The following is a 144,179-nucleotide window of genomic DNA, read 5'->3' as shown; positions in this document are numbered from 1 at the left end:
CCTATTTGTTTAATTTAAATGTAAAATGCAAAAGACAAGTACATGCAAAGAATTGGTGCATAAGTCATTATAAATGATATATTTATTCACAAATTAATGTTGTACTTACTGTTGTTTAAGTAGACGTCTTTTTTTGTGTCTTAGGACAACTTGAATTTTCTCAACCTAAGTCTGGACTTTCCAAGTTGTGGATAAAATGAGATTGTTTAGTAATATATACTATGGATTTCTCACAGATAGAAAAGGGATCTTGGGGATCCCTGGGTTGCTCAGCAGTTTAGCACCTGCCTTTGGCCCAGGGTGTGATCCTGGGGCCCCCGGATCGAGTCCCACGTCCCGCTCCCTGCATGGAGCCTGCTTCTTCCTCTGCCTGTGTCTCTGCCTCTATTTCTCCCTGTGTCCCTTATGAATAAACAAACTCTGAAAAAAGAAAAAAAGAAAGAAAAGGGATCTTAATAATCGATATTGTTCCCAGAACTCAAATTTATTTGATTCTCTATATTCCTCCATTTGTGATTTATCAGAGTGTCTTCTGTAGTGATCTGCTGTTTATGATTAAGGTATTTCAAGGGAATTAATTATTTGGGGTAAGAAATGTGCAGTAACAATAGTTAACAATATTGTGAATGTGGGCAGGTAGAGGCATCTGGCATGTAGAGGCCAGAGGTGCTGCAAAATAACCTAAAATGCACAAGACATCCAGACCAAAATGTAAAAGTGCTGCTTTTGCACAATCCTGATTTATAGTAACAATCCGGGTCTATGGTTGCTTAGGGATAAGGAAAAGGTTTACAAAGAAAAAACTGTTTGGGATGATTTATATGTTTATTATCTTGATTGCAGTGATGATTACAAAGGTCTATTCATATGTCAAAACTTATCAGATTGTGTACTTTTAATGTGTGCTGATTATTGCATGTCAGCTGTGTCTTACCCAAGATATTTAAAAAGCCAGTATATAATTGGGAGTTTGATTCTAGAAAAGTAGAAATAGAACAAAAATTGAAGAAACCAAAAATAGTAAAATGACACACCAACCCCTAGTCATGTTGATATTTATGTTATTAAATGTAGTTATCTAAGATTTGTATTAAATAGGTCAATTAAAAATCAGAGATCATCTGAATGGAAGAATATATTTGCAAATGATTTGTCCAAAAAGGGATTAATATCCAAAATATACAAAGAACATGTACAACTCAACACCAACAAAGAAACAAATAGTCTGATTAAAGGAGGGACAGAAGACGTGAAGCGACATTTTGCCACCCTAGACATATAAATGACCAACGGATACATGAGCAGATGCTCAACATCATGCCTTATCAAGGAAAGGCAAATGAAAACGACAATGATATATTGTCTTACACTGTCAGAATGGGTAGAATTAAGAAGGCAGAAATAACAAATGTTGATGAGGATGTAGAGAAAAAGGAGCCCTCATGGTCTGTTGGGAATGCAAATTGGTGCAGACATTGTGGAAAATAGTAAGGGGTTTTCTAAAAAAATAAAAAAATAAAAAAATAAAAAGGAGAATTACCAAGTTTGTATCTCAAGAAAGGTAATTTTTGAAATAGTTAAGAATTAATACATGATGCCCTGCTTTATATTATTTTTAAAAATAGTCACTTACAGGGGCACCTGAGTGCCTCAGTCAATCAATCATCTGAATATTGATTTAGGCTGAGGTCATGATCTCAGGGTTGTGAGAGTGAGGCCTGCCTTAGGTTCTCTTCTGGGTGTGGAGTCTACTTAAGATTCTCTCTCTCCCTCTTCCTCTGCCCCTCTTCCCTTGCTTTCTTAAAAAAAAAAAATCTGTAAACAAATATTGAACTCTCCTTAAAAGTAATATTTAATTCAAGTTAATAACAATTTATCTACAGTTAGTAATAATCCTGAAATGTTTAGGAGCAAAGTGTACGGTAATCTACAATTTTTAAATTTGTCAATATATAACATACATTACTGGTTGGATAAAAGGATTGATATGTATAATTATCATATATTATTACATATACAATATATGATAAAGGAATTATAGCACAATCAATATGAGGATACTAGTAGTGAAGACACTATTTTTTACTCTGTAATTTTCTGGGCTTTCCTGTTTATGATTTTTTTCTAATAAAATGTGGAAAATGTCTATGAAGAGGATTATATATTTACCAATAAAGAACTTCTTTCAGATTTTCCAGATTTGCTAAAAGGGGAAATTTCTATGTTCCTGAAGATATTATAAATCTTATAGTTACTATATACCTTAACTTTTTGAGAGTATAAGTGAGTATTACATTAGAAGCTATTACATTAGAAGCTATAGTTACTATATACCTTAACTTTTTGAGAGTATAAGTGAGTATTACATTAGAAGCTATTAGGCACTTAATGAGATCCTCAACAAAAAGTAATGGTTCAAGGTAATGAAATGTAAGACATGCAGCTTCAAATTTTCTTTAGATTTATATCCATGAAGCTTTCCTACTACTTTTTTTTTTCTTCATTTCTAATTTCATTGTAAACTACTTATCAGGAACATGTTTGCCTCATTCATACAGCCTTAACATTTCCAGTGTTCAATAAAGTTAAATGATTTATGATCTATTGCTATCTTACATTTACTTGTTTTTAAATACAACTCTAAATTTTTTCCAATAATTTCATGCGTATTATCTTACTTGACCAATATAATCACAATAAAACTATAAGGTAAGAATTGTTAGCCTCAATTTAGATATTATATACATATAATATAAATATATAGTATATATTTTAGATACATACATATTTATACTTACATACTTATAATGCATATATATGAAGTTACTTAATTTTTAAGAATTGTATCCCAGCTTAGCTCAATTATTAAATTACACCTATTAAGGTAAGATGATATAGTGAAATACAAGCATTACTCTTAAAAGAGTAGAATTAAATGATTGTTGTGTGTAGTAGTCTAGAAATAATGTAGTGTCCAATATAAGATATGGAAGAGCATTGAGAGACCAATGAAATAGTAATCAAGGGTAGTTTTGGAGGTCAGGCATGCCACATACACATGGAAATATTAAAAGGAAAACATACATAAAAGGGAAAAATAAGTTTTTGTAAGTGAGTACATAATTGGAAATGTATTTCTCTTAGAGTGAAAGAATAATGAAGTTTAATTCAAGAGTCAAATAATTGAAAGTAATGAAGAAGGCCATATTTAACGAGGTTGCTTAAATGATCTTCCTGGGGTTGATTACGATTTAGACAGCAGTTCTTGCTTCATTAGATAATTTTCTGTTTTTTTTTAATATCTAAGATTTTTTTCTAGTTGAAAAATAAAATGAAATTAACAAATGATCACTTATATATTAAATACACAATAGTAAATATTCATTAAATGTTTTTGCCACATCACCATATCTAGTTTACTGAGATACTATAAATGAAATTGAAATAGTTGAGAGTCCTATCTTCTAGTTCCTACACTTTTTCTTTTCTTTTAATTTTACTTCTTTGTAGCCTAATTTTCTCATTAGTAAAATATAAATATCTTTATATCTATCTAGTATGGCATAGACTCTATTATGAAAAATCCTTAGCAGATTCTTTGTTCACAGGAGGTTTTGCTATCACCATCTCAGCATTAGCATCATATTTTATTATGATTTTGTGTTTGCTTTATAATTTGTTTTTGTTGTTCTCCCACTCTTGGCTTTTTTGAAATTAGGGACTTTTGATAATTTAACTGTGAGGATTTATTCCTCAAAATAAGTTCCTTCATAGTGGTAGATAGGAGATGCTCAAAATAATTACTGACATGAATTACTTTATACTTGACAGTAATAGATTTTATACAATAAGTTATTTGATTTTCCTATCTAAATATTAAGTTGATTTAACATCACACATAATTCTAAAAAGCAATTTTTTGGTGCTTTGGGGAACTCCTACACTATTAAAATACAGTACATTAACCTATGTTACTACATCCATATCTTGCTGCTTGGTTTCCATGGAGACTGTCATGTTGTTAAGTGAGTATTACATTAGAAGCTATTAGGCACTTAATGAGATCCTCAACAAAAAGTAATGGTTCAAGGTAATGAAATGTAAGACATGCAGCTTCAAATTTTCTTTAGATTTATACCATGAAACACTTTTAAAAAGATTTCTACTAATGAACAATAAATCTTATACAACTTCTATTTTAATTACAATATCAATTATAGGCTTTAAAACCAAATGCTTAAAATAAGTATCTCTTTTTCTTTTGTTAGAGAAATAAAAATTTAACCAGCAGAGAAAAATGTCTCCCATCATAAACATCAGTCAGCACTATTCAATTTATCCTATATATCATTTAAATGATATACAAAATTTATAGAAATAAAGTGATACAATGACCCTTATGTTTTGTTTTACATTATATATATCAAACTATTGTTATAATTCCTTTCCACAGATCTATATTTCTGCATAGGTAATACAAGTATATTCTGCTCAGTGAACTGTTAACAAAACTATTGATTTTTATGTGAACTTCTCATACCATTCTAAAGTGTCTAAATAGTCAAAAAAGGCAAGTGATTAGTTTCTGCAATTTTTAATTTGGAGATAAAGTGTAAGTGTTAATTTTTCTGGTGCCATAATTTATATATCTTATTTCATGGACAAATTATATTGATGTGCTTAGTTAATTTAAGACTTTTTTTAAAAGCAGTTTTAGATTCACAGCAGAATTGAGAAAAAGGTACAGAGATTTCCCATATACTCCCTGTTCCATGCATCTGTAGCCTCCCCCATTATCAATATCCCTCACCCAAGTGGTATGTTTGTTACAACTGATGAACCTATATTGACACATCATAATACTTGGTGAAGTGAAGGATGACTGAGGGCAAGAATTAAATATGGTGCCAGTGAACACATAAAAAAAATAATAGTTTTGAATCTCAGAACTCAGATTTTAAGAATTTTCAATTACTGGGCTTAGTGAATCTGGTAAATTTTCCATCCCCTGAGATACAACCTTTAGAAATTGAGCCAGGATTAGGGTATAAGTAGCTGGAATTTCACCAAAAACGTACCTGATTCTAAGATAAAGACATGTGGTCCAGATACGATTGCCTTTGCAAGGAAAAAAAAAAAAGTCCCTTAGATATCTAATGCTTGGTAGGGTGCCCCTGATACATCTAATGAAGGAAGGGTTGGGTGGTGGGCAGAATTACAGCCCCTGAAAGATGCCTACTTCCTAATCTTTGGAAATGTGGATTTGATACCTTATGTGGCAAAGTAGATTATATAGTTGTGATTAAAGATGAGGACATTATAGTGGGAATATTATGCTAGGTTATTAGAATGGGTCCAACCCAATCACAGAAGACCTTAAAAGGAGAAATAAATGGCAGATGTGTAGATCATAGAGATATGACATGAGTGGACATGCCCTTTTTTGTTCTTTGAAGGTGGAAGAAAGGAACCACAAGTCAGGGGATGATGATGGTTTCTAGAAGCTGCAGAAGGCAAGGGCATGACTTATCCTCTAGAACCCCCAGAAAGAAAATTTAACCCTGCATAAATCTTGATTTTGGCTGAATGACACTCATGTAGATCTTACGGTCTAAAGAATTTTAAAATGATAAATGTGTGTTGTTTTAACCCACCAAGTTTGTAATTTCTTGCAGGAGCAATAAAATGATAATAGTAATAGTTTTCCTTTGAAATTCATAAACCCCCCCAAATTGGACATCTAAAATTTAGCAGTGTAAAAACTGTATCAGGTAATTAATATTCATTCTTTAAGTAAATAATTAGCGAGGTTGAAAATGTCTTGAATATTTGGAAGGGATAGTTGAGGAGAAGATAGGATTATGGAAAGCCAACATAGTCATAAACAGGAGAAAAAGTCTCCAGTTATCTCCAAATATCTCCAAATACCTTAAAAGGCTTATTGTTAGGTCTAGAATTTATGGAGGCATTTAGGTAATACTGTTGGTGTATGTTGGTCTCTATACTTGGTATAATATTGTGTATTCTAGGAATAGTACATGTTCTTCAGTAGTTTTTATAAATCAGAGTATATTTTTACTGATAAAAATTTTAAAAAAAATAGGGGCACCTGGGTGGCTTAGTGGTTTACTGTCTGCCTTCAACTCAGGTCATGATCCCGGGGTCCTGGGATCAAATCCCACATCAGGCTCCCATCAGGGAGCCTGCTTCTCTGCCTGTCTCGGCCTCCTTCTTTCTGTCTCTCATGGATAAATAATAAAATCCTTAAAAAAAAAAGAAATACATTTTTAAAAAAGTAATATAATAACTGTATCATAACATTTATTTATTATTGGTTATTTCATTCAGTGTAAGTTTGGATATTTGCCTGATATACAAAAAAAAAAAAGAGTCACACACTAGGAATAAAATGTGCACTTGGTGTTTCTGTTATCACTAACTGATGCAAATTGTAGATACTGCCTTTAGCCATAGTTGCTTTATCGGGGGTGTGGGTTCAATGAAAAATTATCTCACCATTTCTTCTGTTTCAGTATTTCTAGTAGGTTGCATGTATCTCAGAGACACCCTCAACTTGGAACAGGAAAGTAGCATTATATCAATTGTTCTCTTGCCATGAGTAATACTAGATTGTGTTAGGCAAATGCAACTTTTTACCTGGGAAATGGGTTTAGCATACGTGATGTAAGTTTCTAATGATACAGATTTGTTAAAGTGCTGTGGAAATTGTAAAGTATTGCATACATTAGAAGTATAATTACTATTTTCTGAGTGTTCTATTCCCAGTTAGCTATTCGGAGGAATTCAAATGGATATTAAAATTAATATATAACAAAGTGGTCAGGACTGATCACAACTTACTGTATTTTCTAAGGTTTTTGTTTGTTTGTTTCTTTGTTTTTAATAAAGAGAAGGCCTAGCATTAATAACTTTCTCTTTAATGGGGGAGTATTACAAAATGCATCAGACCTGTTGAAAGATCTGGGAATATATGGACTAAACTAATTGTCTAACTGATAGAATGGAGTAAACTGTTTTGGGATTTGTTTTATTACGCTTTGTTTTTCCAGGAAGGCTGATATTGGCTTTTCTCCATGACTGCCTCATAACATTGAATTGAATCAAATGTTAAGGATATGGACAGAACCTAACAGAGACTATGGTTGCATTTAGTAATTAAATGAGTCTGTCATTATTATTTTATGACAAGTATTGACCATCCTGAAATAAAGGGTCAATAAAATAGAAATATTAAGAAATCTCTCTCTTTAAATGGTGTCATCATGGGATCAATAGCCTGGTTTTTAATGTAAGTGGGAAAAAGAAAAACAAACCAAGGTTCTCTTGTAGATGTCAAGAATGTATGCATTTTGCCAATTATATAAAGACAATTTTAATGATTATTTAAAATCATTAACCAGCATAAAGTGTACTTTTTCAAAATAATATAAAATATAATTGTTGAAATGAGTATCACATGTCACAACATATGCCAAGTTTCCAAAAAATAAATTTATGAAAGAATAACTCCTCAAATGTATAGGACATTAACTGGCATGACATCTCTGAAACAGACAATCAATAACAAAGAAACAACACGTAAGTGGAAGAAATAGGACTTTTATTGGTCATCAAATAAAAATACTGAATTCACACAGCTTTATGTTTTAAAAAATTTTCTTTGACTAAAATTGCTAGCTGTTTCTTTTATTACATGATTTACTGTCTTGGGTCATAGTAATTTATAAAAGATTGTACCTGCTGCTTTTGAAAATATAGCTAAAATTGATTTATTTCTCTTCTGTTTAGTCTGCAGTCTTTATTGTTGACAGATCCTTTTTTACACAGGGCTAAGAATTACATAGAGAATATGGCTACATTTTGGAAGGTAAGATTTACAAAAGAATCTATATAGAACATTATGATAAATATACAAAAGAGGAGAAATTAGAGAAATATGGTGTATTTATCCATGTAGCTCCAGTGTGCAATATTTTTTCTCCTTCCTTAATATGTTATTCTTTGTGTATTTTTCATGTTGTTCTGTTGCTGTCAAATCCCATGGATTGTTGCAATAGGGGACTAGTACAGAAAAGAGACTTAAGAAATATTTTCTTGTAAAATATCTCAAGTAAAAAAAGAAATTATGTTTTCCCAATCAACTCTGAATATTTCTGTTATCATTCATTTCAAAATGCTTTGCTCATATTTATAGTTTAATTAGTCAATATCACATAAATAATTATTGCTATTATTATTTCAACCCATATTCTATGTTGTATATGTAATATTTATAATTCCATTTGGAATCAAATTTAATGTAGTAATGTCTTATATTGATAAGGATTCTCTTATCCATATTTAGATTATACCCAATATTATATTACCAAAGAATGACAAACTGTCTCATAGAAAGGTTTTCCTCCAGTAAATTATTTTGCTAGAAAAAATTCTTCCCTCTTTGAGTAGTAGGTTAGGGAGAAATGAGCATTTTTATGACTTTTGAGTCATTTTGACACATTGGTTGATCAAAGGGAAGAAGTAACAATTTATATCGCCACTAGCAGTATATGAACTGTCAACTTTCCATAATCTCACCGACAGTGAGGAGTTATGAAAAAAGATTTGTTGGTTTCAGAAAATGGGGATGTTTACACCTTTTCAGTGGTCTTTTCTAAGTAAAAAAAAAAAAGCAATTGTCAAGAATTAGTTATGAATTTGCATTCTCACTTGTGTTCAGTTTTGTCATACATTTTCAGTTTATCTATTGATACATTTAAATACATTTTAAAAACATAGTTATGGTCTCATTCATTTGGGGAACATAAATAATAGTGAAAGGGAATAGAAGGGAAGAGAGAAGAAATGGATAGGAAATATCAGAAAGGAAGACAGAACATAAAGACTCCTAACTCTGGGAAATGAACTAGGGGTGGTGGAAGGGGAGGAGGGCGGGGGGTGGGGCTGACTGGGTGGCGGGCACTGAGGGGGGCACTTGACAGGATGAGCACTGGGTGTTATTCTGTATGTTGGCAAATTGAACACCAATAAAAATAAATTTATTATTAAAAAAACACATAGTTATATATATATGTGGCTCATTTTTAGTCAGCTATTTTACAGCTAGATTTGTGTTTTCAATTTTTGTAGAAAATATGTATGTTTATATATTCCTAATACCTCCACACAGATACACTATCTAGTTTTTCCTAGCGTTTCTATAAATTTATTTACATAATTAATCTTTAAATCCTTCTGCACATGTATTTTATAGTATGGTCAAGTACATATTTGTTTATTTTTTTTCTTTCAAATTTCCTTGCAGTTCTCCCAAACCTACTTACTAAAGTATGTTCTGTCTTTTGTTTGAAGTCACTTCCTTTATCATATTTAAGAACTAAAGAATTGCTAGTTTCAGCTAAAGGCTTGATCTCAGAAATTACTCAAAAACATAAATTAATATACCAAAGTCACTAATAACAAAATTATAGCAAAGTGAAAAGCATATCACTCTCACTGTCAGAGATCTCTTTTGTTCCCAAAATAAACAACCCAAAGTCAGCTTCCAGTATCCAAGAATGTTTGGTGATATTCTATCTTTTCCATTACTCTGCATGTGGTTTTTTGTACTCTGACAACCTAAGAATTAAAGCAAGGAATTTGTTCCCACCTCCAGTAATGCTTAATATGCAAGAGTGAAGCAGAAGATAACGGGAAAACCACGATGGGTTTCCCTTTTGTAAAAAGGGAACAAGTGGAGTCTAGTGTAACAATTTTGAAATCCTGCTGAGAAGCATGATGAAGCCTGTTGTCTCCCATAGGGACTGAAGATTGCATTGTTGATCTGTGACTCCTTTCAGGTAGCTTTTCATTCTTCTTTATCCTTTTTATTTGGTGTGGGTGTCTGGTTTAAATTAATAGGCTGCTTTATACTATAGTTGCTACTTCAGCCAATGGAAAACAAGAGTTCAAGTGTTTATTCCTTAGATTTCCTCCCTGGGGATACTCTGTGACCTGGCTATCCCTTAACCAAAAGTCACATCTCCTTTCAGGAAACTTTTAATGTAGAGCTCTCTCATTGTCTATGTTCTGATTCTCCCTGACTCCATCTTATTTTCAGACACAGGATGAACAAGGAATCTCTGGTAATATTCAATAAAAATCTAGTTGCAGATTGAATAAAAGGAATGCTAAAAAAAGAAATTGAGAAATGGCAATGATTTCAGGTTTGAAGAATTTGGGATTGTTATTCTATTTACTGATAGTGAAGATTGTAGAAAAAGAGGGGATTTGAGAGAAGAAGGTGAGTATTGTAATTTTTGAGATAGTGGTTTTGTGGAGCTTCCAGAATATCAAACTTTTAATTGTATTGTAGGTTGTTGAATATATGAATTTGAGACAATGGACAATCTCTAGGGTGAAGAAATATGTAATTCATATGCATAAAATCATGACTTGAAAGCATGGGTGTAGATTATTTTACCCATACAAAAATGAATACAATTTATTTATTTATTTTTTTTAATTAACTTTTATTGGTGTTCAATTTACCAACATACAGAAAAACACCCAGTGCTCATCCCGTCAAGTGTCCACCTCAGTGCCCGTCACCCATTCCCCTCCAACACCCGCCCTCCTCCCCTTCCACCACCCCTAGTTCGTTTCCCCGAGTTAGGAGTCTTTATGTTCCGTCTCCCTTCCTGATATTTCCCAACATTTCTTTTCCCTTCCTTTATATTCCCTTTCACTATTATTCATATTCCCCAAATGAATGAGAACATACACTGTTTGTCCCTCTCCGATTGACTTATTTCACTCAGCATAATACCCTCCAGTTCCATCCACGTTGAAGCAAATGGTGGGTATTTGTCGTTTCTAATTGCTGAGTAATATTCCATTGTATACATAGACCACATCTTCTTTATCCATCATCTTTCGATGGACACCGAGGCTCCTTCCACAGTTTGGCTATTGTGGACATTGCTGATAGAAACATTGAGGTGCAGGTTTCCCGGCGTTTCATTGCATCTGTATCTTTGGGGTAAATCCCCAACAGTGCAATTGCTGGGTCGTAGGGCAGGTCAATTTTTAACTCTTTGAGGAACCTCCACACAGTTTTCCAGAGTGGCTGCACCAGTTCCCATTCCCACCAACAGTGCAAGAGGGTTCCCCTTTCTCCACATCCTCTCCAACATTTGTTGTTTCCTGCCTTGTTAATTTTCCCCATTCTCACTGGTGTGAGGTGGTATCTCATTGTGGTTTTGATTTGTATTTCCCTGATGGCAAGTGATGCAGAGCATTTTCTCATGTGCTTGTTGGCCATGTCCATGTCTTCCTCTGTGAGATTTCTCTTCATGTCTTTTGCCCATTTCATGATTGGATTGTTTGTTTCTTTGGTGTTGAGTTTAATAAGTTCTTTATAGATTTTGGAAACTAGCCCTTTATCTGATATGTCATTTGCAAATATCTTCTCCCATTCTGTAGCAGGCCAGAAAGGGCTGGCAGGATATATTCAGGGTCCTAAATGAAAAGAACATGCAACCAAGAATACTTTATCCAGCAAGGCTTTCATTCAAAATAGAAGGAGAGATAAAGAGCTTCCAAGACAGGCAGCAACTGAAAGAATATGTAACCTCCAAACCAGCTCTGCAAGAAATTTTAAGGGGGACTCTTAAAATTCCCCTTTAAGAAGAAGTTCAGTGGAACAATCCACAAAAACAAGGACTGAATAGATATGATGACACTAAACTCATATCTATCAATAGTAACTCTGAACGTGAACGGGCTTAATGACCCCATCAAAAGGCGCAGGGTTTCAGACTGGATAAAAAAGCAGGACCCATCTATTTGCTGTCTACAAGAGACTCATTTTAGACAGAAGGACACCTACAACTTGAAAATAAAAGGTTGGAGAACCATTTACCATTCAAATGGTCCTCAAAAGAAAGCAGGGGTTGCCATCCTTATATCAGATAAATTAAAATTTACCCCGAAGACTGTAGTGAGAGATGAAGAGGGACACTATCTCATACTCAAAGGATCTATCCAACAAGAGGACTTAACAATCCTCAATATATATGCCCCGAATGTGGGAGCTGCCAAATATTTAAACCAATTAATAACCAAACTCAAGAAATACCTTGATAATAATACACTTATACTTGGTGACTTCAATCTAGCTCTTTCTACCCTGGATAGGTCTTCTAAGTACAATTTATAAAAATAGAGATAATAATAAGATTTGGAGAATTTAGAAGGGGTAGAGAATAGAAAATATGACTCAATGAACAGTAGTGACATTCTGATAGATATAAAGATAAATGTTTTCAAGCAAATTCATGGTAGAATTGTCAAGGTGGGGACGCCTGGGTGGCTCACTGGTTGAGCATCTGCCTTCCGCCCAGGGCTGATCCTGGAGTCCCGGAATCGAGTCCGCATCAGGCTCCTTGCATGGAGCCTGCTTCTCCCTCTGCCTGTGTCTCTGCCTCTCTCTCTCTCTCTCTCTCTCTCTCATGAATAAATAAATAAAATCTTAAAAAAAATTGTCAAGGTGAGGATGCAGATAATCTCCTTTCTGGTGCTTCCTGGCTTCGTGCATATTTTACAGTGACCAAACCATAAAAACTTAGGAGAATATGGGTGTTGATTTCAATGATTTTAATTTTGAGACAGTTCCAGAGCAAAAGTCTATTCTCAATTCAAGGGAATGATAAAAACTGAAAGAGCTCTTGTAGAAAGAAGTCACAGGCAGTTATATATTTTCAAGCTTCACGTATCTAGTTAAAAGTTAATCTGTATTGTCAGATCAGATTTTCTGTGTCTATATGCAATACTCAATTTTCTTCACTTACTATGTTCATATTTAATGAAATGATTCTACCCATCTCTTATTTCAATAGCATATACAGTATGATAAAGAACCAGAATAGAGCATAAAGATTCTCTGCCTTCCTGAAACTAATGAGATTTACTCCACTCTCATTGTTAAATTTCAATATGTGGCTAGTGAGAGGATTGAGAATGATAAATCTGAAGTTTAGAGGATTTTTAGCTATTTTAGTATTACTTTATAATTCCTTGTGATAAGAAGTATCTGATAATAAGTATCTGCTAATTGCTAATTTATATGATGAAAATATCTGAACAATTTCCTGCTTTTTGAGTAGTAAGTTCACAGTAATATGTGAAAAATATACCCAAAAAAGAATATCTGTCATGCTAAAATAAAATTTGTTGAGAGAACATTTACTGTACTTTACAATTATACTTTCTTATGCAATTATAATTTATTTACTATATTATACACTGATGCACAATATAGTAGGGAAAATAATGTACGAGAGTTAGGAAGATCTTTATTAGAATCCAGGTTCTGCTACTCACTAGCTGAATTATTCTGTGCACTTTAATCTTGAAGCCTAAATTTTCTCATTTCCATAAGGGACAGAAAATTATTATCAAAATCTGTGTGTGAATAATTGCTCATAAAGTAATAAATGGAGGCAGCTCTAATAACTTTTCAAATAAATAGACTTTAGTAAGCTAATAGGTAAAATATCAGATTTTAAAATATTCTTAATTTAACCTATCTAAAACTTATTCCATATAGAGACTAAGTACACATTAAACATTATTGTTTGGATGGAGGCTGAAGTGAAGATGTACTAACCTTGAACTTTCTGCTATTATATGAAAAAGTTTTGATCTTGGTGAAATTTTTATTCATTTAAAAGGGGCAACTTAAAATGGTGTAATTTGGTTAGTTTATTGAGCTGTCTAACTATTTGGATGGCAAATGAATGAAGATTATAAATATTGACTGTCAAGAAATAGAATCTGGCATATCTCCTTGAAAATATTCTTATATTCTCTGCTTCCATAGTCTGTACCTCTGTGGATATGATAGATACATTTCATTTCTCTTTACAAACAGCTTAGTTTTTAAAGTGGAATCAACAATTTCAACTGTTTTTAAAAAGCTATATAACTTTTAATTCATATAACAAATATACATGGTAATTAGACATGTGAGCCCCATTAGTTGCAAAACAGGTGTCCGTCACAGCTGCCTTTACGTACATTATTTTCACCAACAATTTAGTGGAGAGGCAAAGCACAGCTATGGAGAGAAGTGTCATCACTTATTTTATCCTCCATCAAATCAACATGCTCACTCCATTCAGATAAACAAAAAACAAAATTAATGTTATTTAATCTCCTTAAAGGAAACTAGGTATTATTTTTTGAACGTGATCATTGGATATTTTTCTACAAATGATCAAATTAATATATTTCTTGCAAACTTTTATACAGCATTTTATCTATAAGGAATTATGTTAAAAAGTTGCTTTTCATCTTTACATTTTTATTGTTCTTAATCAACATACCTTCTGATCTGTGAAATCAATAAAGTAAACCAACACTGCCAATGCACTTAAATAACTGGAATTAGTGAGAGAATAAGACAACAGAACAAGTCATTATAATTGAGCATGATTAATTAAAATTGACAATATGACAAATATTTATAGATATTATGGTAGACACCTTACAAAATTTTGGTATTAAAGGTTAGTATCTTGAAAAAAAAAAGATACCCTAAGTTGATTACAAAAGTAGGTTAGAACTAAGACATAGAAAGAAATACTTGTGTTCTTTGGAGAGAAATAGGTGCAATGGTCAGAATAGGAAAGAATTTCAGGTAATGAGAAGGTATAGATGATTAGATGGAATATTGTGCTCAACTCCAAGCAAAAAGAGAAAATATAACCCAAGGATGGATGTATGAATTAAAAAGTGCTCCTCCTTATATACTGTGGAAAATATAAATATAGTCCTGGGTATAGAGGACTTTTAATGAATTTAAATTATCTTGAAATGGAGTTTAATCAGTCAATAAAGTAAATATTAAAGTAATGCCAATAGATCCACTGGCATTTTTTTTTTCTGTGTCAAAGAGAAATACTGTCAGTCCATCAAAGATTCAGAGATCTAGCTCTTCTTCCTTAATGTACATTTATTGTAAGATAGCAAAAACACATTTGGGCTGTCACTTTTGCAATAAATATGGCATGTGATTAAATATCAGCAGTGGGATGTTAGGAAAATGATGTGCCATTTATTGGGTATTGCCATTAAAAAGTAGGTGTATCTTTTCCTTCCATAGCAATCTTAGAAGCCATGTGTCAAGACGATGGAGCCACAAAATGGAGAACATTGTCCCTGAATCAAATGTGGAAGGAGGCCCATCATGTCACATGTGTGAAAGGCATATACTTCTGCTTTTGCTTTTATGTCTCTCTCTCTCTCTCTCTCTCTCTCTCTCTCTCTCTATATATATATATATATATATATATATATATATATATATATTTGATACAGAAGCTATCATTACTTTAACTAAATTGGTGCCAGAATTTGTGTTGCCATATGAAGTATCCTAAAGTATTTGGCACTTGCTTAGCAGTTAGATTGTGAGCAGGAAGGAAATTGATATTGAAAGTTGGAAAATTAGAGAATTATGTGATAAGGTGGCAAAAAATAATTGATACAGATTTTGATTCCATATGTAATTGTTACTACAAACACAAAGAATCTATAAGAGTAGAATTTGAGTAAGAATTTCCATTGTGTTTTTGTACATCATGTTTAACAATACATTAGAAAAACTAGAAAAACTGGAGGTATAAATCTACGTAGTTACAAACCATTCATATTTCGGGTGCTACCATATTATGGCTTAGTCTAAGATGACTGATATAAAAAATGAGTTGCAGAAATGAGGTACTGATTATGAAACACCTAAAATATGGGTTTCTTAGAGAGTTAGGGACAAAGAACTGTATTAGAGCTTAAGAAAACCAAATCCCATTTTAAGTAATAGGGAAATATTTGGTGAAAACTATCTCTTGCATAACTTTAAGGTTGGATAATGTGACCTTTGATCTTAGCTTAAGTTGACTAATAATTTTTCCCTAAACCCTGATGTTTTTAAGATAAGCAGTGTTAAGTTAGAAGAGAGGCAAAGGGCTAAGTAAGGAAAGAAATGTATCAGTTCTGAGAATTACCTTAGAAAATAAATATTGCTACTGACATTTGGAAGAAAATTGATCAGAGAGCTATTAAGTTTTTGAAGCAATTAAATTATTGTAGAAGTTAATGGCATTTTATAATACATGCCTTTAAAAACTGTATAGACTTTTAAACATATAGCAACAGGAAGAGGTCTGTGAATGTTTTATATATCTCAGCACCTGCTTATGATGTTGCCATGGAGAATAATAGATTAGCAAGAACCACTTGAACACTTGAATCAAGATCCAAGAAAACAATGAACAAGAGAATCCTCCCAGAGACCAGAACCAACTTCAGTTCAATACCCAGTGTTGATTCTCTAGCTGAGCTATAAAGTGGGGCTATGAATAATTCTTTAGCCTAAAGTATTACAATAAGGCAGAAATATTGTGACTATAAAAGATGAAAGCAAGCTTTCAAGGACAGAAAGAACAATTGGGTCTTATTTTATTTGAATATGTTCTCATTATAAATACAGTGTAGTTTGGGATCAAAAAGTAGAAGACATGTCAATAGAGCCCAGATTCAATTTAGGACTTTGTTGACAGGAACAAAATAATTAAAAGGAAATTTAAAATTAAGAGTTTTAAAATATGTTTTAGAGACACTAAAACAACTCTGTAAGAAGTAGAGATTAAGATATGCCATCACTCCAAATTGTTTAACTTCATTAGACTAATGGAATTTCTCTAATACCACTCTTTGAAGGAAGCTAAATATCCTAATGGAGACTTTTATAGAGACACAGGAATACTATCTCAGAGTGATCTTGTAAGGATTGAGGAATTAAATATCTTGTAACCACTCTATGTCATTCTCTCAGACATAGTACAGTCTAATATATATATATATATATATATATATATATATATTATCTAATATATATATTAAATACATATATTTTAGTAAATAATAAAGATTTATATTTTATTCGTTTATATTTGGTCTTTTCTTTCTCCCTTTATTCTAATTCTTCTAAACAACACAAAGCCTTGGGTGGAATGTAGGTCTAGATTAAATAATATGCTGGGCTCTGGAAATTCATTTTCATCATTTATTTTTTTTAAGATTTTATTTATTTATTCATAAGAGACACAGAAAGAGACAGAGACATAAGAAGAAGAATAAGCAGGCTCCCTGCAAGGAGCCTGGTGTGGGACTCGATCCCTGGACCCTGGGATCATGCCCTGAGCCAAAGGCAGAAGCTCATCCACTGAGGCTGCAGGTGCCTCCACATAGTTGTTTATATACTGAGAATTACTTCATTTTTAAGTGCATTTGATATGAGGTTGATTTTGTGAAATTCTAATTTGATTTTGAATGTACAAATAGTGACATATAAGGGAGTTGATGTTAGATTAATTCAAAATTTGAGGGTACATGAGGGATAATACCATTCCTGGGTATTGCTTTTGTTGAAGGGACTAGGTTCTCTCCTTTTTGCTAAAACTGAGTAAGACAGAAGATATAATATTTTGGACTTGAATGTGATTAATTGGAAGACACATATACATCTCTTTTCAGCCTTTAATAAGAATTGGAAACATATTTCAAGTTGGTTCAAGCTTATATCATTAGAGTTTATTACTTGATATATTTAATGTGTTTCTATTGAAGTATAGTTGACATACATTGTTACTTTAATGTCTGGTGTGCAACATATATTTAATACTTCTATTTACTTCTCATAATATAATAATATCTAGTTAGCTATACTGGACTGTGTACTTGCAAATGAGATGGGGAATATGCTAGGAAGTGAATGTCCAGCCAAAGGTAGAGTGTAAACTTTGAGTTTATTTAATTACTGTGGAAGGTATGGATAGATGCAAAAAACAGTTAAAAGGATAAAAACAAAACTAATTCAAGAAATAAGTAAGGTAAAATGAACATATAACTGTTTGAATATAAAAGGCAAGTTTAGAGGGTATGTGTCCTTTAGTATCTTTATATAGAAACATGCACACCAATGTTTGATATTACTTAGTAATTACTTAGAATATACTTTAATAAATTAGAGTATAAGTAATTTATACTTGGTTATCACTGATAAGAAGACAGTTGGATGAGGTCAGTACGATACACATATTTAAGGAACTCAATTCTATGTATAAAAGTTTATTTTTCTTTCACTCTTTTATGATCTTTTTTTGGAATCTAGGGGAAACAAAGTTTCTAATATATTCTGTAGTGATCTTATTAATCTACCTAGGGCATTTAAAGAGTATTTAATCTTAAATTTTGCATTATATATCTAAATTATTGTTAATTTACATTGATCTTATTAGGGCACCTTTATGAATCCATGAAATCTGCCGTCTAAGCATTTATAATTCATATATGTTCTCCATTTATGTCTTTGAATAACTTTTTTTTCCCCTTGTCTGGATATTTTAATCAGGAATACGTTATTACTGTATCGTTTCTGTTTTCTTGTTCTTCCAGTTAACTAATTTTTTCAATTTTATATTTGGTCTTTTTCGTTTTCATTCTGAGTTTCACTTCAAGATTTTCCATTTACAACAGATTCAATTTCCTGCCACGTTAATTTTGTTATTGTTGTTTACCTTCTGTTATTTATTTCAATGCCCTAATCTATTTTCCTTATATCATCTGACTTTTTCACTCTGCTACCTTTTAAAGACTGCTGCTTCATAATTTATCTCTTTATCAAGTTCAAAGTTTTCTAAATTTATTGTAGTTTATTTGTGTAATTACCCTGCCAGTTGTTTCCATTTTGTTTATACTAAGTCAGTACTATGAATGCACCTGTGCCCTTCAGAATTCTGTCCAAGTACTAACCCCCAGTACCTCAGATGGTGACCTTACTTGGGAGTAGTGCATTTGTAGATGATTAGGTTGAGGTCATTAGGGTGGATTCTAATTCAATATGACTGCACGTTCTTATACAAAGAGGAAATTTGGACACATAGACAAGCACACACAGAGGGAGAACACCATGTGAAGATTAGAGTTATGCAGCCTCCAGCCAAGGAACTACCAGAAGCTTGGAGAGAGGTGTGGAACAGATATTGTTCTAACATCTTCAGAGGGAGCACTATCCTGATGTCAACTGTAAGTTGGCCTTCTAGTCTCCGAAATGGAGACACAGTAAATTTCTCTCTCTCTCTCTCTTTTTTTTTTTTTTTTTGTTACAAAGACTGCAGTATTTTTTTACAGCAGCCCTAGCAAACTAATACAGGCTGATAGAGAATATAAAGCTTTTGTTTTTGTCTCTGAGATGTACAATGTCTCTGAGTTATCCAGTGTATATACTGGATATTTTGTATTGAAGAAAGAGTTTGTGTATATGTGTGTGTGTGTGTGTGTGTGTGTGTGTGTTCAAGGGAGCATAGTGGGTGATATATCTTGCTAAGATAGTAAATATAAATTATTAGAAAAACAATTAGAACATCTGGACTCTGCTCTCCTTCCTGAGATTTTGGCGACTGTTCAGCAGGTTCACACCATCTATTTAGAGTGTAGCAACATAACATTTTCATTAAGAAATAATAGCCTCTGAAAACTGGACATTTTTCTTCTAGATATTGTAGATCCCTGGCTTTTATTGCTATCCTAAAGAAAGTCAAATTCGCTGTTCATTTCTTCTACCCTGAAAGCAAATTCTATGATCAGAGAGGATATAACAAGGATATGAACTACATGTCCTTCTCTCTAATATATTGGAAGAGATTAGTGAGAATTTTCTAAATCCAATCCCTTTATCAGTTAGGTGCTTGCAAAATAGGTATCTGATAGGTGATATCTCTGTGCTCTGCTTCAGAGCATAAATCTTAGTGATACTCTGTTTCTCTTTTGTTCTTAATTCATGTTTGTTTTCCTTTTGTTTTTATTTTTCTTTTGTGTGGGGTGTGCAGAGACAGTTGGAGGATGCAAGGATTAAGGGCAAGACAATTACATGAAGAGATTTCATCTACTATTTTAACAGCATCACATTAAGCTTTTTTCAGACTTCAAGCTTGAGGGGTCTTTTTAACATAAATACACACTTAATAATTTGGTAGTGGTAAATTAAACACCAATAAAAGTTAATTAAAAAAAATAAAATAAAATAAAATAAATAGTAAAAAAATAATAATAATAATTTGGTAGACCGTTATGACACTCAAAACTATGAGCAGTCCTAGAAGTGAATTTTCTTCTCTCTAGTGTTTTATTCTTTCTTTTGAGCTAGGATGTAGAGTTAATTAGAATTTGCATTTAGTCTCACTTCCAATTAATATTTGTGCCTGCCCCTTGTCTATAATTTAGAGTATATTCCTAGATGCATTATGTTATAATAATTTATTTCCTCACTTCAACTCTGCTCCCCCAACACACACACATACACCACCACCATCACCACCACCACCACACACAAATCATACCTGGACACAGACTGGCATCCACATAATCTATAACTCCAATGTAAATAAATTTGATGATTTGTACCATCAACATATACAGTAGCTATTTTCATCATTGCTCATACTTTCGCATTTGTTCAATATCTTTAAATTAAAGGTTGTTCATTAAGTTCTCCAAGGTTATTTTACATGTAAATACTAAAGGAAAGCTAAATATCAGAGAGTTAAACGGAAATCAGCTTTTAAATTGTTGTGATATCGAACTTTTTAAAGAATTCCTTAAAGTTTACCTAAAAAGAATAACATCCCTTCTTACCTGTCATTTTTATTAGAGGACTTGCAGTATTTATACATTATTGACCATTTCTATAAGTATGTGTATGAGAGTTCAGTGAGGCCTCTGGGCTCTTGTCATCTTACCCAGTCATTTTGTTTTGTATCTTTAGAAGTACAGGAGTACAAGTCTTCAGGAGCTGCTCAGAATCTTATCTCAAAGTTGATAAACAAGATTTTTTCTTATTAAACATATATTTTTCTGGTTTTATTAGCAACCACTTTCATTTTAAACACTGTTATTTTGCATTTCTAAATACATTCACTTTAAAACATTATGCTTACTTACTCTGGCACTATTGTTGGGCAAGCTGGTAAAGCCACTCTGAAAGTTAGTATGGAGGTTCCTCAAAAAGTAAAAAAAAAAAAAAAAAAAATAGAACTACTCTACTATCCAGCAATTGCACTACTGGGTATTTACCCAAAGAACACAAAAATGCTAATTCAAAGAGATACATGCACTCCAATGTTATAGCAGCATTATCTACAATAGCCAAATTATGAAAACAGCCCAAATGTTCATTGACTGGTGAATAGATAAAGAAGATGTGCTATATTTACACAATGGAATGCTATTTAGCCATAAAAAAAAGAATGAGGGGCAACCCCGGTGGCTCAGCGGTTTAGTGCTGCCTTCAGCCCAGGACCTGATCCTGGAGACCTGGGATCGAGTCCCACATCGGACTCCCTGTATGGAGCCTGCTTCTCCCTCTGCCTGTGTCTCTGCCTCTCTCTCTCTCACTCTCTCTCTGTGTGTGTCTCTCATGAATAAATAAAAATCTTAAAAAAAAAGAAAGACAAATACCATATGTCTTCATTCATATGTGGAATTTAAGAAATAAAACAAATGAGCAAAGGAGAAAAAAAAGAGAGGGAAACCAAGAGACATACACTCTGAGAAAGGTAAGAAATATGTGAACATTAATGAAACAGAGGTAAACTTTTTTGTGTTTGTTTATTTTGTTGTTTTGTTTGTTTTTACTGAAGATGTACCAGTGCATTCCCGAGTATTCAAAGAAAGATACCCAATTCGGGAGGTTAAGCAAAACTTCATTGAGAATATTAGTCCAACCAGGCCTAAGATATCACTCAAAATTCTGTATCATTCAGTACAATTTTGGGAAAAGAGACAGTAGAAGAGTTATTATCTGTAAAACTATTGCTTTTATTGTTCCTTTATTAGTAGTAAAGGATATCTTTACACTTTGGGATTGAGTGCAATAGTTTTTTGAGGGAGCAATCATGGCTTAGTCAATTTGGTATCCTTAACAACTAACATACTACCTAGCAAACCCCAAGCTCACGTTAAGTGCTTACTAATGAAACTCTAATCATTGGTTTTCTTTTTCTGTCTAGAAATATATGTTATCACAATATACTAATGATAATGATATTGTGTTACACAGTAAAGCATTTAGATATTTTAGTAAGTCAGACGTAGTAATTTAAGCTGTACGTGCCAATTTTAAACTGCCGCAATTTAGAAAGAGAAACAAAAAGTTTCTTGAGTATCATTTCACATATTACATTAAAGAAAAGTAACATTCACTTTTATATTTTGTCTTTTTATTTCTATTCTTTCATTTTAAAAATGTGTAACAAAGGCCTGGTACATCTCTAAAGGAAGAACTAGATCTCTGGACTGAAAGTCAAATAATGTATGATTATTGATAGCAAAGTGTTAGGGATTGTTCTAAGTGATTTACAAGTGTGTGACTCACAAGTCTCTATGAGTTAAACCTAGAAGTTCACATTATGAGGTGAAATTAGTAACAGTGTCTCACAGATTAAAAGTCTCAGGCACTGAGATGTAAGATAATGTACTTAATGTCACACACCTAGTAAGTGCCTAAGCCACAGTTTGAAACAGCCTATCGGACTAAAAAAATTATATTCTTAACACAGACATATAATATCATCAATAAGAGATTGAGGCAATTATGCTAATACCTATTACAATTTCATATTTACTAATTTTAAAACCCAAAACACAGTATGTAAACTAAAATATATATTTGAATGCATGATAATTAAAAAAAAAACATGGAATTGCTGTTTCAGAAAATTGATTCAAATTTTAAATATGCATCTTCCTGAAAGATGTACCATAATTACAGTATATTTCTTTCAAACTTATTAACTTATTAAGACTGTAGAACTTAAAGAGAACATAACTTTGTAAAACTTAACCGACAGAATTCTTTCTTTCAAATCAGTATTTTAATAATCCTTATACATATTTTAGTTATTGATTTTTTTTCATTTTTTCAAAATTTTTATTTAAATTCTAGTTAGTTAACATATAGTGTAATATTGGTTTCAGGAATACAGTTTGGTGATTCATCACTTACCCATAATACCCAGTGCTCATCACAAGTACTCCTAATACTCATCACCCTTGTAGCCCATCTCCCTACTCACCTCCCTCCATCAATCCTCAAATTGTTCCCTATCATTAAGAGTCTCTGATGGTTCCCTCTCTTGCTTTTTCCCTCTCTGTATATCCACCTATTTTGTTTCTTAAATTCCACATATGAGTGAAATCATATGGTATTGTGTTTCTCTGACTGACTTATTTCATATCTATGTATATAAAACGTATATTATATACACTCATATATGTATAACATGATACACTCTAGCTCCATCCATGTCATTAAAAATGGCGCAGACACACATACATTCCATTTATATATATGCAACATTGTTTTGGCTATTCAGGATATTTTGTGGCTCCATACAAATTTTAGGATTGTTTGTTCTTACTTTGGAAGAACAAAAAATTTAGGATTGTTTGTTCTTACTTTTACTGTGAAAAATGCTGGTGCTTTTTGATATGGATTGCATTAAATGTGTACATTGCTTTGGGTAGTGTAGACATTTTAACAATATTTGTTCTTCCAATCTATGAGCATGGGTTGTTTTTCCATTGTTTTTCCATTTCCATGGGAAATGTTTTTCATTTCTTTGGGTCATCTTCAATTTCCATAGAAAACTTTAGTTCTATAGTTTTCAGAGTACAGATCTTTTACAGCTCTGGTTAGGTTTATTTCTAGATATCATGATTTTTGGTGCAATTGTCAATGGGGTGGGTTCTTTGATTTCTCTTCCTGCTGCTTCATTATTGCTGTATTGAAATGCAACAGATTTCTTTTGTATCTTGTGATTTTACTGAATTCATGTATCAGTTCTGGCAATTTTTTTTGTGTGGAATCTTTCAGATTTTCTACATAAAATATCATGTCATCTCTGAATTGGGAAAATTTGACTTCTTCCCTGCAGATTTGGATGCCTTTTATTTTTTTTCTATGTCTGATTCCTGAGGCCAAGACTTCTAGTACTATGTTAATAACAATGGTAAGAATGGACATTCTTGTGTTCTTCCTGACTGTAAAGGAAAAGTTGTCAGTTTTTCCCCATTGAAGATATTAGCTGTAGATCTTTTGTATATGGCTTGTATGATATTGAGGTATGTTCTATCAATACTTACTTTGTTAGTTTGTTTTTTTTAAGGGTTTTCTTTTAATCAAGAATGGCTGTTGTACTTTGTCAAAAAAAATTTCTGCATCTATTGAGAAGATCATATGGATGTTATCCTTTTTTTTTTTAAGTAATGTGGTTTATCAACTTAATTGATTTACAAATATTGAACTACCCTTGCAAACCAGCAGTAAATCCCGTTGATTGTGCTTGGTAATTCTTTTAATGAATTATTTAATGAACTATTATTGATATTTTGTGGAGAGTTTTCCCTTCATGTTCATCAGAGCGAGTGGCCTGTAATTCTCCTTTTTAGTGGGGTCTTTGTCTCATTTTAGCATCAGAGTAATACTGGCTTTGTAGAATGACTTTGGAAATTTTCCTTCTATTTCTAAGAGTAGTTACAACATTTTAGATGAAGCTAATGTATATGTTCAACACTTATGAGATCATTGAAAATTATGAGCAAAAACATTTTCTTGAAAAAGTAATTGAGTGTAGGCTATCTTTTTAAAATCTTAAATTTCCAAAACCGAAGTCTAAATTTCCTCAATTTTTCGTCTTACTTCCCTCCTCAACCTAATATAAATTGTCTTGCTTCTTCACTTTTTTACAGAAATATCTTTTATTGTAGTCACATAGTAAATATACTAATGGGAACTGAAAAATAAAATGCATCTACACCTTACCTCTCCTTAGAAATTGTCAAATTATAGATTTTATCCACATAATAAGCCAGCTTGACACAGTACCTGTAGATGGTTGTACCTAATAACTGCAAGGTGCACTATTTTTATTAAACACATAAGGAATATTTATAAAAATGAACCTAAATTTCTTATGAAATTTAGACACATAAGACACATCCCATAGAATTTCAGAACCACCATTCTAAATATCTAAATTCAAAACAACCAAGTACAAAGGAAAATAATAATAATTACATTATGTCCAATATGAGAGTGTCCTAAATGAATATGTTACTTTTACATATATAATATTGTGATACATAATAAAATGAATGCCCAAGGAAAGTTTCTCCTTACATATTTGTAGTAGAAACACAAATTCTCTAGGGGATCCCTGGGTGGCTCAGTGGTTTAGCGCCTGCCTTTGGCCCAGAGTGCGATCCTGGAGTCCTGGGATCGAGTCCCACGTCGGGCTCCCTGCATGGAGCCTGCTTCTCCTTCTGCTTGTGTCTCTGCCTCTCTCTCTCTCTGTGTCTATCATGAATGGATAAATAAAATCTTAAAAAAAAAAGAAAGAAACACAAATTCTCAATATTTGAAGATAAATTATTTTATGTTATATAGAAAAAGAGGTATTTGCATACATTTCATCAAGCCCAGAAGAAGTCAGTATTAATACATTATTATTTATAACTAAATCATGTTTATGACTATCATATGTTGGGAAAAATAACCTAAAGTAGTATTCTCTTTAGCATTATTATCAAATGTATTTATGGGTTCCAGCAATTCATTGTGCAGTCCAGCTAATTTGCACTATATTCATCATTTTATTAGACAAAGAATGACAGACACTGAGATAGTGTTGGACATGAAAAGAAGGCAAATATTTTTAAAAAGTAATTATGATGTTATCACTACCATTTATAAAGGTATAAATTGCCCAGATTGTAATCATCTCAATCTCAGCTGAAAGTGTTTGGATTAGTGATATTATAGGTGGATTTTTATGAAATTTACAAGTTAGCTAAAATCTGTCAGCATTTGTGAAGAGACAGAGGAAATAGAGGAACAATAAAGGACAAGGAATGGAGGCAAATCGCTAGTGAAAATAGATGACAGAACAACTTGATAGCGGCTTGGGAATGTTGGCAATTAGGACACTCGATGTTACTACTGAAAATGAAATGTGGTCAGACTCCCTGGTGGCAGCACATTTTGTGAAATATCACTCTGGCATTAGCTCTCTGAGATTTATAAGTCCTGAAAAGGTCTCTGCCCTGTGTGACGATAATAATGCACCTCACTGCTAATATTCATGAGAATTAAGATGGTTTCAGATAATGATTGTAAACAGAAAGTCTTGTCTGTTTTTAATAAACAATGCTACTGTTTGTATGCATTGAATATATGCTAATCTAGGATATTCTGGAATTTTTGAGAATTTTATTTTTTTTCAGTTCTAAACTATGGTATTCTAGCAAGTCATAAACCATTCTTACTAACCATATGAAATAATTATAGGCTATAAAAATGTAGACTCAGATGAGACGGGGTTCTACTTTTCAACGGGCATTTTATGTGCTCCAGTGGAAATTTTTTGTGACTCTGGTCTTTAAAAATCCTGACCTATTACTTGTTTACAATGGCTTAAAACTAGGGACATAAACACATATGCTAAATATGAACCCCAAACAAGTCCATGGCCTTTTGGACAGAAAACACCTTAGAATAAAGAAAAGTACTTATGGCAGTCAGTAATAAGGATAATCCAGATTGATTTCATCAATCCAGTTTTCCCATTTGAGATTAAAAAATCAGTGTTTATATGTTATAAATAATGGTTTAGAGACTTACTTAGTAATGGACATATAGCAAACTGATGCAATTTATGACCTTTCCCAAAGGGAAAAATAATCCATGCAAGTATTTATACCAAGTTTAAAGATTTTTACAGAATTCCTGAAGCACATGCACAAATCCTAAATTAAGAAACCAGGTTTCACTCATACAGGGAATATAAGAAATATTGAAAGGGATTATAGGGGAAAGGAGGGAAAATAGGTGGGAAAAATCAGAGAGGGTGAGAAAACATGAGAGACTCCTACCTTTGGATAATGACCAAGGGGTAGTGGAAGAGGAGGTAGGGAGGGGAATGGGCTGACTGGGTGACGTGCATTGAGGGGGGCACTTGACGGGATGAGCACTGGGGGATATGCTATATATTGACAAATTGAACTTTAATAAAAAGAAGAAACCAGGTTGGGGGTGTCTGCATGTCTCAGTCAATTAAGTGACTGACTGTTGATCTCACCTCAGTTCTTGTTCTCAGAGTTGTGAGTTCAAGCACTGTTTTGGGCTCCACATGGGTGCGGATCCTACTTAAAAACAAAACAAAGCAAAACAAAACAAATAGAAAGAAAGCAGGTTATAAAGGATTTCTTCATGAAATCAACAATTTCTACATAATTATGTGTATATAGTTTAGTTTGTGTATATATACATATTTATGAGTATTTTATATAGGTATCAATTAAAATTTTATATACTGATTATTTAAATATTTCAGGAAAAAAATGACTTGATATTTCAAAACAGTAAAAGTATTATTTTTAAAAAATGATTTATTTATTTGAGAGAAAAAGAGAGAGACTATGCATTGGGGAGATAGAGTCTCAAGCAGACTACACAGGGCTTGAACTCAGGTGAGATCACAACCTGAGAAGAAACCGAGAGTTGGACCCTTAACCGACTATGTCATCTGAGCACCCCAAACATAAAAGTATTGTTAAAAATAAATTTAACATGATTTCCTACTGTAAAATATTTTCCTGCCTTCAAATAGATATTGATTTTTATAAATTCTTCTTCCACATTAATATGAAATTACAGACAGATATTCCATTCATAAAATACATTTTAATTTTGGTTTTCTGCTTATATGAATTCTACATCTTTAAGGTCACTTAAAATGTTTGCATTAAAATAGCAATATTATTATAAATGACACCAAACTATTGCATTCAATTTAACCAAATTTTAACTTCAAAATTTCAAAAAAGAACATAGAATATTTAAATATTGTTTTATGTTATTAATATAGGGATTACTGATTATCACATAAAATGGAATTTATTTTGATATCTTATTCAAAATCTTAAAATACAATATAATAGTTACTTATTAATTTTCAAATTATCTCTTACTAAAAGATGCTCTTAGTTGTACAACTTTCTTTGTTATTCACTGTTTTCTGTAGGCCATAAATTACAATGGCAACTATTGCCCTGAATTGGGAAGCCTAAATGCAATGAGGATAATTGGTTCCAGAATCTCAGGAGCCTTGTGTCTGCATTTAATCTCCAAAGGCAAGGTGAGCATAGTTACCGTAATGAATGACAGAGTCAAATCAGTAATTAGAATACTGTGATTTTCAAAGACCTACGATGTTGGGTAGTTAGTCATGGTATCCCTAAAGTGAAACAGTTGTGCAGCCTACTAAATTCTTATTTGATCTGTATAAGCAGAAGAGTTCTAGGTCAAATGAACAGAAGTCTAACTTGAATCATAAAAACAGATAAAAAGCCTCTCCTTCAGCTCCCTGTAATTTTTTTTAACATTTTATATATTTATTCATGAGACACACAGATGTAGAGAGAGAGGCAGAGACAGGAGAAGCAGGCTCCATGCAAGGAGCCCCCGACATGGGACTCAATCCTGGTGACTCCGGTATCACACCCTGAGCCAAAGGCTCAACCACTGAGCCCCCCCAGGCGTGCCCTGTTCCCTGTTTTAAGTCAGTATTAAGACATGGAACTTCTTGAATGAAGGGCAAGATGAATCCCTAAAGGAAATATCTCTCTGCTCTGTTAAAATTTATACTGTTAATCTTCTCCCCAGCCTTCCCCAAAGGGACCTATGAACTTTCCCAGAGTGTGCATTGGGGAAAAGAAAATTATGAAACTTTTCAGGATTACTGGACACTGGTTATTATTGACACTAACTCCAAGAGTCCCAAAAGGTCATCATTGTCCACTAGTTAGGGTTTGTGGAGGTTAGGTGATCTATACAGTTTTAACTTAGATTGGATCAATTTTTGGGTCCATGAACATGTCTTGTGGTTATTTCCCTATTTCTGAAATGTATACTTAGAATAGATAATTCCAGTAGACCTGGCTTCAGTGACTCATCTTTATTTCCAAGAGGAAATTGTACTGCCCCTCCACAATGAAGGTGGAAGGATATGTTTAGAATAAATGAGATCACCTAGGACAACTTTTAATATTATTATGCCCTATGATTGAAGTTAATGGAAAACTATAACAACCCAATTCAGGCAGGACAACTAATAATCCATAGCAATGAGAGTTTGAGTCACACCACCAGGTATATACCATAACCATTTGGTAGATCTATGGGTTTTTTTGTTTGTTTTTGTTTTTCTTTCAGTTTTTAAAGAAACCCCATGCTTTTTTGTTTGTTTGTTTGCATATCAGCAGAGCTATTAATTTAAATTTTGCAAGAGTTCTGATTTTTCCACATCTATGCCAGTGCTTGTTGAACTCAACAATTGTTATTTGTACTTGTTATTTAACAGCCATCCTGACAGGAATAAAGTGATATATCCTTGTGCTTTTGATTTGCATTTATTTGATGATTAATGATGTTGAGTACTTTTTCATATACTTATTGACTATTTGTGTTTTCTTTAAAGAATTATCTATTCAAGTCCTTTGCTCATTTATCTGTTTTTTTTTTATTCTGAGTTGTAGAAGTTTCTTAAATATTTTAGATATTAATCACAATCAGATATTAGGTTTGTAATTTTTTTCACTCCATAGGTTGCCTTTTTTTATTTTGTTGATTGTGTCCTTTGCTGTGCAGAAGCTGTTAAGTTTGATGTAATACCATTGTTCTGTTTTGCTTCTGTTGCTTGTGCTTTTAGTATCATATCCAAGAAATTATTGCTAAGACCAATGTTAGGACTATTTTGCCTTATATTTTTTTCTAGGAGTTTTACAGATTAAATTCTTACATAAGTATCTTTTTTTTAAATGGTTTTCTTACCCTTTCTTCTTCTTTTTTTTAAAGATTTATTTATTTATGATAGACATGGAGAGAGAGAGAGAAAGAAAGAGAGAGAGAGACAGAGAGAGAGATAGAGAGAGGCAGAGCACAGGAGGAGGGAGAAGCAGGCTCCATGCCGGGAGCCCAACGTGGGACTCGATCCCGGGTCTCCAGGATTGCGCCTGGGCCAAAGGCAGGCGCTAAACCACTGAGCCACCCAGGGATCCCCTTACATTAGTGCCTTAATACAGTTTGAAATTTTTAATACAGCGTATAAGATAAGAGAATAATTTTTCATTCTTCTGCATGTGAATATTCAGTTTTCTATTTGTTGAAAAGACTATTATTTCCCCATTGTGTATTACTGATATTCTTTTTGAGGACAATTTGTGTATGAATTCTTTTATGGGCACTCTATCCTGCTTCATTAGTCTCTATGTCAGTTCTTATACAAAATGATTCAGCATTCCCATATCTGAGTATACATCTAAAAGAACTGAACTCATATATCTGTGCTCCCATATATAATGCAGCATTATTCACAATAGCCAAGATACAGTAACAACTTAAATGTTCTTGATGAGTTAATAGAGAAAGAAAATATGGTATATGTAAACAGTGATATTTTATTCAGCCTTAAAAAAAAGGATATCCTGCCATCTGTATGTACCTGGAGGACATTTTATTAAATAAAATAAGTCAGTGGCATAAGGACAAATACTACATGATTCCACTTATATGAGGTATTTAAAATAGTCAAAATCCTAGAAACAGAGCAAATTGATAGTTGCTAGTAAGTAGGGGTAGAAGGAAATGGGGAGATAGTCAATGAGATATTCATATTTTTTAGTTATGCAAGATGAATAAGTTGCATCTGCTGTACAACATAATGCTTATAGTTAATAATACCATATTATATACTTAAAAATATGTTAAAAGGATAGATTTCATGTTCAATGTTTTTGCTATAATTTAAAAAAATACAGTAGCAGAAACTACTCAAAAAATTATGATTAACCAGCTGAGGTGCCTACTGAGTGCAAGGGGAATATAGAATGGGCAGTGGAAGAAGGTAGTTTTAAATACCATCTAAAACTAGGTGCCCAGTTGCAGAAAACAGGACTGTGGTTGTTGTTAGTGTTTCTTTTTTATTTTGTTGTATATATGCATGTGTGTATTAAATTATCTTTATTTTCTGCTTTTTATCATATAACATAAGTATTAACTTTTCCTTATAATATTTAATTTACAGGTTGTCAAGGAGAAGTATAAACATCACCCAAGGACTTCCCATCCTCTTCAGGGGAAAGGATATATAAGCATGAGTGATAGTACACAGGATAGATGCTTCCTGCTAAGCAGAAGTGTGACTTTGTTATTGCCTTTATTAGGAGATTAAGTATGATTTCAGGAGAAGTATGATTTCAGGATGCCAAATTGATAATGAGTGGAGTGTGATGGCAAATTTTATGTGTCAACTTAGAATATGATGCCCAATTTTTTGGCCAAGCACCATTCTAGATGCTGGTACTGTGTAGGTAGATTTTTAGCTGTGGTTAATATTTAAATCAGTAAGATTTGGGTTGGCAATTACATTCTAGTGGAAGAAGATGTTAACAAACAACTAGATAAACTATTACACAGCTAATCATATTATTATTTCTTTGTCTCAGGCTTATTTGTTTTAGTTAACATAAGAAAGAAGTTTAAATACAAGGTGTGGGGTATGTTGTAAGGAAAAAAACAGATGTCCATCACCTCTCCTTATGGTCTATTCCTTTCCTAGTCTTCAATATGTTCACGTTCCTCCTACTGCCTTCTGTAGTTAGGTGTATAAATCAGCTGTCAGACATCACCCTATGCTAGTCATTTAGACTCAAAGTGATTTCTATCAAGAACTGTAGGTATTGTCAGCTTGTCAGGAATGCCATTGCCTTCTGCTTTTCAACTTTGCAATTGCTGCTTGACTGACACTTTTAAAATTCTGTCAGCTTTCCTTGCCTTTGTTTGCTTTATACAGAACAGAAAAGAAGATGCAGTTCCTATCCATTAGCTTGGCAAAATCACAACCTCCACAAGAGAATGTCTAATTTCATAAATTAAATATTTCATAAATATAAAAAATTGACTGAATATAGATTATAGAATCAGGTGTGAAAAGGATTTATGATCTAGAAATTAAACACCTTTAGTTCTTGAATCTCCACATATTGGTTAAAATTTCATAATGAAAAACAAAATATTCAAATACATTAACTGATTTTCTTCAGTGTATAATAATAGGATCTTTATTTCTTTCAAAGAAACAAGTTTTTTTTTTTTAATTTTAATTACAGAAGAGTTAACATACAGTGTTATATTAGTATCAGGTGCACAATATAGTGAGTCAGCAATTCCAAACATCACCCAGTGCTCATCACAAGTGTACTGCTTAATCCCTGTTTCCTATTTCACCCTTCCGCCCACCCACCTCCTCTCTGGCAGCCATCAGTTTGTTCTCTGTACTTAAGAATTTTTTCCTGGTTTGTCTCTCTCTCTCTCTTTATTATTTGTTTTGAGAAACAAGCTTTATTAAATAAGTGAAATCAGTAATTCACTGTGAACTCTAAAATCTGTGAGATAAATGGACTCTGAGACAAATATATAGATTTTGTTTTCTTGTTTCACTCATTACAGTATTGCAGGAAGAACTAATTGTTCCAAACACTGTTATTGCCCATTTAGAAGTCTCAGTATAAAATAGATAAACTAATGTGAAGTATTATTCTGGATTAAGAGCCAAGAGCCTAAGTGTCAAAACTGAAAAGGAAAAAAAATGAGAATCATCTGCTTATGATTATTCTAAATGAAAATGAGAGAGATATAAACATAATGAATTGTACTAAAGTACAGATGTTGAAAATAAACACCTATCATGACATTTTAAGGAAAAAGTAATAGGTAATATTGCAACGTTTCTATAGCATAGTCTGTCATAGCTTTTTCTATTTTTCAGAGTGGGTTTCTAGGTTGAAAATTCTACTGAATAATGACTATGAAGATATTTTAACTACTTACAGTAAGTGACATAGGTTCAAGATCTTTTTGCTTCAAATCTAGAAGTAGGCATGTTAATCATTGACACATATTCAGAGTATCAAAAGGAAGGTCAGATAATAGTTAAACAATGGGTAAGCTATCAGTTAAACAGTGAAAAAGGTAAGCTTATTGGAATGGGGAGTATTAATCATGAATGCAAATATTTTATGTTCCATAATATTCTAATTTTATTTTTTACTAATTAGTAAATAAATTATATCATATAAAGTAGCACATATGCTACATTATCAAAATTTATCAAGGTAGATATAATTATGCTGTGGGTGAAACAATGGAATTCAAATTAATTTTAGGGATGTAATTCTCCTATTAGAGAAGAACTATAGATTATCAATTCAAAAATGATAAAATGTATGAAAATTAAACAGAAAAAAGAGCAAACAAATGGTAAATTAAAATTATATATACATTTGTGCGGCAATAAATTTATGCAAAAATTCTCAGTCCTTCATATATCTATTTCACAAAAGTTTGTTGGTTGGCTGCAATGGCTGTTTTCACAGGACTGGTGGATTTCGGTCTATTCTCTGTGTACTCTCATTCCTGGTTACAGGTTAAAAAAAGCATCTCCCATCTGGACAGATGCACAAGGTTATAATGACTCTTTACATAGTATCTGGGAATTGGCATACTGTTGACTCCTTCCATATCCTATGTGTCAAAGCAAGTCACACTACCCATCCATATCAGTAAGGAAAGGAAATATATGACTTTCTTGGGAGTTACAGGAGGGAGGAATGAATTTTTCTAAAAACAATTTATTCTATCACAAGCCAGTAGGTTAGCTACACATACAGAATTCCATTCTTCTATATGAAAATAAATCACTTGAAATCTAAGGAAGATATTCAAAAAATATCAACTAAATAAAACATGTGGGGATCCCTGGGTGGCTCAGTGGTTTAGCGCCTGCCTTCAGCCCAGGGCGTGGTCCTGGAGTCCCAGGATGGAGTCCCCCATCGGGTTCCCTGCATGGAGCATGCTTCTCCCTCTGCCTCTCTCTCTCTCTCTCTCTCTATCATGAATAAATAAATAAAATCTTTTAAAAAATAAAAAAAAATAAAACATGTAGCTCAAAGTCCTTGATACTTCAATAATTTCTACATCACATCTAGATGAGGATCTCCTTAGACTGGAAATTTAAGAGCAAAAGAGAGAAGGAAGAAAGGAAGTAAGGAAGGGAAGGAAACATTCAATACAAGATGATGGAACATGGATCTAGAACAAAAGGGGAAGAACTGAAATCACCCTGCAGACATCTGTAGAAATTCTGAACTCCCTTGCTTAAGCACTTTGCTGCCTGGGAGTAGCTTATCAGGTCTTTATTCTTTATGGGCTTGGACTCTACATTCTGGATGTTTCTGACTATTTCATCATGTCACTTGGACACATTTGAAAAAGGCAATAAAAAATATCCCCTGCTTGTTGGCTGAGTAGCTTTCTCAATCAGATTTTTGTTCATAAAATATTGCGTGCTCGAGAGTAAATTTCCCTTTCAAATTGTCAGAGTTTCATCCAAGATGGCAATCTTGGCCATCCGTTCATTTCAAAATGTCATTAGATTTTTCCTAATTGTTAGAATTTGTTGATTTGATTCCAGTCATACCACACCCACAATTGTTTTTAAGAAATGCCATTTCCTTCTTGACTTGAATACAGATTCTTTGGACAAAAAAAACATCAGTGGCACATGCACTTAATCTTTTTTTACCTAAGCCCTTTTTACTTTTTAAATTAATACATTTTATTGGGAGCAACTTCAGCCAAAAGAGAGATATTTTAATGTAACAGATCTTAATATTACATATGAGAGTATTTTCCTGAAACTTTGTATTTCAAGTCTCAGAATTTCTGGATTCTTTCTTCTCTCTTTTATCACTCCTCTACCAAATGACACATTAGCCAGCCTTTAGTACAATGACATTATTTTCAAAAATAAAAAAAAAATCCATGTTTTATAATAACAATAATTATTATTATCTCACTGGCCTGCATGCTAACTGTTGAAATTCTGTTCCATGTTTATGTTGAGTTCAGATATGATCCACAGGCTTTCCTTTCTGTGTGTAAATTAAAGAACTAGTTTCTCTATGGCACATTTTCTCATGGCTGAGGGAAGATGATGGATAGAAACTTGCCAGGCCACCTAAAGACTTTACTTGGAGCAGACACTATCATTTCCATACAATATTATTTCCCAAAACAAAACATATAGTGAAGACCATCATCAATAGAGTGAGAAAGCATATCCTCCCTCCGGGGAGGGAAAATGAATATTTGATAAATAGCAAAATTACAACAGATAATTAATATAAGAAATATAATTGACTTTAAAACTAGCATTATTCAAGATGGACACCACCTCTACATGATAAGAAAAGTTATGCTTACTAAGAAAGTATTATGATTTTTTTACATAGGTGCAACTAGTAAAATGTCTCAAAATGGAGGGGTAGATAAATTGATAAAATGACAAAGAGTAAACTGACAAACCCACTATCATACTTTGGGATTACAACATTAATCTATCAATAAATGATAGATCAAAGATTGCCCCCTCTGGAAAAAAAAAAACAAAAAACAAAAAACAAAAAACAAAAACAAGAATGGCCCTCTTCCCTCCCCCCCACATTTTTTTTGTTTTACTCCTTTTCATTTCTTTTCTGCCTACTTCAGTCCAAAGTCATTTTCTGGGTGAATAAGGGTGAATAAAAGTGAATGAGTAATCTGTGTTAAGTAAGGAAGAGAAACACATGATCATAACACCAAACAATGTGGTAAATCCTGACCAGGGTGAGTAAAGTATCCTTGATGGGCAGCCTGGCATAAGATGTCAAAGCCCAGAGTGAAAAAAGCATCTGCAAAAGACTGGCTTGGTGCAAACAGAATCTGATTGGTGTGCGAATGAGATTTCTGAGAAGAGATGCCTGTCAAAGTGATAGATACTAAGTGCTGTGAAAAGGGTATTAACAGGGAAGGCCACTGGAAGTGGATTATTAGGGCCTGGGAGGGGGGCGTAAGCACATCTGCATAGGAAGGTTTCTAAGTCTGTATATTAAAGTGCAACTTAGTGAGGAGGGCATCCTAGCATGGTTGGAAGGTCAGAGTAGTCAGGAAAGCATAAAAGCCTATCAGCAACTATTAAGGGGCAAAGGTGTGCAATCCAGGGAAAGATTCCAAAGCTTGGGTGAGTTAAGACGGGATTATCCATGCTTGAGTACATACAAAGGGACTTATTAAATGAGTAAATAAATATATAAGGGCATTGGGTGCAAAGGAGCACAAATATGGAAAGCATGATCACTAGAAAAGGCTGTATGGCATTGAACTGACAAATAGATATGAACAGATATAGAAATAAATATAGTTTTAATTTCATACACTTGTGGTTGTGTGTATGTATCCATCTGTATTGTCTAGTGCGGTAGTCACTGGCAACATATGACTACTTAAATTTAAATTAATTAAAGTTAAATAAAATTAAATATTCAGTTTTTCCATCATGGTAGCCAAATTTCAAGCATTTAACCATCTCATGTGGTTAGTAGTATATTGGACAGCACAGAAATATATATACAACTACCACAGAGTATATATGTACATGTATGTCTGTATTTGTATATATATTGTCTATAGTGTATTTGTGTACAGACACACACACCTAATCAGACCCATATTTATTTCTGTGTTTTATCAGTTAGGTTTCAGTCAGTAGATATAAACCACATGATGATGTAAATGGGGAAAATATAGTGTAAAGATAATAAAAGAAGTTCTAAACAATACCCTGGAATAGGGAAAGTACAAACAAAAGAAACAAACTAAAAAATGTAGGGGGCACTCCAAAGCTGGAAGCCAGATCTTGTTTGTAGGGATATGGTTGTGGTCCACTGGGTGGTGGGGAAGTGTGTTCCTGTTTTTTATTATTTTTTTTAATTAAGATTTTACTTATTTATTCATGAGAGACACAGAGACAGAGGCAGAGACATAAGCAGAGGGAGAAGAGGGCCCTCTGGGGGGAGCCCAATATGGGAATTGATCCCAGGACCCTGGGGTTACACCTTGAGCCAAAGGCAGACCCTCAACTGCTGAGCTACCCAGGTATCCAGAGAAGTCTGTTCCGTTATCGTGAGCAAGAGCTGGTTCAGTTATCAGTCCAAGGTTGACAGGCAAAAGTGTTGATTTTTCCTTGGAAGTTGTCTGCAGGGAATAGAGTGATGAATTTTCTGGAAATCAAGCTGAGGCACTGGTTGAATTTTCCACAAAGCTACCAGCAATCTTCCCAGGAGGGATGCTGTTGGATTCTGGGAAGTATCCATACAACATACCCAGAAACTGTTATTTGGAAATGGTCTGAAAGACAAAATAGGTAGACTTTGGAACATAGTCACATTAAGTCAAGTGGAAAGTCCAGGGATTCACTGAGAAGCTTCCTTTAGAATTGTCACTCAATTTACGTTTATGGAGTTTCCTGTGAGGTGCCACTGACATTGGGTGTTGGAGTCCCACAGAAACAAGTAAAGTTCACTGGAACCCAGATGGAAAAGCTCTTATCCTACAGAGTATCTCCAATGCCCTCTAATGGCAAGTTTTTATCATCATGCCAGCTGGCAAAAGAGAGATTTTTCAGCATTAAAAAGGCAATGAAGGGTGGTTAGAGGATAGAGGTGATGAATGGATAACTGGAATATTTGCTTAGTTACATAAACATATCTACACACGTAATTACATATATTTACTTTTCTACATATTTATTGCTAATGATTGATGTGTTTTATCTATTAACATATATACTTATTCTAATTAAAATAGGAAATTCTTTTGTATAGAACCAATGTAAATAAACTGACATATAAATGTATGTATGTATGTGTGCACATATTTCTCTAGTCTTTCTTTGTTGAGAATACCTAGAAGCAGTGACAATAGTGAGCATGCATAGGATCTAGATCTTAATTTCATAATGTCATTTTCCATTTAACACAAGCAGGACTTTTTGGTGAAATGTGGTGAAATGTGTTGGGCCATCGGGCTCTTCCACAGCTGGCCTACCAGGAGCAAACACACTCCTCTGAAGCAACCACCAGTTTATGTATCTCTTGCACTACACCTCTCAGTGAGGCACTGCATTCTGAGAAGGTTCTCTGCTAGTATCTCTTCGCTCTTTGCAGAGATTTTGGGATCTCAGCAGGATTGTCCTTGAGAGGTGGGGTTATAAATGCATCATTTTCAGGGGTATAAATAGAAGTATCATTTGAGGGGAGAGGACAAAGGAATCTGTCTTCTTGCAGTGCATCATTTCAGGAATATAAACAGAAGTATCTTTTGGAGGAAAGGGCACAAGATCCTGTTTTCTCCCAAAGTACTTCTCAGGATAGAGTTGATTACCTGAATGTTGAAGACTAATTTTTTTTTTGTCCCTAAAACACTATATAAAATGGATTTTAATAAATTTCTGCTTAAAAAAAAAAGATGTGGCCTTCTTAGGATTTGAAGGCTGCTATAGGAAAATTATGTTCCTCAGAATATCCTTTATGGAAGAAATCAAGGAAGTACTCAAAGAATGATTGAGGGCATATCAAAAAGATATAGAAGCCAAACTGAGGGACTTCCACTGGAAAACTCAGAACATTTTCATTAGAAAAATAATGATAGTAATAAAATTATAAACCATTAAAAATAATAGGATGCCTTGAGTATCTAAGCAAATAAATTAAATGTTGATGACAACCACAATATATTACTGATTTCAAAATTACTTATTAATGATGGGGAAAAAGAGTAATTTCACAATGGAGAAGACTGGTAGGCATACCTTAATAGAAAAAGTTAACATCACTAATATGACTTCTAGAAAATGTGTGTCACCTAATAGAATTCAGTGAGGAAAAAAAAACTCCCCACTTCTGTGATTTTCCTGCCTAAAATCCTACACACAACCTAAAACTAATCCCGAGGAAATATTAGGCAAACTAAATAGAAGGATTTTATTTTATTTTTTTATTTATTCATGAGAGACACAGAGAGAGAGAGAGAGGCAGAGACACAGGCAGAGGGAGAAGAAGGCTTCATGCAGGGAGCCCGATGTGGGACTCGATCCCAGGACTCCAGGATCACGCCCTGAGCCAAAGGGAGACACCTAACTGCTGAGCCACCCAGGCATCCCAATAGAAAGACTTTTTAAGAATAGCTGGCATATAATCTTCAAAAGTGTCAAGGTCATAAAAGTCAAATGAAGACCAAAAAAATAAGTAGAATTTTAAAAAAAAAAACACATGATTCTAGTTTGGAATGTTCTCCTGTAAAAGGCATTATTGGAAAAGTTGGCAAATATAAGTTTGCATCTGAGGATTAGATGATAACAATACGTTAATCATGTCTTGATTTTAACACTTGCATTATAGTTAAGTAGGAAAAAAACTTATTTGTAGTTAAGTAGGAAAAAATCTTATTTGTAGAAAATGCATTCTAAAATATTTGGGAATGATAGCACATTATGTTGACATTTCAGACATATAAGCAATCTATTACAGATTTCTTTGGCCTAAATTCTTTATATAAGTACATATTATGCTATCATAATATTTTATTTTCTAGAAATACTTATGAACATCTGTTGTGAGATAATCTTTCTAAATAAGATCATGAGAGCACCAACAGATGTGGCCTTCTAAACTCTGCATAAGACTTCCGAATGCATATCTTGCCAATTTATCCCAATCTTAGGATTGATACAACTTTTACTGAATTAGGGCAAAATTCACATTAATAGTTTGAAGTTGCATTTAATAAGGAAAGTTTTTTTTTTCTTTTTCTCTTTTTCTGTTTTTTTTCTTTTTCCTGTTGATTGAACCATCTGTTCTCATGACTGGGTATTTTGATGTTCTTTATGAAAAGAGCCCTTATTAACAAGGACGTTTTTTCTTATAATAAAATCTTTCCACTAACTCTTATACATTAATGGATAATCACTATATACTTGGAATTTTTTTTTCTATAAACAGCTAAGTAATAATAAACTGATCCTGGTGAATAAAACTTGCACTAATTCTGATTATACAGTTTAAAATTTGAATAATTTATTTGACCTCATAAAGCTCCTTATTGATCTAAAATCATAATAATGTAACTGGCAGTTAATCAGAAATATAAATATAAATCCTCAGTATGTGGCTATTTTAATATTTTTATAGTCATGCTTTAACTGAAGTAATCCTCTGTATATGGTGATATAATGGATATGATGCATAGTCAGAGGTATCTAAACTTAACTTTTTTTTTTAACACATCTAATATCATATTAAGTATCTTTCTCTGTTAGGTTTGATACATATAATAGTGAACAATACAAACAAGATACTTACCTTTATGCTGTCACAGAGCTTACATGTTAAAGGGAGGAGACAAAATGTATGTGTTTTTATGTGTATGTACACATATACTCACACATGTATGCATATGCACACACACATATGCATGTAACAAATAAAAACTATTTATGGTATTATTTTCTATGAAGGAAATAAAAGTGGTTGAGAGTTCTACATTGAACAGAGCGATCTGTGAAGTTTTCTCTGAAGAAGTGACTTTTGAGCAACTCTTGACCCTTTGAGAAGAATTCATGCCAAGAGTTTGAGGGATTAGAGCAATGTCTGTTCATGTCTTTCGCCCATGTCTTGACTGGATTATTTGTCTTTTGTGTATTGAGTTTGATAAGTTCTTTATAGATCTTGGATACTAGCCCTTTATCTGGCATTTGCAAATTATCTTTTCCCATACTGTAGGTTGTCTTTTGGTTTTGTTGACTGTTTCCTTTGCTGTGCAAAAGCTTTATATCTTGATGAAGTCCTAATAGTACATTTTTGCTTTTGTTTCCTTGCCTTTGGAGATGTGTCTAGCAAGAAGTTTCTGTGACCAAGGTTGAAGAGGTTGCTGCCTAGGTTCTCTAGAATTTTGATAGATTCCTGTCTCACATTTAGATCTTTCATCCATTTTGAGTTCATCTTTATGTATGGTGTAAGGCAATAGTCCAGTTTCATTCTTCGATATATGGCTATCCAATTTTCCCAGTACCATTTTGATATGGGAGAGTTTGTTTCTTATCTCATGGAGTCAAAGAATGAATCTCACAGACACAGGAGAGTGTTTAAGTTTGTTAACAAAGAGAGAGAGAAAGCTCTCAGAAGTGAGAGGAGTCCCTACAGGGTTGCCACTGAGGGCATTTTGGCTGGACTTTTATTGGGAACCTAACTAGGGAACCCAAGGCCTTGAGATTTCTTTGTGCTTTCTCAAGTGATTGACATATGGCTGTTTGGGGGTCTGGAGAATCCATGGGATTGTCTGGTAACCATCAAGGGGAGATACTCCCTAACACCTCAGAAGTAGGGAGCCTAATTTACTTTCTTCTTTGTTTTGTTTTGTTTTTTTAAAAAATATTTATTTATTTATTCATAGACACACACACACACACACACACACGCACACACAGAGAGAGAGAGAGAGAGAGGCAGAGACACAGGCAGAAGGAGAGAGCCTAATGTGGGACTTGATCCAGGGTCTCCAAGACCACGCCCTGGGCTGCAGGCAGCTCTAAGTCGCTGTGCCACCAGGGCTGCCCTCTTCTCTGTTTTTATTGTCTTATCTCTGTTTGCTTGGGATGGGTTGGAGCCTGACTATCATTTGGTGCCCTTGGGATTTATGTGGCCCAGAGATTTATGGAAGCCCAACTCTGGGCCTTTCCCTTATCTTTCCCTGCCTAGCCCCATCCTTCCCTAAACTCATTACTACATCAATTTGTTGAACAGACACATTAAAACTGCTCAATATCACTGGCATCAGGGAAATACAAATCAAAACCACATTGAGATACCATCTCATACCAGTCAGTGGCTAAAATTAACAAGTCAGGAAACAATAGATGCTGGTGAGTTTGCAGAGAAAGAGGAACCCTCTTACATGGTTGGTGGGAATGCAAGCTGGTACAGCCACTCTGGAAAACAGTATGGAGGTTCCTCAAAAAATAAAAAATAGAGCTACCTTATGACCCAGCAATTGCACTACTAGGTATTACCTGAAGGATACAAATGTTGTGATCTGAAGGGGATACCTTCACTCCAATGCTTATGAGTTAGGGACAAATGAGGCTAGACAGGGCTAGGTAAAGGCCCATAGAAGCAGGCTCACAAAATAAGTGCCAAAATGCTGAGGTGTAAGGAAACCCAGAGATAAGGGCACAAATCAGACCACTCTGCTGCCCTAAGTGTGGGCAGGGAGGGTGTCTTTTTATGATAGTCACCTGTGACCAACAAAGGATAATCAGGCTTCAAAGAAGAAGCAAACCATTAAAGATGTTATCAATAGTCCTTATTCAATGGTGATATCAGTAGATAATGCTAAAAAGATTTAGGTTCCCTGATTAGGCTTTCAATAAAAGACCAACTCTACAAGCCCTCAGTGGCAACCCAGTCGTGACTCCTCTTATTTCTGAGAGATTTCTTTGTATCTTTACTTAATAAACTTTTATTCCTTATAGAAGGAATAGAATATATATATAAACTTTTATCCCTTTACACACTATCCTTTGTCCATGAGATTCATTCTTTGACTCTGTGAGACAAGAACCAAGCTCTCCCGTATCATTTATAGCAGCATTATCTACAATAGCCAAACTATGGAGAGAGCTGAGATGTCCACCAACAGATGAATGGATAAAGAAGATGTGGTATACATACACAATGGGATATATATACACAGTGTGGTATGTATACACTCAGCCACCAGAAAGGATGAAATCTTACCATTTACATCAACATGGATGAAGCAGGAGACTATTATGCTGAGCGAAATACATCAGTCAGAGAAAGACAATTATCATATGGTTTCACTCATATGTGGAATTTAAGAAACAAAACAGAGGATCAGAAGGGAAGGGAGGGAAAAAGAAAATAAGATGAAATTAGAGAGGGAGACAAACCCTAAGAGATTCTTCACTAACTTGAGGGTTGCTGAAGGGCAGGTGGGGGTAATGGGGTAACTGGGTGATGGCCATAAAGGAGGGCATGTGATGTAATGAGCACTGGGTGTTATATGCAACTGATGAATTCCTGAAATCTACATCTGAAACTAATGACACATTATATGTCAACTAATTGAATTTAAATAAAAGTTAACAATAAAAGGAGTTTGAAAGGTTAGAACAGAAATGCAAAAGCCCTGTGGCAAAAGAAGCTGAATTGGCTTGAGAAACTGGAAGAAGTTGTGTGTGGTTGTCACAGAGTGAATGGAAGGGAATTTGGGAAAGACGAGAATTAGAAGCCAGGGCATGTAAGGCATTTAAGTTCATGGTAACACATTTGATTTTCTTTTTTCTATGCGTGTTGGACATTCTTTAAGGTCTTCAAAATAAAATTTACTTTGTTTTTAAAAGAACACTTAGGACCCAGTGAGACATTATTGTGAGTGGTGGGAGGTGAGCCTGCAGTAAGCCAATGCAATGTTTTACTAAGTAGTGCAAGGCATGTTAAGAATTTTAGAACCAATTCTTAGAGCACTGAGGAGCCACAAAAGGTTTTGAAAGTGTGGAATGGGCTTATCAGATTTGTCTTTCTAAAACAGAAAATAAAAATGCATTTTGCAATATTTTAAATATGCCAACAACTGGCAGTTCTTATAAGTACCTGTTTATGATTAAGTATAACTTCTATTTAAACAAAGTGTTATAGCTAGGTATATGTGCTTCCTTTAAGATGTGATTAGCGGAAGGAAGTAAAATAATAAATATGATGTAGATGTCATAGTTTCTTTAATAGTATATTTAAAAATCAGCTTAAGTCCACTACTATATTAAAATTACTTACAAAATTGAAAATGCAAATTTTAAATAATCTACATGAGTAAAGGAAACAATATTTTTTTTAGGAAGGGAAGCATATTCTTTCTAAAATACACACTATATTGTTTATATTTGTTATGTTACAAATGCACAAAAATAAGTTTTTAAACTTTTGCTCTGGTCCATAGGTTACTTTCTACAGCCATATTTTATTCTGTAATTATTTTTTCTGGTATGCATGTGGAAAAACAAGTAAACTGAACTAGAGGAAGAGAGTGAAGAAGGGAGAGAGAGAGAGAGAGAGAGAGCAAAAGAGAGAAAAGGAGTGAGAGAGCAGAGATCAGAAAGCCACATAGAGAACAAGTAGGAAGTGAATTTCAATACTTGAGAAATTGGAACATTTATCAAAATATAACAATTATACTGAATATACTGTCACATAGTATTCTTAGCAAATTAAGCAAGTATTTACAATAAAATAATGTTCAAAATTATTTCTACATATGCAGTAACAAATGCAAATACACAGGGACTGAATCATCTTAATGCTTCTGAAACAAAGCATCTGAAACAACATCTGACTAAAGCAGCAGATATGATTATCTTCTACATGCAAACTTCTTTCTACTAAAAGTCAAAGTTAAGTTTTTTCTTCTGACTTAAAAAAGGGCCAGACCAGAGAGGATATTGATATTCTTTAATACAGGTTATTATATTTCAGATTCATTAAGCCTTGAAATGAATTTCATGTTCAGCTGACAGTCTTTATTTTGTGAAGCATAATTAGGCATAGGAACAGTTTTCATGACACGAAAGACAGTAACAACTCAATCAATATTATTGGGGGTTTTATTCAGTTCTAAAAAACTAATAAAAATGTTTTAAAAATTTTAGAGTGTCTTACTAGATATGCCGATGATTACTTCTATGTTCAACTTATTTGATGATGATAATAATAATAATAATAATAATAATAATAATAATTGTTGGGCTTTGCCCTCCTCCCAACTGTAGTTGGCTGCTTTTCCTTTTCTGTATTACTTCTCTACTCTTCTGCTATTTTTTTTCTGTGCCTCTCAAATGAAAAAATCTGATCCTGTATACTTGTATAGTTGCTTCTAGGGGTGCCTATACTAATTTGGTACCAGAAATGACCCAAGGAAGCAGATACCCATGAGGAGATAATAGAATTGAATTACTTGTCAGTGAGATGACTATAAAACCACATTCTGGTGGTAAGTGGTGTGTTTAGAAGTGCTGGCATGCTGCAACATTGCAATCATTAAGGCTCTTACATGTGTGAAATTAGGACAGGATACAGGTGAAAGGAGTTGTGCTGACTTATGCAACATTCCTTGCATTTGAGAAAATGATGGACATGGGTGTTGTGAGGATGCTAATGCTGGTGGGCAGAGTTTTATTAAGTGCTATCGATGTACTCAAGGGAGAAAATAATAGGTACAAGCCAGCCAACCATTAAATCAGTAAACTGTGAAAATCAGAATTCTATGAAAGCCGCAAGTCCCCTAAGAAAGGATTTAAATATACCCCATACTCTTGACTGAAACAGAGCACAGGACCTGATTTCAGAGAGCAAAATCACAAAGGAGGTTTATTCAAACCTCTAAAAATTCACCTTCACTAAAGCCTTGGCTCTGATAGATCCTACTTGACCCTGACATCTGGGATGGGAACATCTTGTTAGGTGTGCTTGAGAACCTTTATCCCTAAACCCCAAGCCCTCCTTATGATTTGACAATATGTAAAAGCCTCTACTAGATATATGCCTCAAGTAATAATACTTTCCTTCTTCAAAAGTTGTCCTCATATTTAGTAAGGTATTCTAGGTCAGTAGCTAGTGTCAAATCTCAGCATGGCCTTCCTTAGCAATCATTGCATGTTTCAGGAGGAAGGATATTAGCTACAAAAGAGCTGCAAGTGCAGGCTAATATATTTACATAGGACAAGGAAAGTACAACTGGAAATGGATCTTGGGCTACTAGAATGAAGAAGAGAGGCAAATATGTCTAATATAAGATATTTGCTAACAGGGATTCCTTCTTATAACCTAGTATTTACATCTTTCAGCTGTTCTTAATACACCACTTGGATAGTTTTTTGAATCATGAACAAAACAAAACAAACACAAAGATGGTCTATGATAAATGAGGTGGGAATGGAAAATATGTTTTGGCACAGTGTTTAGAATGAGGTCACACCTCAGTTGGGTACCATGCTAGCAGAGATTTATGAGACTAGAGGACCTGTTAGTTAATTCTGTTTCTTTGGAGGATCCAGAGGGTATTTCTTTCTCTAAAGCAATAAGCAGTGTGCTTATGACAAGAGCCCCTGGAACATTAAAAAAATAGTATTTTCTTTCCTTTCTAGTCAGGGTTGGTAATAGGAAAAATTGTTATGCAGCTGGGCTCCTAAGCGTCAATAATGATAATAAGATTCCAGAAAGCAGAAGCCTGGTGACGGAACTTAACTGTCAGAGACAGGATTTATATGGCTACTGCAACAAGTAGAAAATCTGGAATGACTCAAAATGATCCTTGGGGATGACTAGCAGACCATGAAACTTCTACAGATTAGGCATACAAGCCACCGGTAAAGGTACTGCTTAATCTGTATAACAAAAACTGTTCAAGAGCTAATGAGCTCAAGTCTCCTTTCAGCTGCCTCAAAAAAAAAAAAAAAAATTATATATATATATATATATATATGGGCTCTCATCTAGACTCTAATTTTCAAGACTGAAGAACATAAGTTGAACAGAAGGCTGAGTCACTTTGAAAAAGATCACCAAAACATCACATTAAGCGTATATGATAGTGCTTCCCACGATTATTCTCTAAAGGCACCCATAACCATTTAGCATAGTAACTATACATTTGGAAAAAATGAGACTCAACATTTTTAAGAATTTTTACAAAAAAGACAAAACTCACAGACAGTAGAAGAGCAGAAAGAGTATCATAGTTCCCTCATAAGTATGGGGACATACAGAAGCCACATGATAAATGGAGTGACCCACATCCATTCCTTGGTAATTAGTCACAGTCCCACATTATGGCCATGTGTTGGTCTGAGGTATTAATCAGGATGAATGTATTCAACAGCTGGCTGAACCTTCAAGTTAGTCCTCTGTCATGAGGAAAAAAGTCATTATGGTAGAACACATAAAATAGAAACTCCTGAAACGTCCTTACTCCTACATAAGGTAAAAAATTGGGAAAAAAATATGGGAAGCACTAATTAGAACTTAGATAAAATGACAAAGATTAGCCGCTCTTAAATACTTAACTATTTGGTGAATGATGTTCCCCATAATAACCCCCTTTTATTTCTCTTCTTCCCCCCAAGATTTTAAATTCTAGTTAGTTAATATACAGTCTAATATTAGTTTCAGGTGTAAAAGTTAGTGATTCATCACTTACATACAACATCACATGCTCATCACAAGTGATCTCTTTAATGCCCATCTTCCATTTACTCATCCTCCTGCCACATCCCCCACCCAGTATCCATTAGTTTGTTCTGTATACTTAAGGGTCTGTTTCTTGATTTGCCTCTGTCTCTCTTTTATTCCTTTCATTCATTTGTTTTGTTTCTTAAATTCCATAATGAGTGAAATCATATAGTATTTGTCTTTCTGACTGACTTATTTTGGTTATCATAATGCACTCTCGCTCCATCTATGTCATTGCAAATGACAAGATTTCAATCACTATTATGGCTAATGGTATTCAGTTACACACACACACACACATTATATATAATGTATACATTTAATAATGTAAACATATGTATATATAATGTGTGTATATGTGTGTGTATACACACACACACATCTCTGTATCTATTCACCTGCCAATGTATATTCGGGCTCTTCCTATAATTTAGTTATTGTTGATGGCCTTGACACTTGAGCCATATGATCTTGCAGGTCATATAACTGTAAAAACAACACTTACAGATATAGATGACATGGAGCTTCTGGCAAATTCCAATAGAAGAGTAGAGCTACTTAGTTGAATTAATATCACATTCCTTTTTTTTTTTTTTTTTGTGATGAAGTCTGTAAGGAAACAAAATTCTGTATTCTTGTTTTCATTTGAGGGTCAGTTATTTTGGCATATATCTTAGCTCTCAAAAATGTACAGTACATTTGGATTAAAAACCTAGATATAATTTGTTCTCTTTTCCAGGTTGCTCAATAAGAGTAATTAAGTTTCCGAGAAGAACTCAAACATATTTCTTCATATAAATTAAGTAATAAATTTCTTTGACTCCAAGGACTAATAATTTTCTAAAATGTCTCTTGAGTCCTGGGTCAATATCGTCTGTTAAAAGATCATTGAAAGCATACAAATAATTACCATTATATTTCTTTAATGTTAAATATTTAGTTAATTAATTGGGTATGCCTACAATAGCACTTTTCAAAATGGCAGGGAGCTCCTCATGCTGTATATGGGTCACAATACGGTTTATATTATTTAAATCTAATAATTTTATTTTAAAGTATTTGTACTGATTTTTCCCTGTGTTCTTATTTTGGGTACATTTGAATTTTAGAAATGTATAACATTTAACTCATTAAATGACCTATTTATTTTATAACTTTTGAAGTAGTTTCAGTAAACTCATCAAAGTTTTACATCAAAATTTTACATTGTTCTCTTTAAGAACAGTTTTCTTATAATACATGATTATAACAAACTGAATAAGTAAATTATACTTACTAGGGACCCTAAAAATAATAGATTTTTTTTTCTATGAGGTTACCAAACTATGATCTATGTTTCAAATTTCTTTGATTTCTTTCTATGTTTAGTTTCAAATTTCTTTGTCTCAGAAATTCTTAATGCTCTTTATGCTCTTTATTATTATTGGGGTTCCCAATACAGCATCCTGATGTTTTTGGATAATACTGTAATGCATAATAAAATAAATCTGAGTAAAATTATTTCTAATACTTTAAAAAAAATTACAGTGAAAACACACTAATAGGTTTTTTGTTTATTTGTTTTACAAATGCTAGTAAAACTATAAGCTAATTCTCAGAACTGATTATAATCAGTGTATGTGTGTGAGTGTATGTGTCTATCCCATCCCAAAAGCAGGTGAGTAATCCTGGAGATGGACTCCAAGGTTGTGTTATTTGATTGTTCTTCATGTTTTTGTTTTGTTTGAGGTTTCCAGTTCATTCTGCTTCATAGTTATGGTTGAGAACTACTGCTCTTCTATGAGATAATATACACTGCTCATGGAGATGTTGTGTTATTTTAATCAAATATGTACTTTTTAAAAGATTTTATTTACTCATCAGAGACACAGAGAGAGAGAGAGGCAGAGACACAGGCAGAGGGAGAAGCAGGCTCCCCACAAGGAGCCCAACACGGGGACTCCATCCCAGATCCCAGGGCCACGCCCTGAGCCAAAGGCAGACACCCAACCTTTGAGCCACCCAGGCATCCCTCAAATATGTATTTTTGAATCTGTATTAAATTTAAGAAATTTAAAAGATTTATGGTTTATTAAAAACATATTTAGTTTTCTATTACAGTGAATGAAATACAAACTAAGGAAATATTTTAAAGGTAGAAACTGTAAAATGACATAAAATACTTTTTACAGATTCCATCATTGATGGCCACCTGGGTTGCTCAGTGGTTAAGCACCTCTGCCTTTGGAGGCTCAGGTCATGATCCCAGGCTCCCTGCATGGAGCCTGCTTCTCCCTCTGCATGTGTCTCTACATCTCTCTTTCTGTGTATCTCATGAATAAACAAATAAAATCTTTAAAAAAAAGTTCATAAAAAAAAGTTCATCATTGAGAAATAACAGCTAGTGCTATTTTATTATTTTTCTTTCTGCAATATATATTTTAAACATTTCATTTGTATGTGTATTCTTTAATCATGCCAGAAAAAAATGTCTTTAGGAGTATAATGTTTAAAGGATACGTAATATTCCATCATATAAACTGCCCCTGTTTATCTTGTTTACAATGTTTTTATTATTTTGTAAAATAGTACTATGAAAATAATCCTGCATGATGTAATCTCAATGTATGAGAGAGGCAGGGACATAGGCAGAGGGAGAAGCAAGCTCCAAGCAGGGAGCCCGTCGTGGGACTCGATTCCGGGTCTCCAGGATCACACCCCAGGTTGAATATTTTTTATTTTATTTTATTTTATTTATTTATGATAGGCACACAGTGAGAGAGAGAGAGAGGTAGAGACATAGGCAGAGGGAGAAGCAGGCTCCATGCACCGGGAGCCCGACGTGGGATTCGATCCCGGGTCTCCAGGATTGCGCCCTGGGCCAAAGGCAGGCTCCAAACCGCTGCGCCACCCAGGGATCCCTTTTTTTTTTTAATATTTTTTTTAATTTAATTTAATTTATTTATGATAGGCACACAGTGAGAGAGAGAGAGAGAGGCAGAGACATAGGCAGAGGGAGAAGCAGGCTCCATGCACCGGGAGCCCGATGTGGGATTTGATCCTGGGTCTCCAGGATCGCACACCCCAGGTTGAAGGTGGTGCTAAACCGATGAAGGGGCTACCCTGAATATTTAGTTTTAAACTGAACATTTAAAACTATGATATAAACTGAAAAATAATTTTTCATAATACATGAATCATTTTAACACAGCATGCTTCATTATACTGGCCAACTCACTCCCTGTTGAGTATTAAATCATACTCCAATTTTAACAGAAAATATTATATCTCATGTTTTACATATGTCTTCATATTCAATAATCATTATATTTATAATAAAAATTTGTTAAGAAATTTTCTATTGTTAGTAAAATCATATTAACTTATAGATTACTAAACGGCAGATTTTCTCAAAGTGCTTTGCCTATTTCTTTTTTTTTTTTTTTACATTTAATCTGCTTATCAAAATTATTAGGGGACTCCTAATATTCTAGTTTTCAAAAATTAAGGAATTGAGACACAGAGAGGTTTGGTCATTCTCATGAGATTCAGAACCAAAAAGTATCAAAGATTTAGGCATGGAGAGAGCAGGTAATTTTCATGGGGTCCTGGAACTAGGAAGTATCAAAGATTTAATTTAACCATGGAACATCAACCACAGATTGCATACTCTTATTAGCTTTATACTCCTTGGTAAGTCTCAAAACTGTGGTAGATATGTTCCACTGTGGTAGATACGAAGACTCTTCAGGGGAAATCATTTTCAAAATCCATAATTCTGTATATGATATTTTTAAAAGCTTATTATCTGAGAATCGGCCTTGTTCACAATAGTTTATTTCCTATTGTACTAAAATAAGTGTATTAGTTACTTACTGCTGCTGTAAGAAATTAGCATTGATGTTAGCCCTTAACCCCCCCCCCCAGATCTGCTTTCTACCAGTTCTGTAGGTCAGAAATCTAAAATGTATTGGAACAGATACATTCTTTGAGGCTTTAGGAAAGAATTTATTCCATGTCTTTTCCAGCTTGTAGGTGATGTTCTCATTCCTTGGCTCATGGTCCTCTTTTACCTGAAAAAACAATTGTATCTCTAAACTTCTGCTTCCATCAACACATCCTTCTTCCTATTCTGTCTCCCTTCTATCATTTAAGGACCTCTGTGATTATACTGGACCCACCTAGGTAATTAAAGATAATCTCCAATTTTAAGATCCTTAGTCACAATGTCCAATCCCCTTTGCCATGAAGAATAAAATATTCACAAATTCTGGAGATTAGAACATGGGCATCTTTAGGAGGCTTTTATTCTATTTGCCACATTAAGTGTACTCTTCATCACCTATATACTCTTCCTCATCCATTTCAAGTATTTATGAAATGCATATTTAGGGGTTTAAAATTTTATGTATGCCAAGCAAAGAAATGTACAGGGTTAGTTTTAGAGACATTTATTACAATAGCTAATTAAGAACATAAACTCATAGGTGTTCCTGAGTGGCTCTGTTGGTTAAGAGTCTGATTATTAGTTTTGGCCCAGGTCATGATCTTGGGGTCCTGAAATTAAGCACTTCATCAGGCTCTGTGCTCAGCAGGGAGTCTGCTTCTCTCCCTCTCCCCGTGCTCGAGCCCTCTTTCTAACTGAAATAAATAAATCTTTTTTAAAAACCCATAAAATCATAACGCTTTCTGCCATTATGTGATTAGAAGTACTTACCTAAAGAGATTCCACATTAGCATCAAGTATTGTGGTACTCATTGTTAATTTGAGAAAAAAACAAGTCAACCACCTAATGTGATTCTTTTAAATATACCTGGAATGTTCTGCAGGATTATCAGATTCTTCAGGACACATTGGATAAAGTCCATATATGTTTGTATAAATCACTTCTGATTCTTTCTGCTTACCTCAATAGTTGGTTAATACTAATAAAATCATATCACACTAATAAAATCATATCATAAAATATTTGTTTCAAATATAAATGCTCTTATTACCACTAAAAATTTTAATAACTTCTATCTTTTGTTTACAGGAATTGAAATTATTTTAATCTAAGCAAAATATCTAGTTAATAACTTAAAATTGTGTTAACTAGATACATAATTTTACAAAAATTCTTTTAATGTGGTTGCAAGCAAAACTTTTAAAGACCATACCAACTGCAAACTTAGGTTATTTTTTTTCCTTTCAAGTTTTTAAATTCCAGTTCATTAACATGCAGTGCAATATTAGTTTCAGGTGTAGAATTTAGTGATTTGAACTTACATACAACACCAAGGATTTTAAATTACATTTTATGTATCAATTTACATTTTTAATTACAAATGTTATTGATCATTTTTCTTTTGCTGAGTTTACAATTTAGATATGGTTTATCACATTACTTTGCAAGGTAGCATTGTTAGTTAAAATTCAAAATATTATCTGTCATATTAATCATAAGTAAAGATTTTGTCTGAGTTTTGGCTTAAATAAATTATTCCGTGTTTGTTGATATATATTTTTTCTTATGTGATTTTCTCTTTGCTTCACTATATTTACTAGAGTATCTTTATACTATTATTTTTACTTCATTGGAGAGCCTCTAAATAGACTGTAGCATAATATATTTGTAAATATCTAGTAAGAAAATAGGATTGAGGAACTATTTTTATCTGGGGTATTTTGTACTCTTAAATCTAAATTATATAAGTGGCATTTTTATACACTAACAATGAGACTGAAGAAAGAGAAATTAAGGAGTCAATCCCATTTACAATTGCACCCCAAAGGATAAGATATCTAAGAATAAACCTAACCAAAGAGGTAAAGGATCTGTACCCTAAAAACTATAGAACACTTCTGAAAGAAATTGAGGAAGACACAAAGAGATGGAAAAATATTTCATGCTCATGGATTGGCAGAATTAATATTGTGAAATTGTCTATGCTACCCAGGGCAATGTACACGTTTAATGCAATCCCTATCAAAATACCATGGACTTTCTTCAGGAAGTTAGAACAAATTATTTTAAGATTTGCGTGGAATCAGAAAAGACCCCTAATAGTCAGGGGAATTTTAAAAAAGAAAACCATATCTGGGGGCATCACAATGCCAGATTTCAGGTTGTACTACAAAGCTGTGGTCATCAAGACAGTGTGGTACTGGCACAAAAACAGACACACAGATAAATGGAACAGAATAGAGAACCCAGAAGTGGACCCTCAACTTTATGGTCAACTAATATTCGATAAAGGAGGAAAAACTATCCATTGGAAGAAACACAGTCTCTTCAATAAATGGTGCTGGGAAAATTGGACATTCACATGCAGAAGAATGAAACTAGACCACTCTCTTGCACCAGACACAAAGATAAACTCAAAATGGATGAAAGATCTAAATGTGAGACAAGATTCCATCAAAATCCTAGAGGAGAACACAGGCAACACCCTTTTTGAACTCGGCCACAGTAACTTCTTGCAAGATACATCCATGAAGGCAAAAGAAACAAAAGCAAAAATGAACTATTGGGACTTCATCAAGATAAGAAGCTTTTGCACAGCAAAGGATACAGTCAACAAAACTAAAAGACAACCTACAGAATGGGAGAAGAGATTTGCAAATGACATATCAGATAAAGGGCTAGTTTCCAAGATCTATAAAGAACTCATTAAACTCAACAGCAAAGAAACAAACAATCCAATCGTGAAATGGGCAAAAGACATGAACAGAAATCTCACAGAGGAAGACATGGACATGGCCAACATGCACATGAGAAAATGCTCTGCATCACTTGCCATCAGGGAAATACAAATCAAAACCACAATGAGATACCACCTCACACCAGTGAGAATGGGGAAAATTAACAAGGCAGGAAACAACAAATGTTGGAGAGGATGCGGAGAAAAGGGAACCCTCTTGCACTTGCTGGTGGGAATGTGAACTGGTGCAGCCACTCTGGAAAACTGTGTGGAGGTTCCTCAAAGAGTTAAAAATAGACCTGCCCTACGACCCAGCAATTGCACTGTTGGGGATTTACCCCAAAGATTCAGATGCAATGAAAGGTAGGGACACCTGCACCCCGATGTTTCTATCAGCAATGGCCACAATAGCCAAACTGTGGAAGGAGCCTCGGTGTCCATCGAAAGATGATGGATAAAGAAGATGTGGTTTATGTATACAATGGAATATTCCTCAGCCATTAGAAACGACAAATACCCACCATTTGCTTCAACGTGGATGGAACTGGAGGGTATTATGCTGGGTGAAGTAAGTCCATTGGAGAAGGACAAACATTATATGGTCTCTTTCATCTGGGGAATATAAATAATAGTGAAAGGGAATAGAAGGGAAGGGAGAAGAAATGTGTGGGAAATATCAGAAAGGGAGACAGAACATAAAGACTCCTAACTCTGGGAAACGAACTAGGGGTGGTAGAAGGGGAGGAGGGCGGGGGGTGGGAGTGAATGGGTGACAGGCACGGGGGGTTATTCTGTATGTTGGTAAATTGAACACCAATAAAGAATAAATTAAAAATAAATAAATAAATTATATAAGGTACTATTATGAACCATGTCAGAGTCTTCTATGGGCAAGGTCTGCATGTGTCAACAGAGGTTCCAGGAGGTTATTTGAAGGTGTTGCCTTATGAAAATGAGAAATCGACATCCATTAAATGTTCTTATACAATAAGTGAGATCAGGTGAGACAAATTGAAGAGATTGAGATAAATGTATAAATATATGTATAAATATGTACATACACATGCACATACACATGCACACATACAAAACATATGTATGGAATCTAATAGGTGAAACTGGATTCCTTTCCTCTCAGATTTCAATGTGGAGGCATCTAGATTAACACTAGATGACTTCAGAGGCTTCAATCAATCTGCATAGATTGGTACGTTAGAAGAAAGAACTTGCTTTGTTCATCTCCCTCTTAGTTCTTTTTGTAGTTTTTTTTTTTTTTTACTGGAATAAATCAATTAATCTTATGTACTGCAAAAGTATTTTGATTCATTATTTACTCTATGGCACAACTGGTGACTGAGAAGTCTTGATTTTTACATATTTTATCTATTTTGCTTTTCTTTATAGTTAGTGCTTTTTTTGGTCTTGTTTACATTTTTTTTTCTACTTTTAAGGTAAAAAGAATACTATATTCCCTGAAGGGGGAATTGTATTAAGAGGAAGAGAAAATCATTGAAAGAAAAAAAAATGTTTGAAAAAGGAAAGTAGCACTGTATTTTATAATATGAAGAAAATTTTAAATATTTATATTTACACAAAGATAGTTTATATAGGTATATTTTATCAAAACTAAAATAGATGCCAAATTTTTTTACTAAATGTATTCCTAATCTCTCCATATTATTCCTATGACATAACAGTAACTAATACTAGTTTCTAATACCTGAAAAACTCATTGTGTGTAATCTTTAGGACTGTGGAGTTAGACCAGTTTCTAATCCTATCTCACTTAATTCCCTTAATCTATACATTGGAAAACACACACACACACACACACACACACACACACACACACACAAGTACTTACTAAAAGGATCAAATAAGAAATGCATTGTAGTATTTTTTTTTCTTAGAATATTTTACTTTTAGAAGTTTCTCTCTTCTACTGTGTATAATTTTGTTGAGGTTGTCAACCAGGTGAGTAACTCTTCCACCAGTGTTGGGAGCTGTTAACTGAATTGAGCACTCAAATCATCCTGGGATCCACTTTTTCTCAATATATCTTTTTTTAAAGATTTTATTTATTTATTCATGAGAGACACACAGAGAGAGAGGCAGAGACACAAGCAGAGGGAGAAGCAGGCTCCATGCAGGAAGCCCGACACAGGACTCGATCCCGTGACTCCAGGATCATGGCCTGGGCTGAAGGCAGGTGCTAAACTGCTGAGCCACCCAGGGATCCCCTCAATACATCTTTTTTTTTTACTCTTCGTTTTTCAATTTCATGAGCCAATAAACTTATATTACTTTACCTAAGTTTGGCTTCTCTCTCTCTTTCTTTTTTACATTGTCAAATCCCAAGAAACATATGCCTGTAAATCTGTCATATGCTAAGTAATTAATATCAGACATAATTATAATAATGAAGTGGACTGCAGCTAACAAGAGTGTCAAAAATCATTCCAAAGAAATATCAGTTTTACTATAAGAAATGAATATCTCTGAAATTCATTCATTCCTTATTAAATCAATTATTCAACAAATACCACTTGAGTTAGGAACTCCAACAAATTTTAGAATTAAAAATATGCATCAGTCTTAAAATATAGTAATCATGGAAAACAAACAACTCTTCCTCTCATCTTGCCATTTGTATTTTTCTATGATCCTGTTCATTCCTTTACAAATAGATATTAACCCAGTAAAAAACTAACCATTCTAAATAACAACTGCAGGTGCTAATGAGAATACCACAGAATTAAGTCATTCTTTTTCCAGTTGAATAAAATCACTGACTTAATGTAAATCAAGAGTTTCATTTTTTATATAATGCACAAAAAAATGATGCTGGAAATGAAAAAAATAATCAAGCAATAATTATGGACATAACTACGTACTTGAAATGTAATAAAATCAGTGCTCCTTCTATATCTATTTTGCCCATAAAGCTTTATATATTTCAAGAACACAAAGCTTGTTCCTACCTAAGTACATATTTTAATAAAAGTGTGTATAGCTGAAATGTCACTGCATGTGTTCATTAACTAACACTAAATACTTCCAAGATCCAAATTCTTACCAGAATATAAAAGTGTTTGAATTAGTTATGGCCACAATTAATGCTACATATAAACAATCAGAAAACCTCAGTGGCATTCCACAACAAATGTTTTGTTTTGGTGTTTTGCCTGGGAATTTACTCATGAGCTGGATGATTTTTCTTATTTAGGCTGGGATCAGCTGATTTCAACTGTCTTACTCATGCGTATGTTTTCAGCTGGAGGATTGGCTATATATACAGCCTGGCAATCAAGGCTGACTGGGTTAGGGAGTACAGTTGGATTGACTCAACGCATTTATATGTGGTCCCTCATCTACTAGCACATTAGCCTGGGCTTGTTACCATACTGTGGCACATAACTAAAGAGGAGGAGCTGAAGCACGGGAACTTCCTACTCTTTTCAGGTTCTGATATGGCACTGTTTCAATTGTGATGTATCCCATTGGCTAATGCAAGTCACAAGTCCAACCCAGATTTAAGAAATGGGGAAATGAAAACAAACAAACAAACAAAAAAACCCAAAACACAGTGGGGAATAGACTCTATCATGCGATTTGAGGAGCTTAAAATCACAGCGAAGTATAAGAAGTGGGCTGCTTACAGTTCTATCTTTTTTTTTTTTTTCTCCAGTTTCTCAGAACACCAACTATCTAACAGAGTATATAGAGGCCCATGTATTTGATATAATGTGGTATTGTAATAAACTGAAAGCATCTTTTCTTGGGAAATGTGTTTGAGAAATCCTTACTTTCTTCAATAATCCAATATAATAAAAAAATTACAAGATGTGAAACTACTCAAAACTACCTGTCCAACTAAATAGGCAGTAGAAAATTCACTTTAATTGTAATTGTATTGCAGCCTACTAAGCCTGCATTTTTGTCATTAGAGTCAATAAAGCAATTTAGAAATTAATAAGCATTTGTCTGTCTAGATATGGCTTCATGAATTTTAAACAGGATGAGAAATTGCTATATTACATCTTTTGTCAAACAACGGTCTGCTATTATCAGTGACAGATTAAAACTTGCTGTTTTTTAATTGAATAATGTATACATAATTTCTTAGTTAATATCTGTATGCTTAGTGAAATATTGAAATGTCTTAATATATTTTCTCAAGTGTAATTTAAGATAGAAAAATATAAATTAATATGTTCAATTTTATCAAATATTCAGTAGGTGCAACTTGGGTCCAGCAAAATGCAGTGTCACTGGTATTCATAGATCTATTCATAGTAATCTGTCTTCTTTATGGCATTTGGTAGGATTGAACTTTTCCTTCTCCTTTGAAGTTAGGCATGGCCATATCACATTTTGGGCCATATATTAGATTAGAAGTGATCCTTATCCCTTCTGGAAAAATATTTAAAAACATCCACAATTTTCCATCTTTTCTTTCCTGGTCTGGCGATGGTAGGAGAATATGTGATTGTTGCCATTGTCATTTAGAATCCTTTAGTCTTTAAGATGAATAGAGCTGCCTTGTTAGCCCAGATTAGGTATATGGTATGAAAGAGAAACCAAATTTTTTTTTTTTAAGTCACTGTGATTTTTGTTTAGTCTCAGAGCATCCTGACCTTGATAGTATTTAAATACTATAGATTAAGTTTTCAATAAGGGTTGAAAGTAAAGATGGTTGATTTTCATGCACATAACTGAGAGTAGGAGTGCTTTCAATCTTCTTTGTTTGGATTCTTAGAAATAGATGTAGATGTTAAAATTTTCAATAGTATTTTACTGTTTGATGTTTATAGACATACTTGATAAATATATGCATATTATCATAAAATAATAGTTAATGTTTTATGTGTGTGTTATAGGATAGGCATTTTTGTTATTATTTTTTAATCTTGTTTAATCCTTCACACAACACTGTAAGGTAATTGTTTCCAGTATTAGTTCAAGCTGGTACAAAATACATATACTATATGTTTTAAAAAACAGAAATATATATTCTCACAATTTTGTAGACCCTAGTTTAAGATCAACAATTCAGCCTATTTGGTTTCTTGTGAAGACTCTTGCTAGCAGACAGCCACCTTCTAGCTGTGTCCTCACACAGCAGAGAAGGAGTGAGCAAGCTCTTTGACATCTCTTCTCACAAGGACATAATCCTATTGGATCAGGGTCCCACTTTTGTAACCTCATTTAACCTTAATCACTTCTTTAATAAGTGTAGCCACATTGGAAGTTAAGACTCCATGTGGATAGGGAAGACACATAATTCATTCCCAGCAGTATATGTTCTTTGTATATTTCTTTCTTTAAATTTTTGTTTCCTTTCTTTCATTTTTCCTTACACATTTCCTTCCTTTTTTAGTTCATTTAAACTATTAGCTATTTTTGTTTATTACAAAAATAGTTTTGTATTTTGTGCTATTTTTTATTAGTTTTTAAAGAGTTTTATACAAAAATAGTTTAATAAGGTGGCATTGATTTAGTCAAGATCACAGAAGTAGTTAATCCAAGTATTTTAACTCTTGCTATTATATTATTATTATTATTATTTTACTAATATCCACCTTTATGAACATCACACTTTTTTTTCCTTTAGTATTCTCATATTCAAAGTTTATATAATGAATCTGATTCAATGTGTACTTGCTCTTTTTATGGGATAAAGGTCATGTTTACCTTTTTTTTTTAAGTGAGGGGTATAGAGAAACTATTTTGCATTTAGATCTTTCTGATTATTGAGGATACAAACTATTAGAAAATGTTTCTATGAATTTAGTAGAAAGCATAATTAGGTGCAGTTCCTCTTCTTTCACAAAAGGTTATTTAAAAGTAAATTCTGATATAATTAGTGAACATAAAACTCACTAATTCAGTTATATAAAATAAAATAATTATCGCAATCTATTCAATTTTTATCCTCTGTGACTCCATCAGTGATTATGCACACATTATTTTACATAGTGCCATAAAAATTCCACAAATCAAAACATAAGTACATTGTTATATAAAATTTTATTTATAGTTATTGTACAAGTTATGTTAGCTTAATGCATGAAATTCTTTACATATGTCCTTCTTGTGCAGAGATCAAAAACTTAAGGAAAATAAACTGCTTAGGATATTCCTCAAATTTTAGAGTCCAAATCTTCTGAATACTTCTTACACATAGTGTCTGTATTTTTTCTAATATATTATCCTTTGTAGCATTGTGGATTGATGATGCATTATTCCATAACAGAGTGCTTTAATATTGTCCCTAGGATTTTTTTTTTTTCTAGTTGGAGGACACACATTGTGCAAGCTTGATACTAGTACTTATTTGCTGTGGGGCAAATGCCTTGTGCATATGCATCAATGTAAAATAAACATTCATTTACTTCTGGGTTGTATTTAGTTTTTATGTTTCATAAAGCATTTTGTTTTGCTTTGAAATAAAGTTTACCAGTAATAGCTATTCTTCCACTTGTAAATAAATACTTGGTGCACTAATATCAAATATTTGCCCTGATGCTCTGTACCTATACTTTTATGTATATAAAATGAATTATTCTTTAAAGGTTGTGATATAGCACAATACTCTTGAACACGTACTAAAGGAAAACAGCAACAATTCTAATAACTTAAAGAGATGACTAAATTAAGGATTGTGACAAGTGTATAGGTTTGTAAGCAATACCAACTATGTCAAAGATGCTAGTAGTGACTGTAAGATGCCACTGGACTTGAGACACTCATTTTCAAATATGCAAAAAATATAAAACTTTTGCATCTTAGAATCTGTAAAAGATGGTATTTATATATTCCAGTTTTGCTTGTTTGTTTTATAGCCAAGCTTGATATCACATGTTGGCTCCTTTTATGCATTTTAAATTGACTTAAAAATTATTATTTACTACAGGATTAAAGATTGTGATAGAAATCCAAGAAGAATAGTGTAATGTTTAATTTTATGTGTCAATCTTACAGGTTGGCTAAACCTTATTTCTTAGCATGTCTGTGAGGCTATTTTCCAAAAACACTAATTCGTGAATCAGTCAATGAGGCAAAATAGATTCCATTCTCCCAGTATGGGCAGACCTCCTCTAATATTTTGAAGCCTGAACAGGATAAAAAATGAAGTAATAAATGATTATCAATTATAATTGAACAAAAACTAGAAATTAATAACAGGAAGATAGATGGAAAATCCTAAGTTACATGGAGAATAAACCACACACTTCCAAATAACATATGGGTCAAAAGAAATCTCAAAAAAAAATTTTTTTTGAAATATAAGTTAAATGAAAATGAAAACAAAACCTACCCAAATATGTAGGATACAGTGTAAATAGTGCTTGAAGGGAAATGTATAGCACTGAATACATACATTAGAAAACAAACAAAAAAAGCCAATAATCTAAGTTTCCACCTTGGGAAACTAGGAAAAGAAAAGAAAATTAAAACTAAATTGAGAAGAAAATAAATAGTATTGGAGAAAAAAATCAATAAAATTTAAAGAAATCAATAGAGAAAATCAAAGTAACCAAAAGCTGATTCTTTGAAAAGAAAAATAAAATAAATTAACCTCTAGGCAAGCCAACTAAGAAAAAAAAAGAAAGGATACAAATTACTAATATCAGAAATGAAAGAGAAGAACTTAATATAGATATCATGGACAATGAAAGCATAAAAAAGAAATTTAAAAAAAGGATATAAAAGGGATATTATGGACAATGCTAATGCTCACAAATTTGATAATGTAGATGAAATGTATCAATTACTTGAAAGATGCAATCTGCCAAAACTCATATAAGAAGAAGTAGATGATCTGAATAGACTTATTTCAACTAAATAAATTGAATCAATGTTAATAACCTTCTAGATAGAAAGCACCAGACACAGAAGGGCTCACTGGTGAAATCTACCAAACACTGAAGGATGAAATTATGCCAAGGCCTTAAGATCTCATTTGGAGGATAGCAAAAGGAATATATTTGATGACCTTGACTAATCATGTATTTTATAGAATGTTTATTAGAATTTTTTTGATATTTTTCATGATTAGACTGAGGTTGTAGATTATTTGTTTGAGAGAGTGAGAAAGCGAGAGAGAGCTGGGGGAAGGGCAGAAGGAGAGAGAGAGGAAATAAGTAAAATAGAACAGTAAAAAAGACTTAAAAAATACTTTGGAATTTAAGTACACTGGACTAGAAATGAAAAATATTCCCATAGGCTCATCAATGGATAGGATATACTAGTGGAAACAATCAACGAGATTAAAGTTATATCAATAGAAAATTACACACTGAAATATCAAAAAAATTAGAATTTTCTTCCTTTCATTTTTCCTTTAGATAATTTTAATATTAATTGAACATCTTTAAAGCACTATCAATACTATGATTGTCATCTGCTCAAATTATATGTATCTTAATTGTAATATTTACATAAAGAATCCTCTTCATATTTTGGCACATTTAATTGCTCTGTTCTAATGTTTTTCTACAGATGCGATGCCTTTGATGAAAGGTATGAAGCAGAACTGTTAGAGTGACCCAAGGGGAAGATAAGTTCTAACGAGGACCACTGGATGTTATACTATATGTTGGCAGATTGAGTTAAAAAAAAAAAAAAGATGAGATCTAACCCATGAGCAACTGAATAAGGATGAACTTTCTCAGTGAACTTGCCCAATTCTTTATATTAACTGGGCAATGTCTCCAGCATTCTCTTAGCAGTAAATTTTCCAAAATTCCATAAATTTGTTAAGATTTGTTGAATTTTTAAAAAAACATTACAACAATTATTAGTTATAACTGTATATCCGAATTCTTTAATTATAATAATCCAAGCTTCTCTGGAATATAATTCTATTAGATTATTATTTCCCAATAATCTATACAAATCTGGAATGTAATTCTATTGGAAGTTACCAAGATTAAAGAACATTTCCTTTTACTATCCCCATTGTCAAAAATGGACACTGTATTTGGGTATTAAAAACAAAAACAAACAAAAAAAAACAAATAAAAAAAAAAAACCAGAACAACAACAAAATAAACAAACACATTGTGTTTACCATGTGTCTGATGTTGTAATATATGAGGTCTGGCTGACCTGGAAGGGCTGCCCCTCCCGGAGATAACAAGTGACTTCCCTTGGAGTGCATCTTTCATGTCCATACTAACCACTTAGAGCCCATATACTCCCAAATGCCTTATACTGGGCAACTATGATCCTAATCACCCTAGGGCCAGATGCTAGACAACTAGGGAAAACTCCTATCCCCAGGGTCTGCTGAAATTTCAAACTATCCAATCCTACACTGACTTACCGTCCTTCACCTGTTCCTTTGGAAACCACAATAAAGGCCCTTGCCCATGTTTTCCACTAACTCCTAAGCCTCCTGACTAACCCTGGTGCCTCCTTTCCCTTGCATAGCATGACATGTTCCCTCAAAGAACTGAATACCAAACTATTTTTCAATGGCCATCATCTCCTAATCTATCAGTCTCACCATACCTGAATAAGAATAAAGCCTACAGTTTAAAACATAAACAAAACCTGCCGCATTATGAACAGCAAGGAGTTATTTACTTTACTTTAGCAATTCATACCCCTCAAATTTTCCTGACCTATTTCCTTAAAGGTGGCTTTGGTTTTTAAAAGTCACGCCATTTCAGGTTTCAAACTGAAAACTATAAAAGGCCAAAATGGAAAGGATATTTTTCTAGGGATTTTTCCCTTCAGCCCTTTTACTAGAAACATATCTAATGAACACTTCAATGTGTAAGATAGCCTGAGAAATAGAATGCTTTTATGAAAAAATTATAATTAATTTTTAAATTTTGGAAAAAAAAATAAATTTTGAGATTACTGGAGAATAATCGTTCGAAGATGTATGAGGGACAACAAAGTATCCTCCAGACTTTGAAACCAAAGTGTGAAGGCACATTGAAACCAAAAAACTATCCCAAACCAAGCCACACCATACACAGAATTTTATTTAGGATCCTGAGAAGGAATCAGGTCAGCAATTGTCCAGATGCTGCACAGCTATTCTTCACCCCGATCCAGAACTTAATGCACAGCTTGCATAGAATAAGAGACACTGTGGCAACATCTGTGCGCCACTCCTGTCTATTAGTTATCTAAAGTAGGTCCTTCCGTGCTCCACTTTAGGGAAGATCAGGTAAACCTTCCCACATTCCTGTCAGGGCATGCATCGACCTGCAAGAGGCCTGAAGCATGTAGCCCCAAAGGTGGGGTGGGGTTCATGTGGGCATGAACTAGATGGAGGGCCAAACATGGAATCAGTGTGGTCAGCATACCTACAGTAACATTCTATGATCCTGTGATTTATAAGAAACCCTTGGATTGTACTGAACAATAAGTACATCCTGAACTATGGTAACATCGTTTGTCATAATATTTGGTCTCTATTCGCAGATTCTGAAATTATAGAGGTGAAACAGGTATCTCATTATTCAAAACAAGCCCCTTTCCTCCACAAGTGGGCTTATGTGGATGATGTGACTTTTGGAAAGCACCTGAAGATGGGGGCTGGTTGCCAGGGGAACCAGTAATTAATGAGAGGTTGGAACTTTCAGTCCCAGGCCCTGATTTCTGGTAGAAAAGAGGGGAGGGGGGCTGGAGGTTGATTCAGTCACCAATGGCCAATGATTTCACCAGTCAATGCTATGTAATGAAGCCTCCATAAAAACTCAAACCAACAGGTTTGGAGAGCTTCTGGGTTGGTGAACACATGGAGATTGAGAAAGAATGGCATGCCTGGAGAGGGCAAGGAAGCTGCATGTCCTTTTCCCATACCTGACCCTATGCATCTTTTGCATCCAGATATTTGTGAGTTCTATCCTTCATAATAAACCAGTAATGTAGTAACCAAAATGTTTCTTTGAGTTCTGTGAGCCTCTCTAGCAAAGTAAGTGAAACTAAGGACGGGAATATTTGAATCTCTGATCAAATCTGAGCCAGTTGGTCAGTAGCACAGGTGAAAACCTGGACATATGATTGGCATCTGATGAAGGTTGGGGGATAGTCTCGTAGGACTGAGATTTTTATCGATGGAATCTCATGCTATCTCCAGGTAATGTCAGAATTGAGCTGTATTGTAGGACACCTAGCTGGTGTACTGAACACTGCTCGGTGGAATGGCAGAAATCCCCCAACCACACATTAGAATCATTGTCCAAACTTTTCACACGCAATTGTGAAAAAAAATAATAGAGAAATCCTTTATTTTACAGTTGACCACAATAACCTCTTGAGAGACTATACTGCAATAAGGCAACCAGTACATTGATATTGATATAATGTCACAAAACATTTCCATCACCACTCTATTCATAACACTTGGAACCCACTAACTTTTCAGCATTTCTAAAATTATGTCATTTCAAAGTGTTATCTAAATGGAATCGCACAGTAAGTAACCTTTGAGGGGGGACTGGCCTTTTTCTCATACAGCATAATACTCTTGTGATCCATCTGAATTATTGCATACATCAATAGTTTGTTCTTTTGTATTGGTGAGTAGTATTTTATGTTACGAATGCACTACAATCTGTTCACCCATTCACTCATTGAAGGACATTCAGGTTCTTTTCACTTCTTAGCTACTGTGAGTGAAGCTGCTATGAACATTTAAGTTCAGGCTGCATAATATTTCAATGACATAAATTCTAGAAGGTTGTGGAAATGAGAGTTGAGTACATTAACTCACATTACCTGCAACAGATGTATGTGGAGCTGAAGAGTAGATAGTCACAGAAGAGCTAAAGTCATCATAGCATCATAATTAACTCCAAAAAGAAAAAAAAAAGGAGAAATAAGAAAGCAGAAAACTTTATAAACTATCTATATACTTACAGCGACTTTCGTAGGTTGCTTCTGAAAACAACCAGTGTACTTTCTTGCCCTTGTGTACTTCTGGAATGGGGCCACAGCAATGTAACATTTTTCTGAAGAATTGTTGAAGGCACTATTGTACTTGAATTTATCGAATCTTTCTTCTATACGAAATAATAATTTCTAAGTTCAAAGAGGAGAGCCTGACAGTTCCGTGCATTCTTGAGATGCATGGAAAGAACACTGACAGCCAATTAAAAACAGTAAAAGTATGAACAGACAAAAATATAGCTCTCATTAAAAGCAGTAAAGAGAAACATTTGGTAAAGGGCATTTTTATCCACTTGTTTTTCACCTTCCTCCAAAAAGGCTTTTCATGCTAGTAATTGGAGACAAATAAACCCCTTATTCTGGCTTGCTTTTTTATTTATGCCTACTCAGTTTTTTCACAATTTTAGGAAAAGAAATGGTGCCAGAAATAATTATGGTATGCAGCGTTTTCTTATTAGTTTTGATTTAGCTGCAGTTGAGAAGCAATATTTTAAAAATTTGGAATTTAAGAAACTGTAAATATGAAAAGGTTCCACAATTAACATCGATAAAATAATCTATGATGAATTTATTAGAACAAATGCTATTTAATCACTTCTCGAGGTGTTAGATAATCATAAAGTTTCTGTCAGCATTCACAAAATACCTACTAAGAAAAGATTTAAAATGATCTTAGTTGGGATCCTGGGTGGCTCAGCAGTTTAGTGCCTGCCTTTGGCCCAGGGTGTGGAGTCCCGAGATCGAATCCCACATCAGGCTCCCTGCATGGAGTCTGCTTCTCCCTCTGCCTGATTCTCCCTCTGCTTCTCTCTCTCTGTGTGTCTCTCATGAATAAATAAATAAAATCTTTAAAAAATAAAATAAAATGATCTTAGTATTTATTGAGTCAATTAGAGATGGTTCTACTATATAGTAGCAGTATGTAATGAAAAATGGATTCTGAAAGACCATTGTACAATCACAGGAAGTCCATGTGTACAAAATAAAAATTCGCTGAGAAGTAACATGAGTACTGGTACATTGTGCACGTATTAAAAACAAAACAAAACAAAAACACCATTTTGATGTGATATGGAAATAACCCTTTTGTTTGTTGATACAACTAAATTATTGCCTCAGTATAAAAAGAAAAATAACTATTAGAGGTAAACACTTACATACCTTAGTTATATACAGACTTTATTGTGTATAAATATCCTTAAAGATTTTGTCATAGATATTTAAAAGATGATATAGTTGGTTTTATTTCTTCCACAGCTTTTTCCAAAACTGCTAATCATTATTCTTATGCCCTCTTATAAACATAATAATTTTGGACTTTCTAATTAGGAATATTTTACAAAACTATTATTTAGCTTGAAACTGTTACTTATTTCAAACTTATTCACTCAGAAGTTTTTGTTGCATAATTTCTTTTATGTTCAACACCTACTTCCATAATTAGTAGCATAAATTTTCTCAAATTATAAGGCTCATCTGTTTCTACAGGAAGAATAAAGTGTGTTTTAACAAAAACTCATAGCCTAATTTTATAATTTTCTTTTGTTCAAAATACCCAAATGAGTTCTTAACCATATTTATTTATTTTGTTGGTAAAAGTCTGTGGGATTATACTAATTTTAATGAGAAAACATCGCTGTGGGTAAAAATGTTATGTATATGACACTTTGTTGTAGGTTGCACTATGCATTGCTCTGGGTTTTCCAGAGAAAACCAATAGGGGGTATATATATATATATATATATATATATATATATATATATATATATTTTAATTACAGTACAACTTTATTAATACTGGAATCTTCACAGTGCATTTGTTACTTGTAGCAGTGACTATTTAAATCGAGGGGAGGGTGGGGTGGAGGGGGCAGGGAGGAGAGGATCATTTATCCAAAAAACGGACAGAAAGAAAAGAAACAAAATGGGTCAGATGGGATGGGGCTGGGTGGGGAGGGGTAGAGGGAAGAAAGGGTGAGTAGGAGCCAAGAGGGGAGACTCGGGTGGGGAAATAAATTTAAAAAAGGAACAAGTTAACAACAGCACCAGAAAAGTTACTTCAGTCAAAAGTATATATATATACTTGTGTGTGTGTGTGTGTGTGTGTGTGTGCATGCACATACACATGAACATATTTACTTATTTAAAAAGTGGCTTATATGGTTATGGAGTTTAACAAGTCCCAATTGACCTGTAGTTAGAAAGTTGAGTACCCAGGAGAGCCAATGGTGTAATTCTAGTCCAAGTCCTAAGGCCTGATAACCAAAACTGCTGATTGTGCAAGTTACAGTTCTAGTCTGAGTCTGAAAGTAGCTGAAGACTGATGACTCACCCAAAGACAATCAAAAAGGGACAATTCTTTACTACTCAACATTTTATACTATTCTAGGTTTCAGTGGATTGGATTAAGGCCCACCTACATTGGAGAAGGCAATCTGCCTTACTGTATGCCAAATAAATATTAATCTTATCCAGAAAATCTCTCAGACAGACCCAGAATACTGTTTAACCAAATATCTGGACATTCTGTGACCCAGTCAGTTGGAACATAAAATGAACCATCGCAAATTGTACACTTCTAAAATTCATAGACTGAAGACCTAATAACCAGTACCTAAGAATGCGACATAATTTGAAATAGCATTATTGCAGGTGCAATTAGTGAAGATGAAGACATACTGGAGAGGATGGGCCCCTAATACAATGTGACTGAGGTCTTTAACAAAACAGAAAGTTTAGATACCGACATGCACACACAAGAAGAATACCATTTGAACATGAAGGCAGGATACGGTGATGCATCAGTAAGCCACGGAAACCCAAAGACTGATGGAAAACTAGAGGCTAGGAAAATGTCATAGAACATATTCTCCCTCACAACCCACGGGAGGAACCAACACTGCAGACACCTTGGAAGTCTAGCCTCCATAACTGTCAGACAATAAATGTTTGTTGTTTGGCCAGTATGTGGCATTTTGTCAGGGCAGTTCTAACAAATTAATACAATCCTCAAAAGTATATGAGGACATTGTTTCACTAATGCCGATGCTCTCTACGCAAAGTCTGAAACCCTGCCCATGCTGTTATTTCCTTCTATCAAAAAAAATAGCAAGTCACAAATATGACAATATAATACTAAGTTAATGTATTAAATATGGCAACTCTTCAATTTATTGTCCATAGAAATTCAGAAACCTGTTTCTCCAAAAGTGATGAATTAAGCCATCTGGATGACAAAACAGCATTTTCTGCAGTTCACACACCCATGTCTCACAGAATTCTTTAGTGTAATTTCCACTTCTAATATTTCCATTTACTCCATAACTCAGATTTGATGAGATTTGTTGATTGGGCTGTGCAATTAACATCAGGCTTCTTTTTTCTCATGCAATTCCTACTTAAAATATAACATTTCTATGTTAAAATATTAAAAATAAATTATCTTAAAATATATTAATATTTAAGTGACAGAAGTGTAATAGGCAAAATGTTATTTTTAAAAACTAAAAATCTATCAATTTCATCAAGTCTTAAACCCAAATTTTAAGTTAGAAAGTAGGGGCCCCTATGTGGTTCAGTTGGTTAAGAATCTGCCTTCACCTCAGCTCATAATCCTGGGGTCCTGGGATACAACCATGTGTTGGGTTCCCTGCTCAGCAAGTCTACTTCTGCCCCTCCCTTCTGCCTATGCACGCTCTCTCTCTCTGTCTCTCTTTTTAGCTCTTAAATAAATAAAATCTTTTTTAAAAAGTAACTAATTTTAAGAGATCTGAAAGTTACCCAGATTATGGGGCTAATTAAGAAGTCACAGAAGTTAAATGTTAAAAACAAAGCATATCTTTGGACCATAATTCAAATTTATGCCTGATTCACTGTTAAAACATACATATTTAAATGGCAAAATAGCTATTAACATTTGAATAAATACTGATATATTCACTGTAGGTAAATGGATATTCAGGAATGTAGAAAAGTAGAAAATATACTGTTCTGCACAAAAAAATACACAGCAACTGCATTCTGGTTTTGAAAATGAAAGAAAACTTTATTATTATAGCAACCTAATAGAGACAAGAAAGGAAAAGAAGCTACACATAGATGAAAGTAATAGAAATAAATGAGAACAAGGCAAAGCTACATCAAATCAAGTACTTACAGCATCCAACCTCATGAGCTGGGGAAGCTTTGTGGAAACAACCAGGCTGGAGTCCCACCTGAGAGGCTTGGGCAAAGCACCTTCCCCTCAGGAGAGACTTCCAACTGACCATCCCCATAAGGGCCTTATTTTATAGGGCAAATAACTGGCCTTGAAATTGGACATCTGTTTGCCTACATGTAGTTTGGAGCAAGTAGCATTTCCATGTTATCATATTTCTATGTTTTCAAGGAGCACGGGCTAAGTGTGCCTGCTTTTTCTCCCAAATTCCATCTCTGGGGAGGGGAGGGAGCCCAGCCTGGAGCAAGAGGGGGCTTGAGACAAGATTTCTAATTCTTGGCCATGAGACAACAGGGCCAGTTTTGACTTGGAGACCAGATAATATTCTTCAAACAACTAGGCTCCCAAAGTTATTCACACCACGAGTCTTACAAACAACATTCCTTAGCCTACCCATGTATATGCAGGCCCAGGTGGTGAGTTATGCGAGATAAATCACAAAAGCATCTATCCATACAGAACACAGACATGATAGAGAAAAAGAATGCTGAAGTTAGACTGTTAAATAAAGTGAATTTGATAACAAAAAAGAGCAAACATCAAGATAAAACTTTATCTATATGTTATCATTATTTTTTTAAGTTACTTTATGATTGGCATAACAAATAATAAATTACCATTCTAGGGGAAAGGAAATCAAATTAATACTTTCTGTTTCTATTTTTCTGAGTGGCTTAATATAAAAATGACTGAATTTTGACAAATTTGGAGAGCAGGATCCACATTTGAGATAGCCTGGTATTAAAAGCATGATGAGGGGTTCCTGGGTGGCTCAGCGGTTTAGCGCCTGCCTTTGGCCCAGGGTGCGATCCTGGAGACCCGGGATCGAATCCCATATCAGGCTCCCGGTGCATGGAGCCTGCTTCTCCCTCCGCCTATGTCTCTGACTCTCTCTCTCTCTCTCTGTGACTATCATAAATAAATAAAAATTAAAAAAAAAAGCATGATGAAGGCAGCACATGTGAAAATTATACATGCTTTGAGAACCCAGTGGATAGCACAAAGAATAGACACTCATCTCTCAAAAGCAGTTAAAACTGAGGTATAGGAGGTTTGTGTCACTACTAATTGTAATAGTGTGTGCATTTAGAACATGGTATAGAGAAAACGGAGCCAAATAGTCAAAAATTCATAGTGCATTTAGCAATGGAAAAGTGCAAGAAACTTGAATTTTTGACAAATTTTAAAGGCTAAGACAATAGAGATTGCCGATGTGTTGGATGTGAGAAAGACAGATGAGATAAATAAAAGTAAAATTTAACTGTTTTTGTCTTGAGCTATAAGAATAAAAGAGAAAGTTTTACTAAGACGAAGGAACATTATAAGATCTGCAGAATTTAGAAGTTTGTGGAAATAAGGAGTTAATTTTTAGACATACTTACTTTGAAATGCCTAGTAGACCAATATACTGAGGATTAGATAGCTAGATAATACGATTCAGGAATTTAAGGGACAGAAGCTTTTTAATCTGATGTCATCTCTCGTCCATTTTTTTTACTTTTGTTGCCTGCACGTTTGCTGTTATATCCAAAAAATTATTGCCTAAACCAGTGTCAGTGTTTTTTTTTCTATAAAATTTATGGTTTCAGGTCTTATATTTAAGTCTTTAATACATTTTGAGTTGATTTTGTATATGGTGTGACATAGTGTCTAGTTGGGACTGGGGGAAAGGGGAAATTGGAAGATTTTATCCTGAGGGTACAAAGTATTAGTTATACAAGATTAATAAGTAAGTTTTGGAGTTCTAAGGTACAGGAATGTGATAATAGCTAATAATACTGTATTGTATATTTGAAATTTGCTTATGGGTGAGACTTAACTATTTTCATAACAAAATGAAAGAAAGAAATGGGAGAAAGGAAGGATGGAGAGAGAGAGGAAAAGAGAGAAGAAAATGAAAAGGAAAGAAAAGAGAAAAGAAAAGAAAAGAAAAGAAAAGGAGAGAAAGAGAGAAAAGAGAAAGAAGAGAAGAGGAGAGAAGAGAAGAGAAGAGAAGAGAAGAGAAGAGAAGAGAAGAGAAGAGGAGGGAGGGGAGAGGAGAGGAGAGGAGAGGAGAGGAGAGGAAAGGAGAGGAGAGGAGAGGAGAGGAGAGAAGAGGAGAGAAGAGAAGAGAAAGAAGAAAAAAGAGAGAGAAGAGAAGAGAAGAGAAGAGAAGAGAAGAGAAGAGAAGAGGAGGGGAGAGGAGAGGAGGGGAGGGGAGAGGAGAGGGGAGAGGAGAGGAGAAGAGAAGAGAAGAGAGAGAAAAGAGGAGAAGAGAGAGAAGAGAAGAGAAGAGAAGAGAAGAGAAGAGAAGAGAAGAGGAGAGAAGAGAAGAGAAGAGGAGGGGAGAGGAGAGGAGAGGAGGGGAGGGGAGAGGAGAGGGGAGAGGAGAGGAGAAGAGAAGAGAAGAGAGAGAAAGAGAAGAGAAGAGAAGAAGAGAAGAGAAGAGAAGAGAAGAGGAGAGGAGAGGAGAGGAGAGGAGAGAAGAGAAAGAAGAAAGAGAAGAGAAGAGAAGAGAAGAGAAGAGAAGAGAAGAGAAGAGAAGAGAAGAGAAGAGAGAAGAGGAGAAGAGAATAAGAGAAGAGAGAGAAGAGAAAAGAAAGAGAAGAGAAGAGAAGAGAAGAGAAGAGAAGAGAAGAGAAGAGAAGAGAAGAGAAGAGAAGAGAAGAGAAGAAGAAATTTTCTTAAGTTGAGGTCAAATATGGCCGTGTATTCAGTTGTCAGTGGACCGAAGGAAGCAAATACTGCATTGGAGTGGCTTAAGAGAGAATGCGCATTTGCAAGTGAAGCCAGCAGATATAGTGATTCTGAATGACTGATGCAATAAAAAGAGACGGAAAGAAAGATACTTGAAAGAAATGGTCAGAGAAGATTTTTCTGTTTAATTTGAAATAATTTAGGTCAAGTTTATAATCCTAGGCAAAGTTGCTGGCATAAAGTATGCATTTTTAAACATGTTGCAAGATAAAGATCCATTAGCAGAATAAGTGACCCAGTGTGAGAGTGTTTCAAGATACATCTCATTGAAATATGCTTAATTACACATTTTAGATAATTCTGCCTAAACATGTTTGGAATCAAACATTTTTCAAGTTTTAAATTAATATTTGAATATTTTAGCTTAAATTATGTCAGTTAAGCTTCAAGGCACATTCTTTCTGTATTCATAAAGAATGAATACTAAATTTATTTATTAAACTTGAAATTAATAAGTGAACAGGGTGACCTACAATTCTATATAGTACCTCTTATTTTTTTAATTTATTTTTATTTATTTATTTTTAAAGATTTTATTTATTTATTTGAGAGAGAAAGAGAATGAGCAGGGGGCAGGAGCAGAGGGAGATTCCCTGCTGAGCAGGGAGCCCCACAAGAGGCTTGATCCCAGAACCCTGAGATCATGACCTGTGCCAAAGAGCCATTCAACCAACTGAGCCACTCAGGTGCCCCTTACATTTTTTTTAAATTAATTTATTTATTTGAGAGAGAAAAAGAGAGAGAGAGAGAGAGAGAAGGAGAACTCAAGCTGGGGAGGGGCAGGGGAAGAGGGTGAGAAACCTTAAGCAGACTCTTGCTGACCATGGAACCCCAGTCAGGGCTAGATCACAGGACCCTGAGATCACAACCTAAGCCAAAATCAATAGTAAGGTGCTCATTGGGCTGAGCCACCCCAGTGCCTTATATAAGGACATTTTAATAATTTTTGTATTTTAAACTTCTCTTTTCTCAATCTCAGAAAATAACCTTTCCACGTTATCTCTACTTAGAAGGTTTTTTTTTTTAAATTGTTGTTTTTCCGTCTTATACTGTTGCTAAATTTATTTTTACAGAAATATATTTTAAAATATAGCATATTATATAATAATATATATTTTATATGAACATAATACTACCTAAAAAAATCCAAATATTTGATTAGAGTAGTGCATCTGTTGATGCCATTTTGCTATTGGACCAATTCTCTTTGATATGCTGTTCATAGATGTGAACTCTGTACCTGAATATATGGAAATATTTCAGTTACCCTCGGCCTTAAAAGTTCATATTATGCTTACAAGTACCCTTCCCCCATCCATACAATTTTTCTTATCCTTAGTTTTCTGATCTCAGATTTCTAATATTAAGAAAACACTTCTGGTGTTTTAGAATCTCCAAGACTTAGTAATCCTTCTACTTTCTAATCAGGACAATATTTTCATTCCTCTAATTACTCTGCAATTCCTGTTTTAAAATACTGAGTGACATTAGCAACAAATTTCATATTATCTGTACTTCCTGGTTAACTCTAAATCCAAATAATATCTAAATCCTTCCAGTTTTTTCAATCCTTTGCCTTAAATTGGGAAGGGACAATCGTTGATAGTCTGAATTTTTTAAAGACTTTATTTATTTATTCATAAGAGACAGAGAGACAGATTTAAGCAGAGGGAGAAGCTGAATTTTTTTAAAGACTTTATTTATTTATTCATAAGAGACAGAGAGACAGATTTAAGCAGAGGGAGAAGCAGGCTCCCTATGGGGATCCTGATGCAGAACTCAATCCCAGGACCCTGGGATCACAACCTGAGCCACAGGCAGATGCTCAAGCACTGAGCTACCCACGCACCCCATCTGAATGGTTTTGAATCACAGAATTCATGTTCCTTCCTGGATTGGATAGAGGGTAAGCAAGTCTAGTTTGGATCGCAGACCTACAGCCAGGCTTCCTTCTCCTGTATGGCAGGTATGCAGCTATCTTACAGAAAGTTGTACAGTGATAGTGATCTATTTTCTTGAAAGATATATTGTTTTCTTGATTAAAAAACCAACCATCTGAACTACCAAACAAACAAAATCCCTAATTGCTAGTCAAGGGGTTGGAGATTTTTCCTGACCCACTGCCACTAAAAGGCAGCCACAAAGTAGGCATAGGAGGTCATGATTAGAGAAGGAGACATACCATGAGAGACTCTTAACTATAGGAAACAAAGAAACTGAAACTATAGGAAACAAACTCTTAACTATAAGAAACAAACAAGCTGGAGGGTAGGTGGTAGGGAGAATGAAGTAACAGGGTGATGGGATTTAAGGAGGGCATGTGATGTGATGAGCACTGGGTGCTATATACAACTGATAATTAACTGAACTCTACATTTGAGACTAATGATGTACTATGTGTTGGCTAATTGAATTTAAATAACAAAAACATACATGGTTTTTGGCAGCAATCTTCAAAATTAAACACACATAGTAAGTAACAACACACTTTTGTGAATACTGCAACAGACACTAGACACATCCAAAATTAGAGATTCATAAGGCTGATGATAGGTTAGACTGGAAGGAAGACTCAGATTCAGTGAAGAAAGGGTCTGAAGGCTTCTCTAAGACAAAGCTTTAGCTTTTTCAAAACCTCAAGACATTGTCTGGGCAGGTTCTGATGAATGTAAGAGTAGTGAAACACGAGCCTGAGAAGTTTCGGTGTGGCTATATTGTGAGGAAAAAATACATATCAGTTACTATTTTGAATTGGAAGGATTTAAGGCTTAAGAAAGTTACCATGAAGTTTATACACTGCCTCAGATTTTAAACACTTTTTACTTATTTTGAAATGTAACACATATGCATAAAAATACGTAATATTAAAATATATAACACACTGAAGAAAAGAGCATGCGCATGTCCACCACCCAGGTCAAGAAATAGAACATTGGCATAAGCCATGATGTGCTACTTGGAAACAATGACCTCTCCCAATTCAGAGAAAACCAGTATCCTAATTTTTTTGTTGTTGTCTTCTTTAAATTCTATTGCCGGGGGATCCCTGGGGGGCTCACTGGTTTAGCGCCTGCCTTTAGCCCAGGGCCTGATCCTGGAGGCCTGGGATCGTGTCCCACACCCGGCTTCCTGCATGGAGCCTGCTTCTCCCTCTGCCTGTGTCTCTGCCTCTCTTTCTGTATCTCTCATGAATAAATAAATAAAATCTTTAAAAAAAATTCTATTGTCTGAGTATAAATTCTTAAATAAAATAGTTTATATAATTGGAATTACACTCTGCATTTTTTTGTCTTGCTTTTTTTTTTTTTTTTTTTTTTTTTTTTTTTTAGCTGCTTCCCTCACTGAGTAACATTTTATTGTTTGAATTTACCACAGGTTAGCCATTCTGCAGCCGGTGAGTTGGCTGCAAGTTACAATGTGACTCAGAATAGTTTTATGTGTATCCACGTATATTAAATGCACAAATTATATAGAGCTATGTAAGAAAGGGAAATTCTGGGATAATAAGCTATAAAAATATTTGATTTTACTATAAATGAGTGTTTTTGCTAGTTCACACTCTAAAAATTAATGAGAATTAACATTTTTATAACGGTGTTGGCAGACATTTCAAGTTTGGCCATCTAATTAGTGTCTAATAGTCTCTGATAGCTATTTTTTATTTGCCTTTTCTGATTACTAATGGGATTGGGAACATTTTTGTATGTTTCAATGATTCATCAACCATTTATCATTTATCTTTTCTCTTTGGTGAAATAAATACATAAGTCCTTTGCTCACTTCTATATTGAGCTTTATGCACTTTTATTAGTAATTTGAATGATTTATTATGATGAAGCTTTCATCAGTTACATATATACTAACTATATCTTTTTTTCATTTTGTGGATTATATTTTCCTCCTTATGTGAATAACTTTGACAAACAGAAATTTTTCATTTTAAATTAACTGAATTGATCATTTATGTTATAAATAATAGTTTTATTCAATCTTTTTGAAGGAAGTAACCTGCATAATAGGCATTTTAGAAAATGTACAAAGGCATAAACCAAGGAATCTGGAAGAAAATAAAAAATTTCAGGATAACATAGCTAGAGAGTAGTCTATGCTTTTTTTTTTTTATTACATACCGGGCACCTATTTGTTTTTCATATATATTAATATTTTATTGTTTAAAAGTGGCAAAGTAATAATTATTGTCTATTTGATTCTATCACATAAATGAGGCTGAGTCTGCTGCATGTTCATGTTATTAGGTATATTAGAGTATTGAGTATATATTAGTAGAATAACCATGATTTAAACCCAGTTTCATTAGGATATTAGACAGTATAACATGATAGCCGTCATTAAATCCTAACTTTTTGGGGCTTCAAACACTTAAGAAATATGCTAGTAATTTACTGATTTGTGTGATGTGCTAGTTCTTTCAAACATTTCACTTGGGCCTTAAAATCATACCATGAAGGCAGACATTTTATTATCTATCTTCCCAGAACAATAGTATCCATGTATATTTTATTCACATTTTAACCCAGCAAGAACTCAATAAGCATTTAGTGAATGAATGAATCAATAACTGCTTCATATGAAGAATCAGCACTGGATCAGAATAATAGGAGACATGACAACAATTCATGTTTCCTTCAATGACATGCTGAATAACTCTTGCTACTGAACATTATTCATCTGTAAAACTATAATATACTGTGATCACTTAAAGAAAATATCTTGAGATAACTCTTTGAAAAGTATAGAGTGCTTCATAAATATAGTGTCTGTTTCTGCTTTATTTTCACGTTTTTAAATATGTTTGAAATATGCATAGCCTTTGATAGCATAGCACTAAAATAAGTATTTGGAAGAATAAACTATTAATTTGACAGTCTTGTTTTAGTGAAAAAATACAGTTTATATTACTTCAAACTCTGAATATTCAGAAATAACAGGAGTATTGTCTACTCCTAGTAAAACCTCAAAATGGAGGTTATTTATGTGTTTCTGTGAAAACAAATCCATTTAATTTTATTATTACATTTATGTAATTGAAAAACCAATAAAACTCATATGGAAAGGCACAAACATACTTAACAAACAAATAACAATAAAAACCTTAGTTCTGCAATAAATTCATTATTTGATGAATATAGGAATTCTAAAATATTGTGCTTTATATTTGTACCAGAATAATATGTCCACAATGATGGTCAAAAAACATCTGGTCTTTAGTCTTGCCCAAAATAGGTAATTAAAACTAACAAGCTCATTTAAAGTACATAGTCTGTATCCATAGAAACAAAGACAGCACACAGAATTTGGTGTTAGTCTGGTATTGACCTTTAAGACATAAAATATAAGAAATATAAATTACATGTGTAGGTTTACAAGATTATGAATTAATGTATAATTCATTACAATTTCATTTTAGTGTAGCTTTCATATTAATATACTTTAAACTCAAAGTAAAATTGTATCTATTGGTTCAGTCAATATTTAACAAGTACTTGATAAAATCAGGCACTTGCCTATGCACTAATGATAAAACAGTGAACGTAGCTGACAACATGCACTGCAGTCAGAGTTTATATTAGGTAACTATGGGTGGGAAGAAATCAATAAACAAATACTAAATTCAAATGTTTAGTATTATTTATCCTTTGGATCATTCATTTCTGTTAAAAGAATGAAATCTTTTCAAAGCTATCAAAACATGCAAGACTCTTCAGGGTGGTTTTTTTTTTTTTTTAAGATTTTATTTATTTATTTATGGTGACACAGAGAGATAGGCAGAGACACAAGCAGAGTCCTGAAGTGGAACTCATCCCAGGATCCCGGGGATTATGACCTGAACCAAAGGCAGACGCTCAAACATTGAGCCACCCAGGTGACTCTGTTCAGGGTATTTCTATGCACTAAATTAAGTAGCAGACACTCTAACTGAAATAGAAGATCATTGCAAAGACTGTAATTACTTATTTAGTTGTAGAAAGCAAGCAAGCAAGCAAGCAAGAAAAAAAGAAGAAAGAAAGAGAAAGAAGAAGAAAGAAAGAAAGAAAGAAAGAAAGAAAGAAAGAAAGAAAGAAAGAAAGAAAGAAAGAAAGAAAGAAAGAAAGAAAAGAAGCACAGTTCCCAACGTATAGTGGTTTATCAAGACATTGCATACTATCACAATTTTGTTCCAAATATATTTAAAGTCCCAAGGATTGAGGAGATACCAAAAAGGTAGTCATTCCTTTCCTGGGTTTCATAAGTATTTTACAAATAATAAGCTATATTTAGGAACAATAAATGCCTCTGATCATAACATCTTTCTAGTTCTTATCATCATTTTCTTTTTAATTTTAAGACTTTTTTAGCATTTCCTTCTTTGCTATCAGACTGCCATTTTTCTCTTGCTCTTGTTTGTATTTTCTATTATCATCTGTCCATATCTAATATAAACTGCATTTACAGAGCTAATTCAAATCTGCTGTGTTAGTAGCCATCTATGTTAGATCTGTCTGTCAAATCTCACCAAGTAAGCTCTATGTTAGGACCATGGGGAGATAATCCATCCTTATGAGTTAAAATTTAAATCCTTTCAGTAAAGAATAATAAACTATGAATTTACTTTTGTAGTTTAAACTTATATGGAAGAGAAGCAGTCTGTATAAATACTTGAGAAACAATGATTGATAGACATTGTCTAAGTCACATAAGTTTTCCAACCCTTAATTTTTGATATATAAAATAGTACTGATACCACTATCTGAGTGTACACCTGAATAAAAATAATATGTGTGTTGGGATGCCACAGTGGCTCAGAGGTTGAGCTTCTGTCTTTGGCTTAGGGAGTAATTCTGGGATCCCGGATCAAGCTTCTTCTCCCTCTGTCTGTGTCTCTGCCTCTCTCTCTCTCAATCTCTGTGTGTTTGTGTGTGTGTGTGTGTGTGTGTGTGTGTCATGAATAAATAAACTTAAAAATCTTTAAAACATAATATGAGTGAAAAATAAAATATTTTAGTTATGCTAATTAAAATAATATTAGTGGCCATCAAGACAGTGTGGTACTGGCACAAAAACAGACACATAGATCAATGGAACAGAATAGAGAACCCAGAAGTGGACCCTCAACTTAATGGTCAACTAATATTGGATAAAGGAGGAAAGACTATCCACTGGAAGAAAGCCCCTTCAATAAATGGTGCTGGGAAAATTGGACATCCACATGCAGAAGAATGAAACTGGACCACTCTCTTGCACCATACACAAAGATAAACTCAAAATGGATGAAAGATATAAATGTGAGGCAAGATTCCACCAAAATCCTAGAGGAGAACACAGGCAATACCCTTTTTGAACTTGGCCACAGTAACTTCTTGCAAGATACATCCATGAAGGCAAGAGAAACAAAAGCAAAAATGAACTATTGGAACTTCATCAAGATAAGAAGCTTTTGCACAGCAAAGGATACAGTCAACAAAACTAAAAGACAACCTACAGAATGGGAGAAGAGATTTGCAAATGACATATCAGATAAAGGGCTAGTTTCCAAGATATATAAAGAACTTATTAAACTCAACACCAAAGAAACAAACAATCCAATCAAGAAATGGGCAAAAGACATGAACAGAAATCTCACAGAGGAAGACATGGTCATGGCCAACACGCACATGAGAAAATGCTCTGCATCACTTGCCATCAGGGAAATACAAATCAAAACCACAATGAGATACCACCTCACACCAGTGAGAATGGGGAAAATTAACAAGGCAGGAAACAACAAATGTTGGAGAGGATGCGGAGAAAAGGGAACCCTCTTACACTGTTGGTGGGAATGTGAACTGGTGCAGCCACTCTGGAAAACTGTGTGGAGGTTCCTCAAAGAGTTAAAAATAGACCTGCCCTACAACCCAAAAATTGCACTGCTGGGGATTTACCCCAAAGATTCAGATGCAATGAAACATCGGGACACCTGCACCCCGATGTTTCTATCAGCAATGGCCACAATAGCCAAACTGTGGAAGGAGCCTCGGTGTCCATCGAAAGATGATGGATAAAGAAGATGTGGTCTATGTATACAATGGAATATTCCTCAGCCATTAGAAACGACAAATACCCACCATTTGCTTCAATGTGGATGGAACTGGAGGGTATTATGCTGAGTGAAGTAAGTCAATCGGAGAAGGACAAACAGTGTATGTTCTCATTCATTTGGGGAATATGAATAATAGTGAAAGGGAATATAAGGGAAGGGAGAGGAAATGTGTGGGAAATATCAGAAAGGGAGACAGAACATAAAGACTCCTAACTCTGGGAAACGAACTGGGGGTGGTGGAAGGGGAGGAGGGTGGGGGGTGGGGGTGAATGGGTGACGGGCACTGAGGGGGGCACTTGACGGGATGAGCACTGGGTGTTATTCTGTATGTTGGCAAATAAAAAAATAAATTTATTATTAAAAAATAGTGATAACTATAAGCATAACAGATTTAAATATTTTTATCCATACTTTTCTCTCAATTTAAAATGTTCAGTTCTTTAATTAAGATGTTAATACATATAAAAGGTTAAATGTAATGCAAGGGATAAGCAGTCAATAAATAATACCTATTTTGGTTATCCTTATTTGTGCAATATTTTTTTATGTGTGTTGATTGCCTTCTTAAAATTATTTAACACAACTTCTCTCCATTTACTATTTTCTTGGTGTAAAGTGTTTCTCCAGAATTTTTTAAAGTATGGACAGGAAGAGGTCTGTGAAGTATCTGAGTAATATATATTAAACATTCGTTATAAGAAACATGAACTTCTAAATTGGATTCCACCTGGGATGCCTGAGTGGCTCAGAGGTTGAGCACCTGCCTTTGGCTCAGGGCGTGATCCCAGATCCCCCAGTTCCAGTCCCACATCAGGCTCCTTGCATGGAGCCTGCTTCTCCCTCTGCCTGTGTGTCTGCCTCTCTCTCTCTCTGTGTCTCTCATAAATAAATAATTAAAACATTTAAAAAAATAAAGTGGATACCACTGTACTTGTTTATTAATATTTAGTTTCCATTATAATCTTATTACTATAATAAAAAGGAGAAATAAAAAGAAAAGTGAAGTTGAGGAAATAAAATTACTATGAAAAGCTTGTTAAACTCAGGAGTTTTAACAATATTTACAGAATATTCAAATATTATAATTAACAATATTTAGAAATATAGTTTTCACACATACTCAAAATTGAGTATTGACATATTAAACTATGCCCAAAAGCTTGTGATTCTTGAATATGTGCTGAGGTACTTCAGAATGTTCCAAACTCTTTTTTGGAAGTAATTTTATTTTTTCCCACAACCATTATTTATGAAATATCCATCATAAATTTAAATTATTCACAAATTCACAATTAAAAAGTCATCCTAAATTTCATTATTTTGTGTACTCTTGTCAACAGTGAGAGGCCTTCCTGCCTCTTATGGCAGTTTTTAAAATTACTGAATGGGGTGGCTCAGTCAGTTAAGCATACAAATCTCAATTTTAATCAGGTTATGATCTCAGGGTTGTCATTTTGAGTCCAGCCTTAAGTGGACCCTGCTTAAGATTATCTCTCTCTCTCTCCCTGCCTCCCCCGCCCTCCCCAAAATTAATCTTTTTTCTTGGGTCTTGCACTATGTTTTCTATAAGCCATTAGTTAGAATAATAAAAAAGCTATTAACTAAAAGCATAATATGGCTTTTTTATAAATGATAAATCATTGTATTTTCCAGTAAATATGAAGTCATCCATTTCAAAAGTTACATAATTTTGTAGATCCTACTTAATTTATATATGAAAAAGTACTGAGACTACTATCACTCAAACATTAAGTAATTCTTTAAACAATAAGGACACTGGTAGTATTCTGATATTGTTTTTTTGGTCCATTACTTTCATTCTGGGTATTCAAAAATCTTAATAAATCAAGGACAAAGGATTGATAAAAAGTCTATGAATCTCCTTTTCTACCTTTCCCCAGGCAGAAAAAAAAAAAAAGAATAAATGGCAAAAGAAATCAAAGAATCTGTTACTGTGGAATTGAAAGATATAAAATGGAATTAAAGAAGCAATACAAAGTATTTTAGTCATTGATCATGGAAGGATGCATACTTCATAGCATTTAGACAAGAAGTTAAGAAGATATATATATTGACAGAACAGACTAACAACTATAAATTATTTAATAATATGCTAGTGTATCAATATAGAATAACAATAAAGTAGGAAATATAATGATATAATTGCAACAAAGATTTTTTTTTAAATTGATGCCTCAAGCACATAACCAGGAAGGAAAAATGGATAATAATAATTATTAATCAAAGAAGATTAAATTCACAAGAGAAAATAGACACTCATGTAAAAAGGAAGGGCAACGCAGCAGAGATAGCATTATAAGCATTGATTTATTTTTTCAAATTTTTATTTAAATTCTGGTTAGTTTTTTTTTTTTTCCAGATTTAATTAATTTATTTATTTGAGAGGGAGAGAATGAGCAGGCGAGGAGGGGCAGAGGCAAACCGAGAGGCAGATTCTCCACTGAGCAGGGAGCCTAACACAGGGCTGGATCCCGGACCTTGGGATCATGACCTGAGCCAAGTCAGACACTCAACTGACTGAACGACCCAGGCTCTAAATTCTAGTTAGTTAACAGAGAGTGTAGTATTGGATTCAGGAGTAGTGTATTGGTTCCTCATTTCCATATATACCCAGTACACAACACAACAAGTACCCTCCATCATCCATTCAACCCATCCCCCATCCACCTCTTCTCTATCAAAGATGTACAAAATATAAGAAAAACCTTACTGATAAAGAACACATTAAATTAATATCAAATAATTAATTACATACATAAATTCTCTGGATATTTAGGATGCTTTGAGTACGGTATTTTCATAGAAAAATAGACCTTTAGGTATCAGGGTGTATGTGACTAATTTTTCTCAATTTCTTGTCACAATTCAAACCACCATGTATTTTCTTACCAGTAATATAGAGTTCCAATTGATTTGTGCATGTCCTCAGCAGTATTTTATTGTTGACAGGTTTTTAAATTTTAGCCATTCTAGCAACTGTATATATAGTGGTATCTCATCATCATTTTAATTTGAATTTCATATGACTAATGTTGAGCACTGGTCATTTGTATGTCTCCTTCAGAAAGTGTTCATTTTTCTGATGTCGTTGGCCTACTTTTGAGGGAACTCTACCTTTGACTTGAGTGTAAGAGTCCTTTATATGTTTTTTAAACAGGTCTTTGTCAGATATCTAATTGGCAAGATACTTACTCAGTATGAATTCTCTATATTCCTAACAGTTAAAGAAGCCTTTAATTTAATGAATTCTAATATATCATTTGATTTTTGTTACTTACTTTATACATCCTATCTAAGAAATAATTTTCTGCCCCGGCTGAAAAAATATTCTTCTAGATTTTCTTCTAGAAATATAGATTTAACTCACAGATTTAACTCACAAATTTTTGTATATAGCTTGAAAACCTTTATGTGAGAGTGTGAGATCAAATTTGAGTTTAATTTTTTCCGCCTTTTTTTAAGTTAATATTTGACCTCCATGACCCTTACTTGAATAGTTTCCTTTCCACATTGAATTACTTGAGTAATTTTTTTTGAAAAATTAATTGATCAATTATGTATATCAGTGCAGGTTTATTCTTGAACTCTCTTATGTTATATTGATCATTTTTCTCAAATACTGCAAGGTATTAATGTCTGCGATTTTATAATAAGAATTGAGGCCAGATAGTGTAAGTCTTTGAACTTTCTACTTTTTCCAGATTTCTTTGATTATTCTAGGTCCTATGAGTTAGCATACACTCTGGAGAGGACTGTGAAGGAATTTAGCTCCAAATAAAACTATTATTTAGCTATTAATATGTATTTTCTATTACATACTACAGTTATCTTAATTAAAGCAGAAAAGATTTATTTGCCTCTGACAAAGGAGAATATTAGTTTTAAAACATACTTTTAACTCTTCTTTTCTTGATTTTCTCCCAGCCATTTCCTGTCAACAGAATTTTACCTTAATTTGGCATTTTTGTTTGTCCCATATTTTTAAATACCTCAAATAATTCTACACAGTCACTTAATCTATAACTTGAGTTAGATGATTTAAGGATGGGATTTACTCTGATCTCCTCTTCAATTTCAATTTACAGGAAAACTATTTTTTTATTTTTCTTCAGAACTTTTAAAAGCATTACCTAAATGCATTTATTTAAGCTTATGTGTTTTATTTTACAGACATTGCTCTTATTTTGATCAATAATATTTCATTTTTCCAGTACAACTTGGGGAGTATAGTCAATAATACTGTAATAAGTTTGTACGGTGACAGATGGTGACGACACTTCTGGCGAACATTTTATAATGTATATAATTGTCAAATCACTATGTTGTATGCCTGAGACTAATATAATATCGTATGTCAACTATACTTCAAAAAAAATGTTTCTAAACATATTTAATGGCATCTTTTACATTTATAACAAATAATATTCTAGATCAAGACCCTTTTTTGAAATACCGTTATAGTTCCCTCCTGTTGGCTTATTTGGAGTGTACCTGTACAAGCTTAAATTATTTTCTTTCCATAGCTGAATCATCTCTCACCCATAATAATAAGAAAAGAAAGAAAGGAAATGGGCTCACCATAGAGAAACTGAAGCTATAGTCACCTTTTATATAAATTTTGAGCATAAATAGTAATATCTTCCTTGGGTTTAATTCAATTGAAATAATAGTCGAGAGCCTATACTGTAAGGTTTAATCATGATGTAAATTATAATTATCATGATTATTATTTAAAATATCCAGTAGACTACTAATAAAGTTCCAAGGTCTCTATTATTGTGAACCTGTCATTATTGACAGAAATTAATACTGAGTTGATACTGACAGGTGATCTTTATTTTTGATGGAAATCATTAAGCAAAAAGGGATTTTTATGCCAGCCAACATTGAAGCAGTCAAATCTGTTCAGGCTTTGTATGGAATTACTAGAGAGATTTAGTCACAATAAATGTCAATGTTAAAACCATGAGGCATTTGAAATTTGAAAGAGCCAGGTTTGAATTATAGTTCCATGTACACTTTCTGAGCACTAATAAGTACACAGAGAAAAACAATGACTACTGCTATCTTTGTCATGGAAATGTCGTGAAAACAGTGTTTTGTTTTGTTTTTATTCTTCTGACTAACATGAATTTGTTCAGAAATATTTTCCCTATTCACTTTCCTTGTTTGAGTTTGTTTGCAACAACCATTCCTGTGTCCAATTATAATCAGAGTCTGTTGTTTCCCTGTTGCCTATAATCATTTAAAACTGAATTGATTAGTCAGGATTTCAAGGGTATAAGGAATAAATAGTCTGCTCAAATGGACTTAAGGAAAAAAAAAATCTCTGGGATGCCTGGATGGCTCAGTGGTTGGGCGCCTGCCTTCAGCTCAACTTGGGATCCTGGGATCTGGGATCTGGGATCGAGTCCCGCATCCGGCTCCTTGCAAGGAGCCTACTTCTCCCTCTGCCTATGTCTCTGCTTCTCTCTCTGAGTCTGTGTCATGAATAAAGAAATAAATCTTAAAAAAAAAAAAAAGAAAACATCTGTACATCAGAGAAGATAAGAGTACCTTAAAAGGCTTCATAAACGACTGAGGCAAGCCATTAACATACTTCATCCTGAATTATTATTTATTCCAGGTTGGATTTCTCCACATGTTAAAATCTGTAATCCCAAATTTGTTATGAGTAAGGTTAACCGAAACAATAGAAAGACACCCAGATTTAATTGTTCTGTGTCATGGAACAATCCCAGCTGCTTATATATGGCCAAGAGAATTCAGTAATTTCTCCTGAAAGATCAGATCACGTGTCTTGTCCCAAACCCAATATGTGAGTTCAGCCCTCTTTTGTTCAGATGGGTTGAGGAGGAAAAGGGGCTGGTTTCCATAATATAAACTGGTATTCAGTTAATAGAAGGAACAACAAATACTGGCAACAGATATAACAGATGTCTTGTACACTGGGTTTACAATGATCTGCTTTAGTCAAGTTGAGGTTTAGTAAGATATTTTCAGGATTTTCTAAGAGTTTTATGGCTATTTATTCCAACACTATTGATTTCAAAACATTTTAACAATAGTCCAGACGTGAGAAGATTGAACAGATATCCTCCTCAGTTTATCCTTTTATTTTAAAAATAACTGTTTATCTTTCCCTAAAGAAGTTTTCTTTCTAATGTATACAAATGTTCCTTTATCATTAGTGTTTTCTTGGAAACCTCTCTCATCATGGTTTATACTGTCACCTGATGTAAGCTTATATCTGCTAGAGGAGATAGTAAAATGTAATACATATTTTAAAGATCGATGTCATTTAATTTTATATATGAATATATTAAGACTTAAATAATTTCTTAGTTCTTCAAATGTATTCTCTAAAACTATATTATTTGTAATTAAAAATATTAGATTATTGGTACAGCAGTCAGGGCCCAGAGAAGGAATAGAAAAAAAAAAAAAAAACTAGACATTCAAAGACAAGGAATTTAATATAATAAAATAAATACCAAATTATCAAGGGGTTTGGATGAGGAGAAAATCAGGGTTTGGAGAAGACTCACTGGATTTTTTACTTCAAAATAACATCACCTGTTTTGTGATCTAAAAATAAGAAAACAGCTACTACTACCCTCTACACTACTGCTTCTGTCACAACTTCCCTTTGTGACAGAAAGGGAAGTTCTTTTTTTCAAGTTTTTATTTAAATTCCAATTAGTTAACACCAGTGTAATGTTAGTTTAAGGTGGGTAATCTAGTGATTCATCACTTACACACAACACTCAGTGGTCATCATAAATGCAATTGTTGGGTAATAGAGTCGTTTTATTTCTCACTTTGTGAGGGAACTCTATACTGTCTTCCATAGTGGTTGCACCAGTTTGCATTCCCACCAACAGTGCAAGACTGTTTGTTTCTCCACATCCTCACCAACACTGGCTGTTTCTTGTGTTGTTGATTTTAGCCATTCTGCAGGAAGAGGGGATATCTCATTGTAATTTTGATTTGTATTTCCTTGATGAATGATATTGAGCATCTTTTCATGTGTGTGTTAGTCATGTGGATGTCTTCTGTGGAAAAATGTCTATTCATGTTTTCTGCCCACTTTTTATTGGATCATTCACTTCTTGGGTGTTGATTTGTTTTAAAGATTTTGTTTATTTATTCATGAGAGACACAGAAAGAGAGAAACAGAGACACAGGCAGAGGAGAAGCAGGCTCCATGCAGTGGGCTTAGGATTCTGGGATCACGCCCTGAGCCAAAGGCAGAAGCTGAAGCTGCTGAGCCACGCACATGTCCCAGGTGTTGATTTTTATAAGTTCTTTATATATTTTGGATACTAATTCTTTATCTGATTTGTTATTTGTGAATATCTTCTCCCATTCCAAAGGTTAACATCTAGTTTTATCAATTGTTTCCTTCACTGGGCAGGTTTTTATTTTGATGAAGTCGCAATAGTTTTGTTTTTTTTTTTTTTTTTTTCATTTCTCTTACCTCAGGAGACATATATAGTAAGAAATTGCTATGACATATGTCAAAAAGGTTATGCCTATGTTCTCCTCTAGTATTTTAGGGGTTTCATGTCTCACAATTAGGTCTTTAATTCTGTTTGAATTTGTTTTTGTGTTTGATGTAAGAAAGTGGTCCAGCCCATTCTTTATGCATGCCAGCTCTTATTTTTTTCCCATTGAGAATGATATTAGCTGTGGGGTTTTCATGGTCTTAATTAGGTTGAAATACGTTCCCTCTAAACCTACTTTGTTGAGGGTTTTTATTATATATGGATGTTGTACTTTGCCAAATGCTTTTTCTGCATCTATTTAAATGACCATATGGTTCTTACACCAACATATTTTTTAGCATGTTGATTGATTTGCAATTATTGAACCACCCTTGTAACCCAGGAATAAATAGAACTACCCTATTATGATCCAACAATTGTGCTACCAGGCATTTATCAAAAGGATACAAAAATACTAATTCAAAGAGATACATGAATGTCAGTGTTTATAGTAGTATCATCTACAACAGCCCAACTATGGAAACAGCCAGTGTGTCCATCACACGCCATCACATCTTGTTTATCCATATTCACACATATGCACACACACACACACACACACACACACACACACACACTGAAATATTACTCAGCCACCCAAAAGAATGAAATCTTGCTATTTGCAATGATGTGGATGGAGCTAAAGTGTATTATGCTAAATGAAATGTTAGAGAAAAACAAATACCATATGTTTTCACTCATATGCTGAATACAAGAAACAAAAAAGATGAACATAGAGACAGAGAGAGAGAGAGAGAGATAATGAGAGAGAGAGAGCGGCAAACCAGTAAACAGACTCTTAATCATAGAGAACAAATGGAGGGTTGCCAGAGGAGAGGTGGATGGGGAGATGGATTAAATAGGTAATGGGAATTAATGAGAGTACTTGTACTTGTGATGAGCACCAAGTGTTGTATGGAAGTACTGAATATTGTACACCTGAAACTAACATTACCCAGTTTGTTAACTAACTGGAATTTAAATAAGAACTTAAAAAAAAAAAGAATTTAGTTTGAAATGAATGCCAGTTTTGTTGGAGTAAAAGTAAAGCCTCTTGAATGATATGTCATATTGCCTTCTGAAGTCATGTAGAATTATATAATTATTTCCATGGAAGATTATTATTAAGTTCATGTCCAGGTATAAACAGGTGGCATTCCATAGGACTATCAGTTATATCTAACATTTTGGTTTTTTTTTAATTTTTTTTAATTTTTGTTTATTTATGATAGTCACAGAGAAAGAGAGAGAGAAAGAGAGAGAGAGAGAGAGAGAGGCAGAGACATAGGCAGAGGGAGAAGCAGGCTCCATGCACCGGGAGCCCGATGTGGGATTCGATCCCGGGTCTCCAGGATCGCGCCCTGGGCCAAAGGCAGGCACCAAACCGCTGCGCCACCCAGGGATCCCAATATATCTAACATTTTTAACATCTTCTATTCAAAGTATAGGCACATTTATTTTTTTAAGTAATTAATTAAATTAGAAAACCTAGTAAAATGTAGTAAGATCTCACAAAGAAGTGTAGTTCTATTGTAATGATGATTTTTTTCTTCTAGTATAACAAAAAAGATAAAAATTGAAACATGAAGATGTATGTTTGAACTCTAAATAATCAATGACATGACCGACATCTTTGCTGAATTAGAATTTTCAAATATTGGAAGAATTACTTCCTCACTTTTGAGTTGTTTACAATTTAATAACTACAGACAAGATACACTTTTAAGTTATTATGGATTATAACATTTTCTGCATCATTTTCTTGGGTTCATACAATCGACAAAACAGCAAATCAAGCCAGAACTGTATTGTGTTTTTTGCTGGTTTCCTTGATGTCAACACTCCCACCATAGCCGATCTCAAATGATGTCACTAAACATGATGTTGTGAAGAGATGTACAGTATTTCCCCAAGATAGAGACAAGGGACATTATCTCAAAAACATAAATAGAAGAATAGTAACTAATAAAATAGTAAAGCGATTAGGAAAAAAAATCTGTCAATAAAAGTGTAGAGTCTAAAAATAGAACCATAGTAACATTAAGGTCTATATGAGTTAAATTTTTTTGCAGCATTCATAGGATTTAATGTTACTTAGGCTGGACACGGAGAATAAGAGAAAGTAAGATGATTTGATTTGGATTTAAAAAATCTATGGTTTGAACCACAAAGAGAGCTGCTGGAAAGTCAAAGACATATTGATTCATGGAATATAATAAACACAACAAAATGTTATTTTCAATGCTATGGTCAAAATAAAGAGGGAGATAAAGCTCATTATTTAGTAATGATAGAATGTCAAAAGATGGAACACAAAAACATCATTATCACTTGACTTTATCTTTTGAATGAAAGGGTCCACTGAAGAACTTAGGGAGTTTATAAAAACACCATTAAGAAGTAATTAAATTTCCTCTTAGGAAAAAGCAAATTTGAAAGCATTTAATTCAATTCTAAAATAAATACAATCCTAGTGCCTATTATTATTTCAAGAGTGTTGCAGGGACACCTGGGTGGCTCAGTGGTTGAGCATCTGCCTTTAGCTCAGAGCATGATTCCACAGTCCCGGGATTGAGTCCCACATTGGGCTCCCTAAGGAACCTGCTTCTCCCTCTGCCTATGGCTCTGCCTCTCTCTGTGTCTCTCATGAATAAATAAATAAAATCTTTAAAATAAGTGTTGCAGTTGTAAGGAGTATCAACATTGGACATGCGATCCTGTTTTTATGTGTAGCCTTTCCTACCTAATAACTCTGGGACTTGGATAATTTATTCACTTTTTAAGAACAATTTCTTCCGAGGAAAGTGAATGCATAGCACTTAGCCTGGTGTGTGGCAAAAGACAAATGATTTTTCATTGTTATCTGTAAATGTTATTCATTTATAAGAGTATGAGAACTGAACGGGTGCCAGGTGATTGGATTCAAAAAAAGGAAGTAAGACAGACATAGGCTCTGCTTTTGGAGTTTATGGTGTAAAGAGATTGACAATTCTGCAATAAATTTTATCAGGATGTCAAGTGTTATTAAATAATGAGCAAAAGCAGTTGGTCTAGTAATAGTGCATCAAGGAAAGCTTTCCTAAAAACGAATGTCTAATTTGAAGTCATAATGTAGAATAAACTTATCTAGAAGCAGTGGTCAGAGAGAAGTTGGTGATTCAGTCTGAAGGTACACATTTTTACAAGGCTTCAATAAGTCTGAAGATTAACAAAAAATGGTATTAAACAACAGAACCAAAAATCACAAGTGAGACTATCAAACCAAAATCTTATGAACAACAACAAAAATAATCAACAAAATGAAGAAACAGCTACAGAATGTGAGAAAAATGATTGCAAAGAAATACTAGATGAGGGATTAATATCCAAAATATATAAATAACTCATACAAATCAACAAAAAACCTGATTGAAAATGGGCAGAGAAACTCAATAGGCATTTTTCCAAAGAAGTCACACAGATGGCCAACAGACAAATGAAAATATCACTAACAATCAGAGAAATGCAAATTAAAACTATAATGCGATACACTTCATACCTGTTAGAATGGCTATTGTCAAGAAGAGTTGATGAGGATGTGGAGAAAAGGAAACTCTTGTACACTGGCAGTGAGAATGTGAACTGATTCAGCCACTATGGAAAAGAGTATGTAGATTCCTCAAAATGTTAAATTAGGACTGTGATATTATCGAGCAATTCCACTTCTGAGTATATACCTAAAGGAAATGAAAACAGAATAGCAAAGATACGTACACAATTCCTGCTTATTAAAGCATTATTCACAATAATGGAGATATGGAAGCAACCTAAGTTTCTGTCAACACCTGAATGGATAAAGAAGTTGCAGTATATACATTTAATAGAATATTATTCAGCCATGAGAAAGGAGAAAATCTTGCCACTTGCAAAAACATGGATGGACCTTGAGGGCATTATGGTGAGATAAATAAAGATGAGTATTGTATGATATTACTTACATGTTGAATCTAAAAAAGCCAAACTCATTAAAAACAGACAGTAAATGGTGGTTATTAGGGGCCAGGGTGGAAGAATAGGAGAGATGTTGTTTAAAGGTACAAACGCAACTAGTAAATAAACAAGTCCTAGAGATCTAATGTGCAGGATAGAACACAGACACCAATGTCTTTTATAATCATCAAACTTGCTAAGAGACTAGATCTTAATTATTCTCATCACAAAAAAAGAAAGGATAATTATGTGACATGATAGAAGTGCTAACTTTTGCAAAAGTGACAATCATATTATAACACGTTATTTAAAAAAAATAAAACATAGAATGTTAGATGGGGAATGGCAGATGTGAATTGTAGAGATAGAGAAGTAAATTGGCTCATTATAAATCATGTAAAATCAGTTGTATTTTATCTTACTGTCTCTGTAAAGCTAGAGTATGATTTTAAGCATGTCAGTGCCCACTTGCTTATAAAGAGTGTGGAAGGCCTGGAAGCAAGGATGCCCATCAGGATGTGCTTACAGTAACCTGGTTAGGAGATGGCAATGCCCAGGATTAGAGCACTTTCACTGAAAATTAAGAGAAACAGATGAATGAACTTCATCTATACTTAGGAAACAGATACCAGATTCTTATTTGAATGCAGAAGATAAAAAGGGATAAAGGAATCAAGTAAAAAAAAATCTGTCTTAAGAACACAAGAGATATAATATGGACATTGCCCTAGATATTGTTTGATAGGTGCAACCAGAAAAAAAAATATTTACCATCTCTGGCCATCAGTGAACTTATCAAAAAAAATTAAGCAAATGGGACAAAATATAAATGTGATTCTCAGTTTTTCCAAATGCCTATTATTGTTCAACAAAGGAATATATTTATCAAACACTATTTTCAGACGTGGTGATAAATATAGTTGTAAGGCAGATGAATACAGTATAATCCTCAAACTTTAAAAGCTGTGATGAGTTATGACTTTTATAACCGAGTGTAAGAGTTAGAATAGCTGCAGAATTCATTTTAAAATGGGAAAACATGAGAGGCAATTTGCTTCACTGTGAAATTTTCAGAAGGCTTCCAAAGAAGCAGTGGCATTTAAGATATGCTACAAATGAAAAACATGAGTTGAAAGGTGGCATTTCCTATGTACATGTCCTAAAAATCTAAATTTTGAAATTGTATAAGTACATAAACCATTTTTTCACTGTAATGCAGTGATACTAACCATGGACAACTTTGCACTCCACTTGGGCTGGGGATTTGAGAGGAAATTTAGCAATTAACAGGAGATCACTCTTCCCCAGCAAGGAATTCACTGGGACAAATGGTTAGAGTACTGAGGTTAAGAAACCCTGCCTTATAGCTACTTAATGATGCTGAAAGTGAAGATTTAAGTTTAATGAAATAGCTGGCTTCAGTCCTTTCCATTCTTCTATTCTGTCCAATTTTTCTACATAGTGCTACAAATTATTTCCCTCTTGCATTTTCTTAATTACTTTACATTCTTCAAAATCTTCAGCGACTGTAGTAGACTAACAAACTAATTCTAATATTTTAGCCTAATATTCAAAGCCTCTCACATTCTAGTTAGCCAAATTTGTTTTCTATTCCAATGCTTACATTAGTAAATAGATAAATGTCATGTATTTGTTCAGCTAATCACACTTTATGCTACCACTTTACCAGGGTGTACCTAAGAGGATCTCAATTGATATTTTTCCTCTAATACATGAAACATCATTTCAATAAAACAAGTTTTTATTCCATTAGGAATTAGATTATTAAATCCAACAATTTGCATTTTGCAATTATAAAATGATAATGGATATTTCTGGTTTCAATAATCAAAATGTTATTTTTAAAGACATTTTATTTTTAAGTAATCTCTTACTTGGGGCTCCACCTTGGGGCTCAAACCCACAAACCCAAGATCAAGAGTTGGACATTCCACCAACTGAGGCAGCCTGGTGCCTTCTGATATGCTATTATCATATGGTGTGGTACATCATGTTAAAATTTTTTTTTAAATCTAGTTTAATTGACTTTACAACAAAAAATATTTACATATTTGACTATCTTTATGTTTATTGAATTCACAGTTATTTTCTCTTTAATTTGTCCCATTTTTATTAACACTTTACCAGCTGTGTTTAGTGCCAATATTATTTTATTAATTATCCTTCAGGGAACTCATTTACTTCTAAAAGAACAGATGTTGCTCCATTAATGAAAACTACTTTTTCCCTTCAGAGAGAATGAATGATATTTATAAGCCTTAAGAAATGAATTAGGTGAATAATCTGTTACTAAATCATTGCTTGAAAAAAAACAAACAGAAAAAAACAAACATGCATTTCATATTTCGAGAGAGAACTCTAGGAAACACAAAGTTTGGTAGCTTTCTTACGTTTCATCACATATTTAAAATGAAGGTTGATGATTTATTTTTAAGTCTAAATTGCATATTTACATTGTTTTCAATGTGCATTTGTAACATTATTAAGTAGTTTTAAGTCCCTACCTACACATTACTAAATCCTAAGTAATTTTCATTATTAAAATATGAGCAAATGTTTATTTCTATTTTATTTATTAACGTACTTAACAAGCATTTATTGAACTCCTTATTTAGTAAAGCTCTTTTTATTTATTTAATTGAGAAATTGTAGAAATTTAATATACTCTTTCCCAAATCTACAACTTCTCTGAAATTATTATCTAATTTGGCTTGGCTTTTCTTGTAATGAAGGAAATTATTGATTCTTTCTTCATTTATCTATTTATTCAACAAATATTAATTGCATGCATATTGTGTCAGATTTATTAATACTATAAATATAAGGTGACCTCACAGACAAAAGTCTGTGACTTCAGGAAGGGTACATTCTTAGAGCTAGCAAATAAATATTTTTAAAAAGTATAATATTTAGAGCTTCAGTCAGAATAGGACAGGCTATATTAACTATAACAAAAAACTCGCAAATGCCAGTGACTTGATGCTACAAAAGTTTATTTCTAGCCATAGCTGATGACATAATATGAAGTATTATTCAATCTCCCTTTGTTTAGTCTAGGCCTCAACCTTGTTGTCTTTCCATGTCAGGTCTATAATGCCCAGTTGCAGCAGGAATCTTGCTAAATCAGTTTAGAGAGAATCCAACTATAGATACGTGATTCACCCTCTGTAGATATCTGATCAAATTCCTCTTTACATACCATCCCCCAGTGATATCTGATCACCCTGGCCCACCTTCAACAAGAACACTGTCGACTTATTTCAGCTAGAATCCCTGTTTCCTTGTTGTTTTATCTTAGAAATATTCCGTCTACTGACTCCCACTTTTCTCTTTACCTATAAATCCCCACATTTCAAAATTGAGCCCAATCTTTCTCCCCTACTAAAGAAAAACACTTTATGGCAGTTCCTTTTATAAATTCTTCCTTGCCATCATTAACAAGTGACAGAGCAAATTTTTCCTTAGGGACACCTGAGTGGCTCAGTGGTTGAGCATCTGCCTTTTGGCTCAGGTCGTGATCCTGGGGTTCTGGAATCGAGTCCCACATCAGACTCCCTGTGTTTCTCCCTCTGCCTATGTCTCTGCCTCTCTTTTTGTGTCTCTCATGAACAAATAATAAAATCTTTAAAAATATATATATTTGACATTATGCACTCAGCCTGGCTCATCCCAGTTACTTAAAATCCATTAGGGAATCATTTTAATATTTGTTTTAGTGGTTATTATGGTGAGGAGATTCCAACATTGGATAGATTGGTGACTAGTCTATGTGAATTATTATACAAAATTTCTTATATGCCAATGTGTTAGAGTCTAAAAATTATACCTTTTTACATTATCATTGGTATTATTAGTGATATCATACACTTCAGTTACCTAAGAACTTCAATCATGTTTTTCTACTATTACATAACTGGGATCAATGTTTTTTCATGCCTAATGGAAAAACACAAATGCTTTAATTGGCCATTCAATGAACTCCAATTTTAGACTTTAAAACCTACCTTTATGTACACTCTGCTTTAACACATACTTATACATGCATATATATTCATAAACATATATGTTTATATATATGTACATATATACTTTGAACATAATATATGTCCAATAAACATTCGGTAAGTTAAATTTATATGTCTTTTATTTTATAAACTTTAGAGGAATGATATTGGCTAAAAGAGTAGGAGCAGAACTTTAGTTCATATTGACATAGTATTTTTTTTAAGTTTTTATTTATTTATTCATGAGAGACACCAAGAGAGAGGCAGAGACACAGGCAGAGGGAGAAGCAGGCTCCATGCAGGTGGCCTGATGTGGGATTCGATCCTGTGTCTTCAGGATCACATTCTGGGTTGAAGGCAGGCCCAAACTGCTGAGCCACCCTGGCATTCCTGCCATAGTATTTCTATTAATAGGAATGTGTAGGTAATTGTAATACCACAACTTATATTCACCCTCTTAATATATTTATAGGTAATATAATGTAGCTTATAATAAACATTTATTAAATAAACATATAAGCAAATTAATGAACATATAGATATGTATTGTATATGTCTATGCAAACAGCTCTCTTCTGTTTGCTTCCTGACAAATTGAGGATTCCATTTTTCCAAAACCTAATAATTTAAACACTTACATAAAGAACTATTGGCATCCTCAAAGTCAATTTCTTAAACATACACTGTTCATCAAGTTTAATAAATTAAACCTCTGTTCTATATATCTTTCTATTATATAACAAAATGAACCAATAGAAAAATATACTAAGACAAATGAACTAACATATTGCATATTAGAATTTCAAATTAAGTCAAAATTAAATGTCTAATTCAATTAAGTAGCATTGCATAGACAAAGATATAACAAAATTTAAAGAGGACAAGTAATTTTAACTTTTCATGTACATGTTCTATAACATTATTCTGCAAGAAATAAAATTAAATTGAACAATGACAACAATAAGGAAATGGTTAATCCTGTTAAATTTTGATATTTTAAAGCCTTCTCTATGTTTTTTTTTTAATATAAAACCATTTTCTTTTTTTTTTTAAGATTTTATTTATTTATTTATGAGAGACACAAGGGGAGACAAAGAGGCACAGGCAGAGGGAGAAGCAGGCTCCACGCAGGGAGCCCGACGTGGGACTCGATCCCGGGTCTCGAGGACCACGCCCTGGGCCGAAGGCAGAGCTAAATCGCTGAGCCACTGGGGCTGCCCTTCCCTAAGTATGTTTATAGTTTAGGAACCACTCAAGGTAGCGCAAGAATCAACCAAAGGCCTTCAAGCCTTCAAGTCATCATGAACATTTTCTTTCTTTCTTTTTTTTTTAAAGATTTATTTATTTGTATTTATGATAGACACACAGAGAGAGAGAGAGAGAGGCAGAGACACAGGCAGAGGGAGAAGCAGGCTCCATGCAGGGAGCCTGATGTGGGACTCGATCCCGGGTCTCCAGGATCGCGCCCTGGGCCAAAGGCAGGCGCCAAACCGCTGAGCCACCCAGGGATCCCTGAATATTTTCTTTTTATCTGTAGTAAATTTCCCTAAGGCTATGAATGCTGTGTTGGGGATTTGGATTCATAATCTTACATTCTCGTTGGGAAACACACACACACACACACACACACACACGCACATACACTCATACACCCACATACACTCATGAATTTGGTAGAATATACTAGTATTATCGGAAGTGTTATTTTCCTTGTTTTATATAATGTTATTTTGCTACATTTTCATTTAATGTTCAATCTTAAAGTTTTCCTATAAAGACTACCCAGTATGTGTCAAAATCAAGGTTTGTTTTAGCAGTTAATAAACTCTAAGGAAATGTAGTATCTTAAGTCACTCCTATGATAAAGACAAAGAATCATCGATGGCATGTTGTTTTATCTGAAAAGCAATGGTGGGTTTATTATTCTTTATCTACTGTCATAATTTACTTTATTTAATACTGTTTTATTTCCATTGAAAACAAGAGTAAAACTGTAGAATAACAATGTACAAGCACTTTTATTCATATTTTAAGTCATTAAAAGTTAAATTGGGAAGAGTTTACTATTCTGACTCTATATAAAACAAATATTATTGTAAACCCTCATGAATTATGAGATATACTTTTGTAATTTAATAAACTACCCCAAAGATACAGATGCAATGAAACGCCGGGACACCTGCACCCAGACGTTTCTAGCAGCAATGTCCACAATAGCCAACTGTGGAAGGAGCCTCGGTGTCCATCGAAAGATGATGGATAAAGAAGATGTGGTCTATGTATACAATGGGATATTCCTCAGCCATTAGAAACGACAAATACCCCCCATTTGCTTCAACGTGGATGGAACTGGAGGGTATTATGCTGAGTGAAATGAGTCAGTTGGAGAAGGACAATCATTATATGTTCTCATTCATTTGGGGAATATAAAAAAATAGTGAAGGAGAATAAAGGGGAAAAGAGAGAAAATAAGTGGGAAATATCAGAAAGGGAGACAGAACATGAGAGACTCCTAACTCTGGGAAACGAACTAGGGGTGGGGTAAGGGGAGGAGGGAGTGAGGTGGGGCGACTTGCTGACGGGCACTAAGTGGGGCACTTGATGGGATGAGCACTGAGTGTTATTCTATATGTTGGCAAATTGAACACCAATAAAAAATACATTTACAAAAAAAAATGCCACAAATCTTTATTACTGTGGGCTGCAAAGTCAACAAAAATAATTTTTTCAACTCTGCTCAAGTAGGCTTGTGTTTTAGCTAGAAAATTTAAATTTCATACATGTCAGAAAGGAAAAGCAATTTGGGGACATTTAAATTTTAAAGTTCAACTAGGTTTGGAAATTAAAGTTTTTATTGTAATAACAATTTAGTAGAATAATTTCTCCACAGTTAATTTGCAGGTAATGTGTTAGTTATTGCACACACACACACACACACACACATACATAAGCCTATTTGCACACAATCATGTATTTGTGTATATATTCACATATAATGTATATTTGTATAACATGCATATATGCAATTGTAGTTTGACATAAATGACAAATTATACTAGATCAGATGGAATGGATAATCTTTTCAATAAATTATAGTAGATAATTTTATAGGCAAATGTAAAATACAGTTGTAGTTATTTGACTTCTATAGCATCCTATAAATTAAAAATTGATTTCATATAGATTATAGACTAAATTCAAAAGACAGTTAAATGGTTCCCAGTAAATATTATAGAATATTTTAATGATTTGTGAAATGGACTAAAACAATCTTAAATGGAATATAATTATAAACAATACATTTTATAACAGAAAAACAAAGAAATTCTTCTTGTCACAGATATCATTATGAAAGTGAACATGGCAGGCACTATCTTAACAAATATCATTGATGTAGAAACTGGATCTAGAATTTAGAATGAGACTGCAAATTCATAAGTAAAGGTAATGATTCAATATAAAAATTAAAGTTTAATATGAAATGGAAAAATGCATATCAATAGGAATTCCAAACATGGGGATATGGATATAACCAAAAAGTATTTGAAAAAAAATGAACTTTCTTCATTAATTATAAAAGAATAGCAAAAATTATATACAACAATATGAAGTCTTGGTAAGCATGTAGATGGATAAGAATTATACAACACTTGCAGAAGCATACATTATATACCCTAGGGACACCTAGGTGGCTCAGTGGTTGGGTGTCTGCCTTTGGCTCAGGTTGTGATCCTAGAGTCCAGGGATCAAGTCCCACATCGGGCTCCCTGCAGGGAGCCTGCTTCTCTCTGTGCCTATGTCTCTGCCTCTCTCTGTGTCTTTCATGAATAAAAAAAATGAAACCTTAAAAAAAAACTATACACCCATTTTGAAAATACTTGGCAATTGCAATTATTTGCAACAGTTAAAATGTACGTACTTTGTAACTCAACATTTCTACCTTCACCATGTTTATGAATAATATTGCCATATGTATATGAAGAAGTGCAAAAAATTTAAAAATAGTATTATTTATAATAATAAAAATTAGAAAGGGGTGATTGGGTGGCTCAGGCACCTACTTTTGGCTCAGGTCATGATCTCAGGGTCCTGGGATTGAGCCCCTGAATCACATCTGGCTCCTTGCAGAGCAGGGAGCCTATTTCTTCTTTTCCCTTCCCTTGCTACTCCCTTTGCTTGTGCTCCCTCTCTGTCAAATAAATAAATAAAATCTTTAAAAATCATTTAAAAAGCAATTATCTATCTATATTGTAGATATATATACTTTGCTGATTCATAAAATGGATTACTATGCACCAGTTGAAATGGATGAACTGTACCTGCATACAACAAAAAGAATGAGGAGACAGAACATGAGAGACTCCTAACTCTGGGAAACGAACTAGGGGTGGTGGAAGGAGAGGTGGGCGGGGAGTGGGGGTGACTGGGTGACGGCACTGAGGGGGGCACTTGATGGGATGAGCACTGGGTTTTATTCTATATATTGGCAAATTTAGAACCAATAAAAAATAAATTTATAAAAAATAAAGATAAAAACTAAAAAAAAACAAAAAACAAAAAACGAAAAGAATGAATCACAATAATTTTGAGGAGACAGAAAACAATGATGTTATATTATTACATTCACTTGCCAATAAAAAATCAGTGCAGGTCTCCAAATCTAAATAGGCCAGGGAAAGAAATAGGTTATAAAATGTAGCTATTAGTTATTTGAGGAACGAAAGAAGAGACAGTAATCAAGAAAGGACTGGGAGGATGTTATCTTGTGTGGTAGTGGATGTCTATTTCCTTTTTGGGTGAGGGTTGCACGAATGGAGGGGGGTTTTTTTGGTAAAAATTATTGATCTTTGCACTTTTGGTTTGCAGAATTTTCTTCATGTTTATCATATTTCACAATGAAAATGATTCAAAAATTTCAATTGCTTAACACAATAACCATTTATAAACAAATGGTTTATATGTTTAATTCATTTCAAATTTTCAAAATGTTTTTTCTTTTTAAATTTGAATGTATTGCATCATAATGACATGTAAATGAAGCAACAGTACCTCATGAGAACACCTCCCCACCTCCAGTACTGCTTCTCCACCTCCCTCCCCTCCTGGCATCCCAGAACTCACAAATGCAATCCCTTTCTTCTATCTCCCTATGACAATTGTTATACCTATTTCTTCAAATATCATATCATCCTCTCAATAGTGAATATTAGAGCTTTTTAGAATTATATTGTCTTATTAAATGTGATTAAAATCTAATCTGTTGATAACCTTTAAAGGAGGAAGAGTAGAAAAAAAAAAAAAACCAAAAAAGTCTCTGAAAACAATCACCTTCAAAAAAAAAAAAAGTAATTCTAGGGAAGAAGAAAGAAAACGTGTACAGGTATGGTTTATTAAATGTCAAACGCGAAGTAGTCAACAAAGCAGAGTGCTAAATATTCTCAAATCAACTAGATCTTTGAAACAGAAGTAGAGTCATTATTGATTTTATGACAAGGATATCATCAGTGGCTTTTGTGACCATTTCTAGTGGAGCAGGGTCAGAAGCCAGAATGTGTAAAACCTCATTTTCTCTCATCTTGCATCTGCACCACCCATCCTTACTACTATTATTATGTGCCTTTTCGAGAGCACCCTTGTAGCCAACGACACAGCTGACTGGTATAATATGGGTGATTCATCATATTCACTTTGTTAGTGTTTTTTCTCTCGAGTCTGATCTCCAGTGAGGAATAATGTGCATAAAAAGATCTCACACTTTATGTCACCTTTGGAAGGATGATCCTTCTATCTCTTTCCCAAGATTTGTTGTCCTCAATCTTCCAATCTTTACTCTTTGAGACTACAGACCAATTTAGCCATTTGCCAAGTCCCATGACTCTCTAGCTCAGGTTATTACCTTCCCCAAAGAAAGTAAATAACAAGTGAATGTCTAAGGCTCTGATAACACAGAGGATTGCTTTTCAGAACTGTCTTCCCCATCAGTCCTTGAGTGCTGCCCTGTTTCAGGAACAGGGCATCCTCACCCTTCCTACATCCCTAGGCAACACGTGAATAAACTAAGCCTGTGGTATTTCCTCATCTGCCAGCAATTCAAAATAAACTCTGCATGTGACCAGAGGTGTGATCTGAGTTTCAAGTATGAGTGCAATAATGGTAGGTGACATGGGGTTCTATGCCACCTGCTTGTGCATTTTTTTACTCATATGAGACAAAAATTGAGGTGCACAGTATTTAGGGAGAGATTGTTCACAAAGTAATCATGTTAGTGATTGCAGAATAATGTACAGAAGTGAAGATGAAAACATAGCAAGAATATTGTTTCAAATAAAGTCTAGCCATTGCTAGACAAACTGAACATTGCTGCCATGTGGATATGTTGTGGGCACTGCATTCGTTCTCTGGTGAACACACTGATTCTAGCTAAGGAAAATTCTATGGAGGGGGCACATCTGTGAACCCTTAGCTGTCATAAACAATAGTAAATGGACAAAGAATATGAAAGCCCAACTATGAAAATCTGAGGAAAACAGTGAAATGTTCATTATGATCCCTCATATACTTATGGTTTTAATATCTACAAAATGTAAATTTCCAGCTTATATCTTTTCTCTGAGATCATAATTTATATATTCAGGTGCCTGCCTGACATATTTTTGCAGATCTATCAATAGCACCTCAAACCCATTCTTCTAATATCATGTTCTTAATCTGTCTTGATACATGGTTTTCTATTGTTTTCTCTAGTAAAAGACACCTGTGTCTATTTAGTTGTTCAAAATATAAATATTAAAGCCATCTTTACTATCACCCTTCCCTACAACATTCATATTCAATCTATTCTTGTAGGAGATACTAGTACTTCCCTGCCCATATCCCCATAGATCTCACCACTCTTATTTATGCTTTTGGCTACCTATTGCAAGTGTCTGTGACTCTTCATCCAAGGTTTTTTTCTGGCGTACTCAGATCACATGTGGGGCAGCCTGAAAGTGTTGGAAAGTGAATAATTTAGAAGCAACCTTTAATTAATATGGATGGGACTTGGAATATTAATTCTTCATCAACATTTACCCTTACATAGGATAATGATCAAGAACTCTCTACATTGTCACTTAGAGAAACAGTAACAATGGTCTCCAGACCTTTATAGGGGAGTTTTTTGTTGTTTTTGTTGTTTTTTTTTATAATACACCTACACTGGCTTTCATTTCTTTCTCATCTTACTCCCTATCTCACTGACCAGGGCTTCCTTGAATCACATGTAAGAAAAGTTCTTGCATGTAAATCTTTGTCTAAGAATTTACTTCAGAGAAGAGCAAATTAATAAATTCATAAGGCTTACTAATTTTATTCCCTGTGTTTTGATGATCAGTACTTTCTTTTACTTACATAACCATAATACAAATATCATTTGCTGTTATTTCTCAGCTTGACCAACACTGCAGTACTTTCCAAACTTATTTCCAGAATCCATTCTGCATCTGTTGAAACCACTCTCCATACAGTAAACCATGATATTTCCAAAATGCAAAAATAACCTATTAAAATATTTAATGAACAATATGGTGTTGGGACTAAAGTGAAAATAATTTGAGACACCTGGGTGGCTCAGTGGTTGAGCATCTGCCTTCAGCTCAGATCATGATCCTGGGGTTCTGGGATCGAGCCTCACATTGGGGTCGCCACATAGAGCCTGTCTCTCCTTCTGCCTATGTCTCTGCTTCTCTCCCTGTGTCTCTCATGAGTAAATGAACAAAATCTTTTTTTAAAAAAGCCAATATAACTTTACACAGTGTCCAGTTTATGGTCTCTTGTCACTCAGCATCCATTCTTATCAACTTCCAAGCAGCTTCCTGAACTGCAGTGAATGAATCTAATACACATCCTAGGTTAATGAACAATGTGGACTTAAATGTGACTCCATAAAACAGGAAGGGGATTTTAAGGTAAAATACTTTAAAATGGTTTGATACTATGATGTTAATAAATGAGTTTTGAGAGACTTTAGTGTTTGTGATGACCAGTGTGGTGGCATTTAGACACATGTTTAATCAAGGCAATTGACTACAGTGGCTACCTTTTGACATTTCTTCTCTTTTCTTTTTTTAAGATTTTATCTATTTATTAATGAGAAACAGAGAGACAGAGAGATAGAGGAGACACAGGCAGAGGGATAAGCAGACTCCATGCAGGGAACCCAAAACAGGACTCAATCCTGGGTCTCCAGAATCATGCCCTGGGCTGAAGGCAGGCGCTAAACTGCTGAGCCACCCAGGTGTCCCCCTTTTGACATTTCTGAAAGTTGCTATGAAGGTGAGCTGTATCGCTGTGTGGCAGCATATCTAATTGATATATCTCCAGTGACTCCTAAGAATCTTTAAAGATCCCAATTTCTTGAATCAATTCTTTTCATTTGAAAATATCTAGAATCATTTCCTTTTCAAGCACTGAAACTTGATTATACAAATAACTTGGTATTTAATAGATATGCATCCACTCCCCCAGTTCCAACATCCACATATCTCTTACTTTTCTACGTTTCAGTCATCCTGGACTTTTTATTATTATATTTTTGTATTAGAATGTCATTCTCCCTCCATCTATATGGTTAGTTCTTGCTTGGAAATACACTTCTTTGCAAAACTATTTCAAAATTGCTGATTTCCCTTTTTTAAAAATCTTATTTATTTATGTGTGAGAGAGAAACAGAAATAGTGACAGAAATAATAAGAGAGAGAGAGAGCACAAGTGGGGAGGAAAATGAGAAGCTGGCTCCCCACCAAACAGGGAGCTCAATGCAGGGCTCCATTCCAAGGCCCTGGGATCATGCCCTGAACAGAAGGCAGCCATTGAGCCACCCACTGAGCCACCCGGATGCCCTGCTGATTCTTTTTTCTTATTAGAGCTAAATAATCACTTCTTTAGGAAACCTCCCTGAGGACCTACGTTATTAAATTATTGACCAAATTATCTCCTAAAACTAAATTTTTCATAGAAATTTACATATTTAGATTGTTCATGTTAAGCATGATTATTTGAATATTGCATAAATCACCAAACCAGAGAGTATGATTCACAAGTCAAATTTGACTTCATTTAGTTTTACTATTCTAATCTATAAACAATTGCCTGGCCAAAGTTACAAATCCTTTTGACATTTCTTCTCTTTTCTTTTTTTAAGTTTTTTTTTTTTTTTTTTTTTTGTTTTCTTTGTTTGTTTGTTTTTTTTGGTGAGTGTTGTTGAGAGATTTAGAAAAGTGAAGAGATATTCAATGAAGTGATATTTCTGTTGAAGAAGTTGGGAATAAGATACAGAAGTCAAGCTGACATCTTAACTTTGTATAAGAACACCTGTGCCATTATAACAGGAAATAAAAAGGAAAGACAGATGTTGATATTTATTAACGGTGTGTAAGAAGTTAAGAGGCCCATATTTTTCCCTGAGGTAAAATGCTAAGGAGTATGTTGACAATGATGAGAGATATAATTGGGGGGGGGGGGGATTCAAATGGAAACATTGGAAACCTGTATTTCTTAATGGGAAAGAATGTTGATTAGGAAAATGAAAAACCTGGGGCCAGTTTTAAAGACCCATTTCAGAATCAGGACAAAATATTTGTAAATTTTATGTAGTTAAATTCATAAGTAAATGCATAGTTGCCAATAATAAGACAAAAATGGGGCAGTGTTAAGACTACTGGCAAAAACATAGATAGATGCTAGTTTAGAGGGCGAATAAAAGGGGTAGGATTCCTTTATATGGAATAAATTAAAGAATTCACAAAAATAGAAATATCTATAGGGTCATAAATGTGTGCAATGGAAAATTTTTCTCTTAGATAAATCTTTTAAAAATACTTTGTTTTTATTGCTTTATTATTTAGAAATTGAATGTAAATATTAGAAGATAAGCCCCAAAATCTTTGTGTTTTCTTTACAATAAGAGAATCAAGACCCATTTCTATCATATTATACCCTTATGTCTGAAAGAATACTGATGTGCTATCCATGCAGCAAGTAGATAGAGTTAAATGCACCAGGTCATCTACTAGATCTGTGAATGGGTTGGCTAGCCTTGGTATATAAGAGCTCTTGATGGATAGCTACTTTTGACCCCCACCGCATAGTTGGAACTGTACACATCTTATCAGAAGAAAATTCTGACACTTTTTTTTTTTATAGGAACAAGACATTTTCGAATTGGTTTGTTTATTTCCTGGGAATCGTTAGGTACATTTTTAGAAACTGACTACTGCAAAAATATGGGCTTTTCTGGAAGAAAAAAACACCAATAGTTATAAGGACTGTCTCTTTTAAAAATATTTATTTACTTATTTGAGAGATAGTGGGGGCTGAGGGGGAAGACAGGACTCTGAGATCATTACCTGAGCTGAAATCAAGAGTTGGACACTCACCTGACTGAGCCACCTTTTAATGAGAGCAAGAGGCTTTTTCAAAAACTGAGTAACTTAACCCTTTCAAAGTTGGGACTACGTATTTTTTAAACCAAAGCCAACTAATGTCACAATATTCCAAGTTACCTGTATACTGTATATGCTCAATACTTCAGCCAGGGTAACATTTTAAAATATAAATCATATCAAGCTATCTCGAAGATCAAAAATCCTTGAAAGTCTCCTCCTTTCAACACAGAGTAAAAACAAAGCCCTTACCTACTTTTTAAAGTCCTAAGTATCCTGACAACTCGGTTTCATCTTTTATCTCATCAATAACATTTTCTCTTGACCACTTTGCTCCAGTCATACCTCCCAGACTCTCTAATATTTCTGTAATCCAACACAAGGCAGTTTTGCACTAGCTATTTTCTCTAACTGGAATGAATTCTTTCGTAGGTATTCACAAACTATAATACAAAGTATAGTAATCAAAACAGAATGATCCTGGCATAAAGCATAGATCAAGGGAACAGAATAGAGAACCTGGAAATAAGCCCCTCCATATATGATCAATTAATTTATGGAATAATTGAGTAAACAAAATTTTTGTAAAACTTATAAGAGAAGAATCAACTTTTAGTGATATTAAGAGAGACTTACCATAATTTGCCCGATAGGCTAGATGTGGCATAGAAAGCAAGGGGATTTTGATATGATAATTATGATCATTCCCACATCATTTTATGCTGAGTGTATGCTCAATATATAAATTTAATCATGTCAGTGGTTTTCCAGTAAATATTTAAGGAATTAGAAGTTATAAAATTCTTTATTGTGTAATTCAACATTGAAATAGGTGCTCTGGTATATCTTCACACACACACACACGCACACACGCACACACACGCACACCAATGGCATATAGTTCTGTCCATAGAAGTGTATAGTTTGAAAGGTAGGGAGTAAGCCACAAGTATATTGAAGTGTATAGATATATAGTAAGGTAAGAGAAAGGATAGTAATAATAAGTAAGTGATTAGTTCAGCCTTTGGTCAGTCACATGCAGGTTTACAGTATAAAAACAAAAGAAATATTTCTTGGATGATAATTAGAAATACTTAAAATATGAATGAGAAAATAATTCCTGTAAATCAGAACAGTGTAAGAGTTTGGTATGATATTTCATAATGTGTCTTAATGCACTTTTGGTTATACGTGACAGAGGTTTTTTTGTTTGTTTGTTTGTTTGTTTGTTTTTTATGTGACAGAGTTTTATCAGCTGCAGTTCTTCCCTTAAAATAATAGAAGCAGATTTGGGCCAACTTAAAAAAATATTAACCGTGATGATATCTGATATTTCCCAGATTCAAAGGGGAGGCTGGAGGATCAGTTTCACAGAGCAAGGTGGAGACAAAGGAGTATGAACAATAGGAAAATAGCCAGATACCACCTGGGGCACCTGTATAAGTGGGCACTCCATGTTACCAGTACAGCCAGACTCCTGATGTCATCACTGCCACTGCTTCTCCACTTCTATGTGGCTTTTTTTCAAATTTAAGTTTTTATTTAAATTCACTAGTTAGGGATGCCTGGGTGGCTCAGCGGTTGAGTGTCGGCCTTCACCTCAGGGCGTGATCCCGGGATCCGGGATGGAGCCCCACATCAGGCTCCCTGCAAGGAGCCTGCTTCTCCCTCTGCTATGTCTCTGTCCCTCTCTCGGTGTCTCTCATGAATAAATAAATTCATTAGTTAACGTAGAGTGTAATATTAATTTCAGGTGTAGAATTCAGTGATTCATCGCTTACATATAACCCCGGTGTTCATCAGAACAAGTGCCCTTGCGACTTTTCATAATTCCTTTTAAGGTTCAGGTTTTTGGTAGTAGCACTTTTTCATGTATTGTGAGATGCAAAAATCTACGGGTGGAAGAAGGAAATTTCTAACCTTTGGGAGCTCAGTGTGAGCTGGGTAACCAAGACTATGGGGAGAAAGAGAAACAACTGAGTCTCAAATAAAAGACTGATACAATATTGGTTAGAAAGTTTTATGCCATTGCACAAAGCTTAGATTTATCTTGTAGACTATAGGAATTCATAACTGCATTTTAAACATAATGATATTGTCAGAACTGCATCTGAAATATAACTTTAGTAACAATGTGGATGAGATTACTGTAGCTCTGAGAGTCTCTTGATAGGACATTTAGATGACTTATATCTGAAAACAGATGACAAATGTCTCCATCAAAAAAAAATGGTGGTGGGGATAGGGAGATTGAAAAATAAAGAATGGGTGTAATAGTTTTTTGAAGTAGAATTTAGAGTTTTGTAACTAATTGGATATGAGAGATAATGGGAGAAATGAGCCAGAGATATCTTATAGATTCCTAAGTTGGTTAACTGGTTAATTGGGATGCTAAAGAACAATACTTAATTCAGTTTTTGAACCACTGTATTTGAAGTAAATTGAACATTCAAGGATTGCAAAATATTGATCTAGAGGTTGGAGACATAATTCAGGGAGTCTTTAACATAGAGAACACTAATACTCCAGGGATACACACAGAAAGATAAACTAATAAAAGGCATAGCAAAAACCAAGGTGAGTATTTTGATGGAAACTAAGAAAATGGATTTAGAAAAATTAATGGGAAGCCAGCTGGGTTTTATGTTATTTAAATCAAAGGGGGAAAAATGCAAAGTACTAGAGGTTCAGATACTAGGTAGTCACTAATAACATCAATAACAACAGTTTCTTCAGAGTGGTAAGGAGAAATCATGATTAAGAACACTGAAGAATTAATTTGCAGTCATAAGGTTGAAAAATATTGTTTAACAATATTTGTCAGAATAAGGAAGAGCAAATAGGATACTATCTTGAAAAAAGGGGGATTGGGATAAGGGAAGGGTTATTTTAAATATAATTTTGTGGTGTTTTTAGTTTTTATTTAAATTACAATTAGTTAACATACAGTGTAATATTAGTCTGAGGTGTCCAACATAGTGATTCAACACTTCCTTACGTCACTCAGCGCTCATCACAGAAGTGTACTCCATAATCCCCATTTCCTATTTCACCCATCCACATACCCACCTCCCCTCCAGCAACATCCATTTGTTCTCTATAGTGGAGTCCTTTCTTAGTTTTTTTCTCTCTCCCTTTTTCTCTTTGCCCATTTGTTTTGTTTCTGAATTTCCACAGATGGGTGATATGATATGGTGTTTGCCTTATCCGACTGATTTATTTTGCTTAACATTATATACTCTAGATCCATCTGGTCATTGCAAATGACAAGCTTTTATTCTTTTTATGACAGAATAATATTCCGTTGTGTGAAATATATATATATATATAAATACACATCTTCCTTATTTATTCACCAGTTGATGGATACTTATACTGTTTCCTTAATCTGGCTATTGTAGAGAATGCTGCTATAAATATTGGGGTGCATGTGCCCCTTCCAATCACTGTGTTTGTATCCTTTGGGTAAATACCTAGTAGTGCAATTGCTGGATTGTAGGGTAGTTCTATATTTAACTTTTTGAGGAACTTCCATGATGTTTTCCATGGTGGCTGCCTCACTTTGCATTTTCATCAGCAGTGTAAGAGGATTCCCCTTTTTCCACGTCCTTGCCAACACCTGTTGTTTCTTGTATTGTTGATTTCAGCCATTTTGGCAGATGGAGGCATTATATCATCGTAGTTTTCATTTGTATATCATAAAGCAGTAGTATTATGATGTGTAAAAGTAATAGACGTTTTAGTCCTAATTTAGTTCAATGTGACTTACTTCTTTTATTAAATAGGCTAATTTAATGCTATTTGAATTGTGCATTAATTCATTACATGAATTTAAAAATTCATACACTTATTGCTATTCATTTAAAATAATGTAATGTTATTGATGATAAAAATTTTAAATACTTATGTTTAGCCACACCTAATATGTAATAGTGGCTAAGAATATTATAGGTATGAAATAGTCCTGAATTTTATACAAATGTTTGCAAAACAAAAAAGCATACTATAAAATAAATGTTTTTATTGCTATGGTAATAATTTGAACTAGAATACGGTTTTAAATTTCACTTGGGCAGGTACCAAGGGCATAACATAATCATCCTCAGTAATAAACTTGGTTTATTTCATATTGTTGAAAAATACACTCATGCAAAAAAAGGAAAAAGAAAGGATAAGAAGATGTTCTACTTAGCCTCTAAAGAACATTAAGAGACAAATACTTGACTGCTATTTTCATCTTTTTTAAGTGATTCTGAAAACCTAATAATCAAACAAACAAACACACAAAAACAATGACGGAAATTGTACTGTCAAAAATCTAGTACCAATAGTCCGAAAAGTAATTGAAATATTTGCATAATAGTATGTCTTAAGATAACCCAGAGCTCTCTTCAAAGTGTGGCAAACTGGTGTACAGATTATGAGTTACCAATTGTGCCAAGGTATTGGTGGCCTCAGCATTCAGAACACCAAGTGAACTAGGCTGACAGCCACTAGCCTTTAGCAGCCTTATATAACTTAGTGTCCCCTAAAAATATATTCTTATGATGTAAAAAGTTTGTAAATCACTGCTTTAACAACAACAAAAAAGTCTTTCTTAAATACTCCTGACTTAATGTGTTTTTTTTTTTTTCCTTGACGCAACTTGTATTTTAATACACTTTTAATACACTTTTTTTTTTTTAAATTGTGAAACCATACATGATCATGATAGCAAATGTGGACAAATAATAAAAACATAAAGAAAATTACTTATTATTCCACAGTTTAAATACAGCTATTGTAAATATTTTTTTATTGTAAATATTTAATGACATTTCTTTCAAGATATGTTTGGGTATGCATGTTTATGGCATGTTCATTGTGTTTTTGTTTAGTAAGTCTGAGTTTATTTGCTGAATGAATGAATCATTATTGTGAGTAAAAAAGACATAAAAAGTTTGGAATTGGGATCCTAAAGTTGTTATAGTTCATATTATAGTACTGGGGATATTGAAGAGGGCGACAATATAATACTGATAGGAAAAATTTTATAAAAATGTCTATTAAGGGCAGCCCAGGTGGCTCAGGGGTTTAGTGCCACCTTCAGCCCAGGGTGTGATCCTGGAGACCCGGAATCGAGTCCCACGTCGGGCTCCCTGCATGGAGCCTGCTTCTCCCTCTGCCTGTGCCTCAGTCTCTCTCTCTCCCTTCTCTCTCTCTCTCTCTGTGTCTCATGAATAAATAAACAAAATCTTTTTAAAAAATGTCTATTAAATGATGGTTATATCAAAGGTTTATCCTTGTGAGGACCAACAAGAATTGGATGGGTAGAGGAAAATCACTTAATTTCAGGTTAATTTTTTTAACTGGTGGGATTTATGTCAGGAATAAACTATTGTGGTGGGTATTCATTTCTTAATCTACATAGTTTTGATTATATCACAAACGTAGGTTATATTATTCTAGAAAAAACCCTGAAGGAATGTATTATTAGTTATTATATTTAGGAAGAGATTTTCTGAACTAGTTTTAATGGTTGAATGCATTTGTGTCCAATAATGGGAATAGTATTTTATTTTCTTATATGTCTATTGTGCTCAATACCTTTATTACATATGCATTCAAAAGCTGTTTGTCCGCGTAGACATATGTTCTCATCTCCTTTCTCTTTTAATTAGAAGAGTAAACATTTTTCTATATAAGTTATTAGGTCCTGGACATTTTGTAAATACTTTTCATTTTTCTGTCATCTAGTGAAACCTCTGCAGATGGAATTTGCAGAACATCTGTTTTGATTTTAATATCTTTCCTAATTTCTTAATTTTTGTAAATATGGATGCCATTTAAATAGTTTTTAAATGTAAAATATGCTATCACATTTTTTTTAAGGGGAAACTGGGCTTATACACTTCATAAGAGAATAATAGGCATATTTTCCTTTCAGGATGCATGATTTGACTATATAGTTCAGGTCACAAAAGTACTCCAAAGAGGTTGTTTCTCTTCTTTGTTCATCAGTGTCCCTAGGGACACAGAATCCAGTTTGTTTAATGTTTCAGTTCATAGGACACTATTCTCATTGGTCAGCATAAGACTTCCGTTCTATTTTGCTATGTTTTATTATTTTAATATTTTTATTGCTCATCTATGATGTTATCAATATACAGATAAGGACATTGTTCCATATTTTGTGGCCTACACATGTTTAATCAAGAGAATCAGTGAACTCACAGGATTCCAAGAGCAAAGTGTCTGAATAGCATTGTATGAGTTAAGAGAAATAAATAAAGCACATATGACAAACTGATAAGGAATAGATAGCATCCTATAATCTTTAGCCAGTCCTGTGCTTTATATAAAAAAATAAGTTATAGATAATTTTGGAGAAAATGCCACTGAGAATGAAATAGTCAATATTATACGAAGCATCTTTTTATCAGTTTAATGCCCTTTTCTTCTTATATTCAAAGCTCAACATCAAATACATTTAAGAAGTTTTCTCCACATTTTTACCCTCTTGAACTTTCATCCCAACCCACATATATGCACACGCATACACATATTCTTACTGTAAAATTAAAGATTTTTTCATGACTCTTTAAGCCTGTTTGTGCACATAGACAAAGAGCTACAGTGTGTGTGTGTGTGTGTGTGCATATGCATGTGCAACAGACAGAAAGAGATAGAGACAAAGACAGAGAGACTTACTTCAAGGCATTGTTGCATGATTGTTGGGACCAACAGATCTGAAATCTATGGGACATGCCATCAGGCTAATGACTCTCTAGTAGGGGTGGATGTTGCAGTCTTGAGGCTAAATTTCTTGTTCCTCATACTATAGACTAGCCAAGTCCATACATAAAACTAAACATTAAAGATAATAGAAACTACACAGTCTATATGCAAATGGTAATTTTAGACAGTCTGTTAGACTGTCAGAATGATTTAGTTCTCATATAATCAAAACTACAAGAAGTGCAATATAAGTTAATTGTTTCAATCTTTTCACAGGCTCATTATTTCAACAGTAGGATGTTAGTGCTAACTAAATTTTACTGAAGTGTGTTTAATTATGAAAAGAACTTGTTAGATATTTCTATGAAAAGCTTTATTTTTTAGATTGTATTTATTTATTCGTGAGATACACACACACACACACACATAGAGGTAGAGACATAGGCAGAGGGAGAAGCAGGCTTCCTGTGAAGAGCCTGATGTGGGACTCAATCCCAGAACCCCGGGATCATGACCTGAGCCGAAGACAGATGCTCAGCCACTGAGCACTTAGGCGTTCCACAATGAAAAGCTTTTTTGTATTTTGTTCAAATTCATATATTTTCCAAAAGGTAATCTAATTAAGTAAAATAATTTGATTAAATATCCTAAAATTCATACCAGATGGTTTTATGAAAAATTTTGATGAGTAGTGTTCAATTACATGGCACACTTATTTGATTCAAACTGTTGTACTCATAAAATATCTGTATTTGACAAATCTGAAAGTAATAAGTCGAATAATTGTGCTAATTACAAGTATTGGGTCTTTACTATAAAATAAGATAAAGGAACTTAAAACATCAAGATATCATATTAATGATAATAAGATAGTGTTAATGATAAAGAAACAAGTGAATATCTAAATTATGGAAAAATAGTGAAATAGACAATAAGAGACCAAAGAGACATTTGATGGACATATTTCTCAACTTAATGTAATTATTTATGATACAGAGTTGTTCTAGTCCTTTTTTCTTTGTAAAGCTATAAGTACCCTATCAGTCTTATAATTTCATTAGGTTATATAAATCGTAAGAGTAAGTGATAGTGGAGAATGGAGAAATCAGCAATGAATTTTAAATTGCTGGCCTGATTATCCGAACAAGTAATGCCTCCATGGGAGAAGGAAAAATAAACATCATGTTTTCTGGGAACACTAAGTTCTGTTTTGGGATTACAACATTTGAACATCTGAAGGAAGCCAGGTAGGCAATTAGATATATTAATTAGGAGCTAAGGAATAGGTCTGGATTAGAGATAAAAACTGGGAAATGGCTAGCATGCAAATGAATGGACATTTATGGAGAAAATGCAACTAAATAAATGGAGTATATCCAATCATGTGTCATAGAGAACAAGACTATGGAAGTATTAGTATATCTAATAATTATTTCTGGGTAGGAGGAAAAAACATTTGATAGATCACTATAGGTTTTTCATTTGTTTTCATTTCATTTGTTCATTTTCAATAACAGTATTTTCATTTGATATGATTTTTAAATCAATCCAATCAACATGTTTTTTTTTTTTCCCCAAGAGGTCTGCAATTGATTAGATGTGGAAGAGAGAAAACTGATATTTGAGTTCAAATATGTTGGTATATTGAGGTAATATTCATATTAAGACTATTTGTAAATAAGTAATTAAAATGATAAATCAAGTAATTTTAGTTGCACACCAAGAGAAATGCAGATAGCTATGAGGGTCAATATATTGGAGTATTAATGAGGTAGAAAAAATTGTATAATGAGATATTTGAAAAAATGAGCTAGAGAAAGAGCAGTACAGTTTAAATATTGAGGTATTTGTTAAAGGACTGAATGTAGCATTTCCTATTATAGGATTTATCAATGGAATTCCTTTCCAAAGTGCAATACATATAGTTGAAGATTTCATATTCAGGGGAAGAACAAAGATGCAAATGGCCTGTACTTCTGCTATCAAAATAGTTTTAAAAGCCCAAGGGTAAATTAATTGTAAGTAAATATTCCATTCAGATATGTTAATATATATCCTTTTAGTAGCTGAGGCTGGAAACCTCAAAATCATTATTGAGTCCTCTTTTTCTTTGGCACCTATCTGGACTTTAAATATTTATCACTACTTCCGCCGCTACCATTCTGGGCAAAGTATCATCATCTGTCAACCGGATTGCTACTGCTTACTAATTGGCTTCCCTTCTTCCACCGAGCCCTATACTTAATTCTCTCTAGATCAACTATAATTTTAATTTTTAAGTCCAGATTACATTTTTTTCTGCTCAAAACCTTCCAACGATCCTAATCCCACTCTGTGTAAACACCAAAGTAATTTTAGAGGCCTATTACCTCTTTCCTTATAACCAATTGCTCCCTCTCTAATCAGCATTGCAACCAGACTGACTCCTGGCTATTCTACTATCTCCTCAGGCATTCTCCTGAATTGGGACACGTGCATTTGCTAATCTCTCTGTCCGGTACTCTTTCTTCCTAAATCAGGAGGGTTCATTTCCTCATGTCATTCTAGTGTTCATTCAAATATCACTTTCTTAGCTCCCACTCTGTCCACTGTATTTAAAATTGGAACACATACTCTCACACTCCTCTTTTTATTTTTCCAGAGGACTAAAATGTAATAAACCATTACTTCATTCATTCATTTTGTTTACTGCCTCTTGATTGATACTAGAACTTAAACTCAATTAGGGCAGTGTTTGTTTATCCATTGAAATTTAACATTTTCTTTACCACTTTATCATCTGGATGATAGCACAAAGTTAATTCTCAATATATATTATTATATGAATGAGCAAGTGGGTGAAATTTCTGAGACATAGAAATCCATAAAATTAAAATACTTTTCAGTAAGGAACAGTGGCATTTGTGCTTATATCCTGAGCATGAAAAACAAAAATCTGTCAATGCCCTTATTAATTAACAGGGGAGACATTTTTGAAAAAATAAGTTTTTTCCTGCTATCTTGCATATGACAGTAGAGAGATGATGACCGCTTGGACACTGGTTTTAAATCTGACTTATGTTTCAACAAAGGACATTTTTATTAGATGAACTGTATGAAAATATTCTGCTGAAATATATTTAGCTTAGTAGAACTCTTAAGTAAATTTGACAATAAATGATGCCCATTTTATCAATTGTAAGGTCAGTATTTTATTTTATTTTATTTTTTCAGTATTTTAAAACACCATGAAATTATCCAAAGTGAAGCTGAAGCCAATTTCATCCTGCAAACGAACTTTTTTCAATTAATATTTCGAATAAATGTTGTGTATCTCAGGAAAGTCCCAAAATGCCATGAATGAATGCACAGGCTTATGGCCTAGATCCACTTGGCATTTCTCTTGGAAGCCAAATCTTATTTTCATAATCAAGGACTACTGCAGAAGACTCTTCTTACATTGGATACATGCCTGATTCATCTACATGCAAGCCAACTAATTGCTAGGACAACAGATGGGTCTATTCAATCAATGTGCCTATCTGCCAAATAATGCTAAAAAAGTCTCAAACTAAAATAAAGTACCCCTCCTCAAATCAATGCCTGGTCAAATTGGACATATAAATACAGATAATTTTAATTCTCATCTTTCTTCATTGTATGGAATTAGAGAAAATTGTCTAGGTTGGGACTGAATTCTGCAAAATCCTGCCACAGGGAACAATGATAAAAACCCAAGGAATGGAAGTAAATACATCTAAACCACCAATTTCAATATTAACTTAGTAACCATTAGGCCAGTCAAATTTTTTTTAACTGTAATAGAAATGAGGTAACCAAAGAGTATATCACCATGGTCCTTAAGTGTTTGGCTCTATATAAGGTTGATGTTTTCCCATTAGCGACTCTTCAGCATCTTATAAAAGATTCAGATAATTTCTCTAGCAAAATGCTACACTCTCTCCGATTTGCTCATGTAATCTTAAATGAACCAAGAAGTCTGTGATGCTAATTCAGTTGTCCTTAGACTTCAGTCAAGAATCATTCATTACTCACTAGAGCCTGAATATTCAAAAGTAGAATTCTGAATTACCTGCTTTTGGTTCTCAGAGCCCAAAGTGTATGCCATTAACAACAGACTATGAAGAGTGGATGAAAAAAAAAAATCTGAATTTTTCAAGAGATTAAATAGGTTAGGCAGATCGAGGAAAGAAGAGTTACGGAAATAAACATGTTGTGGGGTCCCAAAACGAAAAGGTCAGAGCAAGAAGAGTCATGGGAATACAGTGGGGTCAGCAATCAGAGATGCACCACACTGGATCCCCAGCTCTGTATTTCCTGAACCAGAGTGGGTGTGTGAGGATCATGTAGAGTCCAACAAGAGAAGTAGCATATAAATTCGGAATGGAAACACATAGTGTATTTCTTTCAATATGGTATCAGAGGAGAAGCTCCCATTCAAAGTAACCATCATAAATTTTAAATCATATCCATAAATCTTAATCATGTCTCTACCCTAAAATGTTGCTCAGTCCTCACCAGGGTTTAGTGAAGAAAACTGAAGTTGTTCTGAGTATATCAGGGAGAAACTATTTACTTCGTGGCATTAGTACTTAACAAAACTATTATAATTGAAGGAGTGGAATTAAGAGGAGGTCAAAGTAATGCTGCAGGACGTCAGATGAAGAGACTTGGGCTGCTACAACCATTATTATGGCCTTAAAAACTGGCTCTCCTAACTAAATTGCTGGAATGCAGAGTCTGGCACAGTAGACACTCAAGTCTCTTCTAATTTTTGCTAGCTGCTTTTGAAAAAAGTTATCCTGTTCCACTTCCATCTATCCGATATTATCTGATTATGTCTTGTTGGTGGAATCTTATATTTATTAAGAATACTAGCTGCATGGATACTCTGTCAACATGGTTTTAAACTTTCTAGTGCATTAGAAGAAACTGATTTTCAATCAGAGTCTAAATTATACCTTAATCTTCTCAAAGCACCTGGTCCTTGACTCTGGGAACCAGACTTCCTCAATGAGCCAAACTCTCCACAATTATCTGGGGCTACGGATGCTTCGATCCCATGTATTTTATTTACCTTTAGGATCTTCACCCTTGATAGTGCAGCTGTGTTCCATAATTTCGTATTCTATGCTGGGTGCATTTGGAGGCGTTTTGTGTGTGCATACATGTATGTGTGTGTGGATGTGCAATTGACAATCACCTACAAACGTATGCCTTATATCAAACATATTAGAAGACAAATCACAGGGAGTATTGGCAGAATGAAGAAAACACAAATTTAATCCAGGAAAAACAGATGTTGGAACTTTCATAGACAGATTTTACTTTAAATGTATATTAAATGTTTACATCCTTAAACATTTAAGAATTCAAGGATGAAATTATGAACAGATTATCTACAAAACATTAGGAGTAAAAGGAAAGATTTAAAAATAAAATGGTAGGTGAATTGTATATATTTTTAAAATAAAAACATAATAGTTGAAGTCACTTAGACACTATTAAAGAGATTATTAAGTAGATTTGTATCTGAAAATTCATCCAAAGGCTAAACATATGAAAGCTAAACATATGAAAAAGGCTTTTAAGGTAGTTGGAGGATAGAAGGAGAAACTGATTAGAATACCAGAAAGAGATAAAGGGGGGAAATATGAAGGGAAAAAAGGAGATAATTGTTGTAGAGTTTTTGGAGAACTGATAAAGCAGAAGTCCACTAATCTAAGAAGATATCTGAGAATATCTAAGAAATTCTAGGCAAAATCAATAGAAAGAAATCCATAGCCAGACATGTCAAAATGAAACTAAAGAACATTGAAGACAAAGAGAAATTTTTGAAGGCAATCAGTGAAAAAGGAGAGATGACATACAAATTTTTTTTAAAAAAGTAAAAGATCCTTCAGTAATAAAAATGACAATCAGAAAGACAGCTAAGACTAACTTTAAATTTTGAGAGAAAATACCTGTAAACACATAGGAACAAAGGTATCATTTAGGAACAAAGTTAAATCTCAATATTTATGGTGAAAATTGAGGAAATTTATACCCAAGATATCTCCCTTACATTAAAATCTGAGGAGACTTTAAGAAAGTAAGTTCTCAAAAAAAAAAAAAAAAAAGAAAGAAAGTAAGTTCTCCATGAAGTATTGTTGACATATGAGAAAAAATGGAAATATGGAAAACCCATAGTAATATCCAACATTATTTGAATAAAATAATAATAAATTAATAACTTATATGTGATTATAAATAGCCCTGCAAGATTTGACATCAATAATTTATAATGTAGGGACACCTGGGTGGCTCAGCGGTTGAGCATCTGCCTTTGGCTCAGGGCGTGATCCTGGAGTCCAGGGATCAAGTTCCACATCAGGATCCTTTTATGAAGCCTGCTTCTCCCTCTACCCGTGTCTCTGCCTCTCTCTCTCTCTGTCTCTTATGAATAAATAAATAAAAAATCTTTTAAAAAAAGTAATCTATAATGTGTAATTAGGATATTCAGAGTTAATGTATTGAAAATCCATTTAAAGTCTGAAAGGGCAGCCCTGGTGATCCTGGAGTCCCGGGATTGATCCCACGTCAGGATCCCTTCATGGAGCCTGCTTCTCCCTCTGCCTATGTCTCTGCCTCTCTCTCTCTCTCTCTCTCTCTCTCTCTGTCATGAATAAATAAATACAATCTTAAAAAAAATAAGGTCTGAAAGAAGTAGGCAAGAATATCATTGAAATTATGGTCTGAGGAATTTACATGTACATTTTAATGCTTCAATTGACCCCTAAAATTATAAATTGAAAGGGTATTTTCTAACTAATAATAGGAAATAATACAATAAACAGGGTGCATTTTAATGATTCATGAAATAAATTTTTAAATGGCAAAATAAATATACAAAAACGAGCTCAAAAATAAATATGAATATATTTTGCATGTCATTAAGGAAAATACAATATAAACAAACATGCCCATCAAGTGATAAAAAGTTGTTTCATAACATACAAACATATGCTATTTAAAAGAGACACATCTAAATCATAAAGTCATAAATATTTTAAATATAAATTGATGGAAAAAATTATATATATTGAAATACTAACCAATATAAATCAGTCATATCCATATTTGTAGCAGAAAAAAAATGGTCTAAAATAAAAACGTCTGTAATAGAATCAGTACTGGATAACAAAATGCCAACTTCAGAGGATGCTATAAAATTATTTAAATGTATGTACCTTGAAAGATGAAGCCCCTTTTGTAGTCAAACTGGATGCAAGACGAAGCAAATGAGAGGTTCCTAAGTGGTTGGAGTCCTCATATCTACTGCCTGCTTTAATAAACAAACCGATTCTTGATGCAGGAGCATAGTTTTCCAGAGAAGCAATCGCTAAGCCATTTATTTGGTAATTTGGTAAACTCAAGGTCCTGAGGATGTAAAGGCACTCCTGCAGGGGCAGCTGTGGCTTTCACTTTGGGAGCAATTTTCAGGGAATAAAATCTCGAGAGGGACCAGGCTTCATGGCTCAAGATTGCTCTGCTCCACAGGACCGGCCGTGGAATTGAAGCAGTTGGTGGTAAATTAAGTGTGACTTCAACCAGGGAAAATACGGCCTACACTGTGGAATGCCTGCGGGATGATGCTGATATTCTAATGGAGCTCCTGCTCAAGGTCACCACATCACCAGAATTTCGTCCTTGGGAAGTGGCTGCCCTTCAGTTGCAGCTAAGGATTGACAAAGCTGTGGCTTTTCAGAACCCACAGGCTCATGTCCTTGAAAATTTGCATGCTGCAGCTTACGGAAATGCCTTGGCTAATTCCCTGTATTGTCCTGATTACAGGATTTGAAAAGTGATACCAGATGAGTTGCATTACTATGTTCAGAACCATTTCACAAGTGCAAGAATGGCTTTGATTGGACTTGGTTCTGGTAGTGATTCCTGTTCTAAAGCAAGTTGAGGAACAGTTTCTCAACATGAGGGGCGGGCTTGGTTTACCTGGTGCAAAGGCCGGACACCCTGGAGGTGAAATCCCAGAGCAGAATGGAGACAGTCTTGTTCCTGAGGCTCTTGTAGCAGAAGGTGCTGCCACAGGAAGTACAGAAGCAAATGCATTTAGTGTTCTCCAGTATGTCCTTGGGGCTGGACCACACGTCAAGAGGGGAAGCAATCCCACCAGTTCCCTATAGCAGGCTGTTGCCAAGGGAGTTCACCAGCCATTTGATGTTTCTGCTTTTAACGCTAGTGACTCTGATTCTGGCCTCTTCGGGATTTACACCATCTCACAGGCTGCTGCAGCTGGAGATGCTATCAAGGCTGCCTATAATCAAGTAAAAACAGTTGCTCAAGGAAACCCTTCCAGGGTACATGTCCAGGTTGCCAAGAACAAGCTGCAAGCTGCCTACCTAACGTCAGTGGAGTCTTCTGAGGGGTTCCTGGATGAAGTCGGGTCCCAGGCGCTGGTTGCTGGGTCGTACACGCCTCCAGCCACGGTCCTTCAGCAGATTGATTCCGTAGCTGATGCTGATATCCTAAATGCTGCAAAGAAGTTTGTTTCTGGCCGGAAGTCCATGGCAGCAAGAGGAAATTTGGGCCATACACCTTTTGCTGATGAGTTGTAATACTGAAACACATCTTTCAGGGAAGAGCTGAACTTTTCTCAACCCAGAGCAGAAAACACATGAAAGTCAAAAATCTCTAATATAACATTTATCTTTTTTTTCCCAGTGAGATGAAATGTCTTAGAACATAAATACAGGTTTTTGTTCCCAGCTGACTTAAAGTCAATAAAACATTCTGTTTAAATGTTTTTCTTGCATCTTTGCAATTGGCTAATAAAGTATTTATTATATGCTGAAAAAAAATAAAATAAATGTATGTACCTGATGGTGTAATATTTATACATATAATTCATTATCATTTGTCCAAACAATATAAAATCAGTAAAGTTATGGAAAGCACAATTATGAAGCTTTGTCTAATAAATCTATGTCCTGCAGGATACACATTAATTTCAAAGAGATGAAATACTTAGAAATATCACTCAGGCCCATAAGGTTTTCTCAATATATCTTCAAAATTAAGAAAATTGCTTAAAAAAAAAAGAAAGAAAGAAAAAAGAAAAAGAAAATTGCTGTCACCACTGAATTAAATTAGGTTGATAAACAAAGATAAAATTTAAAACCCTTAAAAATTCACATAAATCATGTACCAAAAATTATTCTTATTGGAAATTAACATATATATGCATTTATAGGTATATATTTACATGTCTATCTATCACACACATAGAAAGACTATGTTTTAAGCCTGAGAAATGCAGCAAAATAGTACATTGAGAAAAAGAGATTGTACTGAAAACTTATTTTTAAAAAAGGGAAATTTCCATAACTTCAATTTCCAATGAGGAATTGGGGAAAAGGGAAAAAAAAAAAGAATAGACAGTAAAAATGAAAACAGATAATTTCAAAAATAGAAGCCTAATCCAATGAAAAATTTAAAAAATCAAATAGACCCTGCAAAGATAAAAATTGCCTTAAAAGTCTACTAATGTAGGTACACATTTGGTTTGATTAATGAAGAGAAAAAGAACAAAAATAATATGAATAAAAAGGAATAAATAACGAGGTATATAAGAATTTTAAAATCTGGTATAAACTTATAGATGTAAGATGTGAAATTGTAGACACATTGACATTTAAACAAAAATATCAAAGAAAATTGATTCAAGAATAAAATGAAATCTCTTATTTGTTAAAAATATGTTATAAATTTTAATATTTTTCCATTAAAATTTAAAATTTTCCATTAAATTTTAAAGGGTCTGACAAGTATTTTCACCAAAATTTGAAGGGCTGTCATTCTTACCTTATCCAAATTCTTTGTACAAAAATCAGATAAGAAGAGGAAGAGAAAGGAAAATCACATGCTGTTTTATTTATGGCTATAAATGCAAAATCCCAAACAAACATAAATTAAACTGAATTTGATAAAATAAAAATAAGAGGAATACAATAAAAGTTTAAGATTTTGAAAATAATTGTATTTAATTAACTCTAAACAGATTACTAGAGAACTGTATTATCTTCTTAACAGAATCAGTAGAAGCATTTAATATGATTTAACACCTATTTGTAATTATTGGGGAACAAAAAATAAACTTCAATGAATTAAGCTAAAAAGAACTTCCCCACTGTGTTAATAATATCTGCTTAAAACCAACAAATGAAAACAAACCATAGAAATTCACAATAAACATCTCAAATCAGGAAAAGTTAGATGTATTCATATTCAAAATCAGCATATAATTGGGTCAATTTTAGAATGATCAACAAATTAAATGCTAATGTTTGTCTCATTCAAGTTGAGAGCTTATGTTTATTATTTCTTTTTAACCAACAAAAATGTCAAAGAAAACACAAAAGTGAAGGAGTATTTTAAATGAATATTGGTAATTTTATAACTGCTACTAATCTGAACTTGCTTATAGGTGATCGAACCCTAGACACTAACATTTGACCTAGCATCTTAGTGTCTGCTACCTATTCTTGTTTGGGGAACCCAGTTACAACATTTGTGATTTCAGTCCAGTATTTCAACCAATACCTGAGCAGTTGATGAAGCAGCGTGGCCCCCGGCCTTATGTGTCTTTTCAGTTCAAACCCAGAATTCTTATCATGGATACATTCAAACTTGTTGTCTGTGTTTTGCACACATATTTTTTTTTAATTAATTTTTATTGGTGTTCAATTTACCAACATACAGAAAAACACCCAGTGCCCATCCCGTCAAGTGTCCACCTCAGTGTCCGTCACCCATTCCCCTCCAATACCCGCCCTCCTCCCTTTCCACCACCCCTAGTTCGTTTCCCCGAGTTAGGAGTCTTTATGTTCTGTCTCCCTTCCTGATATTTCCCAACATTAGAAGAAATGTTGGGCACACATATTTTTGTACTGTTTTCTTTCTTTCTTTCTTTCTTTTTTTTTTTTTTTTTTTTTTGCTCTCCATGACTGAAACTTGAACTAAATTAAAGAAATATTCAGCAATACAACTATTATTCCCTTCCCTTATTGTTCTGACTGGAATCTTTATTTAAAAGGATATTCAGGGGCAGCCCTGGTGGCTCAGTGTTTTAGCACCTCCTTCAGCCCAGGGCCTGATCCTGGACACCCAGGATCGAGTCCCACATCAGGCTACCTGCATGGAGCCTGCTTCTCCCTCTGTCTGTGTCTCTGCCTCTCTCTGTGTCTCTCATGAATAAATAAATAAAATCTTTTTTTAAAGGATATTCAAAGGGAAATAAAAGCATTTTTAATTGAGTTTTTCCTTGGAATGCCCTTAGAGAATGCTGGACTTCTCTGTTTGCTATCTTTATGTTAGAAAATGGAATAATATTTTAAACAACTGCAAAGAGTAGGCCAATATAGAATAAAATGGTTTATTTCTTTATAGTTCTTTTTAAAACATATTTATTTAGCATCTAATATGTGCAAGGCACTATTCCACTCTGATTAATTCTATGAAGAAAATAAACACAGGTATGTAATAGAGAATGACATGAGAGATTATGTGATTTATACCAGGTAGTTAGAGAAATCAAAGAATGAGATGATATTTAAACTAAAAGTTTACAAGTATGTGGCAGGCATAAAATAGTTGACAGTAAGCCATCTAGACAAAAAGAAAACAGTGAAAGGAAAAATACAAGGAAAGACAGAGATTTTATTTTCAGAAATAAGAGTTACACCTTTGACATGTAGTAGGAAATAAGATAAGCAATAAGAAAAATAAAACACCTAAAAATGACAAAGATGCTAGATAATGCACTAGAATTATAAATATTCTATCTAAAAAAAGAGTGTATTAAAAGATCAAGCTATGTATTGACAAGACACACACACAATATTTTTAAGAAGGTAATTTATATCTAATGTAATTATTAGCAATATTCAAGTGACTTCTTTGTACAATATAATTTGTTTCTAGAGATTATGAAAAAAGTATGAATACATAGAAATTTTAGAGACTAAGTAACTATGTTTTTATTCTATACAATTAAATATTTAAATTTCACCTCAATTTTTTGTTTGTTTGATTCATTTGCTTTCTTTAATTTTTGCCACTTCTGATCCACCACCATCATTATAAGTGAGAAGTTAAATATCGTATGAACTTGGCAGAACCTGAGAAAAAAGAAACATTTTCTTACATAAGAAAATACTATGTTTGAAAAGTCTGTGAGAAAGTCAGACTGACCTATGAATAGGAACTAGCAGGACAGAGTTCTGAGTAATGCAGTATCAGAAAAATAGGAACTATATGGCTGATGGAAGGAAAAATCTTGGAAAATAAGGAACTCATGATGAAAATTTTTTATCTCTACTATTTAACTTTTATAAAATGTACATACATTGATGACTAATTTCTGATACTTTGATGGAATCAAAGTAAATCCAAAGATGGATAAGCTAAAATTCTTTGGCCACTAAACGCATAGCAATTCTGATTCAATATATAACTCAATAGTGAATACATTCATAGCTAATCTTATAATATTCAATAGTGAATACATTCATAGCTAATCTTATAATATTGGCAAGAAAATCATCAGAGATCAAGAAAGAAGCAAGTGCAACTATTTATGGAAAAATATTAATGCCATCCCTTTCTAAGACTTTTTTTTTTTTTTAAATGACCACACAAGAAGCAAACAAAACTTAGGCAAATAGTGAATGGGTTGAGGGGACCATACCCAACATGAAATCCATGAACTAGGTACCATGATAAGGGAGGTTGAGCAAACTACAAAACAAAACTGAAATGAAAATGCTTCCCATTGGAGTAGGAACAGTAAGAACATTTACTTGGGTCAAATTAGATCTGCATAAAGTGGAGAAAAACACTTCCTCGGTGAATTTGTGGTCATAGGCTGGCTTTCAGGTGGATTTGAAGCCTGAGTTCACACTCTACTTGGTCTGCAAAAACACAAACAAACAAAAAATTAAATTATATCTTATTTAAGTGTCACAGACTTATAGCAAAAGGAAAAGTAAATTTTGCCTGGAGGAAAATACTCTAACATCAGAATTTATATTATGACAATTCTATTGAGCATATGTATGATCAAGTATTGGACATCACAAAACATACAATCATACATATTTTCCTGTATGAGAGTAGACAAAGCATCCATGGAATATCAGACTTGAGAGGACTTCAGATATGAATATCATATGTCATAGATTGTTATGTCACTCTTGTTGATATTTTCAGGAATTAAAACTTAGTTAAGAATCACAAGACCTCAAAACTGATCAGAGATGTTTGAAGATAACAGGAAAACACCTCAGATTCAGACAGTAATTTGTCAGTAATGATATTTAAATTAAAATTAACAAATTAAAGAAGCAGATTTGACACAGCTAAAGAAAACTAATGAAATAGAAAACATACCTAAATAAATTTAACAAAATGCAACACAGAAAAACAAAGAGATGGGAAATCTGAGAAAATAAAGACACATGGAAGATACAGTAAGCTGGACCAACATAAGTTTGGTAAAACTTTCAGAGTAGGCTATAGAAAGAATGGTCGTTTTTTGATGAATATAAGAAGCATGTTCTTAGATACTGAAAGCACAATAAATCTCAGGAAGTACAGATAAACATAAACCCATACCTATTTTATTGTAAAATTGGATATCAAAGATATACAGATTATTTCCAAGGTAGCAGGAAGAAAAGACTGATTATTTTCAAAGATGACTTTTACCAGCAGTAATAGAAGCCAGAGTCAGTGGAAAATATTTTCGGAGGGAACCATAAGGTCTGTCTAGAATTCCATAAATAATGTATTAAATTATATTTTGAGAAAAAGTATAATATGATTATATTTTCAAATTTTGAAAAATTGAGTCATTCACTAAGTGAATTTTAAGATAAAGGAAACTATCCCAAGAAAACCTTTATGGGAACATGAAGAGATAAGGGATAAAGAAATATAGTACAATATACAAGTTTATCTGAACAAAAGATCGACTACAAATATAGAGCTCAAACACTGGCCAATGAGAGCATGTAAAGTGAAGGGTAGAGATTGGAGTAAAAGCATTTTAAACCCTTTAATACTTTCCCCCCCAAGATCAATATACAGAGTCTACGATACTAAGGTGTGAATGCTACTTATACCAAGCTATATAGTACAATATTCTTTAACTATCTAAAGTTAATTCTATCTACTTTTTAAAAAGTGTTATTAGTTTTCTGTATACTTATTAGTTTCTGCTTGTGAGTCACTGCTAAGTTTTCTTGATATATTCAAATGCATGAAAAATTTGGATAATTCTGTCCTGTAAGGAAATTTCTACTGGGAGCCTTTTGACTTGCTTCATTCTGATATATTTTGTCTTTCTTTACTCCCAGTCTCTGTTGATCCTCTTCACACTGGAGACTCTTTACTTTCTCTTGGGCTAAATCCTCTGAGCCTTCCTTTATTCAAGTTCCTCCTTGTTTTTTGCCTTTTTAAAAAAATATATATATTCTCCAGTTGCTTTGGGGGTAAAGTTATGTCAGTCTGAGTTCCCTAGAAAACGTTTAAGAGGAGTTTTTTTTTTCTGCTTTTTATTTAAATGAGTGCTTACAATGTAACAGAAATGAAAAAAGCAGTATAAACAGTGGAAAACAGCTAAGCAAGTATGTCAGCTAGACTCTAGTTTCATTCTGATACCTTCGAGAGCTCTGGAAGTTTAACTGAACCACCGAGTGGATCTTCCTTTAAGGTGTGGGAACTTGTGTTCTGTAACTCCATATTAGTCTGTCAAAGGCTACGGATTGCAGCTTTGGAGGAAGGCTAGGATGACCTCCCGGGGGAGCTGGCCTTTTCAACCCGGAACAATTCCCAGAGAATTGGGCAGCAAAAGAAAGGGATCTATTGGAAGACAACATTCACAGCAACTAGGAAATGAGGTCAAGTGGCAGTAAAGAAGATCAAGACAAATCACCGGCAGCATCTGCTCAATTGCACTTGATTCCCACATCCATACTTCCATCAGTTGCGGATTCTTCAATGTTCTCCTTGTCACATTTCTGGGAAAATTTACAAGAGATGAAATGGTAGGATAAATTAAATATTCCACTGCCGCAGTTGGTCTAGAGACCAGAACTGATGCTTTTGTTTTACATGCACACACACACGCACACACACACACACACACACACACACACATCCCTCACCTCTTCATCTATTCATCAGTCAATGGACATTTGGACTCTTTCCATAATTTGGCTATCGTTGATAATGCTACAATAAGCATTGAGGTGTGTATGTCCCTTTGAATCATTACTTTTGTGTCCTTTGGGTAAATATCTAGTAGCACAATTACTCAGTTGTAGGGTAGGTCTACTTTTAACTTTTTGAGGAATCTCTACACTGGTTTCCAGAGTGGCTGCACCAGTTTGCATTCCCACCAAAAGTATAAGAGAGTTCCTCCTTCTCTAGATCCTTGTCAACATCTGTTATTTCCTGTATTGTTAGTGATAGTTATTGTGACAGTTGTGAGGTCTTATCTCATAGTTTTGATTTGTATTTCCCTGATGATGAGTGATGTTGAGCATCTTTTCATGTCATCTGTATGTCTTCTATCTGAATAGAAAAGAAATTATTTCCCCATTTCTTACCTGTAATCTCTGATCTTCTAACCATGCTTCTTCTAGGCCCCTGACCAATGAGCTAAGTCATTCTCCTTCATTTTTGACTATATAGCTCATGAAGCCATGTCTTTCTCTACATAACATAGATAAGTGGGTACACTATCCACTGAAGGAAAATAACCCTACCCATTAGGAAAATTTATTCTAAGGATTCTCTTTTTGGGTCACCTGTGTGTGGGAATATTGTGCACCAACAGTCCATTTATGGCTTGTACATTCATGCCAAATCAACCTATCCTTGAACCAAATATGGGCATTTTCCTTCTATATATGCTAATCATAAAAATCCTATTTTCTATTAGGACTTTAATGTATCTCATGAGATGTGATTAGGCTGAAGAAACAGCCCTCTCAGAAGTTCTGGTACTCTTATAATTAAGTCTTGTGGTGATCCTTAGATGATCCACTCTCCAGTTGCTGGGTTTGGAAATCTCTTTAAATGTTTTGTTGTTGTTGTTGTTGTTGGTTTTTTGGTTTTTGTTTTTTAATTCAATTTGTCAACATATAGTATACCACTCAGTGCTCATCTCATCATGTGCCCTCCTCAGTGCCTCTCACCCAATTAAAATGTTTTTAAGGGGCCACCTGAGTGGCTCAGTCAGTTCTCTGCTTTGGTTCGGGTCATGATCTCAGAGCCCTGGGATGGAGCCCCATGTTGGGCTCCATGCTCATCCAAGAATCTTCCTGTCCCACTCCCTCTCCCCTACCCCTCCTCCTGCTCATGCTCTCTTTCTTTCTCTCTCTCTCCTCAAATAAATAAAATCTTTATTAAAAGAATTTTTTTAAAGAATGACTTTAAAGGCTCACTGTGTGTTAAATTTCTGATTAGTACATTTAAACTATCATTTTCTCTTATAAAAACTATAGTTAAATGTCATTAAGAGCTTCAGCAGTCACTGGCACAAAGTAAGTCTCAAGAAATACTAGCTGTTATTTTACCTAAATTTGACTCCCTATTCTCTTTAGACCCAAATCAGGAGAGCCCCCTCACTCTCTCATGTTGGAGAGCAATGCATGAGGGAAAACAAAAACAAAAACAAAACCTACTTAAAAGCTGTACAGCTATTATGGACTGGATATTTACCCCACAATATTTACATGTTGAATTCCTAACCCCCAGTGTGATAGTAGTAAGGCAGTAGGGGCTTCCGGGACCAGGTAGGTGGTGATTGGGTCCCCTCATGAATAATCAGGTGTCCTCATATATGGGATTACTGATTCTTTAAGAAAAGAAATTGAGATCTGCTTCTCTCTGCTCTCCACCATACAGAGGTACAAAAACAAAAACAAAAACAAAAACAAAAAGCAACTATCTGCAAAATGGTAGAGAGCCACTACCAGACACCAGATATGTCTGCATTGATCTCAGATTCCCCAGCCTCCAGAACTATGAGAATCAAATGTGAGAAACCACTCAGGGGCAGCCCGGGTGGCTCAGTGGTTTAGTGCTGCATTCAGCTCAGGGCATGATCCTAGAGTCCCGGGATTGAGTCCCACGTCAGGCTCCCTGCATGGAGCCTGCTTCTCCCTCTGTGTCTCTGCCTTTCTCTCTCTGTGTGTCTCTCTTGAATAAATAAATAATTAATTTAAAAAAAGAACGGAAAGAAGAAAGAAAGAAAGAAAGAAAGAAAGAAAGAAAGAAAGAAAGAAAGAAAGAGAAGAAAAAGAAAGAAAGAAAGAAAGAAAGAAAGAGAAAGAAGAGAAAGAAAGAAGAAGAAGAAAGAAAGAAAGAAAGAAAGAAGAAAGAAAGAAAGAAAGAAAGAAAGAAAGAAAAAGAAGAAAAAGAAAGAAAGAAAGAAAGAAAGAGAAAGAAGAGAAAGAAAGAAGAAGAAGAAGAAAGAAAGAAAGAAAGAAAGAAAGAAAGAAAGAAAGAAAGAAAGAAAGAAAGAAAGAAAGAAAGAAAGAAAGAAAGAAAGAAAGAAGAAAGATACCACTCAGTTGGGATGCCTGGGTGGCTCAGCGCTTTAGCGTCTGCCTTTGACTCAGGGTGTGATCCCTCAGTCATGGGATCCAGTCCCACATCGGGCTCCCTGCATGGAGCCTGCTTCTCCCTCTGCTTCTGTCTGTCTGTCTCTCTCTCTCTCTCTCTCTGTTTCTCATGAATAAATAAATAAAATCTTAAAAGAAAAAAAAAAAAGGAAAAGAAAAAGAAACCAGTCAGTCAATGGTAATTTGTTACAGCAGCCTGAACTAAGACAGTGACCTGGCCTGACCTGAATGAAATCAGTGGTAAAAAGAATAGGATTTTTTTTTTTTAATTCCTTTGTGTTACTTCTTAATTTTGTTTTTTTATACAAAATGAAATTCATTCTTTCAGGATTTTACTCTTTTGATACAAATCTTTGACAAACTCCTCCACGTATTTTCCCCAAAGATGGATCAAATTAGATTAGGGGAAACTAATTACTACTTATCCCAATTATTGTTTATTACACCCCACATATGTGATTTTCTCATGATAATCTCATTACCATAAGATAGATGTTGCGTTGTTAGGGCCAACAACTGATGCATGTACTTTCTATGAAGTGTTAGCCTTACTTGGATAAACACAGCAGTCTTCTTGCTTTTACCTTCTTGTTTTTGTTTGTTTGTTTGTTTGTTTTTTGGTTCCAAGAATGTAACTATTCCAGAGTTTCCATCTTATTTTCCTTAATTTATCTCTCTAGCTCTCATTCTTGCTCTCACTCAGTCTCTCCTTAATTTTTCCATCCTTGTCATGTTCTTTCTGGTTTTTCATGAATGTAATTATCAACTTGTATTTTACAGATAAATCTGGATACTCCTTTCCCTTCTGTGGAAGGAGGAAAACTATTAACTAATACATCTAAGATGCCATCTAAGGCTCAGCAATGGGAAGGAAAGAATGTAAATTTTTGTCTTATATTTGCATCTTTGAATTCTAACATAATTTTCACATTTTCTGTAATGATTCCTACTTATAAATTATACAATTGATGCTTCAGGTTACAAAAAATGAAATTTAATTTTAGAGAAGAAGGAGCACGATAGACATAGAGCAACGGGACAAGAAACTCTTTATAAAGCATATTAAAATATTGATATAGGTATCAATTCTATCTTCAAATAATATGCACACTTCATTCTACCGGTTCACTTTCTAATGATAATTCTTATCTTGCAAAATACTTTGCAGAGCTGTTCTTCCTCATTCAGTGATGTTGAATTAACCAGTCAGCTCGTATAATTTTCAAAAGTTTGGATTTTAAACTTATTTTTACCTACCAAAAGGCTTTGAGATCAGCGGACTAATAAATAAGGTATAAAATTATATTTTTACCAAAACCACCTATATTATACTAGAAGGTATAATAAGGGGATGTGGGTGTTGATATCCTTTGAAGGATGATCAAAGGAGTAACTGAAATTCAATGGGAAATAATGTGGAATAATAGCAATTTATGATGAAATATATTAGTTTATTCTAGGAATATTCAAGAAAATTCTCAAGGTCTTTCTTTTAAATCCACCTTATAGTGTTTATATCTTCTTTTAAGTTGTTCTCTGATTTTAAAAAAATGTGTTTTAGAAGATTATTCTCAATGTATAGGACCTTTGACAGTTTAAAGATTCTAAAATTAATGAAGGCTGTAATATAGAAAAGTCATTGCAATATGTCAGTACTCTACATATCTCTAGTAATGTTTGAAGTATATGTGAAGCACAGTATTTTTAGAGCCTTCTTTGGGAAACGTTAATCCCTTCCAATCATATGTATATTGAATTTGGTATATTTCAGGAAGCCCTTCAACAGCTTTAGAATAACTAGGCCTGGTTTGGGGTGGGGGTGGGGGGAATTCCTGGAGGTTTTTGTACAAATAGCACATAGCATAAACTTTGTTTAGGCTTTTCAATAGCATATAAGCCAGGGTATTCAGTCAGAATTTAAAATATTACAAAATCTATTCTACAAAAATGTCCTTTTATCTGCTCAGATTCTGGTTTGCAGGAAGACAATATTTGTGAATTTGAGGTAAATTTATTTTATATTTATGGGAAGCACATATAATTCATTAAATATTTTCTTATAAATTATACCAAAATCAGGGGGAGAGCGGTGGCCTGCAGAGGGCAGGGAGGCTGGGGGCCCGTCTCCAGGCCTGCCTTACCTAACTCTGCCGGGCCTCGGTGGGTCACGTCCTTGATCAACCACCCACCTGAATATTTAACAGGCAACATCCAGAGAGGAGGGGCAAGACGGCGGAAGAGCAGGGTCCCCAGGTCACCTGTCCCCACCAAAGTACCTGGATAACCTTCAAATCATCCTGAAAATCTATGAATTCGGCCTGAGATTTAGAAAGACCAGCTGGAATGCTACAGTGGGAAGAGTTTGCGCCTCTATCAGGTCGGAAGACGGGGAAAAAGAAATAAAGACACAAAAGGCCTCCGAGGGGGAGGGGCCCGCGAGGAGCCGGGCTGAGGCCGGGGCGAGTGTCCCCAGGACAGGAGAGCCCCGTCCCGGAGGAGCAGGAGCTGCACCGACCTTCCCGGGGGAAAGGGTCTCGCAGGGAGGTGGAGCAGGACCCAGGAGGGCGGGGATGCCCTCGGGCTCCCTGGGACAGTAACAGGCACCTGCGCCCCGGGAGATGCGCCGAGCTCCCTAAGGGCTGCAGCGCTCGGCGGGGCCCGGAGCAGCTCAGAGGGGCTCGGGCGGCGGCTCCGCGGAGGGGGCTGCGCGGCTCCGGGAGCAGCTCGGAGGGGCTCGGGCGGAGGAAGAAGCTCCGCGGAGGGGGCGGCGCGACTCCGGGAACAGCTGCGGGGCGGGAGTGAATCCAACAGCCCAGGCCCCGGGCATAGGGCGCCGGGACACAGCCCAGGATCCGGCCTCCCCCGGGACAGGCAGAGGCCAGGAGGGCCCAGGACAGTGAGGACGCTCCTGCCCGGAGCTGAGCAGATCAGCGGCCCCGCCCCGGAGCCCCCGGGCCCTGCAGACAGAGAGCCCCGGAGCTACTGCGGGGGCTGACTCCAGGGCTGCAGAGTTGGCCGCTGCCACTGGGGTTGTTCCTCCTGGGGCCTCACGGGGTCAACAACCCCCACTGAGCCCTGCACCAGGCAGGGGCAGAGCAGCTCCCCCAAGTGCTCACACCTGAGAATCAGCACAGCAGGCCCCTCCCCCAGAAGACCAGCGACGGACCAGTTCCAAGGGAAGTCAAGGGACTTAGAGTACACAGAATCAGAGGATACTCACCCGTGTTTTTGGTTTTTTTGTTGTTGTTGTTGTTGTTTTGTTTTGTTTTGTTTTTCTTTCTTTCTTTTTGATTTCTGATTGCTTCCCCCACCCCCTTTTTTACACCTTTCTTTCTTTTTCTTTCACTTTTTCTTCTCTTTTTTCCTTTACTTCTTCTTTTTCTTTTTTCTTTTTCTCTTTTCTTTCCTTCTCTCTCTTTTTCTCCTTTTCCTGATACAACTTGTTTTTGGCCACTCTGCACTGAACAAAATGACTAGAAGGAAAACCTCACCTCAGAAGAAAGAATCAGAAACAGCCCACTCTCCCACAGAGTTACAAAATCTGGATTACAGTTCAATGTCAGAAAGCCAATTCAGAAGCACTATTATACAGCTACTGGTGGCTCTAGAAAAAAGCATAAAGGACTCAAGAGACTTCATGACTGCAGAATTTAGGTCCAATCAGGCAGAAATTAAAAATCAATTGAATGAGATGCAATCCAAGCTAGAAGTCCTAACAACGAGGGTTAACGAGCTGGAAGAACGAGTGAGTGACATAGAAGACAAATTGATGGCAAAGAGGGAAACTGAGGGAAAAAGAGACAAGCAGTTAAAAGACCATGAAGACAGATTAAGGGAAATAAACGACAGCCTGAGGAAGAAAAACTTACGTTTAATTGGGGTTCCCGAGGGCGCCAAAAGGGACAGAGGGCCAGAATATGTATTTGAACAAATCCTAGCTGAAAACTTTCCTAATCTGGGAAGGGAAACAGGCATTCAGATCCAGGAAATAGAGAGATCCCCCGCTAAAATCCATAAAAACCATTCAACACCTCGACATCTAATAGTTAAGCTTGCAAATTCCAAAGATAAAGAGAAGATCCTTTAAGCAGCAAGAGACAAGAAATCCCTGACCTTTATGGGGAGGAGTTTTAGGGTAACAGCAGACGTCTCCACAGAGACCTGGCAGGCCAGAAAGGGCTGGCAGGTTATATTCAGGGTCCTAAATGAGAAGAACATGCAACCAAGAATACTTTATCCCACAAGGCTCTCATTCAAAATGGAAGGAGAGATAAAGAGCTCCCAAGAGAGGCAGGAACTGAAAGAATATGTGACCTCCAAACAAGCTCTGCAAGAAATTTTAAGGGGGACTCTTAAAATTCCCCTCTAAGAAGAAGTTCAGTGGAACAATTCACAAAAACAAGGACTGAATAGATATCATGATGACACTAAAGTCATATCTGTCAATAGTAACTCTGAATGTGAACGGGCTTAATGACCCCATCAAAAGGCACAGGGTTTCAGACTGGATAAAAAAGCAGGACCCATCTATTTGCTGTCTACAAGAGACTCATTTTAGACAAAAGGACACCTACAACCTGAAAATAAAAGGTTGGAGAACCATTTACCATTCAAATGGTCCTCAAAAGAAAGCAGGGGTAGCCATCCTTATATCAGATAAACTAAAATTTACCCCGAAGACTGTAGTGACAGATGAAGAGGGACACTATATCATACTCAAAGGATCTATCCAACAAGAGGAGTTAACAATCCTCAATATTTATGCCCCGAATGTGGGAGCTGCCAAATATTTAAGCCAATTAATAACCAAACTGAAGAAATACTTAGATAATAATACACTTATACTTGGTGACTTCAATCTAGCTCTTTCTACCCTCGATAGGTCTTCTGAGCACAACATCTCCAAGGAAACAAGAGCTTTAAATGATACACTGGACCAGATGGATTTCACAGATATCTACAGAACTTTACATCCAAACTCAACTGAATACACATTCTTCTCAAGTGCACGTGGAACTTTCTCCAGATTAGACCACATACTGGGTCACAAATTGGGTCTGAACCAATACCAAAAGATTGGGATCGTCCCCTGCATATTCTCAGACCATAATGCCTTGAAATTAGAACTAAATCACAACAAGAAATTTGGAAGGACCTCAAACACGTGGGGGTTAAGGACCATCCTGCTAAAAGATGAAAGGGTTAACCAGGAAATTAAGGAAGAATTAAAAAGATTCATGGAAACTAATGAGAATGAAGATACCACCGTTCAAAATCTTTAGGATGCAGCAAAAGCAGTCCTGAGGGGGAAATACATCGCAATACAAGCATCCATTCAAAAACTGGAAAGAACTCAAATACAAAAGCTCACCTTACACATAAAGGTGCTAGGGAAAAAACAGCAGATGGACCCTACACCCAGCAGAAGAAGAGAGTTAATTAAAATTCGAGCAGAACTCAACGAAATCGAGACCAGAAGAACTGTGGAATAGATCAACAGAACCAGGAGTTGGTTCTTTGAAAGAATTAATAAGATAGATAAACCATTAGCCAACCTTATTAAAAACAAAAGAGAAAAGACTCTACTTAATAAAATCATGAATGAGAAAGGAGAGATCACTACCAACACCAAGGAAATACAAACAATTTTAAAACATACTATGAACAGCTCTATGCCAATAAATTAGGCATTCTAGAAGAAATGGACGCATTCCTGGAAAGCCACAAACTACCAAAACTGTAACAGGAAGAAATAGAAAACATGAACAGGCCAATAACCAGGGAGGAAATTGAAGCAGTCATCAAAAACCTCCCAAGACACAAGAGTCCAGGGCCAGATGGCTTCCCAGGGGAATTCTATCAAACGTTTAAAGAAGAAATCATACCTATTCTACTAAAGCTGTTTGGAAAGATAGAAAGAGATGGAGTACTTCCAAATTCGTTCTATGAGGCCAGCATCACCTTAATTCCAAAACCAGACAAAGACCCCACCAAAAAGGAGAATTACAGACCAATATCCCTGATGAACATGGATGCAAAAATTCTCAACAAGGTACTAGCCAATAGGATCCAACAATACATTAAGAAAATTATTCACCATGACCAAGTAGGATTTATCCCTGGGACACAAGGCTGGTTCAACACTCATAAAACAATCAATGTGATTCATCATATCAGCAAGAGAATAACCAAGAACCATATACCTCTCATTACATGCAGAGAAAGCATTTGACAAAATACAGCATCCATTCCTGATCAAAACTCTTCAGAGTGTACGGATAGAGGGAACTTTCCTCAACATCTTAAAAGCCATCTATAAGAAGCCCACAGCAAATATCATTCTCAATGGGGAAGCACTGGGAGCCTTTCCCCTAAGATCAGGAACAAGACAGGGATGTCCACTCTCACCACTGCTGTTCAACATAGTTCTGGAAGACCTAGCCTCAGCCATCAGACAACAAAGAGACATTAAAGGCATTCAAATTGGCAAAGAAGAAGGCAAACTCTCCCTCTTCACCGATGACATGATAATCTACATAGAAAACCCAAAAGCCTCCACCCCAAGATTGCTAGAACTCATACAGCTCTTCGGCCACGTGGCAGGATACAAAATCAATGCCCAGAAGTCAGTGGCATTTCTATACACTAACAATGAGACTGAAGAAAAAGAAATTAAGGAGTCAATCCCATTTACAATTGCACCCAAAAGCATAAGATACCTAGGAATAAACCTAACCAAAGAGGTAAAGGATCTATACCTTAAAAACTATAGAACACTTCTGAAAGAAATTGAGGAAGACACAAAGAGATGGAAAAATATTCCATGCTCATGGATTGGCAGAATTAATATTGTGAAGATGTCAATGTTACCCAGGGCAATTTACACGTTTAATGCAATCCCTATCAAAATACCATGGACTTTCTTCAGAGAGTTAGAACAAATTATTTTAAGATTTGTGTGGAATCAGAAAAGACCCCGAATAGCCAGGGGAATTTTAAAAAAGAAAACCATAGCTGGGGGCATCACAATGCCAGATTTCAGGTTGTACTATAAAGCTGTGGTCATCAAGACAGTGTGGTCCTGGCACAAAATCAGACACATAGATCAATGGAACAGAATAGAGAACCCAGAAGTGGACCCTGAACTTTATGGCCAACTAATATTCGATAAAGGAGGAAAGACTATCCACTGGAAGAAAGACAGTCTCTTCAATAAATGGTGCTGGGAAAATTGGACATCCACATGCAGAAGAATGAAACTAGACCACTCTCTTGCACCATACCCAAAGATAAACTCAAAATGGATGAAAGATCTAAATGTGAGGCAAGAGTCCATCAAAATCCTAGAGGAGAACACAGGCAACACCCTTTTTGAACTCTGCCACAGTAACTTCTTGCAAGATGCATCCATGAAGGCAAAAGAAACAAAAGCAAAAATGAACTATTGGGACTTCATCAAGATAAGAAGCTTTTGCACAGCAAAGGTTACAGTCAACAAAACTAAAAGACAACCTACAGAACGGGAGAAGAGATTTGCAAATGACATATCAGATAAAGGGCTAATTTCCAAAATCTATAAAGAACTTATTAAACTCAACAGCAAAGAAACAAACAATCCAATCATGAAATGGGCAAAAGACATGAAGAGAAATCTCACAGAGGAAGACATAGACATGGCCAACAAGCACATGAGAAAATGCTCTGCATCACTTGCCATCAGGGAAATACAAATCAAAACCACAATGAGATCCCACCTCACACCAGTGAGAATGGGGAAAATTAACAAGGCAGGAAACCACAAATGTTGGAGAGGATGCGGAGAAAAGGGAACCCTCTTACACTGTTGGTGGGAATGTGAACTGGTGCAGCCACTCTGGAAAACTGTGTGGAGGTTCCTCAAAGAGTTAAAAATAGACCTGCCCTATGACCCAGCAATTGCACTGCTGGGGATTTACCCCAAAGATTCAGATGCAATGAAACACCGGGACACCTGCACCCGATGTTTCTAGCAGCAATGCCCACAATAGCCAAACTGCGGAAGGAGCCTCGGTGTCCATCGAAAGATGATGGATAAAGAAGATGTGGTCTATGTATACAATGGAATATTACTCAGCAATTAGAAACGACAAATACCCACCATTTGCTTCAATGTGGATGGAACTGGAGGGTATTATGCTGAGTGAAGTAAGTCATTCGGAGAAGGACAAACATTGTACGTTCTCATTCATTTGGGGAATATAAATAATAGTGAAAGGGAATATAAGGGAAGGGAGATGAAATGTGTGGGAAATATCAGGAAGGGAGACAGAACATAAAGACTCCTAACTCTGGGAAATGAACTAGGGGTGGTAGAAGGGGAGGAGGGTGGGGGTGGGGGTGAATGGGTGACGGGCACTGAGGGGGGCACTTGACGGGATGAGCACTGGGTGTTATTCTGTATGTTGGTAAATTGAACACCAATAAAAAATTAATTTATTAGAAAAAGATAAATTATAGCAAAATCAGTAATTATATAGGTATAGCCATTGTATTTGGTGCGGAAGCAATCGGGTTAGCCATGATTTTTAAAATATAAATTATAGGTGCCTAGGGGTGCCTAGGTGTCTTAGTCTGTTAAGCATCTGCCTTCAGCTCAGATCATGATCCCAGGGTCCTGTGATTGAGACCCACATCAGGCTTCCGGCTCAGTGAGGAGCCGGCTTCTCGCTCTCCTGCTGTAGCTTCCCCTGCTTGTGCTAGTTCTCTGTCTCTCTCTCTCTCTTTCTCAAATAAGTAAATAAATTTTTCTTTTTTTAATTTATGATAGTCACAGAGAGAGAGAGAGAGGCAGAGACACAGGCAGAGGGAGAAGCAGGCTCCATGCACCGGGAGCCTGATGTGGGATTCAATCCCGCGTCTCCAGGATCGCGCCCTGGGTCAAAGGCAGGCGCCAAACCGCTGTGCCACCCAGGGATCCCAGTAAATAAATTCTTAAAAAAATCATTTAAAATAAAAAATATATAAATTATATATACGTTTCAAAATACTTGAAAGATATCTTAGTCCTCTTTTTTTTTAATTTAAATTGAGTTAGCCAACATATAGTACATCATCATTTTTAGATGTAGTGTTCAATAATTTATCAGTTGCATATAACACTCAGTGCTCATTACATCACATGCCCTCCCTAATACCCATCACCCAATCCCCCACCCACCTCCCCTCCAGCAGCCCTCAGTTTGTTTCCTATAGTTAATAGTCTCTCATGGTTTTTCTCATTCTCTGATGACTTTTCATTCAGTTTTCCCTCCCTTCCCCTTGTAGTGATCTGAAGGGATACCTGCAACCCAATGTTTATGGCAGCAATGTCCACAATAGCCAGACTATGGAAAGAGCTGAGATATCCATCAACAGATGAACAGATAAAGAAGATGTGATGTATATATATATATCTATATCTATATATATATATACATATATACACAATGGAATACTACTCAGCCAACCAGAAAGTATGAAATCTTATGATTTACATCAATGTGGCTGAAGAGAATTATGCTGAGCGACGTAAGTCAATTAGAGAAAGACAATTAGCTTAGTCCTCTTAGCAGTTGAGTCAGTGGTATCAAAGTAAAGAAATAGGGCATTTCTATGACAAATTTCTATGACATTTTCAAATAGGGATAAACTAATGATCTTTAGAAAACCACTCCCCTAAAAGACTTTTAAAACTATACCTCAAAATACTTTTAAAACTATTGCCTGAGAAGGTTGGTGGGTACCATATGACACTGATAGATTTTTAAAACCATAGAGAATAGCATTTGCTAGTGACCACCTCACTGTTAATATTAAATCCTTACATAGAATTCATTTTTATTGTCAGAGCCTGGAAGATTAACTGCTGTTAAGAGCTAGAAAGAATAAAAGTAATCAAATAAGGAAGAGCTACCACTTGTTTTATAGCCTTTTGTACTTTACAGATGATATAAAAATTTGAGTAAGGCACTATCTAAGAACAGTGTTAAAAGTCAGAAGTGTCATTGATTGATTTTTTAAAGACAATAACACATGAAAGAATCCAAGTAAGTCAAAGTTGTCTTCCTAAAAGCATGTAAGGTTACCTGAATATTGCTTATTATAATTGCTAAAACAGTTGTTCTAATTGTTTTCTTTTAGCCATCACATTTTTTAACAACTAATACTATGAAAATAAGATATTTGCTATTTTGTTTTCTTCATGGATGTGTAAAAACAATAACAAAATAAAAAAAAATCACAACTTCTTTCTTTTCCTATGAAGCATATAATAAATAAGCAAAGCCAATAATTTTGAGATTAATTTTTAGACCCAGAAATAAGAAAAAGTATCTGAGCCTCACTTATTAGGACTACACTTCCTCCTGCAAGATACTTGAAATACTGATACATTAGCATGATTATTTTAAGTATATTTAAGTTTATTTGTTTATTTGTTTGTTTACATAAAAATCCAATGCCTTTTATTTTATTCATATGAATACTGACTCTTGGGTCATGAAATTTACACCTTCTTATGTGTAAAATGTAAAATGTGAAAGTTCTACTTGTATATTAGAGTTAACACTGGGCATTTGGTGCATATTATTTTGTTTTTCAAGTGCAATTTGTTATTTTTATACTATTTAAGCATTAAAACAACCAAAGCCAGGATGTAGGTAAGTTTAGAATATTTGTTATATAATTGATATGATTAATACAAGTGGCATAACTCACCCAAACAAGTCCTATATTTTTCATTTCTTCTTTTTCTTTTCTTTATTCATGTAGTTTTTTCACTCTTTCTCATTAATTTGAATAGACACTGAAGTAAGAACTGACACAGGAAGAGAGAGTATGCTTAGAAATCAGTTCCTGTGTTTCAGGGGTATCTATTTCAAAAAGAGTGAAGAAAATACAACTGCCATAAAATTAAAAAAAAAAAAACTAATTTTTGATAGGCAAGTAAAAATAGTGAAGATTGCATAGAATATAATTAGAAAGTCCTTTAGTGAAAAAAAGAACATGAACTATATTCCATGTTCTGGAAGCAGAAACAGAAGCTATCTGAAGGAACCCCCAGGAATGGAATACATGTCCTAGAGCTGTGGCTTTCAATAGGAGATAACTTTACTCCAGTGAGACATTCGACAATGTCTAGAAGCTTGTTTGGTTGTCAGAACTGAGAGAGGTGTTACTAGTATCTAGTGTGTAGAAGACAAAGATGTGTCTAAACAACCCAAAGGCACAGGACAGCCTCCAAAAAAAAAAAAAAAAAAAAGATTCAGTTCTTGATGCCAACAGTAGAAAGATTGAAAAATCTTGTCCTAGAAATTCTAAATGAATTTATATTCCACAAATATTAAAATTTGTATGTGAATGTCAACACTTTAGGAACATTATTACAATTTCTATTTGGGAATCTCAAAAAAAAAAAGACACTAAAGCGATGTTAAGCAATAACTTGGGGCCTAATAAAATAAAACTAAAGAAAACCATACTATCTTGTTTTCTGTGTTTGTTTATTTTATCAGGATGCCCCTGATTCTCTGATGATAACTCCTTATATCTTGGTCTCCGTGACTCCTGGCTTTGATCTCCAGGAGATTCCTCTTCATTCATTAAACTTAATAGCCAAATCTGAAGTTGAGTGTATGTTTACTTGTTTACCAAACAGCTTTCTGAGACTGCTTCCTGTTGCACATTATTGAAAGAATACTGCTTCAGGGACTGAACAAAAGCCTTTATAGAACAGATTCGTATTTTCTTTGATAATGCAATTGCCTTAATAGAATAGCAAATTTCTTCTCTACTTGTTTTCTTTCACTTCATTGTGCAAATAACCACAGACACAGATCACTTCTGGACATAGATGTTAAGTCTGCTGATGCTTCTCTATTTACTGTTTTCTGTATCTGACCCATAATACATTTATCCCTCATTTTAATTATGGTAGCATTAAGGCCATCAAAATTATCTATTTGGACATAAAAGTATCAGTTTCTAATGAAACTTTTATCATTGGGCTGGTGCTCTACATCCAGCCAAGAATATCTAATGGTAAACTGTTTAGGGAGATCCTTAGTAAAACATCTTTTCTCTTTCTGATTTGGAAACTAGCTCATTTGGCTGCCTCACTCCATTAGTTTAAACTATAAGCCTAGCAAAGATTTTGGCTCTTGGCAGAACTCTCTTCTCTTCAATCACTTCTTGCATATGGGTTCTTTTCTGACCTTTCTATTTCAATAGTAACTATGTGAAAACATAAAACACCAGAACACACAAACATACCAATGATATGAATCTCTCTACTATTTCTTTTAAAATTATAGACTTAATGGATATATGATACATCTTTGAAGTTGTCATTGAATATTACTAAATGATTTGTCATGGTATAACAAGCAACATCTGTTTTCAAGCCTGAAATGTTTATTTCTTTGTTAGCTATAGCTTGAGTCCTAAGCCATGCCATACTGTTTAGGTTTTTTTGGCCAGTACATCACTCTCAGGTAGCAATTCATGGAATTATCAAGGTACATTCTATACTACTTCTTAATAATGAGACCTAAAAACCAAATGGGTCCAATATAAAAGAACCTTATTTATCTCTCTCCTGGCAGTATAGATGTGGTCCAAAGTCAAGGTCAGAGATCTAACTTCTAGTCTACAAAGTTAAATGGATTTAGATTCCTTTCTTGGTACCTTCTATTATGCTTTGCAATTCCTAGGCTTTAGCTATCATCCACACTTTCCAAACATCTCAAATCAACACA

At 34.4% G+C, this 144,179-nt stretch overlaps 1 long non-coding RNA gene and 1 pseudogene across 1 annotated transcript; one reads left to right on the top strand and one right to left on the bottom strand.

Annotated features, from left to right (window-relative positions):
- Nucleotides 1–25,471: 25,471 nt before the first annotated feature.
- LOC121472757 lies at nucleotides 25,472–121,216 on the bottom strand. Its single transcript, XR_005983000.1, has 3 exons — nucleotides 120,949–121,216; nucleotides 27,258–27,321; nucleotides 25,472–25,501 (listed from the first exon to the last, which is right to left on the bottom strand). It is a non-coding gene; the product is annotated as an uncharacterized LOC121472757 (long non-coding RNA).
- A 4-nt stretch (nucleotides 121,217–121,220) lies between these two features.
- Nucleotides 121,221–122,356, top strand: LOC121474068 (annotated as a pseudogene).
- Nucleotides 122,357–144,179: the final 21,823 nt, after the last annotated feature.

The sequence above is a fragment of the Vulpes lagopus genome, chromosome 12 (assembly GCF_018345385.1).
Source record: "Vulpes lagopus strain Blue_001 chromosome 12, ASM1834538v1, whole genome shotgun sequence".
NCBI classification, from domain to species: Eukaryota; Metazoa; Chordata; class Mammalia; order Carnivora; family Canidae; genus Vulpes; species Vulpes lagopus.
The sequence above is the reverse complement of the archived record's forward strand: the minus strand, read 5'-3'. Positions and strand labels throughout refer to the sequence as shown.